Raw genomic sequence first — 144,179 nt, 5'->3', positions numbered from 1 at the left:
ACAAGCGCTGGCTCTTCGGCTTTGAAACGGAGATGAGCACCGGCCCCTAGAATCGGAAACGACTAGCACGCATGTGTGGGGGAACCTTTACCTTTACCTTTTAAGGACGATAGTTTTCTCTTAACAACAACAATTGGATCTGGAATCTCACTCATTGAGCAAAAGTATTATTGAGATGTCACAGGATTGCTCACGTGACTGCTTCACTCAAGAACTTTAATCCTAGCACTCCCAGTTATGGTCATTAAGTAATTATGTGAGTCATTAAGTGGATGAAGTCCCACATAAGGTGCTTTGGGGAGGGAAGCCCTGCGAGGCTCTGCTCAGGACCTGGATATCCTACCAAAGCCCAAGCAGGATTTTATTTTTATTGAAAAGTTTTTTTTTATTAAAAAGTTTTACAATACATTTTATCTTTAGCAAACCAAAAAAGAAAAAAAAACCTCCCAACCCCCTCCCCCCACCCTCTTCCCCCTCCCCCACCCTCCCCAACCCCTCCCTCCCTTTCCCCTCCCCCCCCCCGGCTTCCCAGAGCAAAATACAGGGTATAAAAATACAATCATAATCTAACTTACGCAAACAATCCTAAACTATTTAAACTACCGAGCTTTAACTCATATAAGAAAACTCCAAACATATATATATATATCATATCAATAATTATACAAATACAAAATAATACTTTCCAATCTAATACCAAAACACAGGGTATAAAAATACAAACAAACAATCATGATCTAACTTACGCAAACAATCCTAAGCTATTCAAACTATCAAACTTTAACTCATATAGGTAAATTCCAAACATTCATATATATATCATATCAATGATTATTCAAATACAAAATAATACCTTAAATTCATATTATCCTAATATATTATACAAATTAAAATACCATAGATTACTTCCAAACTTAATTTTTTTTATATAATCACATCATTCTTATATTCTTATATTCTATTACCTACTCCAATATTGCCCATAAAAGTATTACAAATTAATTTCAATCACACATAAAACAATTTATATCAGTTTTATAAAACTATTCTTCTATCCAACTAGACTTTAACATACTAAAACCAAATTAATACAACCTTTCCTTCTCCTAATATATATATATATTTTTTTTTATTGAAAAGTTTTAAAATACAGTTTTCCTTTAAAAATCCCCCCTTCCCCCTCCCTCCTCCCCCCTCCCTACCTCCCCCCCTCCCCCCCTCCCCCCCCCGACTTCCCAGAGCTAAATACAAGGTATATATATAAAAAGCAATCATAAACAATCATATACTAACAATTATAAACTCTAAAATCCATCACTCTCTAGCTTATATAAAACAAATAATAATAATATTGAATATGTATAAAAAGAAACTAAAATAATAAAAAAAAACGAAAGAAGACTTATTCAAATGCTACATAAAACTTCTTAACCCTATACTTGTTCTGGATAAAATCAATCCATTTTCTCCATTCCATAATATAGCGTTCTTGCGAATGATCTTCTCCTAATATATTATACAACTTAAAATACCATACACTACCTTCCAGGCTTAAAACTTTCCATCCAAATAACAAAGCATAACCTACAGAATATCAATAAACACTACTACAAATCTTCCCAGTTAAATTTTCATAATCATCTTCAAACTAATACAACACAAAATATTATATAATTATTTTATAAGGGTGAAAAATGAATCCCCACATACTTAATCCTTCTAGCATCCTTATTACATTATTATCTCTTGCAATTATGCAACTAAATCCTCAGGTTTGCTTCATTCTTCCAGAAACAGCACACCTCTTCCAATTTCTGGCCTTCTCCCGTGGTGATGAAATTTGACCCACTCCTGTAACTTTCACATCTGTCTGTGTTAACCCTTCAACATCTTGTGGATTCTCTCTGGAACGTTGAGGCTCTCTGTCACCTTTTTTCTTTGTAGACTCCAAAGACGATATGGGGACTGCTTTTAAAACATTACTGTAAAAGTCATGTGTCTGAACCACCGTGGTAAGACAATGCCTCGTACCTTCATGAGTCACTACCATACCCTCTGGTATTTGCCATCTAAACTTAATATCACGTCGTCTCAATTCTTGTGTCAAAAAGGCAAATTCCTTCCTTTTTCTTAAAATTCTTGCAGGAATCTCTTTTAAAATCAAAACTTTTTGCTCATCCATTACAAAATCAATATTATAGGAGGCCTGGATAACTTCATTTCTAATCTTTCTCTTTGTGAAATAAACCACCACATCTCTGGGTAATTTCCTTTGTCTTGCAATCCACGAATTAACACAGAAGATTTTATCTATATCTTCCATTATTTCATCTGCTGGTCGCTCCAACACCCCTTCCAAAACCTCAGAAACCATTTTCGTCAAATTTTCCTTAGGATTTTCTTTTAGGCCTCTGATTCTCAAAGCAAGCTCCATCTGAAAATACTGTGTCGAAATCAAATCATAATCCATTTCCGCTATCATATTTTCAGTTTCTGTCATTTTGGCTTCCATTCTAGTATCATTTTGAACAAGATCTTCCACTTTTTCATCCAAAATCTCAATACTTTTAGCCAGATTTAACGTTGCAGATGTGATGTCTGCTCTCATTTCTGCTAATTTCTCTGTAAACTTCTCCTCCAACTTTTTCTCCATTATCTCAACAAATTGTTGCATTTGCTTTTCCATAGTTTCTTGGAGCAAACTCTGCAAATCTTTTACTGTAAAAGCTGATACAGATTCAGATGCAGAGGACAATAAAGTTTTCGCCGAAGACTGCTGCCTCAGGGCAGGAACTTTAGAAGATATAGTTGCCATTTTCACCCTCTATTGTTAACTACTCACTTTCACATGCAGATTCAGCAAAGTCCATTGAGTTAAAGATCAAAACATCATCTTCACCAAAATCTCCTGCATCGCTCTGCCTGTGTCCTCTTTCTCATAAGCTCTTCCTTGCTAGCAGGGATGGTTGCGAACACCCTGTTCTGCTCCAAAAAACCCGGAGCAGAGACGCCTTGCAGTCCGGAGCATGCCCAGGCTTCGGGGGGGCTCAATCCTTCCGCCACCAAAACTCTAAGTTCTGGCGGCCCTGGAGAGCTCTACCCCTACCTGGACGCTCACCCCCTCCTCTTCTCCCGAGGTGGGGGCTTCCAAGCCGCCGAACAGCTGATCGACGCTGTTTTCGGCGGCTCTACGGAGCTGTGAGGCTGACAGCCAAGAAATGGCTGCCTCCGGCGTCGCCTTACCATCCGGAAAGCCTGAAAAGTTTTATTGAAGTTACAATATTATCCCCTCCCCAGCCTAACTCAGAGCCCCCCCTCCCCCACTTCCCAAAGCTGAGTACAGGGTTACAAATACAAAATAATCATAATCTATCTAACATTAACCAACTATGTAAATAACCAAATACATAATGCACTTTAACCCATCTATAACATCATTACAAACAATATACAAGTATCCAACTTATACTAATACAATAACAATACCATATGATATATGCATTAATAATAATAAAAAAGACTTAAGTTATAGCAATCTTACTCATAGGCTAAATGGAACTTTTTGGTCTCATACTTTTTCTGAATATAATCTATCCATCTTCTCCAAACCGAAATGTATCTTTCTTGTGAGTGATCTTTCAGGTAAGCCGAGATTGTTAGAATATGTTGTTGAAAAAATGGTTTGTTTAACAGAGTATTATTAATACACAGTGGAAGTTGTACTGGGACTTTTAGGCAAACAGTAATGCACTAACACGAGTTTTATAACTTATTTTTACTCAGACAACAAAAAGAAACACAGTAAGAAATAGTCCAAGTATCAATCCAGTATCATGCACATAAAAGTCAGTCCATAAAAAACATAGTATCAAAATACAAAAGCTGCTTACCAATATCAAAAACAATATACACTGTAGCAAGCAGTTGATTCTTGAGAGAATAAATATCAAGTTAGCAAACAAGAGAACAAGAGGTATCCAAACACTAACATCAAACACATATACAAGAGCAACTACGTGTAACATCTAACTCTCTTTTATGTGGAATAATTACAGCCACACCCTAAGGCCGTTTAACTCCTTAAAGGTGCTTTTACTCCATTATATAATATTGTCACCCAAATCAAGTTTAATCTCTAACAATCTCCCCTTTTGGGTGGCATATTATACATATATTTTTACAATCTCAAATTACACATATCACAAACAGATTTATGCTTTATAGCACCCTGAGCTTTAGTAAACTGGTCAGCAATATTATCTTCAGTTGCACAATATTCCAGTTTAATCAAATTATCTTTAACACATTGTCTGACATTTAGATACCGTAGATCCGTATGTTTTGATCTAGTTTTCACTGCAGCATTAGTTGCTAATTTTATAGCTGCTTGATTGTCTTCATACACTTTTATTGGTTCATTACAATTTAAACCCATATCAAACAATAATTGTTTCCATACCAATAGCTCAGTACATAATAAAGATAAACAAGAAAATTCGGATTCAGTTGTTGATAAGCTTATATGCTTCTGTCTGTTAGACCTCCATCCTACTAAAGCGTTTCCCAATAATACAACCAATCCTGAAGTGGATTTCCTGGTTACAGTATCAGATGCAAAACTAGCATCTGCAAATGCTTTTAGTTCCAATTCCTTTGTTGGCTCTAGATATAGAGAATAATGTATGGTGTGCTTCAAATATCTTAAAACTCTTTTTGCACCTTGCCAACATCTGGTTGTAGGATTCTCACAATATCTAGCTAAATGATTAACTGTAAATGCTATGTCAGGTCTTGACCAGTTACATAAATACATCAAGCTGCCTATTAATGATTGATATATCTTTTTATCAAAGACATTGCTGTTATCTGCTGAACTCTCAAAACCTTGAACCATAGGTGTTTTTACTGGTTTACAGTTTTCCATATTATAACGTTTCAGCAAACCATTAATTTTCTTAGCTTGAGACAGTTTAAATCCTTTACTAGTCCTGATAATATCCAGCCCTAGATAATGACTAATAGCTCCTAGATCTTTTACTCTAAATTTTCTTTTTAACCCTGAAATTATTCTTTCAGTTTCTGTTTCATCTTTTGCTATAATAGCAATATCATCAGTGAATAATAATAACAATGATAATTCACTATTTTGCTGTTTTATAAATAAACAAGGATCTGCAATACTAGCTTTAAATCCCAAACTATTTAACTCTTTTACTAAACATCTATTCCACTCATAACCTGACTATTTTAAACCATACAAACTCTTATTCAGTTTCCAACAGTACCCTACCTTACTTTCTATTCCTGATGGAACTTTCATATATATATCATGGTTTAATGTTGCATGCAAATAAGCAGTTTCAATATCTACATGTTTTATACTATAATTCTTATTTGCTGCCCAAACTAAAGCAGCCCTAAGAGTGGAAGCTCTTAACGTTGGGGAAAATATTTCATCATAATCACTATTATTCTGTGCAAATCCTTGAGCAACTAATCTTGCTTTATGTATTACCTCTCCTGTAACACTTTCTTTCAGTTTAAAAACCCATTTACATCCAATTAACTTTTCTGTTTTAGGTATTTTAACCTCTTGATAAACATTAAGATCTTGCAAAGACTTTATTTCTTTATCCATAGCTACTTTCCAATTCTTTCTTTCATTCTCAGGATACATTTTTATTTCTTCAACATTAGAAGGTTCAATGTCTATTTGACAAATTAAACCTGCCTCGAAACGATCAGGCTGTCGTCTTTCCCTGTTAGACCTTCTGAGAATTATTGGACTTATAGGTACATTTACATTATTATCTTCTTCCTCTCCTGTCTCCACTATCAGTGGTTCTTGTTTGATCTCTCTAGCAGGTTCCTCCTCTTCTTTATCACTTTCATTTGAGGAGTTAGTTAAATCTTGTTGAGGAATATATACAATATCTTCTACCCTTTCCCAGCCTGACTGTTCTTGAAAAACAGCATAAATGTTTTTAGTACCTTTCTCCCAGAACCGATAAGACTTATGGTTTAACTCATAGCCAACAAAAAATAATTGTTTAGCTCTATGTTCTCCTTTATTTCTTATTGAACTTGGAATATGTACCCAAGCAGGTGTCCCAAATGTGTGAATATAACTAAGATTTGGTTTTCTCTTATACCATAAGGTATAAGGAATTTTACCTGTAGCTGAACTAACCACATTGTTTAAAATATGATTAGCACATTTTGCTGCTTCTCCCCATAAGCTATCAGGTAAACCAGAATCTTCAATCATAGATCTAATCATAGCTTGCAATGTTTGGCCCCTCCGTTCAACAAATGCATTATGCTGAGGTCTATAAGGAGCTGAACGTCTATGCTCTATTCCCTCTGAAACTAACAGCTCATTGAACTGTTTATTAACAAACTCCGTTCCATTGTCTGTTATTATGGTTTTTACATTTAACTGAGTTTTCCTTTGTACAAACTTGAGCCAATTAGATATTGTTTGTATAGTTTCAGTTTTTGACGTAAGGAGATAACAGAACCCATATCTGCTATAATGGTCTAGAATATTTAATATGTAGCAAGCACCCCCTAAACTGGGTTTCATAGGACCTATCAAATCCATAAATACCAGTTCTAATGGAGTTGTAGTTTTAAATCCATCTAACCTATTAGCTGGTGCTGCCCTGCTCTTTTCTCTACCACATACGTTACACTGCAGATATTTCTTACAAGCCTTTAACTTAAACCCATCAGACAAAGCTACAGTTCTTTTTAGTGTATTAAAATTCATATGACCCAATCTTCTATGTAATAAATGAATACATTCATCATGTGGTTTTTGATTTGTACAAGTAGTAGCCATTATAATAGGATCATTGCTAATTACAAACAAACCGTCTTTCATATTAGCTATTAAGTTCACTTCATTCTTTTGAATAAGACATTCCTCCCCTTGGAAAGTAACTTTAAAACCTGCTTCCAATAATGCCTTAACTGATAATAGATTATAATCACATCTGGGAACATATAGCATTTCCAAATTATGTTTTAAAAATGAACAGTAAACCTTACCCTCTCCAGAGACCTTGACTCTCCAGCCATTAGCCATAGAAATATATTTTTTACTAGAACTTATATTCTCAAAATCCCTTTTTATTTTTGAAATACAGTGTGTAGCTCCACTATCTACCACCCACCAATTGTGGTTATTAGTAGTTCTATTAGCTACAGCTACATTAATCAGCTTTTTATTCTTTCTATGGCTTTCCTTTCTCTGACAATTACTATTCTGACAAAACTTAGCAATATGTCCCTTTAACCCACAATTAAAGCATTTCCTTAAAATATAAGCAGATTCAGTCTTCTTTATTTCTTGTTGCAATGGCTCTCTCAACTGTTTTCTCTCCATACGACATCTTGATTCTTCCAACAACCTTCCAGTTATTGAAGAAACAGTTAGGTCTTCTTTGGACAAAACCTCCAAGGACGATACAAAGGCATCGTAGCTCTCATCCAATGATGATAAAATGATGTAAACCTGGTGAAGCTCTGAGAAAATAAGTTCTTTTTCTTGCAGTTCCAACAAAGTTGCTTTTATAAAGTTAAGGTGAGCTAACATATCGCCATTCTTTTCCAGTCTAGCTCTAAATAGCTTTCTGGTAAGATTTATATGAGCACCAACACTGTCCCGAACAAAAATCTTTTTCAACTTAGCCCAACATTTAGCAGCAGATTCTTCTCCATGCACATGGACTAGCTGTTGGTCTCCTAATGTTAGCCCAATGATAGATAAAGCCTTATCATTGTCTTTATTGAAGTCTACAATCTTCTTGTTATCTTCTTCATTAGTTGGATCCCAGGCAGTTACATCAGGAGGATTATGGACTATTTTCCAAAGACCTTGATTTTGTAATAGCAAACTACATTGTGTAGACCAGGATACGTAGTTTGACCCATTAAGCCGGGTAATGCAGAATGGATTGAATAGTCCTTGTGCCATTGTCTGAATTTGAAAACTCAGTTAGGAAATATAAATACAATACTGTGCCTGTCCTCAGCACCACACTGGATCTGGGCCCATAACCATTGTTAGAATATGTTGTTGAAAAAATGGTTTGTTTAACAGAGTATTATTAATACACAGTGGAAGTTGTACTGGGACTTTTAGGCAAACAGTAATGCACTAACACGAGTTTTATAACTTATTTTTACTCAGACAACAAAAAGAAACACAGTAAGAAATAGTCCAAGTATCAATCCAGTATCATGCACATAAAAGTCAGTCCATAAAAAACATAGTATCAAAATACAAAAGCTGCTTACCAATATCAAAAACAATATACACTGTAGCAAGCAGTTGATTCTTGAGAGAATAAATATCAAGTTAGCAAACAAGAGAACAAGAGGTATCCAAACACTAACATCAAACACATATACAAGAGCAACTACGTGTAACATCTAACTCTCTTTTATGTGGAATAATTACAGCCACACCCTAAGGCCGTTTAACTCCTTAAAGGTGCTTTTACTCCATTATATAATATTGTCACCCAAATCAAGTTTAATCTCTAACAGAGATCTTAGCCATTTCTGCTAAGTTTGACACCTTAAGCGTCCATTCTTCTATAGTAGGCAGGCAGTCCTTCTTCCAATATTGCCCTACCAATAACCTCGCTGCTGTTATGAGGTTCAACATCAAGTTAATTTCTTTAGTGTCACCATCTGTAATAACACCCAGTAAAAATAATTGTGGGGTAAACTTTATCTTTCTCTTAAAAATCTTTTGCATGTTCCTCCAAATTTTGATCCAAAAAGCTTTTATATTTCTACAAGTCCACCAAATATGAAAGTAGGTAGCATCCAAACTACCACATCTCCAACATTTGGGCTGTAAATTAGGATACATGCAAGACAGCTTCTTAGGGTCCAAATGCCATCTATAAAACATTTTGTAGAAATTTTCTCTTAAATTTTGGGCTTGAGTAAATTTCACATTTCTAACCCAGATTACTTCCCATACATCCAATGGAATCGGCTCTTGAATACTTTGAGCCCATTTCACCATGCAATCTTTGACCAATTCCGTTTCCGAATCTAATTCTATTAAAGCATTATAAATTCTCTTTATATGCGCTCGAGTTTGATCTTTAATCTGTTTTACCAAATTTTCATCCATCAGCGTCAAACCAACCTTCTGGTCTAACTTCCACCTGGCTTGCAATTGAGTGTACTGAAACCAGGATTGTACAATATTTTCTTGTTTTAGCTCAGCTAGCGACCTTAATTGCCAGTCGCTCCCTTCCAGTCTAAGTAGTTGCTTGTAAGAAATCACATCCAAATTCACACCCATAGATATCCTTTCTATTGCGTGTCCAGGAATCCCCCAAATTGGTATTTTATAATTTAACTTGTAATAATACTTTTTCCAAACACGCAATATAGCACTTCTTAAAATGTGGGATTTAAAAGTCCTATCAACTTTTTTGTCATAAGTCAAATATGCATGCCACCCATATAATAAATCCCATCCCTCAAGATAAAGTATACTTTTATTAGTTAAATTAAGCCAATCACTAACCAATGTTAAGACCACTGCATCATAATATAATTTCAAATTAGGCACCTTAAGTCCTCCTCTTTCCCGAGCGTCTTGCATAATCTTAAGTTTAACTCTCGGTTTTTCCCCCGCCCAAATAAATTTATTAATACCCTTCTGCCACTCATCCAAATTGGCATCTTTTTTCAGAATAGGTATCATTTGAAACAGAAAGAGAAACTTTGGTAAAACATTCATCTTAACAGCTGCAATTTTCCCCAACAAAGATAATTGTAGTTTTTTCCAATTATTTAAATCCTTTTGTACTTTTAACCATAACGTCTCATAATTATTCTTATATAATTTCACATTAGAAGCTGTAATATATACCCCCAAATATTTAACCTTTTTCACAATTTCATAGCCCGTCAGTTTTACTGACATATCCTTCTCCTTCATTGTCATATTTTTAGATAATATTTTAGTCTTATTATTGTTCACTTTAAAGCCCGACACTTTCCCATATTGTTCTATAATTCCTATCAAATCTGTAACCGATTGAGTCGGTTGAGATAATGTAACAACCAAGTCATCTGCAAACGGTCTTAATCTATAATCATTCTGTTTTATTTTTATTCCCTGAATTTTAGTTGATTCCCGAATTTTAATCAATAAAATCTCCAATGTTAAGACAAACAATAATGGTGACAGAGGACACCCTTGTCTTGTACCTTTTTCAATTTTAAAAGCATCTGTTAGTCCCCCATTAATTATAATTTGCGCTGATTGTTGTTGATATATAGCCTTAATAGATTGAAAAAATTCATCCCTAAAATTCATCTTCTCCACAACTTTCAATAAGAATTGCCAATTCAGTTGATCAAAGGCTTTTTCAGCATCCAAAAATATCAATGCCGCGGAGACTTGGTTGTTCTTATCCAAATACTCAATTAGATTAACTAGTTGTCTTACATTGTATTTCATGTATCTTCCAGTTATAAATCCACTGATCTGTATGAACCATCTGTTTCAAGACTGACATTAATCTGTTAGCTAATATTTTGGCAAAAATCTTATAATCTGTATTTAAAAGTGATTTGGGTCTATAGTTCTTAGGCTGAGTAAGATCTTGGTCCTCCTTTGGAATCAATGATATAAAAGCCCTTCTCCAAGATGGAGGCACCTCTCCTCCAGCCTGGATATTATTAAATAGCTCCTTTAAAGCTTCAACCATCTCTATAGATAAAGTTTTATAATAGATTGCTGTTAAGCCATCTGTACCCAGAGCCTTACCCACTTATAGCTGTTTAATTGCTGAAAAAAATTCTTCAGAAGTAATTAAACAACTCATCCCTGCGCTTTGCTCATGTGAGAGCTTAGGAATATTCGCTTCTTGTAAATATTTATCTATGTCTAAGGTTTGTACATTCTCACTAGCATATAACTTTTGATAAAAATCCAAAAAACTCTTTTTGATCAAATTTCGTTGATACATTTCTTTACCCTTATATTCTATTTTCTCTATTGTACATAACCTCTGTTTTTTCCTTAATTGATAGGCTAACCACCTCCCAGGTTTATTTGCATTACAAAAAGTATTTTGCTTCGCATATCTCAAATTAGTTGCAGCCTGATCTGCCATTAACATATTAAATTGTTCTTTCAACAAATTTATTGAGGTCCTTAATCTCTTATCCAATGGGTTCAAAATAAAAGCTTTCTCCTTCAATTTAATCTCTTCTTCCAGTTCTTTACGTTTTTGCATCTGCTTACGCCTATGACCATTATTCATATGAATCATAATCCCCCTCATGTATGCTTTGCTGGCATCCCAAACCATATTAATCGGTGTTCCTTTATGCATATTCAGAACAAAAAACTCTCTCAAATAATCTTTACATTTTTCTGAAAGTACATCATATCTAAATAAATTTTCATTCAGTCTCCAAGATCTTCTTATTCCATCTTCACTAAATAATTCCATCCATACAGGACTATGGTCCGATAACGTTCTTGAAAAAATCTTGACATTCTTAACCCTGGAAATAAGATCACCAGTAACCAAAAAGAAATCAATTCTAGAAAACGACTGATGCCTATCTGAGAAGAAAGTAAAATCTCTATCCTCAGAGTTCCGCTCCCGCCAGATGTCTCTTAGTTCAAAGTCTTCTTTCAAATCAAAGAAACTTTTAGGCAATCTAGAATAGATAGGGGAGTCTTTAGATGACCTCTTCTTATTCTTATTTGAGTCCAGAACACCATTCCAATCACCCATCAAAATAACTGATTTGTAATCCAATTGAGTTAGCCTATCATGTAAAAACCTGTAGAATTTTCCTTGCTGCTGGTTAGGAGCGTATAATCCAATAATGAGAATCTTCTTACCTTGTAATAATAATTCAATAATAACATATCTTCCCTGTGGGTCAGATTCAATTAACATAGCAGATAAGTCTCTTCTCAAATAGATAACCACTCCACTCTTTTTATCCTGAGCAGATGCTATGAAATGAGGTCCCAATTGGGAGTTAATCAAGTATTTTCTTGCAGACAAACAATATCATTTTTATGTTGCTTCAGATAATGGAACACTTTCCTTCTTTTTTGTGGTGAATTCAAGCCATTAACATTCCATGTCAAGAGCTTTATCACCATCCTCAGCAACCTGGAACCTCTGGAACGCCACCTGCAGTTGGTCTCTTCGGTCACGCCCCTCCCACCGGCTCCGTACTAACAGGGCCTTGTATTATAGGCTCAGAATCCATCTTCTGTTTCTGTTGTCCCTTATCTCTCCGCTTGTGTGCCGCACGTGTCATTCTCTGATCTTTTGAATCAGCCTTTAACATCAATCTCTGTTCACTAGATTCAGCCAATTGTGCCTCACTAACAAACTGTGCTGATACACCTTCAGTTTGTTTCTTATCTTCTTCCACTCTCTTAAGCGATGGAGATGGTGGTGAACCTGCTTTCAGGACATACATATAAAATTCCTTAGCCTTGGCAATCGTATTAAGCCTGTATCGTGTCCCTGCATGACTCACCACTATTCCAATAGGGATCTCCCATCCCTTCCTTTTTCTCAGCATCTTAGGAGGTATTTCTTTCAAAATCATAATATCTTGTCCCGCAATTTGAAATTTCTGGTGATAAAAGGCCTGGATGATCTCATTTCGAAGTGACCTCTTAGAAAAATAAATCACCACATCCCTGGGTAAGTTCTTCTGTCTCGCTATCCAGGAGTTAACCCTGAAAATTTTTTCCACCTCTCTTGATAACTCTTTAGGGTCCCATCCCAAGATGGGAGCAGTAACCTTGGTCACTCTTCCAGTAAGTCCTCACGTGGGTTTTCTCTCAACCCCCTTATTCTCAGAGCAAATTCCATCTCTTTAAACTGAGAAACCATCAACTCTTCCTCAGTTTTATCAATTTTATTTTCTACTGTAATAATTCTATTTTCAAGTTTGTCAGTCTTTTCCACAACCTCATCCACGTGATCATCTAGATGTTCAACATGTGCAGCCAGCCCTTGGAATGCAAACAAAATGTCTTCTCTCATCTCTATTTTTAAGTTCAAGAAGATCAGCTACCTCTTCCTTTATTTGTAAAGTCATTTCTTTCAAAGCATCCTGCAGGTCTTTAAGCGTAAGTGCTGGTGGTGGGGGAGAAGGTGGAGGGGATCTGGGTTTTACATTAGACTGAGTGACAGGAGAGGAAATTGAAGTTTTAGAAACAGAAGGAACTGCCTACCTTCTTGAAGCCATTTTCACTTGCTACAAATCACTTTCTCCTGTCACTTTCGCTTTTCCTCTGTACTCCGGAGGGAAAAAAAGGGTAAAAATAGAATCCAAAAAAAGAAAATAATCTTAATACTAAAAAAAGGGAGAAAGAAATTCCAATATATTAGTTGAATTGTAACAAAGTCCTCGTACTTATTCTTTTAGGAAAAAAAACATTTCAGCGCCATTTTCTTTTCCTTCTTCAAAGTCTGATTTATAAATGGAGAAGATTAATGCAGCTCTGGTTAAAGTTCTAAATACTTGCAGCTTAACTCCTCCTGGTCAGCTCTGTCTGCTTTAAAGGTACACGTAAGTCAATATAATCCGCAGATGTGGTTGCCGCGTCTAGCTTCTCTCCTACATGGAGAGAAGGCATCCTGGGCTCGGAGAAGCCTCGGACTCCGTGGGAGCTCTCACCCTCCGATCCCCAGATAATTCTGGGATATTGGGGAGCTCTACAACTATCCGAGGGGACTCACCTCCCCCTCTTCTCCCAAAGAGAAAGTCTACGAGCCGCAGAACAGCTGGTTTTCGCAGTCTCCGCGGCTCCAACGAAGCCTCAGGGCGAGCGGCTAGGAAAAAGCCGCCGTTCGGCGCGGCGAAGTCCCCAAGCAGGATTTTCAGCCCCTGAGAGACAATTCCCAGGTGGCCTGCACCGGGCCTTCTAGAACCTCCCCAGCCCAGAGTGGGACAACTTGCCATGGCAATCTTGCCACAGCCAACACACCAAGGAATACCTCACCATGGCCAATTCACCATGGGGCAACTTGTCACAGGACAATTCAACAACTCAATTCTTCAAAATAATTTCAACATTTTTTTGAATTTTCTTCATTTGTCCCTCCTTTGGTATCCTTTAATGCAGACATGTCAAACACAAGGCCCGGGGCCAGATCCGGCCCGCGAAGTGGTTTCATGCGGCCCGCGAAGCCATCCTGGAAACAGTGAGGGAATGGCCCCCACTGCCTTGGCCCTGGCCCAGAGACCCTCCTTCTGCCAGAGACCCTCAGATCTGTCCCACTCCTGCCCAGGCCCCCATAGGCACCCTTGATGCGAACGATGTAGAGCTGGCCATGCCCACCCAGTAGGTTATATGCACTTTAGCCACGCTCACCCAGTAGGCCACACCCACCCAGGCCACACCCACCCAGCCCCCTGAGGGCAACCGCAATGCTGATGCAGCCCTCAATGAAATTGAGTTTGACACCCTTGCTTTAATGGTTCTATTCCACCATTTCTTCAATGCTAGTGCAACTCTTGTCCTGCAGTGAGTTGTCCCGCAGCAAATTGGTCATGGCGAGTTGGCTGCATGGAGTCATTGCTCTGCTCAGGAGCTGAAAATCCTACTTGGATTTGGGATCTCTCATCGCATGGGCTGGTTGAAAAAGCGGTGTGCTGAAGGGTGTAAGTTCCCCTCCATGTGCGGAAAGGAGCTCCTTGAGTGGGGTGGATAGATTTAAGCTGCATTTCTGCACTTTTCTCAACTTTCCTCCATGCACCAAAGGAAACGCCTTCTGTGGGGTGCAGAGACGAAGCTTAATTCAGTTAATTGAAATTAATAATTGTCTCACAAATATATGTCAGGGTTCTAGCTTGGAATGTTAAACTTCCTAGTGGGTCTCATTTTGTCCCTGTTATTGTCAGCAGAATAATCCAGTATTAAGCTTGTGCAAAGGATTTGGAAGAGGTGCTTTGCAAAGCATACTGGCCTGAGTGAGCAACCCCCTCCTTGAAATCTTAAAAGTAACATTTTTTTTTGGGAAAACCTGTGGAGGTGTTTCACAAACTATCCCAGCTGCTTCTGCAGAAATGCATGCACAGCTGCTTTACTGTGTCCCAGGTGAAATAGTGTCTGTGCACTTATGTACTAACATTTAGGTTTTAAAAAATTATTTTTGCACAAGATGACTTAATTTTATTTTGCACTTAAAATGAAGCTGCCATATTAATTTGTTGATATTTCCTTCCAATGGTATCCAATTACGATCAGCCACTACACATGGATGAATATGTGAGAAATGATAACAGATGATTCCAACAAGATACAAATTGAATACTGTGTATTATTTCAAATATATATCAAGCACAGTCTGGCCTTTCAGCCATGTATAAATCAAAATAAATTAGAGGATAACATTCAAAATCGAAGCCACAAGTCTTTCTTTAAAAAAGAATAATTGTTTATTCAGTGTTATACTCTTGATCCCTTGGCAACAGATAAATATAACATATGTAAAACCCTATTGTTTCCCACCCTGTTTAATCTTAACTGGGGCTATCTCCTTTGATTGCTGGTTAATGATATTTTGGAAGAGCAAGTTATATTCTCAGAAGCTGTTATAAACTTCATTGCTGTCTTATACATTCAAACTGCAGATTCCTCATTACTGTTTTTTATACACTGCAGATTCCTAAGTCTGCACTTTTAACTGTTAACTAAAATCATTGGATTTTTATCCCACTTTCTATATAAAAATGAAAATGATGTATATAATACTCCTCCCTCCTACTTTCCACACAACCACCACCCTGTGAGAGGTAAGTTGACCTGAAAGAGAATGATCAGCCAAAAGCCATCCAATCATTTTCCTATAAGAATTTGTTTTTTTCAGGCTAAAACTGAAATACATTGGAAAATTTGGTGTTCATACAAATAAAAAACAATAAAATACCTTTTGCTGATCAAATACAATTTATAGCAAATAATAATTGAAAGGTTAGCTGTAGTAATCAAGACTGACAAATGTTTTGCTTACATTAACTTTCATTCAAGAGACTTGACCCAGATTAAGAGTGGACAACCTTCATTTTGGGGAACACGCTGAAGACCACAGTGAGTGGTACCACTTCAGACATCTGGGTGAGGCCAAGGTTTACCATTGTTGTTTTTCAGAGTTTGTGGGTGGAATATTTGGTTCTGTTATAAAGCTGTATTAAGCCCATTAACAGGATTACAGTACTGTACAATTTTTGTATGCATTTTCTAGCTCAGAATAGCAGGAAACTCTACTGCTGTTATCTGGCTATCATAGTTGAGAAGTGGTTCCAAGTGCTACAAGAAAAATATTTGACCATGCATGCAACTGGTTTTATATACTGTCCGTAAATTATAATGTTAATCTATTAGCACTTGTTGCAAGTTTACCCTGATGAACTGCTTTGAGTCAGACGTTCTTAAGAGTGGATTAATAATGAATGATGAACAAGGAAAGTATCAGTATTGTGATCATACATCACAAGGAAAGCATAACAACTGCATATATTTAGATACCCTCCCTCCCTTCCTTCTCTTTAAAACTATGAGCAGACCTTTTCTTTAATACTTTTGAAAACTCTATTATAGACTGGCTCAGCCTATTATTAGTCCCTTAGAACAGAGGTCCCCAACCTTTTGAGCACCGGGGACTGGTTCTGTGGAGAGAGGTTTTTCCGCAGACCGGAGGTTGCATAGTTTTGTGCGCTGCCTGCATCCCAAGGAAGGGGCTTTGCTTGTTTGTGCGGACCAGTTGCTGGCATGCCATGGACTGGTACTGGTCCACGGACCGATGGTTGAGGACCCCTGCCTTAGAATCCACTGCAGTTAATACTGTAAGAATGAAATGCCCAGGTGGTGTTTTTTGTATGTATACACAAACAGAGGAATGTGAATTCAGCACCAGTCATACCAGTAATTTTTTTTTCCTATAACATTTTAAGAAGAGAAAGCAAATTTGTTCCTTCACCTGTGGTAAGTAGTTCTTCCAGCAGCAGGCCACAAAGCTCAAATTCAGTGTCAGTGGAGGCAGGTTGTTGGCCACTTTTAGGCACGGATCTTTGTTCTTTGTAGACTAGTGGTGATACAGATGATTTCTACAATAAGCAAGCTTTGCACATTATGGTGCTTTCCTCATCTTGTTTCCTGTTTGCATTATCTTGTTATACTGCTTTTAGTTCTGAGGATTGATGGGATTCGTTATATCCAGACATGATAATGTCATCAATAAAATAGTTTCCTGAGTCGTGACTGCTCTGTTCCAACTCTTGGTCAAATGTGAAGTCATCCAGGTTAACTTTACTTGGAGGAGCAACATTGGAATTTACGACCATACATTTGTCTGTTTGCTCTTCTGCAATTGGCGAATACAATTTGTTCAAATCTCTTTCTCCAATGCTCTGCAGTGGAACAAAATAAAGTGATGAGAAAAATGTAAATGGGTTTTAAAATAATTTAATAAAATTATCATAAAATCATAATAACATTTTGCTGAACCTATTTATTATACAAGTCACTATTAAAGGTTGTATAGAGATAGAATTAAGCTAATTCACTGAAATTGAAAGTACTGCTTAAATTCTGAAATGATTATTAACTCTTGAGCATCAGCCAGACCAGCCTAATTACTAGAATATACTTTAAAATCTAAATAATTGCACCAAAATCAATGGTTGAACATGAGTAGGAAAGAACTCAACAAAGTCTAAAGCTCTGCAATTTCATGGAGCTCTACAGTTTGCTGTCTTCACTTAGTCAGCAGTATAAAATAAACAGCAATGTGAACAATCAATAAAGTGAAGAGAGTGATAAAATACAAACTGCTTTAGTAGCCAGTAGAATAGCTGTATGTCAAAGAGAGAGGGCATCTAGGTTCACAGCTGCAATAGTTAACTTGGCTATTTGGAGCATTTAAGAATGGGGTACTCACGAGTAGCCAATTATAACCTCAAATAAATCGAAGTTCTCTGTCGTTGTGCCTTCCCTCCAGAACAACATCCTCACAGAGATATGCACTGTATGTGCCCACTCCAACAGCATTTAAAAAATTTCCACATGAACATAGGCGATATTTCTAGGCTAAGGTAAAGGTAAAGGTAAAGATTCCCCCGCACATGCGTGCTAGTCATTTCCGACTCTAAGGGCCGGTGCTCATCTCCGTTTCAAAGCCGAAGAGCCAGCGCTTGTCCGAGGACATCTCCGTGGTCATGTGGCCGGCATGACTAGACACCAAAGGCGCACGGAACGCTGTTACCTTCCCACCATAGTGGTCCCTGTTTTTCTACTTGCATTTTTATGTGCTTTCGAACTACTAGGTTGGCAAAAGCTGGGACGAGTAACAGGTGCTCACTCTGTTATGCGGCACTCGGGATTTGACCCACCAAACTGCTGACCTTCTGATCGACAAGCTCAGCGTCCTAACCCACTGAGCCACTGCGTGCGTCCCTGTGTTTCTAGGCTACTTTGCCATAATTATTTTCATTTAATTATTGAATTATTTTAAATAATACATTCAACTGTTGATAATTACCTCTATGAACATTGGAGGTTTACATTTAGGGAAAAATGCATACTTTATTTTTCTCCAAGCACAATACATAGCACCGATGAGACCTATTATAGAAATCGCGACAACAACAAGAATTGGGATGGGATATGAAGAATGTCCTACAAAACAAAAAGAGAATCAAGCTAAAACAAGTGAAATTGGCTTGCACAAGAAAGCAAAGTGAATCTCTTCTCACTTGTAGCCTTGATGGCTTGTATCATGCAGGACAGAATTATATGTTTGCATAAATTATATGTTTGCATAAATTATAAATTATATGTTTACACACTTAAAGGTGTTTTCCCTTCCCATTTTGTTCATTGTAGTTTGGATACAGAGTTCTAAAATCTTCCCCAATATACCTCCATTGTACCTAATTCAAAATTTTAGTCTTCTTACTGTCAGGAGCAACTGATCCAAGAAACTCAATGGAATTACTTCCCCACTGCCAGTAGAGGCCAGCAGTCTCAGCCCCTTGAAAATAACTCATGTAACAAGCAATCATCTCATAGAACAGAGGAAGGGTTTACATCAGAGTTCCCCAACTTTTCTGAGTTAGTGGCCCGGAGGGAAAGAGAGGAGCAGAGAAATGAGTGTGCACACGTTATGTGCATGCGCAAACAGGCATGCGCACGACAGTGATGCCAGCATCTGCATGCATGCGCCAGCGGACCACACACACCCTTGGCGGTGCTGATGGCAGCGCTGTTGCCTGCGTACCTGCAAACAGGCTGCTAGCAACTGTGAGCATGCGCAAACGGGTCGCTAGCGACTGTGTGATGCTGGTGGTGGTGCTAGCACTCATGCGCATATGCAAATGGGGTTGCTAGCGTGAGTGGGGGGGTGCGCATACTCGCCAGCCATTCCTGCGGCCCACTGGCCAACAGGTCATGGCCCGGTATTGGGCTGTGGCCCACAGGTTGGAGACCCCTACTTTACATTATATTTTTATGTAAATGTAATTTTATAATATCAATCCTATCAGCAGCAGTGTTTAGCTACTCACAGATTTTTGTAACACTCAGCCTCACAAAAACAAGTCATGCAATAAAATGTTATCCATCCTCCCAACACAATATAAAATAGCTTGTAAAACATATATAAGAAACAAAGGCAGTTCCAAGTCTGAAAGCCCACCAGAATTAAATTTTCAATTCCTTCTGAAATATCAGTAACGTAGGGGCCAAACACAACTCTAAAAAAGTATGGCAAAATACGGGTAGTGCTCGATTTACAATCAATTTTTAACAACCATTCAAATTCATGACAGACTAAGAAAAATTACCTTTGACCTATCCCAGATTTATGGCTTATTTTTGTGGAGAAATAAAAACATCCAAATATATATAGGCTCCGAGAGTGCAATTTTGTCTTAATAAAAACTGCAAATAAAATGATTTTATGCATTCTAATAAATATGCATTTAATATAAGATTGAAAATAGATTCTTACTGAATCTGCCATATTATGAAATACAATCCTTTTGAATCTTTCGCAAAATCATTCCAAAGAATCACAGTTATATTGTTAAAAATCTGCTTTCACGTCTGTGAATATTTTGAGGTTGCAGTTCTTTTAAAAGTTATGAATGTAATTTTACACTTTGAAACCCTAATATACCTAACAGGCTCAATATAAATGCTAAAAATGCGAGCAGAGATATAAGATATTTCAAATCAAATGTTAACATACCTTTGGCTGTTTTAATGCAAGTTACATTGCTAAAAGCACTAGTTTTCTTATACATTTCAGTATATGCTTGCACTGTTAAGCAATATAATGTTGAGGAGGTCAGATTTGAGATTATAAACTGTGATGGTTTACGTCTGAGTTCTTTCTGCAAAAAAAAAAGAGGGAATACATACATGGATAAACCAGACCAACAAGTGAATCATAATAAATTCTGGGAAATATTTTATCATTGGAAATAATAATAATAATAATAATAATAATAATAATAATAATAATAATAATAATAATAATAATAATAATAATAATAATAATAATAATAATAATAATAATAATAATAATAATAATAATAATAATAATTTAATTTTTATACCGCCCTTCTCCCGAAGGACTCAGGGCGGTGTACAGGGCAAGTAATATTGCAGAAATATGAGTCAGTCATTCTGAAGAACAGGAAAATACCAGTGACAACTGATCAACTATCATTGGACACTATTTCCTAGTTAGCAGTATTTGGAATGACACATTTGTGTGAAGAAAGCACACTTGTGTGACAAACTTATACCTTCCATTTGAAGATACCGAACTGAAAAGATAAATTTTTATGATATGAAGGATTCATGGAGAGCAACTATACTTGCACGTAACTTGAAAATTTGAAAAATATGTGGAGAAAATACAGAAGCAGAAATAGAGCAGCTCGTAAACAGTACTAGAGGGACATGGTGTCTCAGTGGGTTAGGACGCTGAGCTTGTCGATCAGATGGTCGGCAGTTTGGCAGGTCGAATCCCAAGTGCTGCGTAACAGAGAGAGCGCCTGTTACTCGTCCCAGCTTCTGCCAATCTAGCTGTTCGAAAGCACATAAAAATGCAAGTAGAAAAACAGGGACCACTACAGTGGGAAGGTAACAGCGTTCCGTGCGCCTTTGGCATCTAGTCATGCCGGCCACATGACCACGGAGACATCCTCAGACAAGCACTGGCTCTTCGGCTTTGAAATGGAGATGAGCACCGGCCCTTAGAGTTGGAAACGACTAGCACGCATGTGCGGGGGAACCTTTACCTTTACCTTTTAAACAGTACTATTACAAACAGTAGTTTGAAAACTACTGTTGTGTGGGCTATTCAGTTGTCTAGTGGAAATGTTACCCTGGAGAAGGTATGAGGGAATGAACTGCACTGTTGGCATGTCCTTAACAACCTTCAATTTGAATATGTTACCACCTTCCAAAACAAAAGCCATAAATATTTTGAAGGGGATTCCAATGACAGGATGTTCTGCAGAAGTGAACTATAAAATATCAGTGAATGAGTTAGACATATGTACATATACACAACAAACAATTGTTTGCATTGGGCTCAATGTTGAAATAATTCAAGTGGAAGATAAAAGCCGCATTTTGCCAATTCTGTTAGTATGGTACGCCAGTAATTTCTTCGTCATCTTCCAAGTGGCCCAGTTAGACAGCAAAAGCAGCAAAATTATCAAACATTTCATAGGTTTACAAAAGGGTTGAGCTAAAAGGCTTTGATACAAATATGTATTTGCTCTTGAATGATAAAAATGTTACCTTGATAGATGAAGTCCAGTACCAAACGTTGTAAGTCAATTGATACGTTTCACTCATTGGTTTGTTTTCCGACTCTCCAGGAGAAGCGATGAAGACATTTATTGAATCCTCAGTGGCATTGACTGAGACAGTTGGTGGGCCCATTTTAGCTTTAAAATAATTTTATATTTATTAAACACTTAACACGCTTAATATTGGGGACCTAAAACTCTAAAACTAAAGCAAAATTTCTATTTCAAAATAGAAATGGATTTTTTTAAAAATTAACTTTAACAGTCTCTGCCTGTGGGATAGCTGTGTAATTCTAATTACGTTCTTCTGAATATAACAAAATATTTGTGAGCAATCCCCAGGGAAATAGTGCTACCACATTTCCATTCACTTCAGAGGGATTCTGATATTACAACGTAATAGAGAAACCATTTTCAAACTGGGTTGATATTCACTCAGTCTTATTGCCCTGCCTTGTCTTTGTGTCTAATTGAGTTGCTAGGTAGAGTGTAAGGCACAATATGATTTTCCTTTCCAAGTGGAAATTGGGATCCAATCATTTTGTACGAGGATTTTTAAGGGAATGGGCACTTCAGGCTCTGTAAGCTCCCTAACCACGTCCAACCACTTTTTTTTTTAAAGAAATCAGAAAATGTCATCCATACTTATTGTGTTTACTAGGAGGAGCTCAAATAAGTTACTTAAGGCCATAGGCTCCCCATCATGCATACTAGTTAATAAGAGTTTACCCTTGTTTTTTTAAAAAACAGACTCTGCTATGATATAGTGTTTTGTGCTTTACAGTAAGCTTTCAAGACGTGTTTCTATATGCATACATGAACACACACACACACACACACAACTACTTACAAGCTGCACTACAGAAATTTGGATGAACAATACCAAGTATGTAGTTGTCTATTATTCATAAACAACAACAAAATGAATGTATGTAAGTAGGTGAAACTTACTTTGTTCTATAGGTTCAAATTTTAAGGTTTTAGACCAAGGTGACTTGTTATGACTCTGTGCTGCCTGCACACGGAGATAGTAGATTCCATTGGAGCCAATGAAAGATGAAAGATCACAAAATGTTCTTCGGATATTTTCACATTCAGATATGTTTCTCCAGTCGTTTGAAATATCAAGAGAATGACGGGCTATGTATCCACTATAGGAATAGAAAATTAATTGAATGCAATATACTTAACAGCACATTATATTCCAATTTTTCTCAATTTGTCTGCCTTTGGCAGGAAAATAAGCGGTGAAATATGTTAAACTGTCACATATGTAGACAATCTCTGTTATCAATTAAAGATCCCTCTACCCATCAATGATGTCATTTTATTGTCATTACTCTTATAGCCCTCAGCGGCACATGTACATATACACACCCCAACAAATCTTCAAACATTTCAGCACACACATATATGCGAAACTACAAAAGAAAACAATAGAAATGAGATGCGATATGAAAATAAGAAATACATAAGGATTCTTACGGAAGCAGCTGTACTATGAAGCTCACATTTCCATCATACAGATTATCCCAAGATAAGGAATGGTTCATATTCAAGCTATGAATTTGAAAATTTTCAGGACGAGGTAGACCAATCCAAACTAAAAGGAGGAAAAAAATAATTTCAAATAGTTATAGAAAAAATAGCAAGAATGCAGGGCTAAATAGAAGTCTTTAATCCAATTAAACAGGGACGCGGTGGCTCAATGGGTTAGGACGCTGAGCTTGTCGATCAGATGGTCGGCAGTTTGGCAGGTCGAATCCCGAGTGCCGCGTAACAGAGTGAGTGCCTGTTACTCGTCCCAGCTTCTGCCAACCTAGCAGTTCGAAAGCACGTAAAAATGCAAGTAGAAAAATAGGGACCACTACAGTGGGAAGGTAACAGCGTTCCGTGCGCCTTTGGCATCTAGTCATGCCGGCCACATGACCACGGAGACGTCCTCAGACAAGCACTGGCTCTTCGGCTTTGAAACGGAGATGAGCACCAGCCCCTAGAGTCGGAAACTACTAGCATGCATGTGCGGGGGAACCTTTACCTTTACCTTTAATGCAATTAAACAGGAAGTGAGAGTTGTGATGGCCTCTTACATTATAGTAAACCATATTAAATGCAGGTTCTCCAATACCAACAAATTCCTCTTTCCATCAGATTTCTACAATCTTGCAGCAAACTAAGAGAGCTTCTCCCCTTTTCAGAATCTGTCATTTTTGCTAGATTTAGGCTTCACTAAACCTCTTCATTAGTTTTTGAGAAGAGAATAGATAAATAGTACACACTCTTCAATGGCTAACCTAGCTCCTATTAAGAAATACATTACTAGAGAATTGCTGACTTTCTACTTTCTTGGCTTAATAAAACATACCACAGTTACTAACTGTCCCTTTGTCAGGCCTAAAGGAACACTGCCTTAAGGTATCCACCTTGACAGTTTTAATTAAAGAAATCTCCAAGAAAAATTGGTAGAAAGCAATATAGATAAGATAGTCCGACTAGCTCTTTTCCCATGTCTTGATTACAGTAGAATAGAGGGAAGACAATATGATTCTAAATGCCATATTATTGTAAATAAAATTCCATGGTTTCTTTTTTTTTTAAAAAAGGTTTCAAGGGATTTCCATGTTTAAAATAAATGCATAGAAATATACCTACCTTCAGAAGTCTGTATACAGTGCGTGGGACTGTAAATAGAAGTGTGATCTTCCACAAGAGCTTTAACTTTCAGACAATAAGTAGTTTCCGGTTCCAGATCATCTAGGATTTCACCTGGAAGAATATATTGTGTTTTTTCCTAAAGAGAGACAATTGAATGTATTGTTAAGAGTTATTATTTGTTGTAGTAATTATATTACTATATTGTAATACTACAACAATGCTGACAGTTCTTGTTGCAAAAAATTAAAATAAGATATGTTATTGGCTTAACAGAGGTAAGCTGATCTCTTAAAAGCTGCCAGGTTTGAAAAACACTGTGTAGAAAAACGAGATTCAAAAAATAGTTTCACCCATCCCCATTGTATAGAATAACAATACTGTTCTGTTTGTTGTTCTCCCCTTCTCTGTCTGTAGTGAAGATGTTCTTATTGGATCTTTTTGTGGCTTTGACAAAGACACAGTTGGGATAGCTTCAAGTTTTGAGTGCTTCCTTGATATGTTTTTCTTCTGTTTTCTCTCTTTGCTTGTGGGCAAACTTTCAGCCAAATGATGTAAGGTTCTGATTACTCCCAGTATGTGCTCCAGTAGGTGGTGGGAGTCAAAAGGTAAATATTGGTCTCTGTGTGGGGGTTTCTTAAATGCACCGTGCAGCCAGGGAGGCTAGGCTATGTCCCTTAAAATCCTCCTGTGTGAATTCAATGTTGCCGTCCACATATTGATGTGTTTAGTGATGGCTTCCATTTCCCATGTTTTAATTTTGACCCAAATATCCTCCATGGATCTATACCAGTGGATGGGTGGAGTTCCTGTGAAGGAGTTTATCCTTTGATTCTACTTCTTCCATGTAGAGATTGGCCACAATGGGAGACACAGGTGAGCTCATAACACAGCAGTGCTTTTGTCTGTAAAAAAATCTTTGTTGTATTTGAAATAGAATGGTGGTCAGGCAGAGGTCTAGCATATTACATATGCAGTCTGGGCTAAAGTTGGTTCTGTCACCTTATATGTTGTCTTGTAATAGTTGTTTCCTCACCACTGTGGCTATTTCAGCTGTTAGAATGCAGGTGAAAAGTGATGTCATATAAAAACCATTGTTTCATCAGGATTCAGTTTTAGTTTCTGAACCTTGCTAACAATGTCCAGAGTTATTGATGTGATGGATGATGTTGCCAAACAGAGGAGCTAATAAGGTGGATAGATGTCTTGCAATGTCATAACTGACTGAGTTGATGCCGCTGACAATTGGCCTGAATGAAGCTCCTTCTTTGTATGTATATATATATATATATATATGTATGGAGTGGCTTCCCCAGGGTAAAGGTAAGAGTATGATGGCTGGTCGATGGCACTGTTCTTCAGTAGCTGCAGGCAATTCATAAACTTCTTGTAACTGTTGGCAGGATCTCTCTTCAAAGCCTCATACATAGCAGTATCCTTCAGTAAACCGTTCACCTTGGCTTTGTAGTCATTTGTGTTCAGGACTACTATGCATCGTCCTTTATCAGCTGGCAAGATGATGACAGTCAGGTCTCTTCCTAGGGATGTGACTGCTTGCCTATCTTGAATTGTGAGGTTGAAAGAGAGTGTTTTGGCACTGGTGAGAGCAGTTAATATCTAATCTAGGGGTAGGCAACCTTGGCTCTTTTATGACTCATGGACTTCTACTCCCAGAATTCCTGAGCCAGCATAGCTGGCTCCATGAGTCATAAAAGAACCGAGGTTGCCTACCCCTGATCTAATCTTTCTCCCAAGCAGAAGTCCCATATTATTCATAACAGAGCAGCTACCCCAATGAGGGAGTGTTTACTGTTTCTCACATCAAAATGCCCTCTGCCACTGCAGGGCAAAAGACATGAACATATTTTGTACTTTTGCCTTGGGGAAAAATCAACAGTATGAGAGGAGAGGAGACTGGGCAACTCTGAACAGAAACACAGCATAGAATTAATTATCACCCTTCCATCATCCTTCTGCCTTTATATAAAAATAGGAATCGGGGAGGAACTTTGACTACAGGTAAAACACAGCCAATCATTTTCCTTTATGTAGCAAGAACGATATAAATGTGAGTGTATAAAAATAATGAACGATCAAATATTTATGAAGTTATGCAGGACTTCAGTTATAAGCAGTATTCAGGGTTAAAAGCTATCCCAGATCATCCCACAAGATTGAGTCCCAGGCATCTTGGCTGGACTTGCCCAGCTGGAGTCCAAGGCATAGTGGATCTGAGAGACTTTAATCTGGCAGACAGCCAAAACATTCCTTCCAGCAACCCTGCAGATATCCTGTAGTCTGTCCCTGTCCAGTAGGCCATGGGTCACCCTAAACAGGGACACTGGACAGCTGTCTACAGATCAAATAAGAATGAAGAAACATTGATGTTCTGCCACCCTTATTGCACAATGCAATCCCTAATATGAAGTTTTATCCATATTTGATCAGACCCACTCCACGTCCTCCTCCAATATCAGCCCTGGAGTTTCTTCTGCCATGTCATCTCCCAAAGCACGTCAGTAAACCAAGGTGTGCCCCAGGATTGGGACACAGATTGAGATCACATTAGGGTGATGCCACCTACCCATTCTAGTTGGCAATTAGGGTTTTGGTTGAACAGTCCACTAGATACCCACAATCTCTCTGGAATCCTGTTCGATCTAGCAGTTGTCTGGGTGAAGCCTTTTTCCCTAAAGGGGAAGACGCACCAACATATCTAGAAGACTGTAGAGTGATCTGTCCATGGTAAAAGACCGATGCTAATGTCCTCCTCTATCTGATCAACTGGCCCTGAGGAGGGAAAAACTGATCTAATGTTCAACTTTTATTTGTATTACGCCAGCAATGACTTAGGACAGATTCATGCTAACCATGGAGGCCATGAACTCCTGCCTTCTTGCAAACTCTATGCCACCCGCTGGCAGATTTTGCTAGGAAAGAATTAAGGAGGGAATACACATGCTTGACTATTTAAGTTATTTCAGACCTAATTGTCAGAGGTAACAAGAAATTTGTCAAGCACAATGTAGCTCTATCGAAACTCCACATTTGTATACTAAAAGAAAATGCTATTGGTGCTCATTGACCTTGATAGTTTTCTTGCGGACATTTCATTAACAAACTAGGTAACATCATCAATCCTAGAAGGGAGTAAGGTTTGCTCTTATTTTTATATACTAAAAAAATGCCCCAGAATTCAAGACAATTTTTGAGCAAATAGTTAAGAAGTACACTTTAGAAAAAATTGTATTTCTGAGAGAAACGTAGAAACCCATTTCATGTATACTTCAATCATAATGGTTTACACAGACACACAGACACACACACCCCTCAGCAAATATTAGTCATATAAAAAACAAACATGTTACCTTAGAATTGGTCGCATTTTTCCAGATAGTTAGCTGGTATTTTAACGTGTCTTGTTGCCACATTTTTTCTTTATCTGCCTCAGGATGTAAAATATTGATTTTTACATCTCCATATATAAATTCAAACCAAACTCCTGGAGGACCCACTTGAGCTATAGATGAAAATATCAGCAGAAAAGATTAATAGTACTCACTCTGGAGTATTTACACATTGTACTAAATCAGGATAAAAGAGGATGGGATAGCTATTGTCATTCATACTGGCATCATGATGTATTATTTCCTAAATTGGATGTATGAATTTGTTTGTGTGATTAGACCCAAAAGGTCATTCGATTTGCTACTGTGTCCCATACTCCCCCATCCCTGTCAGTATTCTTGCCAGGGCTGCTCAGCCCAACTGCTAAGGTGGTAATAGAATTCCCCAAAGTGGTGTTCAGTGTCTACAACTTTCATTCCCTAGAACAACCCAGGAATTAATGATCACCAGGACCACCATAGACCTGCCTTTTAAATAACCAGACCCTTGGCTGTATCTCTTTGCACTGTCTCCCAAGGTCATTCGTACAGTACAATTTCAATAACCTTTGGTGACCATTTAAGTTCAGCAGCTGCATTGGTTTCTGGTTGGTTTGCAAGTGGTGCCAATTATCTTTAAGGCCCTATGTGGCTCTGGACTAGATTATGTGTGGAATTGCTTTCTCCCATATTAATCTGCTTATCTGATCAGGTTGAATACGGTCCAGATCCTGACTATACAAGAAATCAACTGACATGTTGATTATTGCTCTCATACCGCAATTGCCTCCCCACGGAGATCCTGTTTATTCTTTCCCATCCTGATTTCAAGAGTACAATCAAGACCACTTTATGCTAATGAGCACAGGAAGAGAGCACATTGCAACTGAAGATTTTAATTTGGTAGACATGTTTGTACATATTTTTTTGCATAATTCTGAATCTGTATCTGGGTTATTTTAGAGGTAGGGTTCTTTTTTTTAAGAGTTTTCTTGCTCTGTGAAGTTTTTCATGAGAAGCTTTAAATCAAAAATAAAGTAAGATGAAACAGTTTGTTTTCAGCATAGTGGAATGCCAAAGTGATTATGAATTAGTCCACAAATCATGGTTTAAAAAAAGGCATGATGTAATGTGTGAATCTAACCATAGGTACTGTTTCCAGTTCAGCAGACTGAAACATATCATTAAAAACAAATAAATAAATATTTATTGAAGCTTTTTTAATCAAAAATTTGCAACACCTTTGCTTAGAAACAGTACCAATATCTTGGTCCAAGATGAGAACAGATACAATCGGCATGCCTTATTCCCTGTCCTTGCATCGTTCCTCTTGCTCACCTGCTCCTCCACTTTTCAACAAATAGAACGATTCATTGTGTTTAATAGTAGCTAAAGAAAGTAGGATGGGATTAAAGTCAGTGACAGTACCAAGCATCCTTGGCAAAAGCCAAGAATTATCACTGAATCTCCACTGATTTCATTTCTACCCCAGCATATTAGTTAGCTTCATCTGGTTCTCCATAAATTTCCTCTTTATGCCATGGAACAATTAAGAAATTAAAAAGCAGGTTGATTACTTAGAAGGTAGCAATAAAGACTTTAGAACCCAATGACCAAGTAGGGTCTAGGAAAAAAAAAGGTGAAAATAGCAATTTCCTCATGGCTGAATAGATAATGGCAGGCATGTAGTTTCACTTTCAGCATAACATACAAAAGGGAAGCCAAATTCATTGTGAAATTCAGAGAGCTAAGGCAGGTTTGTCAGCCATTTTAAAAGTCAGCGTTCCAGAGACACTACAGCAAGAGATATCTGACAGTTGTTTCCAGGAGAAAAACTTGTGTCAGGGCTGCCTCTTCAATCAAGCTGCAGCCAGCTGCCTTTAATCAAGGGATTTACTCCCTTGCTTGGCAAGGAACCTCACTGAGTGTCTTTGCTCTATTCTTTGTTCTACTCACCAAGTCCAAAGGCTTGGGAGGTTGTCCAGCATTATCTGACTGCTCTAGCTGGTCCAATGGTGCCTGAATTTGATCAGCCTTGGGTGATGCCTGGTTTGAGGGCCCCGAGGCTGTCATTTTACTGGTTCAGCTGGAGCAGCTTCTTCAGAGTCTGAGTCCTGGGCCACGACAAATGTAAGATGGGAGAAGGACTAGTTTGAACCACTATAAAAATAGGACGCTTGTTAGTTGTTAAAAAAAGGGCTAATTAAATGCGCTGACAACTAATATGGTGTATCAAAGAATCAAAGACTAAAAAAAATGCAGGTTCAAATTCTATTCAGCTATTAAGGGCTGAGATATTTTGGGATCAGCCACGTCTGATTGGGCAAGAGTTCCGTTTCCTATTGATAAAAGAGACGACTTTTATCATTACATCACAGGAGATTTCAATGGAAGATTCTCACTGGAAACAGTATGCAGAACTACTCTTTCTGATCATAATACCATGTTCACGCACCATGCTAAGTCACAGATTATTTTAACCATGTTTTCCTGAACAATATTCATAATTAATGATGGTCTCCTTCACCAAGGATGTTAAAACAAATGTAATCCATAATGGTTCTGGAAATCCCTCTACAGTAATTGTTCTATAGGCTTCTGATACAAAAGTCCAAAATTTGCAGTGTAATTTCTTATTGTGAGGCAGTAAATATATACAAATGGCAGAAGATCCCCTAACACTGTATTTTTAATAAAGCCAAAGCATACAGCATAACCCTGCCCCCAACGGTCTTTCAGAATGGAGAATGTAGATACATTGCATGCACAACAGAGTCCACCCCTTCATAATCTTATTATATGTATTCCCCATGAAAAGTTAAATGTGATCCCAAGAGCCTGACAGGCTTCTTACTTCTGTTCTATATATTACTTATTTTTATATTTAAAATATAACTGCAAACTTTAATTGGAGAGCATGAAGTACTGCAGGATTCATTCTGTAAATTCTCTAGAATTGAAGTTATTATATTATAAATAACAAGGGCCAAAACATACATTAGGAGGGTTCACCGTGATTGTACAATGGGAGATGTTCCTTCTGCCTCACTCTTCCTCTGATGTTGGCCCAAGAAGGAACAAATATGGATATTTCTAGCTATACTTTTAAGAAATTAAGAAAACAGCAATAACACATTTCTTGAAGAAAGAGGAACTGTGATTTAGAATGCAGAGTAGACAGAGAGCCCGCTTCTTTTCGACATGTATTATTTTGTAAACGAAAGATTGCGATATAATCACAGAGCTCTTGGGAAATGTCTGTATATTAAAGAGACAGTCTGGCATGCAAGGAAGTTGACTAACGTAAAATTGCAAAACGATCTGTTGGAAAAAAAGTGTGTGTTTTCTAGTCTTAAAGAGATAGCGAGTGAGTAAAAAGGAAAGGGTTACCACCAGAAGTAAAAAGATAAGAAATGGGTATGAGAAAGCACTTGATACTTAATCTGTCCAAATGAAATCTGTCTGATAAACAGATGAATGGGGTTTTCTAAGAAAAAAGTATAATCTCCTATATTCCATTCTCTGTCCTCCTAAGAAAGATAAACCATTTTGACCCTCAAAGCATCTCTTAAAAATTCAAAAGTTCCACTGTTATGGTAGAACAGGAAGAAAGGCATTTCTAATAGTCCTTTGGTAACTCCAATAGAAACCAAAGTTATGGCAACTTAAAGCCTGGCCATTGTGAAGCAATAGAAAGGCAGTGGTACAGAGGCTTTCAACTCAATTCAACTCCTAGTAACCCCATGGGAAACCATTTGGTGCCTCTGACAACAGTGCAAGAGAACTGCTATTGCCATAATTTTTTAAAAGATTTCTCTGGGTTTTAATCAGAAACAAAAGGAAAAAGGAATGCTTCAAATGCTTGTCAGAAAATACGTTTTATTATGTGAAGGCCCAACTTGTATTAGAAAATTCTTTCACCAGGAACATTACAAAACAAAGCTGCAGGAGTTTTCTAGAATGCTTTGAAGTTTCACATAATAAAATCTATTTTCTTACTGGCATTCTCCCATGGGAAGGGAAGTCATGTCTGGCCTCTTCTCCAACTGTGGAAAATAACTGGAAGTAGTGAGGAAGTTTAAAAATAAAAATATGTATGCTTTTAGTATTATCATGTAATCATATTTTATATTTTATAATAATCATTTTATAATCAATTGCTTGAGTAGATGCTTTGAGAATATGGGGAAAAATACAGGCCTCAAATGGAGGGAGGGGGAGAACAGGCGTTACCATGGGGCCCAAATGTGAGTCACTATCTAGGAATTGTTTTTAAGTACCTTCTGGTGCCTGGTATCCCTGGCAGGTATAGAAGATGGGAGACATCTCTCGAAACAGGATAGTAGGGGAGGTATCTTATTAGTATAATGTAAGCAAACAGGGCAGAGATATGTATTCTGTTTAGGCGATTCTGATAGATTGTAACCTCCAAAGCCTAAGCCAATGGGGCCACGGGGGAGGGAATGGGGCGTCGCGATAGGATGTATAATAATATGTGATTTTGGAATTTGGCGTGTGGTTCAGTGTTTGGCTACATTGTTTGCCTTCCTGAATCCACCACCTTTGCAAACCGTTACTTTTTAGACTTTGTTGTGAAGTCTAATAAACTTCTTTTCTATTTGTAACACAAACAGAGTGAATTTCAATTTGTGACTATTTTTGTGTCTAACACCAACTACTAGTGAAGTCTGACACTGCTTAGCTTCTAAATCACGAAGATACTGCTCTGGCCTGTTGGGACAAGTAAAGTAAAAATGTACATTTAATTACCAACATTGTTTTCTAATGTGAGTAAACAAGGCAAAGATTCATACCTTCTGCATAAGGAATAAATTCTAAAAAGGCATTGGGAGAGTGATTTTTCAGAGTGTTCACTCTTACGGTCACATTATATAGTTCCAAATATCCTTGAATTGTTGACGAGAGATCACATTCTTTGACGATTATATTCTGACACTGAGGAATAGCTGCCCAGATTTCAGACTCTCTGAAATAATTAAGAGGGGGAAAGCAAAAAGTCTTGGACACATTTTCAAATAAAATGCTGGGACTAGTCATTCATGAAAAAAAGAAAAGAAAAAATGTTATCACACCAACATTGCTCCTGGAAGCTAGCTTGCTTGCTTGCCTTATTTATTAAATGTATATGCTGCCCATATCATCAACAGAGATTCTAGGCAGCTTACAATCATTTAATGAAATGCCAGTATAAAACATTAAAACAATAAATAGTAACATTAAGTTTGAATATAGAGAGGAAGGAACAAGATGCACATGGGAAGGAGGTGGTGATGGGCTGGTTGCCAAAACAAAACAATACGGTGGAGTACACTTGAAAGGAGACCAGGAAGTCTGTATTTGGGGAGTTTTCTGGCAAAGAATGCTTTTTCCGAGGGAATATGCTTGTGTAAAGCTTGTAACAATTCTGGGTGATTAGAAAGCTGATAAAATTATTTATTTATTTATTTATTTATTTATTTATTTATTTATTTATTTGGATTTGTATACCGCCCTTTCCCGAAGGACTCAGGGCGGTTTACAGGGAATTAAAACAAGAAATACAAAAATTAAAAACAATTAAAAAGATTATAATAGTCCTTGAGAGAATAAAAACCCCAATTAATTAAAATTAAAATTAAAATTAATTAATTAAAATTAAAATTAAAATTAAAATTAAAATTAAAATTAAAATTAAAATTAAAATTAAAATTAAAATTAAAATTAAAATTAAAATTAAAATTAAAATTAAAATTAAAATTAAAATTAAAATTAAAATTCTCAGCCTGGGCCAGAGAGCTCGAAGAGCCAGGTCTTCAGGTCCTGGCGGAATGAACGGAGGTCGGGGGCAGTCCTCAATTCCACAGGCAGCTGGTTCCAGAGGGCAGGCGCACCCACTGAGAAGGCCCTCGCCCTGGGCGTTACCCGCCGGTAATCTTTTACCGGCGGCACCCTGAGAAGACCCTCCCTGTGGGAGCGCACTGGACGAAGGGAACTTGATGCTAACAAAGAGTTAGGCATTTTGTAGACTTAACTAAAAGTTAGGAATAGAGATGGCCTGGAGCAAATACAATGTGTATTAAATAATTACTGAAGCATTCATTAGCCAAGGCTTAGGAATAGGGATGGCTAGATACCAATAGAATAATTGTTAAAGGTAAAGGTAAAGGTTCCCCCGCACATGTGTGCTAGTCGTTTCCGACTCTAGGGGCCGGTGCTCATCTCTGTTTCAAAGCTGAAGAGCCAGCACTTGTCCGAGGACGTCTCTGTGGTCATGTGGCTGGCATGACTAGATGCCAAAGGTGCACGGAACGCTGTTACCTTCCCACCGTAGTGGTCCCTATTTTTCTACTTGCATTTTTACGTGCTTTCGAACTGCTAGGTTAGCAGAAGCTGGGACGAGTAACAGGCACTCACTCTGTTACACGGCACTCAGGATTCAACTTGCCAAACTGCCAACCTTCTGATCGACAAGCTCAGCATCCTAACCCACTGAGCCACCGCGTCCCTTTCAGAATAATTGTTAGGCATTATTAAAATGTTTATTAGACGATATTATTTATATATCCCGCTTTATCCCGCCTTTTGCTCTAGTGAAAATGTATAAAACTTTACTTAATTCTGTGGTTTGAGGTTCCTCGGCATTTTGGCTATGATCCCTTTTCTTGGAGCGCTTCAATAAAAGAAAAGAAAACCTGCATCTTGTGTCTGGTGATCTTCATCAGCCTCAGCACCAGGCTGAGACCCCACTTGGGGACAACAATGGGGTCCTATCTTAATCCATTAAATACTTCCAGAATGTCATATCGCTATTGGGGACCCAGGGCATTGGCAGAGCCAGGTTTTTAGGCCCTTTCAGAAGGCCAAAATGGTGGGTGTACATCTCACCACGGGTGGTGGCGGCGGAGGCACTGTATTCTGGCAGGCAGGAGCCACAGCAGACAAGGCTCTTCTCCTTGGCTCTGCCAGCCAGAATTCCTTGATCAATGGAAAATTATGGAAATAACGCCTATCTTTGCAATCCTCTAGCTTGCCCCACACATAAAAAATATACTTTATTTTTAAAAACCTGATAAGCCTGCCTTGAAAGCATCAAGAACACTTCTACACATGTACGTGTTATTCATTACTAGTCCTGCTTTAAAGGAACAGAAAATTTATATGCTGCATGTTCCATGCATCTGCCTAATTTTAACCAAAATGGAATTCCATTCAAAAGTGTTGCAAAACAGGATAAAATGTATCCTTACCTGTGGTATTGTACTGAAAATGTTACGTTGAGACCACATGGATTATCCCAATCCCATTTCAGTGTAATATTTGCATTAATAACACTGATGGAAACATTTGGTGGGTGTTCCAGACATGTTAAACCTGTGAATATTTTAGAAAAGAACATAATAAAAGTAAAAAAAAGAGCAGGTTAAAATATTATGGGATTTCTCGATCTAGACCGATAAAAGTCTTTGCTCCTAACACACCAGGTATAACTGGTTGAAAAGAAGAAAGTGCGGATAAATATTAGGGAACAGTAGAATACAAGACAAAGAATTGGAGTTCATGAAGTACCAAGATCTGAAAAATGAAACTGGAAGATTATGGCATAAACCAGCAATGGTGGTCCCAACAGTTACTGGCAGCAATGGGTTCATACCAAAAAGCCTTGGAGCAAAAAAGCAAAATTGCCAGCTGTCAATTACAAAAAGCCAGGCTGCTTGAATCTACATCTATATTTGAGAGGAGATCACTGTCAACTATTGCTATCTTCCCCACCTCAGATTCACCAACAGTAGACCAATCTCCTACACCTACCTTCAACTCTCTGGGCTCCCACCTCTAGTGATCTTAGAAAAAAGATGTGTGAGGCCTATTTCATAGACAAAAGGTTGGAAAAGCAGCAGACCCAGATGGAGTAGCTCCTTCTTGCTAGAAAAGCTGTGCTGAACAACTGGCCCCTGTCTTCACCCGCATCTTTAATGAACCACTAGGGATGTGCTATGTCCCTTCTTGCTTCCAATGCTCATCTTGGTTCCCAAAAAATCCTCCATCAAGGAGCTGAATGACTACAGACCGAATGCTCTGACATCTGTAGGTTATGAAGACCTTTGAAAGGTTAGTGCTGGCCCACCTGAAAATCATCATGGAACTGCTGTTAGATCTCTTGCAGCTTGCCTACTGAACAAACAGATCAGCAGACGATGCTGTCGATATGGCACTGCACTACATCTTGCAACATCTGAAACCCCCAAGGACCTATGCACGGGTCCTTTTCGTAGTCTTCAGCTTGGCATTCAATTCCATCATTCCAGAAATTCTTCACTCCAAACTGATTCAGCTAACTGTACCTGTCCATACTTGTAGATGGATTGTTAGCTTTTTAACAGATAGGAAGCAATAGGTGAAACTGTGGAAAATCACATGGAGTACTCCCTAGATCAGACATGTCAAACACAAGGCCTGGGGGCCAGATCCGGCCCGTGAAGTGGTTTCATGCAGCCCACGAAGCCATCCTGGAAACAGTGAGGGAACGGCCCCCACTGCCTTGGCCCTGGCCCGGAGACCCTCCTTCTGCCAGAGACCCTCAGATCTGTCCCACTCCTGCCCAGGCCCCCATAGGCACCCTTGATGCGAATGATGTAGAGCTGGCCATGCCCATCCAGTAGGCCATATGCACTTTAGCCATGCCCACCCAGTAGGCCACGCCCACCCAGGCCACACCCACCCGGCCCCCTGAGGGCAACCACAATGCTGATGTGGCCCTCAATAAAATTGAGTTTGACACCCCTGCCCTAGATTAACACAAGTGTCCCGCAGGCTGTGTGCTCTCTCCACTGCTCTTCTCTCCCTACACCAATGACTCCATCTCAAAGGACCCCTCTGTTAAAGTACTGACTTTAATTTAACTATTATGCAACTCCAATCCAAGGGACTATGAGGAACCTATGCAATCAGCACACAGGGTTACAAACAATAGAAGAAAGTCATAGAAACAAAACCTCAATATCCACCTCAGTGCATTTATTCTCTGAAAATAGCATGGTCCTCTGAATGTCATCCAGGATATATACACATTTGTATTACGTTCTTTACTTAGTTTTTCTCATTAATACTAATTCATTACTAACACAGAAAGCATGAAATGTAGCAATAGCAAGATAGCAAGATTATTGTTTGTAGAAAAAGAAATTACATACGCAGATTCCTGAAGCATCTTTTAGACTGAATCATAGCCAAATGTGCTACAGCAGGGGTATCAAACTCTCAACGTCACGTGACATGTCATGACATATTGCGACTTTTTTTTGCCATTGCTGGCATTGGGGTGTGCAAGGTTTCACTATGATGCATCCAGCCCATGGGCCAGAAGTTTGACATCCCTGTGCTACAGGAAAACTATGCAACAGAGTTTGTGCTAAATCATAGAATTCTATTTTTGATGTGCGACAGTAAAAGATGGACAGAAATTGTCTTTGCAATGGGCTGGAAACAGAGGAACATGTGATGTGTTGCCACCCTCAAGAAATTGTCTAGTTTTGCCTAGGGATTAAGGCATCAGGCTAGAAACCCAATTGCTTGTCAGGTCGCAAAATGTGATCACATGACCCCAACAGACCGGGACACTGCAACCATCATAAATATACTGTAGACCGGTTTGCAAGCATCTGAATTTTGATCATGTGACCATGGGGATGCAGCAATGGTCACAAATGTGAAAAACAGTCCTAAATCAGTTTTTCACTGCTGCTGTAATCTTGAAACTGCCATTAAATAAATGGTTGTAAGTGGAGGATTACTTGTAAGGAGGTGGGGAGCGAGTAAAAGAGAGTAAACACTGGAGTTTCCAGAGATGTCAAGAAATCATTGACATCTATTCCTCTTGGTCTCTTAAACTTTTAAGGATAGGGGTCGACAACACAAACAGACTTGGAGCCTCAGCAGTCCACACTAAAATTTAAAATACTGTTCAAGATGAGATGTCTAACCAAGGAGCTAAACTGATCTGGCTGCAGCACTTTTGAGCATGGCTGGCTGGGGGATTCTGGGAGCTGAAATCCACAACTCTCAAAGTTGTCAAAAGTTTGACAACCCTTCCCTTTGAGTAAGGCTTTCCAATATGAAGGACCAGCCCTTTTCTCCACCTGGGCAAGGAACTGAGTCCCAGCCAGGTAGCACAAAGGATCGGGGAGTTTGTTTATAGTGGCCTGATAAGGGTAATCTGCTTTCTATGAAGCCTTCTCTTCATCCTTCTCTGGGATCTGCGGTCTCCCTCAACTTTCTGCTCCAACCCTGCCCCCTTGCACTTGCTCCTTCTTCAGATCAGCTATTTATGCTGATACTCTGATGCTGTGGATGACTTGTGGGGAGGCGGGTATTTTCTCTTCACCACAATGAGATAGGGGCAAAGGGGCCACAGTTGAAAAGGCCGCTATTTCTTTGTGGCCTTCAGCCTTTTTTTCAAAAGACAATCTCGGTTCCGTTGAGCCCAGTTCTTTGACACTGTGGCTGTCAACAGGCTGTTTCTCAAAGGCTGAGCAAGGAAATGATCTCTCTCGTTCCAGGATAGCCCTCCTCTTGTCCCAAGAGATGAGACTGTTATTTCCGACAAAGCGGAAGCGATACCAACTTTTTGTCCCAATAGCTTTCTGTCCCCATGGCTCACGTGTGAGCCCAGAATATGATACACACACTCATCCCTGCTGCTGTGACTTTTGATTCTGAACAAAAAAAATTTTTTTAATGATCTAATTATCTAATTATTAGCAACAAAGATGATTAGAGGTCTGGAGGCTAAAACATATAGGGAACGGTTGCTGGAATTGGGTATGTCTAGTTTAATGAAGAGAAGGAGGAGGGGAGACATGATAGCAGTCTTCCAATATCTCAGGGGCTGCCCCAAAGAAGAGGGAGTCAAGCTATTCTCCAAAGCACCCGAAGGCAGGACAAGAAGCAATGGATGGAAACTAATCAAGGAGAGAAGCAACCTAGAACTAAGGAAAAACTTCCTGACAGTTAGAACAATTAGCCAGTGGAACAACCTGCCTCCATACGCTGTGAATGCTCCAACACTGGTATTTTAAAGAAGAGATCGGACAGCCATGTGTCTGAAATGGTATAGCGTTTTCTGCCTGAGAAAGGGGTTGGACTAGATGACCTCCAGGGTCCCTTCCAAGTCGGTTACTCTGTTATCCATTACATCCAAAGGGGCACCAATTCCATCTCTTTACGAGACGGCATTAAAAGCAGACCAGAAAGGAAAAAAAGATGAAGGAACTTACCCGTAGTCCTCGACCCCATTCCCAGCACGACTGTCACCACAAGCCAGAGGCTCGCCTCTTCCATGCCTCGCCCCAGCTAAGCGCCGTTCCGAAGCGATGCGTGTAGCCATGGACTAACGCCGATAATCTCGGGCTGATATTATGGCCATGCCCAAAACAGTCACGTCACATGACCGGACGGGCTGCAACCGCTAGCTAGGCTGCTAAGGATGTGGGCAGCACCCTGGCAAGGAACTCTTGATTCACATAGAATATAGAAAGTGCAGAGGAGCGCGCTCTTCTTACTGTTTTTCACTTACTTTTTTCCCCTTTTCTGTTGCGCGAGATTACATAAAAAGCATTGCGCATTCGCACGAACGTAAAAGAACATTCAGCTGAATTTTAGGTTGTGCCTTGACAGCCCAATAATCGAGCTAAAATTCTTTGGCTGCTTCGGAAATCCGAAAGAGCTACTCATCTGAGCAGATGCAAATGACGGAAACACGGTTTCTTAGACAACACAATGTATAAATAATACAGGACTCATCGTCGGGTATCTATCTTTCTTAGGATCACTGTTGCTCTCAACAATATATAAATCAGAAATGGATTGCGCCGAACTGGAGGACTGCACTATTTCTGTACTATTTTTCAGCCTCATTCTGAATAAAGGGGGAGGAGTTAAAGGTTGCTCTTAAAAACAACAATTATGGAAAGTCGAGCATAAATCTTCCTCTTTCTGAGATGGGAAAAGCTGGAAATACACTTAGACCCTCTTTTATTAGAGAAGGGGTCAAAATAGAATGGGTCCGATGGAGTAAAAACACATGTTTCAAACAAATATATTACATGTTTTAATAGTTAAAAATCCAGACACTGTGGGGTCTTTGGTGCTCTCTAGCACTGATGATGCTAGCATTGATTGTTACCTAGTTTGGTAATGGAACGTCTACAAGAAAACCCGCAAGCTGAGACAGCACCAAGGACCCCAGAGTTCAATTCTGAACCTCAAATATTCTCTTCTATCAATTTGGACGCTTTCAGTATTATGCTTATATCAATTCCCGACAACCAACCCTCCAGCTCGGAGGAGGAAGCTTCATCCTCATCCTACACCCGAGCTACAGATATTCACCACTATTGCAAGCTTTTTCACCTGTTACTGCAGATGGATTGATTTAATACTTTGTAACATTCCTGAACTGAAAGATAAAAGTATCTTTGCTCTCCAGGGGAGAATTGGGTCCCGGTGTGTTCTCTTAAAAGGATGCTGTAGATGTCTTCTGATAAGATAGAGAACTCTTTAGTGTATATTGACATCTGGTTTGTCTCTCTGTGGACTCTAAGTAACCTTGTCATATTTTTTCCTCATTAACGTCTTAAATTCTACACCCACAGGTTCCTTGAAGCTTATTTGAATGAACATGCTTAGTATTATGGGGTTTAAACAGGAAACATGTTTGACTTCATGTAATTGATTTCCTGTGCAAAGGTTGGGGGGGGAGATGTGTTTGTCCTATCAACTTTCCTTTTGTGTTTTCCTTTGATGTTGTAGTGTATGCAGGTTTTGCATACATGTGTGGGTCAGTGAATTAAGGAGGTGTGGAGCTGGACAGCTCCGCGCAGGAACAGCAAGCAGGATCAGCGTTTGGCGGGAGAGCAGGATTTAAAGGGATTGGCTGACCAGCCGGCAGGATGCTTGGATTTTAACCCATTGGCCAGGCAGTTACCTGACCAGGTATAAGTGAGGGCTGAAATCTTTTGTTCCCCAGTTCGGCCATGTTCCTCAATAAAACAACTTAGCTCCTGAACTTGTGTCGCCTCTGATTCTGGAACCCAACTCAACAGATGTGTTAACTCTAAAAGAGAATGCAAGTTGATACCTTGGTTCTCTCTTTGCATGAGAGGATTTGCTTTTATCAGAATTAATTAAATGATGTAATTAAATGATTTTCCTGTCCCAGCTTGCATAATTGGGGGTCTGGCATTCTGGTGCATGAATCTATGGTCAGATTTGGCCATCAGTTCTTACTAAGCAAACATAGCTGATGCTTAAAACTTTGTCAGGCCTCTCTGAGAATTTTTCCTGAGTCAAAACACTGAGGACCTGACAATATGTTTCTCAAAGACAGTGCACTATTTTGGGGAGAAACTGAAGGGTGGGCTGTTAGAAACTGATGGGGCAAATAGAACTCAAATAAACGCAGAGTTGATTATACAGCAACCAACTCCTTAGTAATAAAATCACTTCATTGAAGAGGGCTTCTCCCCCCTCCAAAGAAAGATGCAAACTAATCAAATTGCCCTTGTTATAAGCAGCCTCCACTATACCTGGATTAATTGGATTAACTCACCTAAGGTATTACATTGTAAAAGGAATTCTTAGATATTCATATTATCATTTGGCTCCTAAATGCTAATTTTTATGAGATTAGTAGTTACTTTTTATCAGTTTCATATGCCAAGAAAATGCCTCCAGATACGAGATAGGTTGGGTAGGTATCAGATATAGTTCCCCAGCCTCAGTTTTTAACTTGGGGGCATTTATAAATATGGATCATTTATTACTGAATTCACAACAGTAAATGCCAATACTGCTCCTTCAGATAACAATTTATTGTGCATACCAGTTAGAAGGGAAGAGGCCTCCTTGCCTCCCCATATTCAGCAGAATCTTCCAGCGAGTAATGGCAGACGAAGATGGCTTTGTGTCTTTGAAGCCGACAAGTGCAATGGAAAGTGCAGTGGTAAAGGAATCAGCCTTCTGAATTCCCCTCCAGAAAAGAATTTCATATTGCCCAGGGCTCTTTATAGATGTTCTCTGGAACAGGGTGTTATATATTCAGTTTGTTAGGCATTGAATGAGGTACAAGTGTTGAAACAGCAAACAAGTTTATTAACTCAGAACAGAAGCAGCTCTAATAGCTGCTGCACAGCTATTTATACAGTTAGCCTCTAGGCGGCAACCAATAGGTTTAAAGTAACAGTTTCCCACCCCAAACCTAATTATCAGCTTGGAGACAGCCAGTCTGGCTTGCAGTAACAGAAACCATTAAGCAATACATCAATTAGGGTCAGACATTAAGCAAGTGATTTAAACAGTTGTGGCCAATACATTACACCCCTTCCCCCTAGATAGCTCAAACTCTCAAACGCTCAACATAGTCTTGCAGTTACTTAGGCAGCCTTCTTGATCGTTCTGAATGTCTAGGGGTTGCAGGGATCTCCCGGTTTACCCGCTCGCCTGCCAGGCTGGGTAGACCTGGACTCTTGTGGCCCAGTGGAGCCGGGTTGACTCAAGTCCCTTTGGCTGGCCTGTCCCAAACCAAAGTCCAATCATGCAGCAAAGTCTGCAGGGCTGGCACTCAGCGCGGTTTGCTGGTTCTGTTCAGTGGATACAGTCTGTGTGTCTGGGAGGAACTCTCCTACGGCCATTCCCCTGTCTCCTTAAGTAAGAGTTCTGTCGGAGTGTGCAAGCTCCTTTGTTGGGCTGCTATTGCACGGCCCATGCATGCGGCCCGCTTGAGAGTTCTGAGCCAGTGCCTGGTTTGCTAGCCTCCAATGCAGCTGGTCAATGTGCCGGCGAATGACTCTCCCATCTTCCAGGACCACCTCGTAAGAGAGTGGTCCTGATACTTTAACAACCATGGTTGCCACCCACAAAGCCCCTTGCCCGTAATTCCAGGTCCAAACCCGGTCACCAACTTGCAAACTTCTTCTTGGTGCCTTTGGCTGTGCAGTGTCCGAGGCAACTCGGTCGGGGTGTAGCCTGTCCACCTTGGTGATCAAGCGTCGGCCCCATCGGAGTTCGGCTGGGCCATGGTGGTGTAGGGAGCTGTGCATTGGCAGAGTAGGAAATCTGCCAGTCTGTGGTGCCAATCTCTTGTGATGATCCGTTTCAGTGATTCCTTGGCTGTGTGGACCATGCGTTCTTCTTGGTCGTTCAAGGTCAGGTGAAAAGGAGCCAAAATTGCGTGCCTTATTAGATTAGCCCTGAGGAAGGACTGAAATTCTGCAGAGGTAAACTGAACCCCATTGTCTGAGACTAATACATCTGGTAGCCCATGTGTTGCAAAGTTCTGCGCAGTTCCTGGATGGTCCTGGCAGTAGTCATAGTGGGAACTGGTGTGACCTCTAACTATTTGGAGTGGCTATCCACCGCTATTAAAAACAGCTGTCCCTGAAAGGGACTGGCAAAATCAATGTGGATTCTTGACCACGGTGTGTGTGTGTCCTCCCATCGGTGGACAGGGGCTTGCGGCATCTCTGGTCTGGATTGCTGGCACATGTAGCAACCATGTACTTGGGCCTCAATAGCTTTATCTAGCCCTGGCCACCAAAGGGCTAGTTAAGTGCCTTCATCCAGACTATTCCCGGATGGCCTTTGTGCAGAGACTCTATAACTCTGGGCCTTAAAGAGCTCAGGATTATGACCCTACTTCCCCAAAGGATGCACCCTTTATGAGCTGAAAGCTCATCTTTTTTCATGAAGAAACTCTGAAATTCTGACCCTGGACATTTGTCCAGCCATCCTGTGTGTACGCAGTTTAGTACATGGCTAAGTGTTTTGTCAGCGGCTGTCTCTGCAGCCACGTCCCCGGTATGAAGGGGAGACTCCGGCAAATCCTGGATAGCCAGGATGTGTGCAGCCGGAGCTGGATCCGGCTCTATGTGTGGCAGGGGCAATCTGCTAAGGCCATCTGCTTGGCCCATTTCTTTCCCAATTTGTGAATCAGCCTGTAGCTGTAGGCTGAAAGGAAGATAGACCACCTCAGCATTTGAGGGGACAGAATCTGAGGTGTCTGCTTGTTTGTGGTGAACAACTCTAGTGGCTTGTGGTCCGTAAAGACTGTGAACTGGTGGCCATACAAGTAGTTATGGAACTTTTTAACTCCAGCCACAATGGCCAAGGCCTCCTTGTCAATTTGTGCATAATTGCGCTCTGTGGACAACAGGTTCCTGTATTAGTACACGATGGGAGTCTGCCTCCCATCAGCCATTAAGTGGCTTAACACAGCACCAACCCCATACGGGGATGCATCACATGCGATGCAGACAGGTAGCTTCTCATTGAAATGAGTGAGGACGGAGTTTGATGACAGCAGTGACTTGATTGCCTTGAAACCTCTTTCGTGGACGCTGGTCCACTGCCACTGAGCTTTTTTATCCAAGAGCTGGTGTAATGGCTCCGCCACTGTGGCCTTGTGAGGGAGGAATGCATAGTAAAAATTCAAAAGGCTGAGGAAGGCCTGAAGCTCTCCCTTGGATTTCGGACCTGGGGCCTGCTGGTTTGCTTTTAGCTTGGAATCTGCAAGGTGAATGCCTTCAGCATCGATGCAGAAACCAAGGAACTTGGTTGACTCAACCCCAATCTTACACTTTTCCTTTTTTAATTTAAGTCCTGTGTCACAGAACCGCTGAAGGATGGCTTTATGCCGTTCAGCCAGAATCTCTACTGATTCCCCGGCAATGAGCACATCATCGAAGTAGGGGCAGATCCCTGGAATGCCCTTGAGCGTGTACTCCATCACTCCCTGGAAAAGCCCTAGGGCTACACTCACCCCAAACTGTAGGCACTTAACCTTGAAGGCCCCCCTATGGGTGACAATGGTCTGGGCTACTGCCGTGGCCTCGTCCACAGGCAGTTGTCAGTAGGCCTGCGCCAAATCTAATTTGGCGAACATGCAGCCTTCTTACAATGACGCCAAAATATGGCTGACAACTGGCACCGGGTACGCATGCTGTTGAAGTACCCTGTTGATAGTGCACTTATAATCAGCGCATATGTGCACTTCTCTGTTGGCCTTAAGTGGGGTTACTATGGGGGTCTCCCACACCCCACTGTCTACGGGCTGAAATACCCCTTGTCTCACCAGCTTGTCCAGCTTTGCATCAAATTTTGGGTTTTAAGGCGAAAGGCACTCTACGAGGCTTGATCCGTATTGGAGTTACCATAGGATGAAGCTTGAGGGCAATCGGACGACCCTTGTACTCCCCTAGGCTAGAACTGAAAACATCCATGAACTCTTGGCAGACTGAAGACAGGTCTGACCCTTGTGTCTGGTGAATGCCGGTTACTTGAATGCCCAATGCATCAAACCAATCGAGGCCTATGAGTCTTGTACGTTGGCCTTCCACCACTACATCTAGTGGAACTTCAAAACCCTTGAATTGCACCAGAAGTGTGGCTTCGCCTTTGACCACCACTCGGGAGTTTTGGAAGTCTGTGAGCAGTAGATTAGATGGCCGGAGTTTGGCCCATCTGTTGCTGCGATTGCATATGTGCCTGAATGTTCCTTGGGAGATGATGGACATGGCTGAGCCTGTGTCCAGTTCCATTTTGCATGGGACTCCCTGAAGCTTGACCTGGAGTCGAAGCTTCTGCTTAAGGGGGTGATGGGCACCAGCGCAGAACACACTCCTCCGGCTGGAGCAGAACCCAACTCGTTGTTGACCCGGAACCCCGGTACCTCTCCTGAATGAGTCTTCTTATGGACAGTCCCTCTGGCGACCTCAGCAGACGGCAGCAATGTGGCTTGGTTTGCCACATGCCCGGAACGTTGCTGCTCAGAATTGGCATTCCGCACATTGATGGCGGCCTCCGCAGCCCATGCATCTAAGGAATGGAACTGCCTTCTCAGCTGGCCACGGTCCCTTCTCCAGTTGCTTCTGCAGCTGGTTGACTTCGTAATCCGAATTGGTTATTTATTGTTATTTAATTAAAAATGAAAGCATGGGAGTTTGTAAATAGATCAATAGATCTATTTTGTAAATAGATTGCGATATTAAAAACTGTGATCCTAATTCAACTGTTTTAGAATGGATTTAGATGTAACAAACTGTGCATATACTATACATCTCCAGTAGCTGTATATCTCATTAACCCTGATTGTTTCTAATTCAGTAAACAATACACACACACAAATTTTTGCTCGACATGGACAAATACTTTAGCTACTGTACATAATATGTGAGCCGCAAAGTCATATAATCTTGAATATATGTTTTATTGAAATAAAACCAGATCCAAAGATTCCTGAGGCTTCCAGCTTATGACTTTCAAGAAACCTCATTTTTCGCGGTCTAAGGTAGTTATGCAGGTCCTTTCATTATGCTTGGTTTAGAGTGCTTATTTTCCTGATTCATCAAGATCTCTCTCTCTCTTTCTTCCTGTAAGTTGAAAATGAGTTATGTAGCCTTCAAGTTATATATTGAATTAAATAAAAAAAATAAAAAAAATAAAACACAAACGAAAGTCTAGAAGAATACTTTTAATTTTGTCAAATGCTCTTCAAAATAATAAGAGCAAACTCTACTGAATAAAGTATATTCAGAATATTTTAAATGTTATACAATTTGGAGCTGAGGACTGCCCTCAGCCCGTGGAGCTGAGGACTGCCCCTGACCTTCGTTCATTCCGCCGGGACCTGAAGACCTGGCTCTTTGAGCTTTCCGGCCCAGGCTGAGAATTTTTTAACCAGGGTTTTTAGTTTAAGGGATGATTTAATCTTTTAAAATTGTTTTTTAACTTTTGTATTTGTATTGCTGATTTTAAATACCCTGTAAACCGCCCTGAGTCCTTCGGGAAAGGGCGGTATATAAATCTAATTAAATTAAAATTAAATTAAATTAAATTTCAATAACTCGAACTTGCTTATTACATTTTAGTCTAAAATTAAGGCTTTAGTATAAATACATTTCTAAAATAGAAAATCATATAAAATTTTTATCAAGTAAAAAAACTCTACCATTAATGACTTGATAATGTGCAAAGTGTTCCTTTTGTAAATGCCAATAAGTTCCTTAAAGTACAGTATATTATTCCCAAGTTTCAAACATGAAACAAAGTTGTACAGTTTGAAATTTCTTTAGGTTTAAAGGTGTCTTCTTGAGATCCTTGCAGCTCCGGTTTGATGTTGCTAGTTTTATTTTCCAATTCACTATTGCACTGTTTGGACATCTCCGAAAGAACAATAAGTGTGTCATAGTTATGATCCTCTCCCTGTGGCTGGGATTCAAGAAATAGTGAACTACGAGAAGGATGGCTTAAAAACTGTGGATGAAGACAAAGAAATAGATTAGAAATAGCCATCTTCTTTTGAGAAATATTTTAAGTCAGAATACCCCCTGAAGTCTCATCCCACAGGATTCAGCCAGTTAGATTTTAATAATTTCATTTTTTTTTAAAAAAACCTACTTATAATTAAAAATTATGTATCAGACATTCATTGCCCAACCATCCTCTTTTGCACTCTTGCAAAAAAATCTTAAATTACACTATCATGAATCTTGGCAAACAAGGCAAACGAATGATAGTTGCTCATCCACAGAAAAAGGGCTCAGCGCAATCCTTTTAAGTTCTACTCTCTCACTGAGCCTCTGATGCACCTTTTCCCAGTCTTTTTACCCCGGAGAAACCCTTGGGATAATTTTGAGATCACAAAGAGCCCCTGCATAAAAATTGAAAAACATATGAAGATTTTGCAACACAATTCACTTCTAACCTATATAATCCACATTTTACATTTACAATGACAGCGAAGTGATAGGTCTGAAGCTGAGACGTGATACATAAAACCTCCCATTTTTGAAACTGCTAACATTGGCAATTCGTGAAGTTAAAAAACAACATTCATTTTTTTCCCCCCAACACTATTTCTCAAGGAACCTCCAGGGACCACTCCCAGTCCAGGCTGAGAAAGACTGCACTAATGGATACTATTATGCAGGCAGTTACCAACTGAAATCAGGAAGTCCATTTGTGCTTCTCTGTTTTGAGCTGTACTTCTCAGTGGAAAGAAAAGCAAGCACGCTCTTCGCCGACTAGAGCAAGAGTTAGCAATCTTTTCAGGTTGCAAAAATTCCTGCAGAATCTTACATGGTAGAACCCTCCCCACATCTTCTGAGCCATGGGTTCCCAACCAGGGGAGCTCCCGCCCCCTAGGGGTGCGAGACGATATTCCAAGGGGTGCGAAAACTTGGGTTTTCAAAATTATAGTGTATATGCATAATTTATTGCCGTTATTTCGAACTTTTGTAAGGGGTGTGAGAATACACCAGAAGTGTTCTAGGGGCACGGGGTATAGAAAAGGTTGGGGACCAACTGTTCTGAGCAATCTCAAATGAAGATTTGTGAGACTTGAGCTGAGGACACAAAAATAGTGCAGGATTTTCTTTTTTTTTTTTAAAAAAAAGAAGAATTACTGCACACCATTTTAGCTGCTCTTTAGCTGTTTCCCTCTAACCAGAAAGATTCAGCTATACTGTATCTCTTCCAGTGATATTACAGTGTTCCGGGGTGCATTCTGTAGCTCTCTAAGAGCAATGTTTCTCAAACTTGACAATTTTTAAGATGTGTGATTTCAGCTCCCAGAAATCCTGAGCCAACATAGCTAAATTCTTTAAAAACATGTCTGGCTGGGGATTCTGGAAACTGAAGCCCACGCAAGTTGAAGTTGCCAAGTTTGTGAAACAGTGCTCTAGAAGACTGGGCAGCTAAAGTACAACTCAGGAATTCAAACACTACTCACTCTCAGCTTAATATGCAAATGCCACTGTGTAATACAGGTAGTCCTTGACTTACAACAATTCATTTAATGACCGTTAAAGTTACAACGGCACTGGAAAAAGTGACTGATGACCATTTTTCACACTTACGACCATTGCAGCAGCCCCAGGCTCATGTGATCAAAATTCAGCTGCTTGGCAACTGACACACATGTGTGACAGTTGCAGTGTCCCAGGGTCATATGATCACTTTTTGCAACCTTCTGACAAGCAAAGTCAATGGGGAAGCGAAATTCACTTAATAACCATGTCACTAACTTAATACCTGCAGTGATTCAGTTAACAACTGGGGCAAGAAAGGTCATACAATGGGGCAAAGTTCATTTAACAAATGTCTCGCTTAACAACAGAAATATTGGGCTCAATTTTGGTCATGAGTCAAGGACTCCCTGTATATCAATGAAATATGGTTATACCTTATCGCCTGAAGACTGTTATGCTAAACCTTGACCAAAATTATCAGCACTACAGTTTAAGTGGATTTAAATTAAGCAAAATGACAGCGAGGTTTATGTCTACATCTTTGACCATGAAAGCAGTATGCATCACATTCTGTTTGGTAAATTATACCAATTATTTTTACACACACACACGGACATGGACACACACACACGCACAGAGTGCGCAATATGCAAACCTGAATGAAATGTTGTGGCAAAGAATATGAAGGGCAAAAGGAACGTTTGATCTGGTGATAAATATAAGCTATCATACAAGAGGAGAAGATGATGGATGCCAATACTGTTAGTAAGATAACCGTCACAGTTACTGGATCTGTCCCTGCAGGGAAGAAGAAAAAAAGAAGGAAAACCTGCTCCATTTATTTATTGTGGACCATATGATGCATATATCTTTTAATCTACTAATATTTTTCATGTCATAATTATAACTGTGACGGCATTATATCTAATGTTAGCTGCAGAGAAGAAGCAATGGCAGTTTGTATGCTTGCCTTGCCCTAATATGCAAAACCCAAGATTTAAATAGTTATTGTTACAATTTATAATTATATCCACAGAACCCATTGAAGAAAGCTAAAAGGTTTCAAAAGGATACTTGCAATGAGGTACATCTTATTTACTGGTTCAGTTTATAGTGCCTACTTGTCAGATTCAGAGACCAGTCATCACAGGGTGTCCAAAATGTCTGCCTGCCTACTCAGAGTTTATTGTCTTTTATACAGTTTTAACAAGCAGGAAATAACACACAGCAAAAGCATTGTTTATTGGTGTACTCCCTAGTCCAGGGGTGTCAAACTCAATTTCATTGAGGGCCGCATCAGCATTGTGGTTGCCCTCAGGGGGCCGGGTGGGTATGGCCGGGATGGGCGTGGCCTACTGGGTGGGCGTGGCTAGAGTGCATATGGCCTACTGGGTGGGCGTGGCCAGCTCTACATCGTTCGCCTCAAGGGTGCCTATGGGGGCCTGGGCAGGAGTGGGACAGATCTGAGGGTCTCTGGCAGAAGGAGATGGGACCAGGGCAAGTGCCAAGGCAGTGGGGGCCGTTCCCTCACTGTTTCCAGGATGGCTTCGCGGGCCACATGAAACCACTTCACGGGCCGCATCCGGCCCCCGGGCCTTGTGTTTGACATGTCTGCCCTAGTCAATCTTAGAGAACATCCGAACATCCCAGCCAGGGCAGAGTCTCTCATATCTAGCTGGTTCCTGGCAGTACTTGGCAGTGCTAATTGGAATGAGCTCATAGACATGCAGATAACAGGATACTAAGGCAGGCAGTTTTGTGCGCATGGTCCCTTCATATCCTTGACCTCCATCTCTACACCCACTCAACTCTGGGCACTAATGAGGGTTAAAGAAAATAACTGAAAAAGACAATAAAAGAATAAAATGTACAGTACTGCATCCGGGACAAAATGCAAAGCTCATATTACAATAAGCTTACATATCATTCTGGTCCAGTGTCAACTGGAAGAATCAAATCTTCAGAGCCTTCTTAAAGGCTGGCCAGACTCTTACCTACTACACTATTAGTTGTTTGGGTACAACTGGTTTGACTCCACTCTCCAGGTTTATTCAGTTCTTCAATAAATGCTTGAGCCTTAAGACAATATGTTATTCCAGGATGTAGGCCAGATATCACATGGAAAGAGTGTGGTGCAGTCACGTTATCGATAACCTAATTGGAAGGGAACAGAAAAATCACAATATAATCAAGTCATAGTTTTATTTTCAATTGATAATCTACATATATTTCTATTGCTAGAAATGTAGCCTTTCCCAACCCAGATACATGTCTAGATCAATTTCTACTTTCTCAACAATGGCCATGTTAGTTAGGAATTCTGCATCTTGGACTCCAAACATTTCAAAACCTATTCCAAAAATACGTCAAATCAGGTTAATATAGTAGCACTGCAATCACAACGATGAAACATTAAACAAAACATGCTACAACACTACCATGTTATTCTTGTAGCCTGTCAGTTTTAATCCACTTTCAAGTCAATCTCGTCAGGTAGAGCTTGTTCTTTTAACCACATTGTATAGAGTCAGACACTATTAAAATTAATGTCTAAGTCCATAGTTCAAAAATATCATTCAATATGTCCAATGTTTTGCCCAATATTTTGTTCAAATCTATAAGCTGAGTCTGAATGTGTCTTTAGTTCATTCTAGTTCCCTTTAATATCCAATTTTCCAAGTCTTACCTTATTTAAAAGAAAAGCATTTTCCCATAGGAAGGATTCTTTATAATTAATTCCAAATTTTTATTTCAAATTTATTTGGACCTTTTGTCTATTTGCAACTGTCTAAAATCAAAGTTTTAATTATCTTTTTGCTGTTTTATTAAAAAAAAGAGTTTTTCTCTATTTAATGTATGTAGAAAAGTATATTTAAGCATCAAAGAAGCCCACTTTCACACATCATCAAATATTACCTGTTCACTAGCATTCATCCAAATTTTTATCTTGTAAACTACGGAACCATAAAAATCCTTCAAGGAATAACTGATGCCATTAAGTACAACAGGAAGGCTTTGGAGATGAACATCCAAGACTCCAGGTTTTGTGGGTATAATTTGTACAACAGGAGGTATAATGATTGCTAAACGAGTTGAAGTAAAGAAAAGAAGATAATTATTTTTACTTTTTCTATAATCCATAAAGAATCCAATATGCAGCATGGCATATCGTCATCTTCTTTCTTATTTACTTATTTAAAAATTTAAAATGTGCTTGTATATTTTCATACCTACCCAGCAACAATGGCTCAACATATTAATATTCTTGTGCTTTTCTTTCCATTTTACTCCCTATGCCTATCTGCCATATTTCATCTGTTTCATTTTCCTAAAGATGCTAAGCAACAGCCCAGAATCTTGAGGTTTATTAGTTTGTACCTTTATTAAACAGAAGGTTTTGGGGCTCCCCTGTCAGTGACTGGATTCTGCTGTGTATGTGAAGGAAAGTACATTAAAAAAGTGAACACAAGATTAGAAGACTTAGCTCCCTCCAATCATAGCATTTCTCAAATGCAATTATTAATACTAGCTTTAGAAGAATAGTCAGCAAATGGCTATCAAACCAAAGCCACCATCTCTCATAGCTTCTCAAAACATGCTAAGTATGTATGCCTATTACTTCAAAACAATAAGGTAAAGGTAAAGGTAAAGGTTCCCCCGCACATGCTTGCTAGTCGTTTCCGACTCTAGGGGCCGGTGCTCATCTCCGTTTCAACGCCGAAGAGCCAGCGCTTGTCCAAGGACATCTCTGTGGTCATGTGGCCGGCATGACTAGATGCCAAAGGCGCACAGAACGCTGTTACCTTCCCACCGTAGTGGTCCCTATTTTTCTACTTGCATCTACTTGCATAATACATGACCACAAAATATTGTCAAGAAATGGAACAAAATAAGAAATCTCCTTTGCATGAATGTTTATGTTTAGCAAGTTGCTACAGTAGGATTTCCTAAGAAAATGGGCTTCTACAGAGATTTCTATTTTTAAAATCATGTGACCACTTTGTCTCATTCACTAAGGCTATGGAGATCTGGATAATCTTATTTTCCACTGTTTCTTGCATTTTATTATTATTAAAAAAATAAAAAAGGATAAAACCTGCATAGTGTATTTGATCCCAGTTCAAGTCAGTTAAGTGGAAAGAGGGGCACATAACTAAGACAGAATATCAGCAAACAGCCCGTGCCTGCAAAGATGAAGTGAGAGAAGCTAAGGCTCAAAATGAACTAAGGCTTGCAACCAAAGTCAAAAATAACAAAAAAAGCTTCTTTCAACATATAAGAAACAAGAAAAAAGTGAAGGAAATGATTGGTCCATTAGTGGGGGAAAGTGGCAAGAAGGTGACAAGCAATAGGGAGAAAGCAGAACTATTTAACTCGTTTTTTGCATCTGTGTTTACACAAAGGGAAAAAACAGTCCAACCTACCAAAACCAGTGCCATAAAAAACAGAATAGAAACACAAGTTAAGATAGGCAAGAAAATGGTAAGTGAGCACCTGTCCAGCCTAGACGAGTTCAAATCACCAGGCCCAGACGGATTACACCCCAAGGTTCTCAAGGAACTGGCAGACGTGATCTCAGAACCACTGAACTATATTTTTCAAAGATCCTGGAGCACTGGGGAACTACCAGAGGACTGGAAGAGAGCTGATGTAGTTCCCATCTTCAAAAAAGGGAAAAAAATAGATCCAGGAAACTACAGACCTATCAGCCTGACCTCAATACCTGGGAAGATTCTGGAAAAGATAATCAAACAACAAATCAGCGAACACCTTGATGCAAACAAAGTCATCACTAAAATCCAACATGGGTTTGTCAAAAACAGATCATGCCAGACACATCTTATTGCATTCTTTGACCAAGTGACAAAATTAGTGGCCCAGAGGAATGCTGTAGATATAATTTACTTGGACTTCAGTAAGGCATTTGATAAAGTAGATCACAACCTACTACTTGATAAGATAGAAAAATGTGGGTTAGATAGCATCACCACCAGATGGATTCGTAGCTGGCTGACAGGCCGTACTCAGCGTGTGGTCCTCAATGGAACTGCATCTACATGGAAGGAAGTGTGTAGTGCGGTGCCCCAGGGCTCTGTTCTGGGCCCAGTGCTCTTCAACATCTTCATCAACGATTTGGATGAGGGGATAGATGGGGAACTCATCAAATTTGCAGACGACACCAAGCTGGCAGGAATAGCCAATACTCCAGAAGATAGGCTTAAGATACAGGAGGATCTGGACAGACTCGAACACTGGGCACTATCTAACAAAATGAAATTCAATTTTGAAAAAAGTAAGGTTCTACATTTAGGCAGGAAAAATCAAATGCACAGGTATAGCATAGGCGGTACCGTGCTCAATAGTAGCAACTGTGAGAGAGATCTCGGAGTCCTAGTGGACAATCACTTAAATATGAGCCAGCAGTGTGCTGCAGCTGCCAAAAAAGCCAACACAGTGCTAAGCTGCATTAACAGAGGGATAGAATCAAAATCCCGTGAAGTACTAATACCACTTTACAATGCCTTGGTAAGGCCACACCTGGAATACTGCATCCAGTTTTGGTCACCACAACGTAAAAAAGATGTCGAAACTCTAGAAAGAGTACAAAGAAGAGCAACAAAGATGATTGGGGGACTGGAGGCTAAAACATATAGGGAACGGTTGCTGGAATTGGGTATGTGTAGAATGTAGATTAATGAAGAGAAGGGTGAGGGGTGACATGATAGCAGTGTTCCAATATCTCAGGGGCTGCCACAAAGAAGAGGGAGTCAAGCTATTCTCCAAAGCACCTGAAAGCAGGACAAGAAGCAATGGATGGAAACTAGTCAAGGAGAGAAGCAACCTAGAACTAAGGAGAAACTTCCTGACAGTTAGAACAATTAACCAGTGGAACAACCTGCCTCCAGATGTGGTGAATGCTCCAACACTGGAAGTTTTTAAGAAGAGACTGGCCAGCCACTTGTCTGAAATTGTATAAGGTTTCCTGCCTGAGCAGGGGGTTGGACTAGATGACCTCCAAGGTCCCTTCCAACTTATTATTATTAATTTTTTTAAAAAATCCATTAGGTTGGTTTTCTCAGGTTTAATATCTGCCAGCACTAAGACGAGCTTTGAAATCCTGCCATTGAACTTTTAAATAGCTGAACTCCAGAGAAGAGACACTTAGTATAAGAATTAGGTAAACAGAAACAGAGCAGTATCAGAACTATAGAATTCAATCTAAAACTATCAAGTTGTTTACACAGGCCATATTGCTGCCAAAATCCATACTGCATGCTCCGTTTCCACTGGCAGAGTGAGCTGACATATTCGAGAACATGATTCCTGTAGCATTGTATATGTAATTCCTCTCCATCCCGAAGAGGCCCGGGGCACATGGGGAAATGGAGAAAAAACCCCACCCTAAACTTGGGAGCATATTAACAAGCTGGCCTATACGTTTTGGGAGATAAAATATCTGAGAACATGAATTGGAAGCTAGGGAAAAAGTGGGTTTCTTTTAGGTTCTGCAGAAAACACTCTTAGTGATAGAGGTGACCTAACAGAAGCGGACTGAGAAGGAGCAGAAATTGACATGTGGGAAGAAGCTCAGCTGATCCATGGTTGTGGAACAATCAAGGGATGCCTGCAGCAAACCTGCCTGAAGCATCTGAGAAGCAGCAACAAAAAAGGGACCTCAAGCAATACTTGAAAAGTCAGTCTTGGTAGTTCAAGTTGGTGCCCAGGTTCCTCATGAGCAAACGTTTGGATTAAACAACAAAAAAAATATTGTCTCTTCCCCCCCCCCCTTAGTTAGGCCTTTTCCATTTCCAGAAGTGAAGAAAGGAGATTAGCATTCCAAAGCCAGCAATTAAGATAAGTGATTGTGAGAAAAGGCAAAAGCTATGCACGACCAAAGCAACATTAAGAAAATGATTAAGATGTGTAAAATAAGTATGTTAGATAAGTATGCAGAAATCATTATTATTCAGATTTTCTTTAGGTATTCACTTATGCACCATAGTTCACTTAGATACACAATAGCAATAGCACTTAGATTTATATAGCCATCCATAGTGCTTTAGCACCTGGCAGGTGGTACGCGACCTCTAACCAAGTGTAGCAAGCTAAAGCGGCGCTGCGCAGGACTGGAGGAGATCAGCTGGAGCTGCAGGGCTCAGCAGAAGTCCCAGGATCTGCATGCACAGCTGCATGCTGGTTGGAGCTTCTCATGCACCCGGAAGAGAAAAGGAGGAGGAGGGCGGACAGAGGAGGAGGTATAAAAGAAGCAGGTTTTGGCGGGAGCGGGAGGAAAAAAAAACATACGGAAAAAGAGAAGAGGCTTTTGTGAGTGAAGAGTGAAGAGGAGAGAGCAAGCAGGCTTCCTTTGCGAGCGAAGGGTGAGTGAAAGAGCAAGAGAGAAGCTTGTGCAAGCAACGTGTGAGTGAATGAGCGAGAGAGAAGCTTTTGCAAGCAACATGTGAGTGAATGAGAGAACGAGAAACTTTTGTGAGCAACATGTGAGTGAATGAGAGCGAGAAACCTTTGCGAGCAACGTGTGAGAGGAAAGCTTTTGAGAGCAACATGTGAGTGAATGAGAGCAAGCGAAAGGCTTTGCTAGCAAAGGGTGAGGGGGGGGTTGCGAGCCAAGGGTGTGAGAAAAAGGGAAAAGTGAGGGGGAGAAGGGAAAAAGCAAAAGCATTGACTTCTGAATTCCACTGTTGCAGTACGAAAGAAGCATTAACATTGAACCTTAACTTTTTACTTTTCCATAATATTATAAACTAGCCATTTCTATAACAACAAATGAATCTAACCAGTAAAACCCAAAATCCCCCCCGCTTTTTTTAGTCATCAAGTTTTGGACACCTTGCTAAGCACTGGTAATACTCAAATATTATCATGTCCTAAAAGTGGTACAATCTGTGAAAAGGTTGAAAAGCCTTACTTTACAGCACTCTCTGAGTGGTTTACCACATCAGCATATTGCCCCCCAACAATCTGGGTCCTCATTTTACTGACCTCAGAAGGGTGGAAAGCTGAATCTACCTTGAGCCAATCAGGATTGAACACCTGGCTGTTGGCAGACTTAGCCTGCAATATTGCATTCTAACCATCACAGCTCACAAAACTGAACCACAGTTGTAATCTGTTGTAAACAGAATAAATGAAATTTATTGTGCTCTCAGCTCCACGTATGTCTAAATCAGTTCCTACACAGTGAGGGAAAAAATTATTTGATCCCTTGCTGATTTTGTATGTTTGCCCACTGACAAACGATCAGTCTATAATTTTAATGGAAGGTTTATTTTAACAGTGAGACACAGAATAAGAACAAAAAAATCCAGAAAAATGCTGTACTTGGTGGCAAAACCCTTGTTGGCAATCACAGAGGTCAGACATTTCTTTTTTTTTATTGAAAAGTTTTAACATACATTTTATCTTTAACAGTCCCCCCTCCCCTCCCCCCTCCCTCCCTCCCTACCCCTCTCCCCCTCCCCCCCCCGACTTCCCAGAGCTAAGTACAAGGTATAGAAAAAAAAACAATCATAAACAACCATATACTAACAACCATAAACTCTAAAATCTATCACTCTCTGGCTTATATAGGATAATACAAACACTAATAATATTAAGTATATATAGAGAAAAAAAAAGGAAAAAAGAAAAAGAAAAAGAAAAGGAAGACTTATTCAAATGCTACATGAAACTTTTTAGTCCTATATTTGTTCTGGATATACTCAATCCATTTTCTCCATTCCATGATATAACGTTCTTGCGAGTGATCTTTCAAATAAGCCGAAATCTTTGCCATCTCTGCCAGGTCAGAAACCTTTAAAGTCCATTCTTCTATAGTCGGCAGTTCCTCTTTTTTCCAATACTGACCTATTAAGAGTCTTGCTGCCGTAATTAAATTCAACATCAACTTAGTGTCCACAACCGTCAGACATTTCTTGTAGTTGGCCACCAGGTTTGCACACATCTCAGGAGGGATTTTGTCCCACTCCTCTTTGCAGATCCTCTTTGCAAGTCATTAAGGTTTCGAGTTTGACATTTGGCAGCTCGAACCTTCAGCTCCCTCCACAGATTTTCTATGGGATTAAGGTCTGGAGACTAGCTAGACCACTCCAGGTCCTTAATATGCTTCTTCTTCAGCCACTCCTTTGTTGCCTTGGCCATGTGTTTTGAGTCATTGCCATGTTGGAATACCCATCCACGACCTATTTTAAATGCCCTGGCTGAGGGAAGGAAGTTCTCATCCAAGATTTGATGGTACATGGCCCCGTCCATCGTCTCTTTGATGCAGTGAAGTTGTCCTGTCCCCTTAGCAGAAAAAACACTCCCAAAGCATGTTTTCACCTCCATGTTTGACAGTGGGGATGGTGTTCTTGGGGTCATAGGCAGCATTTCTCCTCCTCCAAACACGGTGAGCTGAGTTGATGCCAAAGAGCTCAACTTTGGTCTCACCTGACCACACGCTTTCACCCAGTTCTCCTCTGAATCATTCAGATGTTCATTGGCAAACTTTAGATGGGCCTGTACATGTGATTTCTTGACCTTGCGAGCACTGCAGGATTTCAGTCCTTCACGGCATAGTGTGTTACCAATTGTTTTCTTGGTGAGTATGGTCCCAACTGCCTTGAGATCATTGACAAGATCCTCCCGTGTAGTTCTGGGCTGATTCCTCACTGTTCTCATGATCACTGAAACTCCACAAGGTGAGATCTTGTATGGAGCCCCAGAGCAAGGGAGATTGACAGCTATTTTGTGTTTCTTCCATTTGCGAATAATTGCACCAACTATTGTCAGTTTCTCACCAAGCTGCTTGGCGATAGTCTTGTAGCCCAGTCTTGTGTAGGTCTACAGTCCTGTCCTTGACATCCTTGGACAGCTCTTTGGACTTGGCCATGGTGGAGAATTTGGAATTTGATTGATTGATTGCTTCTGTGGAACAGGTGTCTTTTATACAGGTAACAAGCTTAGATTAGGAGCACTCCCTTTAAGAGAATGCTCCTAATTTCAGCTCATTACCTGTATAAAAGACATCTGGCAGCCAGAAATCTTGTTGATTGATAGGGGATCAAATATTTATTTCACTCATTAAAATGCAAATCAATTTATAACTTTTTTGAAATGCATTTATATGGATTTTGTTGTTGTTCTTCTGTCTCTTACTGTTAAAATAAACCTACCATTAAAATTATAGACTGATCATTTCTTTGTCAGTGGGCAAAAATATAAAATCAGCAGAGGATCAAATAATTTTTCCCCTCACTGTGTTTTTAATGAAGTCTTTCTATTACTACCGTAATTTCATTCCTAATACTCAAGGTTGATAATCAATTCTCTAGAGCCATGGTGGCAAACCTATGGCACAGGTGCCACAGGTGGCATGCCAAGCCCTCTCTGTGGACATGTGCGCTGTTGCCCCAGTCCTAGGCCTTCATCTGGGCTTTATAAAACCTGTTTGCTTTAGGCCTCCGCCATGTGCAAAAAAAAAAAGGTTCAATCAATCAATTTCAACTTCTTGCGGGGGAAAAAAAGTTCTCACAAAGTTGGAATTGATTGATTGAACTTTTTAGTCCCATCCAGTCTGCCATTACCACTGCAGCCACACCCACCCAAAGGGCCATGCCCACCTGGCACCCGATGATACATAAGTGGGTTTTGGGTTGCAGTTTCAGTACTCGGTCTCTAAAAGTTTCGCCATCATTGCTCTAGAGCTTGTAAAGAGTGTACTTGAAACCAAGTTTATTTACTTTTAGTCTAGTTACTTTTTTTATTGAAAAGTTTTAAAATACATTTTGAATACAAAGAATACAAAGAACAATGATTCCCAGGATTACAGTTAACATTGTGATGGTTCCCACAATTTGATAAAAGCCTTTAAATTTCCCGAGTAGGATACTTGGAAGGGGCAGTGATGTAAGAGCTGGATATCTGCAATAATTCAGCAAACCCATTACAAGGGGTGTTTGCAGGGTGTGATTTTAAAAACTTAGCATTACAACATAAAGATTGCAACGTTGAACAAATTCCAAGACACCATCTTTAGTTTTTTTCAAGACTGCCCTACAGATACCCGTCATTACTCAACTCCTTCCTCTTAATTCTGGGCTCTGTTGAAAACTGAGGTTGCTACTGTAGATAGAAAGGGTAAGAACAGTTGGCTTTTAAAGCATTTTTGCAGCTGACCTGATATTCTGGTAGGTTACAATATGAAAGAACTCCTTTTTTTTAAAAAAAAAATGATAGTCTTGCTAATTCTCTCCCAAAACAGGTAACTTGATCTGACTGTCCCCGAAAGAAGCTGTGAAGTCATTTTTATACAGCTTTATTTCTGTAGGAAGTTCTGACACTTGAAGCAAGAAAAGCGATTTTAATCTAGAACATAAAGTGATTTGGAGATTAGTTGCATTTTGGATTAAGAATTAAGACCAATGTTCTATTACTAAAGACAATATTCAAATTCCTCAGGAGAAATATGCATAGGTAAATTGCAAGAAAGGAAACAACTTCTGTGAAATATTATTATTTCCTAATTTTAACTTTTTCTGGGGAGGATGGATGTAGGGCTTTTAAGCCTTTCATTCTGGAACTTTGTTAATGCTGGTCCCAATATTAAGAGGGTGGGTGAACTTTATTAACACTGATAATTTTCTATTAAAAATATCAGTGGCAAGTTTATCAAAATTTATCTTTATACCTTACTAGAATAGTAAAGTTTGACAAGAGTCAGACCTGACATTTTTTTTAAAAAAAGTATCCCCTCATCATGACAGTTGTACAAAAACTAGTTCTGTGTTATAATGCTTCAAAGCCTTATACATTATAATAGGGAATTAGAAGAATAACTTACTATCCTTGAATGGTGTGAAGTTAAGATATATCCAGTGCGAATGTTTATGCTCAAATTCAGCTCTAATTCTCAAATGAGAAAGACTGTATTTAGGTATATTTGAAATGTTGCACTCTGTGAAGTATGTTCTTCGGCACAAGTCAGTGAATCCTGACTTCAAACTATTTTTAAAAAAGGAAAGAAAATTATTTATGAGAATAAACAGCTTTCTTTCATATGCTGAACAATTATATTCATTTTCAGGTTTATCTTATATCAACAGAAACACCTCATACTGATTAGAATAAATAAGAAGTCCGGTTCTCTTTCATCAGGATGAATTTTAGATAAAAATTAGGGCTGAACTTTAGCCATTTAATTTGACAGTTCATTTGTGATGTAAAATATTACATAGAAAAGTATTTCCTTATTTATATTCTTTTTAATTGAAGCAAACAATATTATCAAATAAAGATGGAAACGAATAAAAACGGACAAAGCTAAATGTGAACCACACACATCCCAATAAAAAGCATGTTTAAAAATTAAAAAGCAATTTACAGAAGCAACACCAATATTAAAGATTTCCACCTTCAGATAAATTTGCACAATGAAGATAATATTCTAGAAATAGGTTATTAATATCCATAAATGATGAACAGATTTCAATGAAGTTATTATTAACTGTAAAGTTCCTCCAAAATCTTTGCATTATGAATGTTCTTCTTTCTTGATGGGATGTATGTTGCATTGCACAGTAGTCTCTGTATTTAGAGATCCTAGCTGGCATAGAATATTATGAACATGCTTTGAATAAAGCAAAGCTTTGTGGCATATTGGTCAAATCTGCAAACCTGATTATTTTCTCTTTATCATTAGCCTAACCTACACTTTTTAAAAAAATGTTACTAAAAATATGTGTTTGTGAAACTAAGAATAAGGGAAATGCAACAATATATCTAAATGAAGGTAACTTGGTATTGTGAAATACAGCTGAGAAATAATTGTGTGATAAGTTTTGAATATGGGACAAGCTATTTTTGATAATATCAGAAGTGGATGGGGGGGGGAAAATGGACTTGAAAAAAAAGGAAAGAAGTGGAAGAGTGAAACTTGAGTAATTGCAAGAGTTGTGACTAGAAATTATATGCAAACTAGTGTTAGAAATTGGTTAATCTCCTACTGGTAACAGAATTAATGCAGAACATAAAGACAGTTAACGAGGAAGCTCTTACAAAGTGCCCTAAGAGTGTTTGGAGTTACACTAATGGAAAAGTATGAAAAAGGATGCTTTATAGGATAATGAAATGAAAGAGACTTATGTAAGAGGAAAAATGGATAAAAGCGAATGATGGCTAAAATGGGAATGAAAGTGAAGTTTTGCAATCAGCCTCCAGCAGAATGAATAGAGTTAAAAATAAAAGTAAAATTGTTTGGATGAAATCAAAGTGAAACAAAGGTAGAAACATGTGTTACAGATTTGTATGAGTTTAATAGTATTGTATTGAAGAGTGGAAGGAAAATGAAAAATGAATAGAAATCATTTGCTATAAGAATGTTTAAAAAATGATAAAGCTTCATGTGCAGATAGTGTAACTGGCTGTTTGAGCGGCTAAAGCTGCTTAAGTTTGAGCTGAGTCTGAAGATTGCACTTCTGCCTGACAATTGGGAGTACGCTGTGTCAGTGTAAAAACTGAAGAGGAATTAGTCGGTTAAGAATTCCTGGAAGTTTGAGAAAATTCTTAAACAGGTTCAATTTTTATTGAATGGATATAACAGGGAATCCAAATTTGGGAAGCACAGCCTGGCTTTACAGGGAGTGCAGAATTATTAGGCAAGTTGTATTTGTGAGGATTAATTTTATTATTGAACAACAACCATGTTCTCAATGAACCCAAAAAACTCATTAATATCAAAGCTGAATATTTTTGGAAGTAGTTTTTAGTTTGTTTTTAGTTATAGCTATTTTAGGGGGATATCTGTGTGTGCAGGTGACTATTACTGTGCATAATTATTAGGCAACTTAACAAAAAACAAATATATACCCATTTCAATTATTTATTTTTACCAGTGAAACCAATATAACATCTCAACATTCACAAATATACATTTCTGACATTCAAAAACATAACAAAAACAAATCAGTGACCAATATAGCCACCTTTCTTTGCAAGGACACTCAAAAGCCTGCCATCCATGGATTCTGTCAGTGTTTTGATCTGTTCACCATCAACATTGCGTGCAGCAGCAACCACAGCCTCCCAGACACTGTTCAGAGAGGTGTACTGTTTTCCCTCCTTGTAAATCTCACATTTGATGATGGACCACAGGTTCTCAATGGGGTTCAGATCAGGTGAACAAGGAGGCCATGTCATTAGATTTCCTTCTTTTATACCCTTTCTTGCCAGCCACGCTGTGGAGTACTTGGACGCGTGTGATGGAGCATTGTCCTGCATGAAAATCATGTTTTTCTTGAAGGATGCAGACTTCTTCCTGTACCACTGCTTGAAGAAGGTGTCTTCCAGAAACTGGCAGTAGGACTGGGAGTTGAGCTTGACTCCATCCTCAACCCGAAAAGGCCCCACAAGCTCATCTTTGATGATACCAGCCCAAACCAGTACTCCACCTCCACCTTGCTGGCGTCTGAGTCGGACTGGAGCTCTCTGCCCTTTACCAATCCAGCCACGGGCCCATCCATCTGGCCCATCAAGACTCACTCTCATTTCATCAGTCCATAAAACCTTAGAAAAATCAGTCTTGAGATATTTCTTGGCCCAGTCTTGACGTTTCAGCTTGTGTGTCTTGTTCAGTGGTGGTCGTCTTTCAGCCTTTCTTACCTTGGCCATGTCTCTGAGTATTGCACACCTTGTGCTTTTGGGCACTCCAGTGATGTTGCAGCTCTGAAATATGGCCAAACTGGTGGCAAGTGGCATCTTGGCAGCTGCACGCTTGACTTTTCTCAGTTCATGGGCAGTTATTTTGCGCCTTGGTTTCTCCACACGCTTCTTGCGACCCTGTTGACTATTTTGAATGAAACGCTTGATTGTTCGATGATCACGCTTCAGAAGCTTTGCAATTTTAAGAGTGCTGCATCCCTCTGCAAGATATCTCACTATTTTTGACTTTTCTGAGCCTGTCAAGTCCTTCTTTTGACCCATTTTGCCAAAGGAAAGGAAGTTGCCTAATAATTATGCACACCTGATACAGGGTGTTGATGTCATTAGACCACACCCCTTCTCATTACAGAGATGCACATCACCTAATATGCTTAATTGGTAGTAGGCTTTCGAGCCTATACAGCTTGGAGTAAGACAACATGCATAAAGAGGATGATGTGGTCAAAATACTCATTTGCCTAATAATTCTGCACTCCCTGTATGTCAGACAACAGGTATGCAGACCATATATTTTTAAAAACTATAAAGTATTGAGGAAAGTTAACAAGAAAATGTGTGTTGATTTAGAGAAAGTATGTGATAAAAGCAATAAGTTTCAATTATGGAACCTTTTGTATAAATGTAGTGATAAGAGCAGCATATGATGGGAGATCTTGACGCGGTGGCTCAGTGGGTTAGGACGCTGAGCTTGTCGATCAGAAGGTCGGCAGTCTGGCGGGTCGAATCCCCAGTGCCGCGTAGCAGAGTGAGCGCCTGTTACTCGTCCCAGCTTCTGCCAACCTAGCAGTTCGAAAGCACGTAAAAATGCAAGTAGAAAAATAGGGACCACTACGGTGGGAAGGTAACGGCGTTCCGTGCGCCTTTGGCGTCTAGTCATGCCGGCCACATGACCATGGAGACGCCCTCGGACAAGCGCTGGCTCTTCGGCTTTGAAACGGAGATGAGCACCGGCCCCTAGAGTTGGAAACGACTAGCACGCATGTGCGGGGGAACCTTTACCTTTACCTTTTTATGGTGAATGGTGAGCAGGAATTAAAGCAAGAATGTGTAATTTGCTCTAGGCTGTTTAATGCATGCATTAACAAATATGCAAAAAGTGCATAGTGGTGTTAGGGATGTGCTTATTAGGGATACAAATGCATGAACTTCTGTATCCATACAACAGGTGGCTGAGAAGTCAAATGATTTACACTCAGCATACAGTATAAAAATCAGCCAATCCTACAGGAAATCAACTCTGTTCTTTGGAGGGACAGATACTGAAGCTGAAATACTTTGGCCACCAAAGGAGAAGAAAGGATTTATTGGAAAAGATTCTGATGTTGGGAAAGATGGGAGGTAAAAGGAGAAGGGAAAGGCAGAGAAGGAGATGGTTAGATAGTATCATCAACGCAAGGGACATGAATTTGGGCAAACTCTGGGAGGACAGCCCCCCCCTTGCAGTACTATAGTCCATAGGGTTGTGAAGATTTAGCAACTAAACAATACAATACAGTATAATGCAACATGGATCATGGATCTGTAAAAGAATCTATCAAAGATAGGTATGTTGGCAAAAAAAATGACACGAACAAATGCATGTGACAGCAAGTCGATTAATCTACTGCAGCAAGTCGATTAATTTTTATGCCTTGGCAAAATGCTTATTAAGAAAAAGAAATGGGTAAAAACATTTTAAGATTTACATGACAATGTGAGATGCAAAGAACAGATATTTGTAAAAATAAATAAAATGTCTGTAAATAATAATGTATTTTTCCTGTACTTTGCTGCATGCGGATGGGAATTAGCTTGCTAGGAGGAACATAAAAATAATGTGAATGCAATGTGTAATGATACAATAAGATGACATAGAGCTCAAGCATAAATTTAAATTTCAAAAGTGGTTTGCCATTGCTTGCTTCCTAGGGCTCAACCACCCAGTTGGCTCTGTGTCTAAGGCAGGACTACAATTCACAATCTTTTGGTTTCTAGCCTGGTGTGTTAACCACTACACCAGACTGACTCTTACTCCACACTTTACATGATACTTTACCATTACCAGCTCCTTATATTAAGATAAATTGGGTAGAAATATTAAAATTAATTTTTAATGTCAAAAAGTTGAGGCAATAGGGATAGTTCTTTACACAGTTCCTATCATTTTCAGTTATAAGGTATTTTATACTTGCTTTGTTTTCTCTGTTAAAAAAAGATGTAAAAGAAGCAATCGGAAGAGATTGCATATGGAGACATTATAATTATATCTCCATAAAAAAACTGATATATTTGATAATATACCTGATATTTTGCTTTTAAAAGTTGCATGTATATGTAAACTTCATCCAATTCTGGAATATAGATTATCCTAAAATTAATGTTTGTAGTAAACCATCATTGGATACTTTTTAAAAGTTTAAAGAACTTTTGGAATATATGCACAATATAATTCAAATTTCATATTATAAGTTGTTATCCAAAGAAATTTTCCTCCCATATAAATGGATGGGAAAATAAATTGAGAGAATAAACTATAATATACATACATATATAACATGTGACTAGCATAAAAGAAGCAAATTATATTTTGGTATGTATTGTGAAAATTATCCATTCTTACGTTTTACCTTTTACGTTGAACTGTATAGGTTACATTTCCTTCAGAAAAATTTGATGGATCCCACAGGAGAACACTATCAAGCATAACTGAATTAAATCGTATATTTTCAGGCTCTTGTATAATTGCATGTACTGTAATATGCAAAGAAGAGATACTGTTCAATGTATAATCTTGACATTCTTTCACTGACAGAATAAACAATTCACACACATATGTTTCAACATATATAGTTAATTATTTATATTCATATAATTTCAAAAAAATGTCAATGCAAATCTCAGCTGTTAATGAAGAATCAATGTGGTGTCCAAACTCTGAATCTTATTGCCATTTTGAAAATTCTTGAAAACAGGGTTCCTGAAGTCCTACAATTCAGAGGCTCAGCGCAACAAAATTCTCCCCATCAGAAAGAGGCTTCCAAGTTTAGCAACCTCCTGAATGACGTGACTGGAAACTGGTTTTGCCTTTACCCAAATGCTACCAAATAAACACGGAAATAGAAACTGTTATATGCTCCTGGCTACTTTCCTTTGTGACCAGACAGAGCCAATCTCGCCTGACCAATAACCAGCCAAGACACAGTGAAGGCCTTTTGTTTCGTTTATTGCAATAAGCGGGGAGAGAAGCTATCAAAGCTTGGTTCTCTCCAAAGTTCCAACCCAAAATATTCCCTTCTTTATACAGCCCTGTCCCAACCGCACATCCCTCCTCTTTCCCCATTGGCTGAGGTACTATGAAGTTACCGTATATACTTGAGTATAAGCCGACTCGAGTATAAGCCGAGACCCCCAATTTCACCCCCCAAAACTGGGAAAAGTTGTTGACTCGAGTATAAGCCGATCCGCCGTTCTGCAAGCCTCCGCCACCGGCGGAGGCTGGATCCGCGCTCTGCAAGCCTCCGCCGGTGGCGGAGGCTGGATCCGCGCTCTGCAAGCCTCTGCCGCCAGCAGAGGCTCGATCCGCCATTTTGCAAGCCTGAATACACAGGAATACCCTGTGTGGCCGCGGCTCTCGGGGAAGCCCTGGCTGTCCGCTTCCTCGCTCCACGCTGCCATTCGGGGCCCGCGCGTTCCCCGGGCAAATCGCGGCGCCCAGCAGGCGAGGAAACACGCCCGCTCCAGTCACCCCCCCTTCCCTCAGGAGACGCGAAGCAAGTGACCGCCCGGAGCTTACCGAGGACTTGCGCGCGGCCGAGGCTTCGGTGCTTCCAGGATCGCGCGCACCTCTCCCAAGCCGCCGCCGTCCGGAGACCTGCCGAAGTTTGGGGAGGTTTGGGGAGGTGCGCGCGCACCTCCCCAAACCTCCCCAAACGTCGGCAGGTCTCCGTTCCTCCGCGCAGACCTGCCGACGTTTGGGGAGGTTTGGGCGCCTCCCCAAACCTCCCCAAACGTCGGCAGGTCTCCGTTCCTCCTGCCGACGTTTGGGGAGGTTTGGGCGCCTCCCCAAACCTCCCCAAACGTCGGCAGGTCTCCGTTCCTCCGCGCAGACCTGCCGACGTTTGGGGAGGTTTGGGCGCCTCCCCAAACCTCCCCAAACGTCGGCAGGTCTCCGTTCCTCCTGCCGACGTTTGGGGAGGTTTGGGCGCCTCCCCAAACCTCCCCAGGTCTCCGTTCCTCCGCACAGACCTGCCGACGTTTGGGGAGGTTTGGGCGCCTCCCCAAACCTCCCCAGGTCTCCGTTCCTCCGCGCAGACCTGCCGATGTTTGGGGAGGTTTGGGCGCCTCCCCAAACCTCCCCAAACATCGGCAGGTCTCCGTTCCACCTACCGACGTTTGGGGAGGTTTGGGCGCCTCCCCAAACCTCCCCAGGTCTCCGTTCCTCCGCGCAGACCTGCCGACGTTTGGGGAGGTTTGGGCGCCTCCCCAAACCTCCCCAAACGTCGGCAGGTCTCCGTTCCTCCTGCCGACGTTTGGGGAGGTTTGGGCGCCTCCCCAAACCTCCCCAGGTCTCCGTTCCTCCGTGCAGACCTGCCAACGTTTGGGGAGGTTTGGGCGCCTCCCCAAACCTCCCCAAACGTCGGCAGGTCTCCGTTCCTCCTGCCGACGTTTGGGGAGGTTTGGGCACCTCCCCAAACCTCCCCAGGTCTCCGTTCCTCCGCGCAGACCTGCCGACGTTTGGGGAGGTTTGGGCGCCTCCCCAAACCTCCCCAGGTCTCCGTTCCTCCTGCCGACGTTTGGGGAGGTTTGGGCGCCTCCCCAAACCTCCCCAGGTCTCTGTTCCTCCTGCCGACATTTGGGGAGGTTTGGGCACCTCCCCAAACCTCCCCAGGTCTCCGTTCCTCCGCACAGGCCTGCCGACGTTTGGGGAGGTTTGGGCGCCTCCCCAAACCTCCCCAGGTCTCCGTTCCTCCGCGCAGACCTGCCGATGTTTGGGGAGGTTTGGGCGCCTCCCCAAACCTCCCCAAACATCGGCAGGTCTCCGTTCCTCCTGCCGACGTTTGGGGAGGTTTGGGCGCCTCCCCAAACCTCCCCAGGTCTCCGTTCCTCCGCGCAGACCTGCCGACGTTTGGGGAGGTTTGGGCGCCTCCCCAAACGTCGGCAGGTCTGCGCGACGTTTGGGGAGGTTTGGGGAGGCGCCCAAACCTCCCCAAACGTCGGCAGGAGGAACGGAGACCTGCCGACGTTTGGGGAGGTTTGGTGAGGCGCCCAAACCTCCCCAAACGTCGGCAGGTCTGCGCGGAGGAACGGAGACCTGGGGAGGTTTGGGGAGGCGCCCAAACCTCCCCAAACGTCGGCAGGAGGAACGGAGACCTGCCGACGTTTGGGGAGGTTTGGGGAGGCACCCAAACCTCCCCAAACGTCGGCAGGTCTGCGCGGAGGAACGGAGACCTGGGGAGGTTTGGGGAGGCGCCCAAACCTCCCCAAACGTCGGCAGGAGGAACGGAGACCTGCCGACGTTTGGGGAGGTTTGGGGAGGCGCCCAAACCTCCCCAAACGTCGGCAGGTCTGCGCGGAGGAACGGAGACCTGGGGAGGTTTGGGGAGGCGCCCAAACCTCCCCAAACGTCGGCAGGAGGAACGGAGACCTGCCGACGTTTGGGGAGGTTTGGGGAGGCGCCCAAACCTCCCCAAACGTCGGCAGGTCTGCGCGGAGGAACGGAGACCTGCCGACGTTTGGGGAGGTTTGGGGAGGCGCCCAAACCTCCCCAAACGTCGGCAGCTCTGCGCGGAGGAACGGAGACCTGGGGAGGTTTGGGGAGGCGCCCAAACCTCCCCAAACGTCGGCAGGAGGAACGGAGACCTGCCGACGTTTGGGGAGGTTTGGGGAGGCGCCCAAACCTCCCCAAACGTCGGCAGGAGGAACGGAGACCTGCCGACGTTTGGGGAGGTTTGGGGAGGCGCCCAAACCTCCCCAAACGTCGGCAGGTCTGCGCGGAGGAACGGAGACCTGGGGAGGTTTGGGGAGGCGCCCAAACCTCCCCAAACGTCGGCAGGAGGAACGGAGACCTGCCGACGTTTGGGGAGGTTTGGGGAGGCGCCCAAACCTCCCCAAACGTCGGCAGGTCTGCGCAGAGGAACGGAGACCTGGGGAGGTTTGGGGAGGTGCCCAAACCTCCCCAAACGTCGGCAGGAGGAACGGAGACCTGCCGACGTTTGGGGAGGTTTGGGGAGGCACCCAAACCTCCCCAAACGTCGGCAGGTCTGCGCGGAGGAACGGAGACCTGGGGAGGTTTGGGGAGGCGCCCAAACCTCCCCAAACGTCGGCAGGTCTCCGTTCCTCCGCGCCCTGCCTGCCTGCTTCTTTCCGCTGCGGAAAGAAGCAGGCAGGCAGGGCGCGGAGGAACGGAGACCTGCCGACGTTTGGGGAGGTTTGGGGAGGTGCGCGCGCACCTCCCCAAACCTCCCCAAACTTCGGCAGGTCTCGGACGGCGGTGGCTTGGGAGAGGTGCGCGCGATCCCGGAAGCACCAAAGCCTCGGCCGCGCACAAGTCCTCGGTAAGTTTTTTTGTTGACTGGAGTATAAGCCGAAGTGGAATTTTTCAGCCCAAAAAGTGGGCTGAAAAATTCGGCTTATACTCAAGTATATACGGTATACTCTTTCCGACCGCCTCCTACCTATTTCCTGCTACATACTAAATCATACATCACATGTACATTAAAAATATAAAATATTAGACATATTCAATTGTTGGTTTTGAGTTCTGGGCCTCTTAGAACAATAGGTTCTTCCTGTTTTTCAGTTTAGTTAAGTTTTTCCTGGTTAGCCATTTTCTCTTACAGATGTTTTTATAGCTTGTCTTCTTCCTTTCTCACTCTAAGGACCAGCTAAATTTTTGCCTATGTATTTATCTTAGATCCTGCCTTTATGCTATCCTTTCCGGTTGCCCATCCATTATAGTTTTTGGTAAGCTTGTTTGTTTCCACTACAGCAAATTCAATTTTAAAATTTTCTTTCAATTATTGAATTTTGAAGACCATTCACTTATTCCGCTCAAAACCCAGACAGATTACATCAAAGAGCCACTGGCAAAAAGGATTTCTAAAAATCGTTTATCTTTGCTGCTGCTGTAGATAGGAATGAACTTCTCTTGGGAAAGAAATAAATATATTGTGCCCAAGAGAAACCAGGAGAGTCCCTGCTAGAAGCATTACATAAATGCTTCTAAATGTTCCTATCCTACTGTCCGGAATTTATTCTGTTGTTTGATATATATCCCAACTGAAAGTAAAGAAGCAAATTGGGAAAGATGGAGATTTTGTGTTTTTTTTAAAAAAAAATCTGATCAAACACTGTTAAGATCTCATTATTAGTTCTACTCAGTGCTTTTTTTGTAAAAGAAAAAGGTGCCGGAACTCACACATGTCATACAACCCGCCTTGCCTACCCTACAAGGTTCCATCCAAAAAAGGTGCCGGAACTCCGTTCTGAGCGTTCTATGAGAAAAAAAAGCCCTGGTTCTACTACCCTACTTTTTTTTTTTAGGATGATTCCACTGTTACGTAGCAAAGCTTTTCTACACAATTCCAAGCATTTTGAGATCTGACCAAGATCAATCACAGGGAAGCTTCGATAGCTTGCTATGTTGGCTAGATATTTTGATGATGAAATCAATCATGTTGCCATGCCGGTTTCTGCAGTTCACTTGGCAAAGATACTGTACAAAACACATTCTGGGCCAATATGTTTGGCTGACTTCCAGTCCTTAAAGCTCGACAATCAGGATAAAGTAGGTAGTAAAGTTTGGCCAACGCCTGTTATTTTGCCCTTTTCACCTCATGGCTTTTTACATTTAATGGAACGAGTTATAAATCCCTCTTCTTATGAAAGAGGAGCTCTACGCAGTAGATGTGGCCATAGAGGAGAACAATCCCCCTCCTCTAATTTCCAATCACTGGATCAGAAGATTTGAGCTGCAAGGGTGAGGCCAATACCCCTTCTCTAGGCAACAGGCTTGAATTCATGGTGATTAAATTCAGAAACTGTTCGAACAAATGCTCTAAATTCATATTAGTTGAGATTTAGCCCATTTTTGATGGTGAAACTGCCTTGACCACATTGTGGGAAGAGACACAAGGGATTTCCCCCACCCCCTCTTTCGTAGATAAGGCTGCCTGTTGTCATTCTAATGGGTGAAACATCAATTGGAGCCATGGAGAAAAGTCTCCTGGGAAGGGCATGTAAAATGTTAAAGGGATATTTAAGGACCGGAGAGTCAGGGTAGCACAATGGTTAGAATGCAGTACTGCAGGCTAAATCTGCCGACTGCCAGCAGTTCGATTCTCACTGGCTCAAGGTTGACTCGCTTCACTCTGGCCAAGTTACAAAGATAAAAACCTAATATAAAACAATAAAAAGCAATAATCCCCAAACCTCTGGTGACAACAGTTAATCAAAATATGCACCATCCCACTCGGGGTTCTCCAGGCTCATTGCCAAAACCAGATACATCTAATTCAAAGTGCCAGATGTCATCTTTAAAGCCCTTCTTGGGTGAGAAGTGAAACATCTTCAAGGAAAAACAAAGACCATTTGCCTCTTGAAAAAGCACCTTGGGACTACGTGACCTGGACAACTGAGAATCTCCATAGAGACTCCTATCAATACCAACTGAGAAAAAACTTAGAGGAAGGAAGTGAACCAGGACAACATAGAGCCTCCCACTCCCAATCCCCAAAGCCATTCCAGAAGGATACCGTGGTCAATGGTATTGAGGGCTGATGGTAAAATGAAGGTAAAGCATTCAAGAAAGTGTCTTAAGTCACCAATTCGATCTAAGTTCCAAGGGTAGACTTACTGAGCCAGTCAGAACCCTTACTTATCTAGGTGTTCGTTTTCAATTTTCCACCTGCTGGACTAACCGACTGATTGAGCTTAATTTAAGAGCCCAAAGAGCATTCTTTGTGATTAATAAATATGCCAATATAGTACTGTAATACCTATGTTCCCGAAGCCATTAAAGTATTTAAAGTTGTAAATTTTATTTATTTGATGCTCACTTGCGCACCTATGTAAGAATATCTGCAGTCAGAAGCCATGAAATACAATTTCCTAAGAGCTGTATCACACACCCTTTATTCAGCTTTCAACACTATTCGATGACTAGAACTGTCCTCTGAGCTTGCCAAAGACTTTGTTCCCTTAGGCCAGGGGTAGGCAACCTTGGCTCTTTTATGACTCGTGGACTTCAACTCCCAGAATTCCTGAGCCAGCTGGTCAAAGCAAATACTTTGGGGAAATTCCTTGGTTCACTCGGAGAGATAAGTTTGTTTCTTCTCTAAGGTGAGAAATCCATCGTGAACTGGAATACTGTGGCTCTTCTATTCTGGCAACATCCACCACTGCCTTGATAAAACCTCAACTAAAATTGAAAGAAGATTTGGAACCAAGACCCAAGGGTACTTTTTCAAAAGGCAGCTGGACTTCGTTTTTCCTTAAGGATGTTTACCTTCTCATCCAAGAAGCCTCTTCAGTTCTGACTGAATGGTGGAGAATGGAAAGATTTATATTCCTCGCAGTCGTCTGGTTGTTAGCACTCATTCTGAGAGTCACTGAGGCCACTTGGAGGCTTAGCTGTGTCCTCAGATAAACCTCCAAGCGGCATCAGAAAATCCTGACAGTCAGAGGAATATAAATCCTTCGGTTCTTCACCCTTCCGTCAGAACCGAAGAAGCTTCTTGGATAAGGAGGGAAACGTCTTCGAGGAAAAATAAAAGTCCAGTTGCCTTTTTTAAAAAAGCACATTTGGGACAACCATGGCCTGGATGACCGTGAATCTCCATAGACATTTGGAAAAAACCCAAAGGCAGTTTCCCACCTCCACTGATGATCAGCATCTTACACGCCCCACGCAGGAGACTTTTCTCCCTTGTCTGAATCGCCGCGCCAACCATCTAAATGAGAGCGACAACGGTATGTTTAGTTAACCAGCAGCACCTACAACTAGCAAGGCACCTCAAGCCACCTGAGGACTTATCCCCTCCCCCTCCATTTGCGATCAAGCGTGTCAATCGAGTGCACCGTTAACACGCGAGGAGGGGCAAACGCTGCCGCCACTGTCGGCCAGAGAAAGGTGGCCGAGCTTTCCCAGAATCCCCCTGCCCACTTCCTAACCGGCTGCGGAAAACGGCGCCTTTTCCAATCTAGCTTCTTGCTCCTCCCCTTTACCCAACTTAACTTACTCGACCAGAAGACGCAGCCGCAAATGAGACACCACCAGCTTCTCGGGACCATTCTCGGCTACCATCGCCAAGCGCCGTCCCGGCTTCGCCTCGGCCCTGTCGGCATCGGGAGTCTTCCTACGACGCAGCGCGGACGGAGCCTCGCGGTGAATTGCTGGGGAATAGGCTGGGGGCGCCCGCTTCTCGGCAGCAGGCTGGTCAGGCTGGGACGCCTTTGCTGAGCCTACCCGGAACCCACCGCGCTCTTTCTAGCCCGCTGCCTCGCGGTTGCTTTTGCTCGAGCTCCGGGCGACCTTCGGGCCCTGAACAAGCGGTGCCAAACCAGAGCAAGCCCTCTTTTCGGGTAGTCCCAGGAGGAGAAAAGCGAATGCGCCTCCGCCCCCAGCGCGCTCTTTCCCTCGGCCGAGCCAGCACCCCGCACCGAAGCTCCACCTTCGTCACGGGAGCAGCGGCTTCTGTGGGCGATCCCTTTTCGGTTTCTTTCCAAAGCGAGGGCGAAGGAGCGCCTCGGTAGTAGCCGCTGCCGCAAAGCCTGGGGGATCGCCGACTCCGTCATTCCGGGGGTTTAACGCAGGGGTCTTCAAACTTGGCCCTTTTACGACTTGTGGACTTCAACTCCCAGAATTCCTCAGCCAGCTACGCTGGCTGAGGAATTCTGGGAGGTGAAGTCCACAAGTCGTAAAAGGGCCAAGTTTGAAGACCTCTGGTTTAATGCAAATAGAGCGATGTGTAAATTACGGGCGGGGGTGGGGTGGATAAGAACGGAGGTGGAGAGGCGAGAGTCTTGTGTGCCCCGCAAATTGTGTAGAAAGATTTGTCGTTTCGCGACCGTTGATTGCTAACCTGGTCGAAACCAAATACGCATCGCTTGAGGAAAGTGTAGGTAGGTGCCAAAAAAGAGTTGTAATGCTGGCAAACCTGGAGGGAGCTTTTCTCTTTCTCGCTGTTAAATGATTCGTTTCCGTTGTTTTTTTTTATTCCACTAGGCCAGGGGTGTCAAACTCAATTTCATTGAGGGGCACATCAGCATTGCAGTTGCCTTGGGGGGGGGCTGTGTGTGGCCAGGGTGGGCGTGGCCTACTGGGTGGGTGTGGCTGGAGTGCGTATGGCCTACTGGGTGGGCATGGCCAGCTCTACATCATTTGTGTCAAGGGTGCCAATGGGGGCCTGGGCAGGAGTGGGACAGATCTGAGGGTCTCTGGCAGAAGGAGATGGACCAAGGCATGGTCCACTGGAGGAGCCTCACTGTTCCTCTCAGGCCATGGGGGGGGACTGGATGGTGGCGCAGATGTCAAATGCCTAGCCCAGCCCTCAAGTACCCACGGCACCAAGCCCAGCCCCACTTCCCCAAGGGGGTGCCCAGCTGCATTTACCTCCTCCTCCTCAAGGCTGCTGCTGCTGTGCTTGCTTTCCTTAGCCAGGTTGCTCATGATGGGTACCAGGGTGTAGTGTATGCTGATAAGCATACACAGGAAATACCAGCACAGCAGGGGGCTGGACAGCTCCAGGCGATAACTGCTTAGGTGGGAAAGCCTGAACAGAGTGAGTCATTGACAGCCCAGGCATGGTCAGCTCTGGCGGGAAGCCAGGGTTTAAACCTATTGGTCACCTGCACTGGCGGGAAGCCCAGGTTCAAATCTATTGGTCACCATTCACCTGGGCAGGTATAAGAAACGCCATGTAAACCCCTTTGTCCCCAGCTTCATTTCCGAACCAAAATAAAGAAGTACTACTCCATCTTTTTTTATGGGGGGTGAGTCTTTACCCCCCCGTGGATAGGGCACGCAACTTGGGAGTCCTCCTAGATTCGCGGCTTACCTTAGAAGATTATATAGTAGCCGTGACTAGGGGGGCTTTCGCTCAGGTTCGCCTGGTGCGTCAGTTGCGGCCCTATCTAGACCGGGAGGCCTTGTGTACGGTCACTCATGCGCTCGTGACCTCTCGTCTTGACTACTGCAATGCTCTCTACATGGGGCTTCCCTTGAAGACCACTCGGAGGCTCCAACTGGTACAGAATGCGGCCGCGAGAGTTGTCTTGGGAGTTTCCCGGTACTCCCATGTTACACCTTTGCTCCGCGAGCTGCATTGGTTACCAGTTGTCTTCCGGGTGAGGTTCAAGGTCTTAGTGATGGTTTTTAAGTCCTTACATGGCATGGGTCCGGAATACCTCGGGGACCACCTGCTGCCGGCGTCAACTCCCCTCCGCCCTGTGCGTTCCCACAGAGAGGGCCTCCTCAGGGTGCCTCCGGTCAGAGAATGCCGGCTGGTGGCCCCCAGGGGGAGGGCCTTCTCTGTGGGCGCCCCGGCTCTGTGGAATCAACTGCCGGTTGAGCTCCGGATGGCACCGGATCTCCGCTCCTTCCGGCGCGGGTTAAAGACCCACCTATTTGAACAAGCTGGCCTGGCCTGATGGGGAGTTAATTTAGGGTTTTAAATATTTGTATATTTTATTGTTTTATTTCGGGCATTAATTTAATTCTACTTTAACTTTTGTATTTTTGTATTTTTATTATATGCCCTGTTCACCGCCCTGAGTCCTTCGGGAGAAGGGCGGTATAAAAATTTAATAAAACTAAACTAAAAACTAAACTCTCTCTGTGTGACCACGCGACTTTGCACTGGCGACGAGGGTGGGATCCTGCACCGGACAACGTTAGCCGCGGAAGGAATCCAATCGGCAGCCCCGGATCCAGACGCAGGACGACCAAGACGGCAGAATGACACAACTGGGTCAGTATCCCCTTTTCAATAGCGGCTGCCCCGAGGAGTGGGAAGCGTTCGTGGGGTAGCTCGAATGCTACCTATGAGCGAACGGGGTGAAGGAAGACCGGCAGAGAGCGGCGGTGCTACTCTGCAGTTGCGGCACAGAAACGTACCAGCTGGCAGTCGGTCTCTGCGCTCCCGATGACATCCACTCCGTCGGGTACAACGAGTTGCTGGCGAAGCTGACCGAACATTTCAAGCCTGAGATGTCCGAGATCGCCTGGCGGTATTGGTTCAAGAAGCGGGACCAGCGGCCAGGTGAGTCTGCCAAACAATACATGGGCAGCCCTGAGGCAGGCAGCTCGCCTCTGCAACTTTGAAAACTTAGAAATCCGACTGCGGGATCGGATTGTCTGTGGGTTGAGGGACAGGAAGCTGCGCCAGAAAATTTTTGCCAAACAGAAACTGACCCTGAGGGATGTCCAAGAAGAATTCCTAGCCTGGGACGCGGCTGAGGAGTCCGATGCAAGGGAAGGTGGATCCATCCACCAGCTGAGAGGGTACAGTGACGCAGACGAGGCAGAGCTGGAAGTGGACGCCATCAACCGGCCACAGTGACCTTTCAACCCCAACCGAGACAACGTGAGGGAACCGAGACCAGCCACGGCGGACGAGAGAGCCCAGGAGTACAGATGCAGAGCGAACGGGAAAATATTTGAGATGAGGGAGGGAGAAAAACAGGCAAGAAACACAGCTGGGGAAGTGTCATCCTTCATGAGGAATGAAGAAATGCACCATTGCCTGGAAATGGCCAGCACATGGCCCTCGCCTACTTCACATATATGGCTTGGTGGGCTTTATGGGAGGTGATGCCATGAGCAGCGTGAGAGTCGATGTTACCTGCGCAATGCTGCCCAGCCCCTAGCCTGCCCGGTTTTGGCAGGTAGCAGGGTGCTCTACTCACAGTGCCGAGAGGCTGAGCCGGGTGGCATGAATCTGAAGAGAAGCACAATGCTGCCCAACCCCTAGCCTACCCGAAGTAGGCAGGGCCATGTGCTGGCCACTTCCAGGCAATGGTGCATTTCTTATATTCCTCACAAAGAGTGATACCTCCCCAGCATGTGCCGAGGGAGCAGTGCCGACACGGCACGGGCCGGTCCCTCGCTGTTTTCAGATGGCCTTTTGGAGCTAAGACTGAATGTATTTCAGCATAGATGACCACCATGAAATTGTACATTGGCTCCTGGCCAGCCAGGGCCGGGGCCAAGACAGCGGGGGCCGTTCCCTTACTGTTTTCAGGATGGCTTCGAGGGCCACATGAAACCCACTTTGCGGGCCGCATCTGGCTCCCGGGCCTTGTGTTTGACATGTCTGCACTAGGCCAAGGGTAGGCAACCCTGGCTCTTTTATGACTGGTGGACTTCAACTCCTGGAATTCCTGAGCCAGCATAGCTGGGAATTGAAATCCACCAGTCATAAAAGAGCCAAGGTTGCCTACCCCTGCTAACGCTAACTGATCAGTGTCCCTCCTTGAGATTGCTGTCTTTCCTTTCAAGTCAGGAAGGCCCTTGCTTTAAAAAATAAAACATGAAGAGGAAGGTTATTAATTTACCTCATTCCATAAAGAGGAAGTATATTAACTTAAGTTTTCTCTCCTGTTTTCAATATCATGCAAGATAGTGCAAGCACCTGCATATTTATTATTTTGGTGTTTTTTTTAAAAAAAAACATTGGATGTTCTTGCTTTGATAACAAATGGAAATGTAGCCATCTTTTCTCTTTTGCTTTTAGAGTTAGTTGGTGCTGTGGACGAGAGTCCAGTTAGTCATAACAATAATAACTCAGCCATGGGAATCCAAGGTTATTGCACCCAGAATTGATAAAGATTTGGCCAGAGCTGGGGAGAAAGCCCACACTTCAAGCTAATTGGGGGATGTGATTTATGACTGTTAATTGAAGGGAATTGTGTTTTACTATTTGTGCCTAGGGGAGGGGAATTCAGTTTTTGACTTTAACTATGTAGTGCCAAGATATTTTGTTTCTCGAATAAAAGATACTTTAAGGTAAACAATGCCTCAAAGTTCTTTTGAAGTTTCATCTGTCGGAATCATGATATATAGTCCTTTAAAGTCTTTTCGCCTTTTCATCTAGCCACAGCACAAACCTGCTTTGGAAATATATCTTTTTGGCCACACCCCAGGACAGTATCTTCATCTCATCCCCAGCTCATGAGAAAAGTTTAACTCCTCTTTAAATGCATCAATATCGCAATATCATTTTAACACGGGCCAGTTGCATGATGCGAATGCTACGCCCACCCCAGCTCCGGCAATGGAAAAAAAAAGTCTTCTCTTACAGAGAAGAGATAGATGAAACCTGAACACTTTTTCCTCACTTGAAATAGTTCAAAAATAGAAATAGGAACTAATATTGCAACAGAAAGTCAGAAATGCAAGACATTCACAGCTGATGCATGTGGTTGGAAATCCCCTCGTGAAATGCAAACATCTGTAGGATCATGTTGGAACATTAAAGATGAAAAATTCCCCTCTGGAAAATCCAAGATTACCACTGATTTGTCATTTCAACGCACTTTAGTGCTTAATTTTGCATAACACCATTGCAAGGCTCAAACATTTTACTGCTTGAAACAAAAGTCATAATTTTATAGTGGGGTGAAATATGATTTGCCATCTGATATGATTTTAATAAGGTAAGTTAGGAAGTACAAATACCATAAAGGCCTCAGGAGGGGCAGCTGTGGCATTTCTGTTCTTCACAAACAGCATAAATGGGGAGTTCAGGAACTTTCACTGTTTTAGATTAATTAGCTTGATTTTTATCCTGCTTTATCATTTTTATAAATAACTATGGGAACATACATAATACTCTTTCCTCCTTCCATTTTCCCCCATGGGAAAGTGAGTTGGGCTGAGAGAGCATCACTGGCCCAAAGTCACCCAGCCGACTTTCATGCCTAAAGTGGGACTACAATTCACAGTCTCCTGGTTTTCTAGCCCAGCACCTTAACTACTGTACCAAACTGGCTTTGAAGTAATCATAGCTTTATGACACCCAAACCCAAACAATCTGCAATTTGGTTAATTGAGGTTGGTGATAATCAAATTTTAAGCCATGGTATATAAAGGCAGTTTATTTTTAATAACTCTGTTATTAAACTGATTGACTCAACTATCCTTTTTCCTGGTCTCAAATAATGTTATTATCACTAATAAGGAAAACCAGACTCTTGTATCACAGAAGTGTCTCAGCTGTGGCAATTTCAAACTGAATCTTTGACTCACAAACAAGCAATTATAAATTGTTCCACTAACCCCAGAATATGCCCAAATTACCTTCAGTTGAAGAACCATGATGATAACGACTCTTAAGAGTAATGGTGTATACATGCCTCTGTCACCTATAAGGTATCTCTGGGTGGCTGTATAAAATGGAGATGGATTGACTTCAAAAAGCTCTTTGAATCAAATTTGACTCTTGGTTAACCACCAGTACAGATTTCTTGGCAACTGTATAAGGTGGCTTACCATTGCTTTTTTTCAGAATGTTTTTATCCCAAATTTCTCAACCAGCCTATATAACTCTAGTAATTTAATTTAATTTAATTTAATAATATTTGTATACCGCCCTTCTCCCTGAGGACTCAGGGCGGTTCACAGGGCAGAATAAAATACTAAATACAAACGTTAAAAAGAGATTAAATAGTTGCCCATATTAAAACAGTTAAAATAGAATTCTAAAACACCAAGTTAAAAACTAAACCACCAAAAATAAAAAAAACCCACCAATCCCCATCAGGCTAGGCTGGCTTGTACAAACAGAAAGGTCTTGAGATCGCGACGAAAGGAGCGAAGATCGGGCGCCATCCGGAGCTCTACCGGTAGCTGGTTCCACAGCTCCGGAGCGCCCACAGAGAAGGATCTCCCCCTGGGGGCCACCAATCGACATTCTCTGATCGGTGGCACCCTGAGGAGGCCCTCTCTGTGGGAACGCACAGGGCGCAGGGAGCTTGATGCCGGCAGCAGATGTTCCCTAAGGTACTCCGGCCCCATGCCATGGAGTGCTTTGAACACCGTTACCAGTACCTTGAATCTCACCCGGAAGACAACTGGCAACCAATGCAGCTCACGGAGCAGCGGTGTAACGTGGGAGTATCGGGAGACTCCCAACACAACTCTCGCGGCTGCATTCTGTACCAGTTGGAGCTTCCGGGTGGTCCTCAAGGGCAGCCCCATGTAGAGAGCGTTGCAGTAGTCCAGACGAGAGGACACGAGCGCATGAGTGACCGTGCACAAATCATCCCGGCTAAGATAGGGCCGCAACTGGCGCACCAGGCGAACCTGGGCGAAGGCCCCCCTAGTCACAGCTCCTACATGGTCTTCCAAGGTGAGCCGTGAATCTAGGAGGACTCCCAAGTTGCGAGCACTATCTACGGGGGGTAATAATTCACCCCCCATAGCCAGAGATGGAATATCCGAATAAACCCGGGATGAAGGTATGCAAAGCCACTCAGTCTTGTCGGGGTTGAGTTGAAGTCTGTTCCTCCCCATCCAGACCCGAACCGCCTCCAGGCACCGGGACATCACGTTGAGGGCATCACTGGGGTGGTTTGGGGTCGAAAGGAAAAGTTGGGTATCATCAGCGTACTGATGATACCCAACTCCAAAGCCACGAATGATCTCACCCAGCGGTTTCATGTAGATGTTGAACAGGAGAGGCGAGAGGACCGACCCCTGAGGAACTCCACAAATGAGAGACCTCGCGGTCGACCTCTGCCCTCCTGCCAACACCGACTGCGAACGTCCCTGGAGATAGGAGGAGAACCACTGTAAAACTGTGCCTCCCACTCCCAGTCCCCTGAGACGCCGCAGCAAGATACCATGGTCGATGGTATCGAAAGCCGCCGAGAGGTCTAATAGGACTAGAACAGAGGAATATCCCCTGTCCCGAGCCCTCCAGAGATCATTCACCAGCGCGACCAATGCCGTCTCCGTGCTGTGCCCGGGCCTGAAACCCGATTGGTATGGGTCTAGATAATCCGCTTCATCCAGGACCAGAGGGAGCTGATGCGCCACCACACTCTCAACAACCTTCGCAAGAAAGCGAAGGTTGGAGACAGGACGAAAGTTGTTTAATACAGCTGGGTCCAAGGCAGGCTTCTTGAGGAGAGGCCTCACCACCGCCTCTTTCAAGACGGCGGGGAAGCTACCCTCACTCAGAGAAGCCGATATAACTGCCTGGAACCAGCTGCGTGTCCTCTCCCGGGCTGCATAGACCAGCCAGGAAGGGCACGGGTCCAATAAACATGTGGTGGTGCTCAGCCTCCCCATGATCCTGTCCACTTCCTCCGGAGTCACAGAATCAAACTCCTCCCAGGTGATATCGACAAGACCGCCCGTGTCCTGATCGTCAGACTCTGCCCAGTCAGAGTCCAGACCGGTCCGAATCCGAGCGATTTTGTCCGACAGATGTTGGTTAAACTCCTCGGCACGACCCTGCAAGGGATCCTCCCTCACCTCCTGATTTAGGAGGGAGCGAGTCACCCTAAACAGGGCGGCCGGGCGATTATCTGCGGACGCGATAAGGGTGGCGAAGTGGTTAGACCTCGCCTCCCTTATCGCAGCGAGATAAGACCTAATGTGGGCTCTTAGTCGCAATCGGTCGGATTCGGATCGGCTGGACCTCCAACCGCTCTCTAGGCCCCGTCTCCGACGCTTCATCTCCCGGAGCTCCGCAGAGAACCATGGAGCTCGACGAGATCTGCACCGGGTCAGGGGCCGCAGGGGTACAACTCGGTCAAGAGCCTCAGTGGCCGTCCTTTCCCAGGCTTCCACTAAGGCGTCTGCCGAGCTGTGAGCAAGGGAGGCAGGTGGGGACCCCAGCGCTGCCTGGAACCTCTGGGGATCCATTAAGCGTCTGGGGCGGTACCATTTAATTGGTTCCACACACCCACGGCGGGGGGTGGCAAAACGGAAGACCAGCCGCAGGAGATGATGATCGGTCCATGACAGGGGCATAATAATTGGAGAGCCCCCACCAAGATCATCTAACCACCGTCCAGATAAGAAAACTAGGTCAAGGGTGTGGCCTCCCTCATGAGTACTCTCTAGTAGTCTGCCTTCCAAATACTAACCAGGTCCAAATTATCTTAATTCTGGAACCCAAACTGAGTCAGGTGCTGCTATTGCTAAGATGTAGAGTGTCTTAAAAACATAATTTGGAATTTAAAGATAGAGGTCTTATTTAAAATATAGTATGTGAACATTAAAAACCCTAGCCTTGGTGGAGCAGTGGGCTAATGCCTCCTTAAGTAACACCAGCTGCCTGCAATTAGTGCAGGTTCGCATCCCACCAGGCTCAAGGTTGACTCAGCCTTCCATCCTTCCGAGGTAGGTAAAATGAGGACCCAGATTGTTGGGGGCAATTAAGCTGACTTTGTAATAATGCCACTTGGGGTGTGTGTGAAAGCCCTAATAAGCAGGCATATACATAGAATGAAGGCTACTGCTAAGCTTGTAAGCCGCCCTGAGTCTTCGGAGAAGGGCGGGATATAAATGGAATTAAAAAAAAATAAAAAAATTAAAAAAAGTAAACAGAACAACTACAGATTGATTTGAAAACTATGTTACAATGCATTCATTCAAAATATTAATATATTTGAAGGTCTGGGGAACAAAAATAGCTTTGGTACACTGTGGTGGGTATTCACAAACTGAGGGGCTACCCTAAAAATGTCTGCTCCTACACAATTTGTCATTTCCTCTCAGCACGAGGAGGCCCAGAATAGGGCTTTTGTTCTAGGCCAGACATGTCAAACACAAGGCCCGGGGGCCGGATACGGCCCGCGAAGTGGTTTCATGTGGCCCGCGAAGCCATCCTGGAAACAGTGAGGGAACGGTCCTCACTGCCTTGGCCCTGGCCCAGAGACCCTCCTTCTGCCAGAGACCCTCAGATCTGTCCCACTCCTGCCCAGGCCCCCCATAGGCACCCTTGATACAAACGATGTAGAGCTGGCCATGCCCACCCAGTAGGCCATATGCACTTTAGCCACACCCACCCAGTAGGCCACGTCCACCTTGGCCATACCCACCCGGCCCCCTGAGGGCAACCGCAATGCTGATGTGGCCCTCAATGAAATTGAGTTTGACACCCCTGTTCTAGGCTATAAGAAGGCACATAGAGGAAGAGTATTCTTTTGGATAGTATAATTGCAGGCCATGAAGAACTTCCTGTTAAAAGCTGCACTTTGAAGTTGACAAAATATAATACTAATCCTTGAGAACCCTTTGAGTATAAAACAAATTGATCGTGTTTCAGTGAACTTCAGTCTTCAGCATTCGTCCCTGCTACTGTTGATATAATCATGAATTGTATAGAATTTTTCTCCATTTCATGAAAGATCAATGGATGTATGGTGTCATTAGACATATCTGCATCTTTTGCTTGCCATTGCACAAAGAAATCCCATCAACTATTTGTAGAGGACATGTCCTCACTATATTTCCTCCATCTCACTGCCATCCTGAATTTGAACTTAGGTATTCAGGCATAAAAGTAGTATTTTCACTTGTATTTTAATAGAATACTACCTATATAGACATTCTAAAGCACCCTGAAAAGGAGCACTTGGAATTTGCCAATATGCTGAAGTCTTATTAGCCTGGTAGGTCTCCAATGGGACTATCCCCTTCTGATTGGTCACCAGGTCCTCTACTTCTATGATTATTTTAGTTGCGGATATAAGGTCAGATTTATTGATTGTGCAGGCTATTTATTTTTCCTAGCATGGGAATAACAACCTAGTTAAGAAATGAAACTGCTATGCCCCATTTCTAAGCAAAAATAAACTAGTCTCATTATGTGATCCTTGGCATTCATTAAGCTCATGAATTAACAATACATTTGTCGCTTTTGGTAAAAAGATCAAGTTTCTGTGGTTCCTCCTTAGTGAGCAGCAAGCTGCAAGTCTCTGCATACTGCCCACGCTACATTACCAAGACAGGTATGGATTTCTTGCCAGCTAATGCTACTAGCTCATTGTTTTATATTACTTTCATTCTCCACTCTTTTGCTGTTATAGGTGGGATAAGCATTAATCTTGGGGGCTTTCTCCCCAATTGCTCTTGCATGTTAGAATGCTCCCCTCTCTCTTTGAGCATTGTGTTGCTTGGTGTATTTGCTTGAATTATGTGATCACTTGGAGGATATGTAGAACTGGGGAAGCAGTGCTTTTATACTGAACTTTTAATAGAATGTTGAATTCTTTCAGGAGATCAAAAGGTTATTATGGACCTTTTAGAAATCATTGTGATTTCTGAGACTTCTGGTCTTGCGTCATAGCGATGTGGCTGATGGGGTTGCAGGGCTCTGCACCCCATGGCTGGTTTCGCCCTGCCAGGGGACCCTAATTGGGTTGAAAGTCACCCCGGAGAGGCGACAAAGAAAGAGCCCCCCCCCCGCTGATCACAAAATGATGGTGGTCGATCCATTTGATCCAAGGGGGAAGCCCTCTAACCCGACAGGAGAAAGGCTAGCCACACCTCACTGACTAGCCCAAGCTACTGGCAGCTGAAGTTCAAAAGCACTAACCAGAACAACTGTGAACAGCGTGCATGGAACTGCATGAGAATATCGATCTTCTCTCTCCTATTTTGTAACTGATTTCCTGGAAAAAATCCTCCAAAAGTGAGAAGGAAGGGGACTACATCCCCACCCTTCCATAGTTGTAAGTGGTGAATTAATGTTTATGGGAGACAAAAATATATTGAAATGAAGTTAATACTACAGTCTGGATAAACCTGAAAATTATGAAAACTGTTAAGATTCCACATCTGAAAGAGTATTGATGAAATTATAAGGAAATAATTCTTTGTCTTAAAAGTTGGAAAATGAATAGCTACTGACATCTAGTGGAGGATTAGAGCATAAAACTACAGCTTCATTGACTCAGAAATTGGCAAGATGCCCAGAAATAGAGAAAAACTTGTTCCTTTGAACCTCAGAGACTTTTAGCCAAATAAAGAACAGCTGGGAACAGAGGAAAGAAAATACTGGGCCATCTATTACAGAGTGAGAATCACATTTGTTTAAAAAAAAAACTGCTGACCTCCTGGGATTATAAATACTTACTGATCTGTGATTTATATGTTCAAGAATTGTTTGCAGAGAAAGAAAAACCTTGACTTTTGGCTAATCTTCTAGGGGGGAATTTACTGAAAAGCTCTTAGGTGGCAAAACATTCTGGACTGCAATTTTGGCTGGTTGATAATTGTAAGATTCCTTGAACGGAAGAACTGTTATAAAACACTCCTCTTAATGATGTTGCTTTCACAATTAGAAATGCATTGGATTACAAAAACCATATATAAAGATAAGAACTATATAAGATTTGGTTGCTTAGATTTTAAGATTGGCTGGTTTGACAAGGCTAATCATAGAGACTATGGTACCAGTGAAAGACTATCTGGAGGGGAGAGACAGGAAGTGTCTCTAATATTCTCTTCTGAAGGCCCCAGCCTGAAACTTCAGAGATCTGCAGGAACAACACTCCCAAAAATGGAAATACTTTCCAGGAGGAAATGTATGCAGTTCTGCAACAGATTCAAATGACAATTGTTTCAAATCATGATGATATTAAAACAACTTTGATAACATAAATGAGCACATCTTCAACCTAAACTTAAACTCTCAGAAAATGAAGATAAAGAATGAACAAACAAATCAGATAACAGAACATAATCCAAAGGAAAGTGACCCAAATAGGGAAGCTACAAATGAAGAGAACTACAGCTTAAAATAAATGAAAGAAAAATCTGCAAGATTTTGCCACAACAATCAAAATGGAAAAGATATTTTATCTTTCAGGACTTCAAAATAAACTTGAGGGTAAGAAAGAAGATTTAACAAAATGGATTACAGAGCTGACAGGAGAATCATTAGAGTTTGGGAGACAAAAAATATACATCCTACTTAACTTGTCTTTCCCATTCCCAACAACATTCATAAAAATACATGAAGAATCCCCTTGCAAGCAGAACATACTGACTCGGAAAGTTACCTGGCAAAAGAAGAAGGCTTGAGCTAGATTTAAGAGATTTGATTCAATTTACCAGATGGAGTACTATATGATTAAACACTTGTTTGAATATGGTTAAAAGACTAGATAAATTTTGGATATAAAGGTGCCCTACAATAAGAGGGATGAGATATATAAGTAGTATAGTACTTTTTATAATATATGAAATGTACAAATATTGGGATGGTATATGTGAATGAAAAGTTTGGATATTTAAAGGTAACTAATTTTGAGAAAATTATGACTGATAAGAATGGTTTGAATATTGAGGAGAAAACAAGCTTAAATAAGAATCTTGAAATCAGGACACAGTGACTTAGTAAGATGACTTTTACAAATACAATTGAAACATAAGCCAATCAGAAAATATGTGATATGTTGATGTTATTATTTGTACAAACACAAGAAAAATGTTTATATCCAACCTTGTATGTATTGAAAGTATTAAGAATTATATTTGTTTAATGTTGACAAAGGAGAATACTACTGGAAGAAGAGAAGATCAAGGAAATATATCATTAATATATTGATTATGGAATTATAGAAATTGTTTTTAAATGTATGAACCCAGACAACACGCTGCTTACTAAGACAGTGAGGACAATTAACCAGTGGAATAGCTTGCCCCCAGAAATCATGGGCACTCCATCACTGGAGATTTTTAAAAAGAGGCTAAACAGTCACTTGTCTGAGATGGTATAGGTTCTCCTGCTTGAGCAGGGGGCTGGACTAGAAGACCTCCAAGGTCCCTTCCAGCTCTATTCTATTCACTAAAGATTGCTATTGTAAAAAAAAATCACTAAAATATATTTTTTTAAAAAAGAAATCATTGTGATTTCCAACCCTGTAATAGAAATTGTGTACTTCTTGGATGGTCCACTTTCTTGCTACTGGTATGATAACCATGTAATGCATTCTATAAGGTAGGCAGAATACAGAAAAAAATTCCCTGGCACTCACAACACTCAGCCCATTTTGTCATATGTTCAGGGGAGCAATTGAAATATGGTCTTCTGCAGGTATGTGATTCTGGGCAAGTGAAAGGAACTTATGAGTAGACCTGCCTTGAAACTACCTAACATTCAAATATGGCAGCAAAGTAACTATATGGCCTCATTACCTGGGTGCTATAAAGGTAGGATATACAGGCAGGGCAATTTGTATTGACATGTTTTCTTTCTGACTCAAGAGATGGAAGCAAAACAAATTAACACAGGCACGAGGAAGAACCCATTATTAGGTCCTATAGTCATACTTTCAAAGGAGATGTAGGATCAGAGAAGGCACATAGGTCTACCATAGGACATAGCTTTGGGGCTTTGTCTATGATTTGGCAAAAATACAAAACAGGTTGTTGCTGCAAGAGGTTTGTTTAAATTGAATGCTTGTCTGAGAAAAAGATGCATTCACCAACGATCTATTAGAGGCTGTAGATTTTCACTAATTTGACTATTTTAACAGGATTTTCTTCCAATATGACTTGCTGAGAAAATGTACTTTTGGGTTGGTGGTGATTAAGAAAATACATGAGCTTGGTCCTTTAAGAAATACTTTGAATCATTTTTTAAAAAACATTCCAAACATCCTAATACATTCTAAGACACTAATGCCACTTTAATAAATTGTTTTTTGTTTTATTGTTTTACTAACCTTCTATTTTGTGATTTTCAGAGGACTTTATTAAAAATATACTGTATATATAGAGAGAGATTTGAAACTATAAATATGTAAAAATATTTCACAATTTTAATTATAAATTTCTTATTGTAACAGAAGGTTGGGTTATGCAATACATATATAGGACTTTCTTGAATAATATAGATACTAGCATTGATTAACACATAACTGCTTTTACTTCAAATTTCATTTGGTCTTTAAAGAACAGCCTTGGACAATGCCCTTGAAATCCTGGAAGGAATTTATGGAAGGATCCTTCAGATAGTCTATTGTCAAGCTAATGTTTAAAAACTTAAACGTCGCCATTAATGCTTTCATCCAAACCTAGAAAGCCTAGAAGCAAACACATCTTACAAAGACCCAGCATAGAACATTGAAACAATTTAGTCCATTTAACAATATTGCAATCCTCTTGTGCATTCCTTCCTCCTTCCTTCCTTCCTTCCTTCCTTCCTTCCTTCCTTCCTTCCTTCCTTCCTTCCTTCCTTATCTCATGTCTTCCTGACAGGAATAGAGCAATATTTAAAAAGTGACAAAATATTTTCTAAAAGAGCCAAGATGCCTTAATATTTGGTTCCAGATCAGGATGGATAAGAGAAAAAGCTCTAGACTCTGACACTTCTTTCCTGGAGGACCTGAAATTGTGTTTTACATGATTTATTTATCAAATTTATATTTTCCCATCTCATGAGAAATGATTCTGTGTGGCACAGAATCAAATAAAGCAATATAAAAGTTATTATAAAAACAATCATAAATATGATTATTTAATCATTTTAATTATTAAAAATAGTTTCTATTAAAAAGTAAAGTATACAAACTACAAATGGAGAAAGAAATTAATTGCACTGTTAAAAAAAAGTGCAAAAAAGTGTAAAAACGTGGCGTGGGGATGAACTGAACTGGTGACAACGCAGGCCTGTGGGAGAGTCAACTGGAGCTGTGGTGTTGCCGGTGCTCTACTGAACACCCAGGATCCGTGCCGAGCTCCAGCTGACTGGTGCTCCTGGAAGCTGCACACACCCTGGGGAAAGGAGTCAGTTGCAGCTACACCAAAGACAAAAGGAGATAGATATGCCCCTGGGGTGTTTATATTTGGTCCGGGGCCACCCTGGAGACAGCGAGGGGCTGGACCAACCCAGCTCGCAATCAAAGGAAAACTCCGAATTCAGAGGGCCAGAAGGCAGCCCAGCCACCGTGCCCCTCCACTTCCTTCTCACTCCCTGGGCACAGACACAGTTGCTGCTCTTCGCCATAGCTGTGGCGGGACTTGCAAGTACTTCCATCCTGCAAAGCAGCACTGCCCTGGCACTCCTGCCCACCACCATGCTGGCAACCCCAACTAAAGGCCGCACACTCTAGCCTCGCCCCGTTAAGCAAGGGGGCAGCAGCCAAGGCTACATCAGATCTGCAGCTTGTCAGCAGCGCTCAAAGGCTGCCCAACTTTACTCTGGGATTTTGGAGGGGCAGCGCCATGTTTGCAGGCATGGTGGCACCTGCTGGAAAGCCTCCTGCTCCCCCCCCCCGGCAGCTTCCTCCTTCGTAGCCTGATTCCGACAGGCTTGCCTGCAGGGCGGCAGGCAAGAGTGCCAAGTGAGCCACACTTTACATTGTTTGATGACTGCTAGCAACCTGCAGGCTGTGAACTTTCCTTTCCCCCTTGGGGAAAGAATTCAGGACTGCTAGATTTATTTTTCCTGCTAATTACAGTATACTTTGTGGGTTTTTAAAGGAGTTTATGAGAAAAAGATGTGTCTGAAAATTAAAGGATGTATGGATTGTGAGACAGGGAAGGCAAGTACATGGACTTATGCACTTCCAGTTGCCGACAGGTGTGTGTTCTGTACCAGCCTGCTACCGGCCTTGCAGAAAAGGCAACCCCTTTATAAACGGCAAGAGGCTGGAATACGTCTGCCAAATTTATTACAAAAACAAACAAAACACATACCAAGATACAGGAGCTTTGAAACACTATCGGAGCGGTTGCTTTCAGCAAACCAGCCCTCCCCAAACATTCCCTTTATAAAGAGTTCAGGGCGTGGCCTCTCTTTGCCTCCTTCCGAGAAGTCCCACAGCCTTCCTCTGCTTGCTCCTACTTGACTGCCTCCTGCGTCGGGCGTCCTTGAACAGGGCCAGCTGTGGGTCATCTTCATCCACACTGTCAGGCTCACACAGCTGGGTCTCCATGGTGACCAAGTGGGAGGGGCCTGCCTGAGGGCTATCATCAGCAAGATCTTCAACACCCCCTTCCTCCTCTGATTCGTCGTCCAACCCAACTGCCGAACCCACAGGCTGACCCTGAATCACAACAGTGTGCCACTAATATTCTGACTGGACACCTGCACAAGGGCCCAAAGATTATCTTCATTCTTCATAGGGCGGTATTGTGGATTAATAAAATAATGAGAACTAAAGGCTCAAAGGGAAGGTAGATTATAAAGAACGAGACCTTTTCGGGTCTTCAATTCCCTTCCTGTTAAGAGTTCCTTAATAAGGTTTGCTCTTCCTTCCTAACATCAATAAAGGTGGCTTTTCCAGAAAATATGTGACGAGCTGTACTTAGTGATTTAACTATGTTTTCTTTTTGGCTGTGTTTTAATTTATATATTTATTTTATTTTTTTTATTTTATTACATTTCTATACCGCCCTTTCCCGGAGGACTCAGGGCGGTTTACAGGGTAATTAAAAACCAAAAATACAAAAGTTAAAAACCAAGTTTAAAAAAGATTAAATTTATAATATATATAATATATAATGTATGTTTAATCAAGGAGGGCTTGGAGAGGTAGAAGTGGCCAATATGGAGGCTGCACCTTGCCCTCACAATCTCTGTCTCCCCTGCAGATCTCTGGAGAGGAGGAGGTGGCAGGGGAGCTGTGTGAGGGAGGCCGCCCCAACAAGCCAGCATCCTTACCACGCACAATTGGAAATGAGAATTCCCTTTTAAGAAGGGCTAACCTCTCTTGTGCAGGACCCAGGAGCGCTGCTCCCCTGCCGCCTCCTCTTGCTGTCCAGAGGTCTGTCAAGACAGAAGTTGGACTTGGAGGAAACTGCTTCCTACAAACGTCCTCCACCCTCTGCTTTGCCAGGAGAGGGCACTGGACAGGGAAACATAAACGATGTCTGAAATTGGGAAAGGAACATCTCTTTAGCAACACACACACACACACACACACAACCAAGCTTGGAGACTTGTAGCCAGATCTGAGCTAGCAAGTTGCCAATCATGCCTGGGCTTAGGGAGAAGGCCCTCTCCTTCCTCTGTGGATAAGTCCCCAAACCTGGAATGTAGTGTGCATGCATGCGCACGGGCTTGGCTGCTAGCAGTTTAGGGAGGCAAGGAGTTTGTGGGGCCCTGAGTTGTCCCCACATCGAGTTAGCCAGTGCAACTTGTTCCATTCCGACCCAGCTGTCTTGAGTCAGCTGTGTCCAGTGAATGGCGTCAAGCGGGCCACGCCCACCTACTAGGCAATATTGTCCTATCCTAAAAGTGGTACAATCTCTGAAAAAGGTTGAAAAGCCCTGTTCTAGAGCAGGGCTTTCACCCATTTTACCACTTTTAGGATATGGCAACATCCGAGTACCACCAGTCGCCTAGCAAGGTGTCAAAAACTTGATGACCAAAAAAAAAAAAAGGAAAAAAGTGATGAACTACAGGTAGTCCTAGACTTACAACAGTTCGCTTAGTGGCTGTTAGAATTTACAATGGCACTGAAAAAAGTGCCCCCCAAACCACAGCCGAGCAAGACACCTGCCTGCCCACCCGGCGGTGCTCTTCCTCCTGTCCGAAGTTTTCATTGTTGTGAGCATTTCTGTTGAGGATTGGCAGCGGGGGTGGGGTGGGGGTGTTTGGTTTTTATTCTCCCCGTGTGCTGGGTGTTTGCAGCAGGTTTTGGTCACTTCACACGACCCTGGGACGCTGTGACCGTCATAATCAGTTGCCAAGCATCTGAATGTAAATCACAAGACCCTGGAGATGCTGCAACATTCCAGCTGATCGGCGCTTCTTCTGGGCTCAGAAGCACCAGGATCAGCACCGAGCTCCAGCTGGAGCCTGGTGCTGATCCTGGTGCTTCCACTGAGTCCTGACAGCCCTGCAACTCCAGCCATCTCTCGCTCAGGCTTGTGTGGTGCTGCCACCGGTTCAGCTGATTCCCCTCCTCTGCTACCATTTTTCTAGGATGGTCACGTACCACCTGCCAGGTGCCAATGTACCACAGGTGGTACCCATACCACTGGTTGAAAAGCCCTGTTCTAGAGAATCCCATGGAAATTAGGCCACGCTCTGACCATGACAAAGGAGACATCAAAAACATCCCCAATGATAGGCTGGTGGTAAATCAGCGCTCCTGTTGGCTGACGAGGGGCCTGTTTCCCAGGCTTCAATTCCCAGGAGTGCTGATTTACTGCCAGCCTATCAAGTACTTAGAAGGTGAGGGCTGTGCAGCACAAGGAAACTACAGCTAACTGCTTAAAAGCCAGCCATCAACAGAGCCCAATCAACACCTAAAAAACAACACAGATAGAACAGGCACTATAAACGCCACATACAGAATGTCTCACACTCTGCTAGAGAGAGGTTCCCTGAGGATGGGCTCCAGAATGAGTCCAAAAGCTCGGAATACAAAGCCTCTGGTCCTGGTGACCGACCCAGATTGGATTCTGCAACATTATCCTGGGACACATATATTCACATTCATACATAGGCATTGCTCTGAGAGGAACACCAGATCCAGTGTGTGCCCATTGTCCTGTGCTGTGTTCTGGGCAAACTGTGACCTGCCTCGTCTCCTCCCAGCTTTCCTCCTTCAAACATGCTGGAAGAAATGCATGAAAAAACTACTCTTGAGAAATTCACTTCCCTTATTTGAAAACAACAACAACCGTGTCTCCCATAGTCCAGGTAGTCCTTGATGTAGGACCTCAATTGAATCCAAAATTTCTGTTGTTGAGCAAGATAGTCGTTAAGTAGGTTTTGCTCCATTTGGTGACCTTTCTAGCCACAGTTGTTAAGTGAATCACAGGGAAGTAATTTAACCTATAACAATGTACTATGAAGTTGAAGGTTGTTAAAAACAGAAGAATGAATACAACTCAAGAAAAAGCAACTGATTTTTTGCATTTCTAAAACAGCAGGAAAAGTATCTGCGCTGGCTGCATGACGGCGAAGTCAAGTCCAGATCTGATGATTTCCTCTCGATACGCTGGAGGCGCAGATTCTAGAATTCCCAGCTAGAGCACATCACGAAGGCATTAATTTGGAAGGGGTGGGACACGCAACCATAGGAAAAAAAATCATCTTTGCCAATCACAATATTGGTGTAAACTGTAGCTCCAGTTCTGTGCAACAAATTATGTAATCACATTATATTTTGATATCCATAGGAACCAAGGTCCATAGGCAATATAAATGCAGACAGGGTGCCGACACTGTTTCTTGTTCAAGTGAATCTCAAGATCATTTTAGGGTTAATTTGGAATGAAGAAATAGTTAAATATTTATCAATTCTAAATTACTGCCCCCGCCCCAAAGGTGCCTTTCAAAGAGGGGGGAAGAGGAAGCTGTATCACTTTCTGTGGATTCATCTTCTCATATATCCACTGGTGCATTCTGTTTCTGAATAAGATGATTCACTTTCTCCAGAGGCACTAAGATTTTCCCATGAATACAGAGCACTTTGAACATCAAAGTTCTGACTATCTGACATGCCAGTGGAATGGTTTGGTTCAAATGCATCAGAAATGCAAGACTCATTCAACTGTAATACATCTTTATGGTCAAATGTAGAAAAATCCAGTTTTTTATTTGCTATTCCTAGCTTCACGGTATTTAAATCTACGTTTAAGCAGTCTGTACATTCTGATTCTGCTGCATGGGCAGAATTCACTTCCGAAGGATATAATTGGGGAATTGGGCTGCCTTTGTCAATATCATTCTGATTTTCTTCTGCTAAAGTTCTGGTTATTTTATTTGTAGGAGCTAAGCAACCTGTGAACAGCTTCTGAGTGATGGCCACATCAGAGAGTGGTGTAATCTTGTTAAAGGTGCCACATTTGGTATCAAAGTTACTCTCATCATCGCTTTCACTGTTCTCATCCTCACTGTGTTGTTGCACTATGTTACTTTCCTGGACTTGGAGACTACAAACTTCATCACGATCCAATTCAAAGACTGAATAAGCCATGTTAGGTTTGATGTTCTGGGAAAAAAACAAAACAAATGTTGGTACGCACAAACATTCAGAGATGCCCTCAAAAGAGTAATATACTCTATTCCTTTCACTAGTGATACAGTATTTCTTTGCTTCTTTGTATCTTTAATGGTGGGTCTTTATTAAACTTCCTTTCGGCTTTGGAAGACTCCTGCGAGTCCCTTGGACTGCAAGGCGATCAAACCGGTCAGTCCTAGAGGAGATCAACCCTGACTGCTCTTTAGAAGGCCAGATCCTGAAGCTAAAACTCAAATAGTTTGGCCACCTAATGAGAAGGAAGGACTCACTGGAGAAGAGCCTAATGTGGGGAGAGATTGAGGGCAAGAGAAGAAGGGGACGACAGAGAATGAGGTGGCTGGATGGAGTCACTGAAGCAGGAGGCGTGAGCTAAAATGGACTCCAGAAGATGGTAGAGGACAGGAAGGCCTGGCGGAACGTTGTCCATAGGGTCGCAATGGGTCGGACACGACTTCGCAGCTAACAACAACATTAAACTTCCCTTCCCGAGGATGTCAAATTCTTTCTTCTTCTTTAATTCTGCCCTGAATTCCCTTGTGGGTAACTAGGTACAGGTTCCTATTTCCCTCTTTCCTGGTGAGGAAAAATATGCTAAACAAATGGACATAAAAGCTCTCAGCAAACCTCTTGGCAACCAGGGCCCCAATTCCTCACTTCTCTTCAGAAAGCTATGAGATGGCACATGCTAGAGAGTTCAATGAGGCTTTATATTCCCAGTAGGAAGGCAGAGATGGCTTTTGTAATCTTGTTTGATATATTGTTCATAAATGAAAGAAAGCACGTGACATATACAATTTTTCACTCAGACGCACCTTGTGCCCTCTGGCACAGAGATGGATGATATCAGAGGGTAGGACTTTCCATTCAGCTTCACTGCTAATGTTACTGTCAAACCCCACCCTGGTGTAATCCGCTTCAATTAAAAGGAGAGCTGGATTTCTCTTGGACAGAAAACATTTCCTCATGTCTGATGTAGATGTTTAACCACATCTATTACCAGAGGCAGCACAGAATAATTAGTGGGAATTTCATTTAGCCTCAGCCAGTGGTGGGATTCAAATATGTGAACCACTGGTTCTCTGTGTGGATGCCGCTTCTGGAAGTCCATTCTGGGCCTGGGCAACAAAAAAGTAGCCGCCAGTTCTGCCAAAGTGGTGCAAACTGGCTGAATCCCACCACTGGCCTCAGCAACACAATCTGTCTATTTTAAAAGAAGATTCCCTTGGATTACCAGAGGGCTGTTTACAGCAAATTAATCTTGCTTCCAAAATCAACTCTAAAGTTACATACTGTAAAGAACCCTTCTTAAATCTTGTGCAGGTTCTTGACTTGTATATCAGGTCCTGAAGCAATACAGCCAAACTAAAAAGTGCTGCTTTTTTGGCACATTAACTGAATATGTAAACATATAAGACTAAAATGAAGAGGAGTCTTACAGCCATTAGGATAGAAATAGTCTTTAAAGTAATGAAGAAGCTACATCACCACAAGTCTACGAAGAACAAGGAATATAGGGAATGTTTAGTGGAGTGTAAGGGTCATTTAGCCTCTTCTGGGAACCCCTTTTACCATCTTTGGTTGAGCTGCCCGAACACATACCGATCTTAAATTGAAAGTATTTTGCCACACTACTTACCAAGGCATTTGGTGATATTTTCCTTTTAACGAAAATACGACCAGTCTTATGTAGGTAAGCCACAATGACTAACCCTACGAATAGCATTAATGGAGCCAAGACTGAAAGTATAATATAATCTGCAGATTAAAAATATATTTCATTAAGCCACAATGCATTTACAGATTATTAGAAAATTACCTGGTTTTGTTAGGAAAATGAAGAACTGTAATTTAATCACGTAATAGATACTGAAATGCTAAATGAATTCTATGTTTAGTCTTTTAGTGACAAAATAAAACAAGTTCTGACTCATTCCTTTTCCTTGTTTCATAATTCATTGTACCTTGTCTGTTTTCGGAGTCAAGCATAATACATTTTGGAATGGTGGAAGTGCACTGGGGCTTAAAATTGTTAGACACCTCAACGGCAATGCAATAATTTTTATTTGGATGCAAATCTTCAAGAATAGTGAAGAAACTATCCTGTTCGGTTGTATTATCAATACGCTGTAAAAGACAAAAAAAAGTGAATTGTTTTTAAAAGCACTGAAACGATAAAGCTAAATGATGTGAATTGATGAAACTCCACTTTAACCTGGAATCAAGGTATGGCTTTGCACTTACAGTGGTAGCTCGGTACGCAATGGCTTTGAAACTCATCAAGTTTGGTACTCAATGCACTTTGATACAAAAACTTTTGTCCCGGTACTCATTGTTTGTTTAGTACTCAATGCACAAGCTAGAACTTGTTGGTTCTGGCTGCCTTGTGAGTCACTACATTATTCCTTACAGGAAAAATTTGTCTGATACTCCTTGTTTTTGGTACTCACTGTGCCCCTGGAACCAATTAACTATGAGTACCAAAGTACCATTGTGTTTTTTTATTTAAGAATGTCATTTTCTATATGAGGGTTAGACAAATACTGAGATATTTTGTGAAGTGCTCTAAATACCAGTACTATTACTATACCATTATTTATAACTAGAACAATCATAATAGCAATGGCAACAATAGTTTTTTTGTAATTCGTGTTTCTGAATTGTATGACATTGCAATGTCAATATGCTATCTTGCTTTTTTATATTCTGTTAATTTAACTCAATTATGTGGGTTTATATGCTAGTATGGCAATAGATTTTCTATATTAGTCTTAACAACTCAATCCATCAAGTTCATTTGGCACTCTGAACCCATACAAAGGAAACTTGTCCATCTGGATTCCATCATTCCATTTAGAATACAAACACTGAAGTATAATTTTTGGAATTGTGGAAGAAACCAAGGTCACAATGGCTGAAAATGATGTGAGCTCAACACAGTTGAAGCTGAGATAGATAATACTATAAAAGCAAAAAAAACTTAGCACATTTCTTAATTATAAAGTGAATTCTGTTTGATATTTTTAAGACCTTACTTAATAATCACTTACATTTTCCTTGACATCAGATGTTTTCACTGTGATTCTATAGTTAAGTTTGTGATAAATTTTAAGCAATAGGGGTGGAAGTTTCACTGTGATATTTACACAGTTTTGACAAACAGAAATATTAAACTGAGGTGGCTTGAGGCATCCTGGTTAAAACATAAATAAAAGAAATTATCAATACTATTTGCTGGCAATCCAGATTTTTTTTATCTTAGCAAAAATAACATTCTAAAGTATAAGTATCTTGGAAGTCCTACAGGGTTTCTAATCAAACCTAATGAATTATTATAAATAATATTTTCAATAGAAAGACACATACACAGTACAATACTTTTATTTTTTAATGTTTTATTATTGGTTTGCTTTAATCATCAATGTCAACTTTGATTCTGAAACTCAGCCCTGAATATAGAACCTGATCCTTTTTGTTACTCTTAACTTCTAGCCTAGCTTTTTAAAAATCTCCTTAAATGTATAGTATAACTGGATATAAAGGTCTTTAAGGCCAACTTGCTTGACAAATGAACAAAAAAGTATTATTTTCCCAAAGGAAAATAATTTTGAGATTTCAGTGAAAATACATGATTCAAACGAAAGGAAGAAAGAAATTACTTACGTTCACCATATGGACTGAATGATAGAATATCTGAATAATTTACTCCATTCCTGGTTTCTTGCTGTACTAAAATAAATGCATTTCCTTGGCAAAAATCTGCAAATTCATTTGTTAGATTACAGAACGGTCTTGTAATATTAGTACATTCCTGGACTGTCTTGAAGTCTGATTTTCTATTAATATATAAAAACAAGAAAGAATACATTTTTTCCAGTAAGAAAACAGTGATTCTAAAGAAATATATAATTGGCCAAACTGTTGGGCCCAAATTAGATGTATATGAAGTTGTCTATGCAAGATTAGGCACCCTGGTAAAATTCTATGTTTCAATTAATTCATAGTTGATGGAATCTCTACATGGTGCATAGTTAAATACGGCTTTTTTCTGCAAATTTCAATGTACTCTTACTAGTTGTGTGCATAGATTCAAAATGATAAAGCAGTAAATATGGCAGCTACAAAAGTCTGTAGTAGACCCTTCCAATTTTCTAACACTTCCTTTGGCAGAAATAACAGCTTTGTTGTTTCTTATAATTGAGAATGTTTCTGTTCTCACTTTTAGATTCTTTTCCCATTCTCCTTGCTCAGAAATATTCCTGATCTCCTTGTAAGTACTGTATCTTTGAGAAGATCCTCTTAACATTCATTGTTAAGAACAACAGATGCTATTAAAAACAAAGCAATGTGCAAGAGGTGCAAATACTCTGCACTGCTCCTGGAAAGCACGGTTGCTTTTGAAAATTAGCTTGAAGTTTAAGTGCTATTTGGGAGGGCTGCTTGATGAATTTAACACTTTTTGCAATGCCTAATTAGGTCATCTCTTTTCCTTCTTCCAGAGCTAGTGATCTGTTCCTTTCAGCTCAAAGGGCACCCATTTTTATCCCTCCCCTTTTCTTAATTTTCCTTCTAACTATTCTTTTTCCTTAACCCAGCTGTTGCCAAAGTATGAGTCATGACCTCTGGAAGATTGGCATCAATTTAGAGAGCAATTGACTTTTTTAAGCTGGTGAGGCATAATGGGTGTTCAAACCTATGTATTTTTGTCTGGACGAGCCTGCAGCAGGTTTGTGCAGAGAAAATGGGGAGCAAAACCCAGAGAAAATTTCAAGAGATGATTCAAGCCCTGTGCCTAACTATTTATCAAAATATTAATGAATCACAACAGTTTCATTTGTTTCTTTGGCATTACATGTTGTTTAGTTTTATTTGGGGAGTATCACACACATTCATTTATTATTTATTTATTTATTATTTAAATTTATATACCGCCCTATTCCCGTAGGACTCAGGGCGGTTTACAGGGAAAATTAAAAGTTAAAATACATCACATAAAATTAAAATCGATTAAAACTAAGATTAAATTAATCCCTGAACTTAACTAAAACCCCATTAATTAAATAATTAAAACCCCTCAGTCTGGGCCAGACAGCTCAAAAAACCAAGTTTTCAAGTCCCTACGAAATGAGCGAAGGTCGGGGGCGGTCCTAAGCTCCGTGGGAAGCTGGCTCCAAAGGGCCGGCGCGCCCACAGAGAACGCCCTTCCCCTGGGAATAACTCTCCGGCATTCCTTAACTGGCGGTACCCTAAGAAGGCCCTCCCTGTGGGAGCGCACAGGATGATGGGAAGTTGATGCCGGCAGCAGGTGTTCCCTTAGATAATCCGGACCCAAGCCATTTAGAGCTTTATAGGTCATTACCAGCACCTTGAATCTCACCCGGAGGGCAACCGGAAGCCAATGCAGTTCACGGAGAAGAGGTGTTACACGGGAGTATCGGGAAACTCCCATAACAACTCGCGCAGCTGCATTCTGCACCAGCTGAAGCCTCCAAGTGGTCCTCAAGGGCAGCCCCATGTAGAGAGCGTTGCAGTAATCTAGCCGGGAGGTCACAAGCGCATGGGTGACTGTGCGTAGGGCATCTTGGTCCAGATAGGGCCGCAACTGGTGCACCAGACGAAGCTGGGCAAAAGCCCCCCTGGTCACGGCTCCTATATGATCTTCAAAATTGAGCCGTGAATCCAAGAGGACACCCAAGTTGCGAGCCCTATTGACGGGGGGTAACACCTCACCCCCCATCATTAGTGGTGGAACAACCTGGTTTATCCGAGATGCCGATATGCACAGCCACTCAGTCTTGGCAGGATTGAGTCGAAGCCTGTTTCTCGCCATCCAAACCCGGACCGCTTCCAGGCAACGGGACATCACGTCGAGTGCATCACTGGGTTGGTTCGGGGTGGAAAGAAAAAGTTGGGTATCATCAGCGTACTGATGATACCCCACCCCGAAACCATGAATGAGCTCGCCCAGCAGTTTCATGTAGATGTTGAACAGGAGGGGAGAGAGGACCGACCCCTGAGGGACTCCACAAACGAGAGACCTCGGGGCGGACCTCTGCCCTCCCGTCAACACCGACTGCGAGCGGCCCAGGAGGTAGGAGGAGAACCACCGTAAAATGGTGCCTCCCACTCCCAACCCACTGAGACGCCGCAGTAGGATACCATGGTCGATGGTATCGAAAGCCGCTGAGAGATCTAAAAGGACTAGGACAGAGGAACATCCCCTGTCCCAAGCCCGCCAGAGATCATTCACCAGTGCGACCAATGCCGTCTCCGTGCTGTACCCGGGCCTGAAACCCGATTGGTATGGGTCCAGATAATCAGTTTCCTCCAGGAACAGAGGAAGCTGATGCGCCACCACACTCTCAACAACCTTCGCCAAAAAGCGAAGGTTGGAGACCGGACGATAGTTATTTAAAACAGCCGGGTCCAGGGCAGGCTTCTTGAGGAGGGGCCTCACCACCGCCTCCTTCAAGGCAGCGGGGAAGATACCCTCCTTCAAGGAAGCAGTTATTACTGCCTGGAACCAGCCTCGTGTCTCCTCCCGAGCCGCATAGACCAGCCAGGAGGGGCACGGGTCCAGTAAACAAGTGGTGGAGCTCAGTCTCCTCATAATCCTGTCCACGTCATCGGGAGAAACAGGGTCGAACTCAGTCCAGATAACATGCTCAAGACCGCTTGATTCCTCCATGCCAGACTCTGCCCAGTCAGAGTCCAAACCGGTCCGGATCTGAGCGATTTTGTCCACCAGATGATGACTAAACTCCTCAGCCCGACCCTGTAAGGGTTCCTCCCTCACCTCCCGATTAAGGAGAGAGCGAGTCACCCTAAACAGGGCGGCTGGGCGATTATCTGCGGACGTGATGAGGGCAGCGAAGTAATTAGACTTCGCCGTCCTCATCGCAGCGAGGTAAGACCTTGTAAAGGCTCTTAGTCGCAATCGGTCAGGTTCAGACCGGGTGGACCTCCAACCACTCTCTAGACCCCGTCTCCGACGCTTCATCTCCCGGAGCTCCACAGTAAACCATGGAGCCCAACGGGATCTGTGCCGAGTCTGGGGTCGCAAGGGTACAACACGGTCAAGTGCCTCGGTAGCCGCCCTTTCCCAGGCATCAACCAAGGCATCGACCGGGCTGTGAGTGAGGGAGATAGGTAAGGACCCAAGCACCATCTGGAACCGTTCTGGGTCCATTAGGCGCCTGGGACGGAACCATCTGGTCGGTTCCACAGCCCGGCAGCGGGGGGTGGCACAATGGAAGACCAGCCGCAGGAGATAATGATCGAACCATGACAGGGGGACAACAGATGGCGAGCCCCCTCCCAAATCATCCAACCATTGTCCAGACAGAAAAATCAGGTCAAGGGTGTGACCCGCCCCATGAGTCGGGCCCTGAATTACTTGGGTCAGGTCCATGGCCGTCATGGAAGCCATGAACTCCTGAGCTAACTCTGACGACTCTCCCAGGAAGGCAGGTTGAAGTCGCCCAGAACTATAAGTCTGGGAAACTCCACCGTCAACCCTGAGAGGGTGTCAAGCAGCTCAGGCAGGGCTGTTGCCACACAGCTGGGTGCCAGGTATTTTAGCAACAGACCCAACTGAGCCCGAGGGCCACATCTCATGAGAAGGGACTCACTCCCGCCTATCTGGACAACGGTGGTCTCCCGCGGACATAAGGTCTCCCGTATAACCACCGCCACCCCACCGCCCCTGCCCTGAGCCCGAGACTGGTGTAGCACACAGAAACCCTGAGGGCAAAGTTCAACCAGAGGGACACCGCCCTCTGGGCCCAACCAGGTCTCCGTAATGCATGCCAGATCCGCGTGTTCCTCCTCGATCAATTCCCAGACGAGGGGAGCCTTGTTCACCATGGATCTGGCATTGAAATACACCAGTCTGAGCTCAGGGTCCTGATCCCCCTCGCCCCCGGATACAAGGGTACTAACCGGAGGGTCGGAACACGCCACCGCTCGAAGATAGCGGGGGCGCGGTCCCAGATATTGATACGGCCCTCCGTGTAACCGCCTGCTGCCATTCCCAATCGTCGTGGGGATTTTCAACCCCACCCCCATACCAATGGAACCAAAAGCCCACACCCCCAACCCCATCTCACCGGGAACTATTGGAGGCCCAGACTGACAGCCGGTTGATAAAACCCTCCCCGATTCCCTCCCCTCCCTCCCATTCCCACCCCTCCCTAACCCTTTAAAACAACCGGCTAAAAACATACAAGGGGCCTCTTAATGCATTTCCACCAGAGGCCCCTATTTAAGCCCAGACACCTCTCAGGGTCCCAACAATTGGGCCCGTCCTTAAGGGAAGTAAGGGACATGGCGACCGGTCGTATCCAGGTCGTATCACTTAAGACAGTCACAGTATTGTAGAGTTTGGTAACATTTCTATCCTTCCCTGATATTTTTATAAATGTGACATCTGGCAAGTACGGTATGTACACCTACACACGTAAAAGCAAGAAAACAGTCTGAAATACACTTCCAAATCAATCATGCAAGAATATTTCTGAGCTAGAAAAATTCTGAAAGGAAGAATGGGAGAGGATTTCAAAAGTTTTTCTTAATTACAGGAAACATTTGAAAGGAGGTTTTACAAAATATTGAGTGGAAAGGTTCTAAACTTCTGAACCTGCTATATTCTTATTTTGAAATTTTAAACATGTGCACATAAATAATAAATATGCACTGAAAAAGACGCCAGGTTTAACTATGTACCATACAGGAGGTATATCAACCGTTGTTCACTTGAGGTTCATTGGAACTTATAATGGGGAAAGCACTTGGGTGGTTAGGGCTAGTGAGTCAGTATTTTTTCCCAACTCTTTGATTCTCTCAGAATTTTTCTGGGTTTCGGTGGAAATGTTTAAGGTCCTTTAGAACCTCAGATGCCTTTACTGGGCATCTGCTGCTGAGAATTTCTTTCTATCTTCCACCTTAGATTTTGGTTCATCACTGTTGTCTGTGCATCTGTTTTTGAGAAAGCTGGGCAAGTAGCCAGCTTTCCTGGTCCCATAACATGACGCTCTGAATCCTGGCTTTCTTGAGACCTGGTAGGGGAAAAAGAGAGAGAAGGTCTGTGATAGAAATGCAAGCATCGAAAAGAAAGAACCATAAATCATCCCATTTTCTAGTGTCCATAAAGACATCAGAGTCCTCTGAGAATCTTCCTTATTGTTCTACAACAGACATGTCAAACACAAGGCCCGGGGGCCGAATCCGGCCCGCGAAGTGGTTTCATGCGGCCCGTGAAGCCATCCTGGAAACAGTGAGGGAATGGCGCCCACTGCCTTGGCCCCGGCCCAGAGACCGTCCTTCTGCCAGAGACCCTCAGATCTGTCCCACTCCTGCCCAGGCCCCCATAGGCACCCTTGATGCCAACGATGTAGAGCTGGCCACGCCCACCCAGTAGGCCATACACACTCTAGCCATGCCCACCCAGTAGGCCACGCCCACCCAGGCCACACCCACCCGGCCCCTTGAGGGCAACCGCAATGCTGATGCGGCCCTCAATGAAATTGAGTTTGACACCCCTGTTCTACAACCTAAGACAGTTTTCCCCCTCAAACTGGTACACTCCTTCTGGTTGCTGTACATGTGCAAGGGGCATCACACATCTAAGCAAGGCAAGGCAAGAAGATATTCTAGGTAGAGACAGATCCATTCCTGGAGGTTTCGTCCTCTGGAGACACCAAGTAGAGCACAACAATGTTTAAATGAATTTACTGACTAAGACATTTTGAACTGGTTTTATTTGGGGGATAACTTGACACAGGCTATGGTTTAAAATTAAGGATCAGTGCACTATGTGAACCCAGTTTAAATTCAGGAACAGGTTACGTGTACTCCACTACCTGTCTAAAACCCCAAGCACTAAATGTAACAGAAGCAGAAAAATGGGGAAGATTGAGTAAAAAAGCATTAAATCTGATCTTCCCAAGTAGAACAGAACAATATATAATGAAATTTATGGCTGATATTTTCACACCTACCACCTTTGATTTTATTTTTAATTCTATTGTTGTTATTACATTTATATCCTGCCTTATCTTTGGTAGCTCAGAATGATGCACATGGGAGTCTCCTATTACTTTGTTCTTATACTACAACCTCTCAGGAAGTGTGTTAAAAGAGAGGGGAGCTGGCTCTAAACCTTCATGGTCATGTGAGAACACAAACCTGGCTTTCCCTGCTTCGTTTAACACAGGGGTCTTCAAACTTGGCCCTTTTGTGATTTGGAGACTTCAACTCCCAGAATTCCTCAGCCAGCGTGCCTGGGTGAGGAATTCTGGGAGTTGAAGTCCACAAGTCATAAAAGGGCCAAGTTTGAAGACCCCTGGTTTAACACCTATACTACAATGCTCCTGATTTAATTCTAAGCCTCAAATTCACCTCACTCCAAAGCAAACATTGTAGAAATGTTAAGACACATTACAATCTTTAAACTGGCATTCATTGGCCTATTGTGTTTTCCTATAAAAGATTGTGTTTCACAACATAGAAAGCAGGAAGACAAAAATTATACAGTGGAGTATAATGAAGTAAAACAAAAGAGGACAAATATAGATAGGAGCATCAACTCAGTTGGGCTGTTGGTTTGATCTCTGAGCTTGGCAATTTGGTTGCAAATGTTTTGTCTCCATTCGGGGGGACATCTTCAGTACACTTTTGAACTGTGCTAATCTGTGAAAGCACTGGTCTTTAAATACTTTTTGGTGTGATGTAAATTGGTGTGGATGTTGGTTTCGGGCTGTTTGGCTGGTTGTTGTTGCTGGGCCATAGTCTTGGTATTTAAGTACCATCTATGTGATGCAGATGCTGTTGTTTGTTCAGTTGCCTCTGAGTCATGATCTGGTTTCGGGTTGTTTGTTTGGCTGGCTGTCGTGGTCGTGACGTGGTCCAATTTCTTGTGGAGGGTTGTGATTTTTGTTGCTGTGTGGTGGGGTGCCTGTTTGTTTGTTTTTAAATGCTGCCTTTGGGATTGCGGTTGAAGTAGTTCTTTCATTCTCAGCGGTTGGTAGATTGGGTTGATGTCTGTTTATTAATTTGTTGGTGGAGAACCAGGCTTCAAGGAATTCTCTTTCTCTCAATTTCGGTTGGGTTACAACTATGGTCCTGTTTAGATGAAACTTGTGTCCTTCTGAGTCTTCGTGGACGGACATAACACAAAATGGTATTTACATCATACAAAAAGGTATTTAAAGGCCAGTGCTCTCACAGACAAGCACAATTGAAAACGCACTGAAGATGTCCCCCCCACCCTGAATGGAGATGAAATGTTTGCAACCAAATTGCCAAGCTCGGAGGTCAAACCAACAACCCAACTACCAACCCGAGGTACTAATATTCAAACACATTTCAACTTGCCTGGAGTTATAAGAATTAACTTGTTCCTGGCCTTTTGCTTCTGATTTCAACTCTGTTCCCATGGTAAGTAAATTACAGCCAAAATTGCTAAAGAAAATAAAACAAGACATTTTTCCCTTCCATTTTATCGAATTTCCCAGCCATTCAACAAATATACCCATTTGGTCTAGGTTTATCTCCATCAACTAGGAAAAAGTGCTGATTACTGCCATTAACAGTAATGACTGACTGGTTTATTTTATTTATATAAAATGAGAACATATTGCCAATTGAGTGATAACTAGATTTTTGCAAACATACTTTAACTGAATATAACAGACTGATGTTCTTTAATTTATAGGCACTTAGTAAAAACTGTGATGATGAAAATATTCACAATACAGGAATATTGCATTCAGTGTTGGATGCAAGCATATACTGTAGGTCACAGGTTTGCATCAATCATCTCATAATGCAATTTTTGTCACTTATTTTCATTTGACCTCTTGAATACACCAAGGATTCCATTGCTATATTGCCTCAATATTTTCATTTGGTTTTAGGTCCATACAGGATAGCATTATTACTCCAAGTACATGCAGCACTCAGAATCCTTTCTGACTCCATTTGCTGAAAATTGTTTTCACAGTTTTCTATCTTTTTCAGTCTGGAAACTAATAATATTGAATTGTATTCCCAATCAGTGGCGTAGCGTGGGGGGTGCAGGGGGGGCGGGCCGCACCGGGCGCAACATCTGGGGGGCGCGCTCGCACTCGCAGCTCTCTGCCCCTGCCTGGCTCACTCACTCTCTCTCACTGCAGTGCTGGCTGTGCGAATCCGATCCGAGCCGCTGGGTCGCCGCCCACTGTGGAGGGGGGGTGCCAGGCGTGCGGTGCGGTGCGGAGAGAGAGCGAGGGACTATCTGGGGGAGGGACAGTGCAGCGGCCGCCCAGCGCAGCGCTGAGCGCGGGTTAGGGGGCGCAAATTACTTGCCTTGACCCGGGTGCTGACAACCCACGCTACGCCACTGTTCCCAATAATAGGCTTTATAGAATTAAGAAAGAACCCTCTTTAAACTCTATCTTACATTCAGGAAAATACAGAAAAGTATGGCACCATTCAAATGTGTCATAGCCTGGTTACTTTGCATTACCATCCCATGCTCTTTGGCCATTGCCAAATATTAAGTGTGGCCTCTGTCCACAAAATGATAACCACTCCCCAACTTTACTCTGTATCTATAAAAAATAATATCCCATCTGATCAAATTGCCTCTACGAAAGATGTGCCAAATAAATGTATTGACTTTTAAACATTTGTATTATTTTTATTTTTATTGAAGCAGTATCTAAGCACCTGTGTTAAAATAATGCTTTGTCCACCGTGATTACTTATAAACACTCACAAATTGTAAGTATACATATGTATAAAGAAAACAGATAAGAACCTTTTCATCGTATACATCACTGTGTAGCATGCTGATGTCCTTGAACTATTTCCAGCTTCCCATGATAAAATGTACTCAAATTCCTCTGCTTTCATTTTCAGAACGAATGGTGATTCAGATGTTTCTTGTGCAAAAAACAAAAAACAAAACTCTCACTGTATATTTATATTCATGAAGGAAGAAAATACAAACAGAATGTACAAATGTATTAGGACATGCCATGTCTATTTCTCTCCTAGCTTAAGCCTAGATTTTTCTTCCTGCTGCCCTTCTTTACAATTTGATGGTTCTACTAGGTAAAGGTAAAGGTTCCCCTGCACATGCGTGCTAGTCATTTCCGACTCTAGGGGTTAGTGCTCATCTCCGTTTCAAAGCCGAAGAGCCAGCGCTTGTCCGAGGACGTTTCCGTGGTCATGTGGCCAGCATGACTAGACGCCAAAGGTGCACGGAACGCTGTTACCTTCCCACCGTAGTGGTCCCTATTTTTCTACTTGCATTTTTACGTGCTTTTAAACTGCTAGGTTGGCAGAAGCTGGGACGAGTAACAGGCGCTCACTCTGTTACGCAGCACTCGGGATTCAACCCGCCAAACTGCCGACCTTCTGATCGACAAGCTCAGCGTCCTAACCCACTGAGCTACCGCATCCCTGATGGTTCTACTAGCAGATCCAAAACTGGTCATCTATCTTGCCCCTTACCTCATGCTTCAAGCAGACTGTTTGTCACTGTTATATATTTGTAAAGTAAGAAGCATGCAAAAGCCTGCAAAAAGGAAAGGGGGAAGAGGAGGCCATAAGAGCTATCTTTGAAATAGTAAAAAAAAATGTTTTGGAAAATAGGAGAAATTAGCACAGTGCAGCACAGGTTTCAAGCAGAATGAAATTTCCCTGGGTTTCTGTGACGAACAACTCAGACTGAGTCAATGATGGATATAAACAGTTGCAAAACATCCCATTGGCCATAATGCAAATTGGTGCTTTCTCCCACCCCATTAAGCACCCAGGGTGCTCCTGGTGTGTTTAATGTACTTTTATCCCCCCCATTTTTTTGTTGGATATAATTTAAATCAAGCATTAGATTGCAATCAATCAGCATGTTTATTTTCTGAGAATACCTAGGGCCTGATATGGAGACCAAGGAATTCTTGGAGGCAAGGATGATGCTGGAGGGTGGTGATTTACTTTGCAGCCTCCCAGCATCATACTGTTGTTGCTGATGATGAAGTTGATGTAGTTTTAATGAATGGAACAGAAAGCCCTGATAGGCCTCTTAATTGAAGGGTTCAATTAAGCATCAGCTTTGTGGGTTCCCTCATTTCCATCAGCATTTTTCTTTAACACTGGATTGTTACCTGTAATCATGAGATTACGGTTATATTAAATTTGGTTAATTTAAGTAATGCTGCTTTAAAATCTATTGTTTAAAGTGGGCTCATTTTAACATCAGCAGTCTTAAAAAAAAATCTAAAAATAAACACTTCCAAAAATTTTCTCTCAGCTATGCAAGAAAATGTTAAAACAGAGTAGGGGATATGTGTGTGAAGCAGAGGCTTGCTTGATCTTTAGATATGTCACACTAAATTATGCTTTGGCATAACTTTACATAGATCGATGGACAGAATTTATATCACTTTTCAGGGATGTTGCTATCAATAAGAGTTCATCTCTAGCACGTTCTCTATAGGACATGAAAAATACTTACCAAGTACGTTGCTAAAAGTCAAAGTTATTGCACTGATGTATACTGTAAATTAAACAAAACAAATATTAGGAAAAACACTACAATAATTTGATCGTATATAAATAGATGGTTGGAAAAATTAATATAAAATAGATTTTAGCATCAGAGATTCATACCCGGGGGTGGGTGGGTCTTTTGCTACTGAGTAGTTTCATGACAGAAAACAATTCATAAGCAGCTCTGAGATCCAATCATCTTCAAGGAGGATGATTACAGGTGTATTATCCCTACAGGTGAAACTCGAAAAATTAGAATATCGTGCAAAAGTTCATTTATTTCAGTAATGCAACTTAAAAGGGGAAACTAATATATGAGATAGACTCATTACATGCAAAGCAAGATAGTTCAAGCTGTGATTTGCCATAATTGTGATGATTATGGCTTAGAGCTCATGAAAACCCCAAATTCACAATCTCAGAAAATTAGAATATTGTGAAAAGGTGCAATATTCTAGGCTCAAAGTGTCCCACTCTAATCGGCTAATTAAGCCATAACACCTGCAAAGGGTTCCTGAGCCTTTAAATGGTCTCTCAGTCTGGTTCAGTAGGAATCACAATCATGGGGAAGACTGCTGACCTGACAGTTGTGCAGAAAACCATCATTGACACCCTCCATAAGGAGGGAAAGCCTCAAAAGGTAATTGGAAAAGAAGTTGGATGTTCCCAAAGTGCTGCATCAAAGCACATTAATAGAAAGTTATGTGGAAGGGAAAAGTGTGGAAGAAAAAGGTGCACAAGCAGCAGGGATGACTGCAGCTTGGAGAGGATGGTCAGGAAAAGACCATTCAAAAGTGTTGGGGACTTTCACAAGGAGTGGACTGAGGCTGGAGTCAGTGCATCAAGAGCCACCACACACAGACGGATCCTGGACATGGGCTTCAAATGTCGTATTCCTCTTGTCAAGCCGCTCCTGAACAACAAACAACATCAGAAGCGTCTTACGTGGGCTAAAGAAAAACAGACCTGGTCTGTTGCTCAGTGGTCCAAAGTCCTCTTTTCTGATGAGAGCAACTTTTGCATCTCATTTGGAAACCAAGGACCCAGAGTCTGGAGGAAGAATGGAGAGGCACACACTGCAAGATGCTTGAAGTCCAGTGTGAAGTTTCCACAGTCTGTGTTGATTTGGGGAGCCATGTCATCTGCTGGTGTTGGTCCACTGTGCTTCATTAAGTCCAGGGTCAACGCAGCCATCTACTAGGAGATTTTGGAGCACTTCATGCTTCCTTCCGCAGACGAGCTTTATGGGGATGCTGACTTCATTTTCCAGCAGGACTTGGTACCTGCCCACACTGCCAAAAGCACCAAAACCTGGTTCAATGACTGTGGGATTACTGTGCTTGATTGGCCAGCAAACTCACCTGACCTGAACCCCAAAGAGAATCTATGGGGCATTGCCAAGAGAAAGATGAGAGACATGAGACTGAACAATGCAGAAGAGCTGAAAGCCGCTATTGAAGCATCCTGGTCTTCCATAACACCTCAGCAGTGCCACAGGCTAATAGCTTCCATGCCACACCGCATTGAGGCAGTAATTGCTGCAAAAGGGGCCCAAACCAAGTACTGAGTACATATGCATGCTTATACTTTTCAGAGGTCCGATATTGTTCTATGTACACTCCTTGTTTTATTGATTGCATGTAATATTCTAATTTTCTGAGATTGTGGATTTGGGGTTTTCATGAGATGTACACCCTAATCATCACAATTATGACAAATCACGGCTTGAACTATCTTGCTTTGCATGTAATGAGTCTATCTCATATATTAGTTTCCCCTTTTAAGTTGCATTAGTGAAATAAATGAACTTTTGCACGATATTCTAATTTTTCGAGTTTCACCTGTATTTCTTTCCATAGTTTTCCATGATAAAATGTACTCAAAATCCTCTGGTTTCATTTGTGGTTTGCCCTCTCAACCCAAAATGACGCTGCTTTTGTCTCCTCCATGACTTGTTATCTCTAAATCTTTCCAAAATATTTAGGTTTATTTAGAAGTCGCTATTTGTAAGAAGTGTAAATTAACCATGATATACTTTTTTTAAGTAGTAAAGATAGTATTTAGATTTATTTGGATATTGGATTTTTGCTTCTCTGCTATTATCTTTTTCTTCTGGACAAATAATGATACCCAACTTATCTATTATTACAAAAATTCTACTAAAATAAATTGGGAGTGGTTAGATATTTTTGTATACAAAAACCAGTTTCTATGCAGTATTAAATTCCTATAGTAAAAAGTTTCTTATCTATTCTCTGTACAATGGCATAAACAATAGAGAATTTATAGCACTCTTTGCATTCTTTTAGAGCGTTGGAATAGCTGTGGACTTTAGTTCTGCACCATCACTAGATATAAGGACTATCAATTTACAGAAGTGTGCTATTTGGGAGTCCTCAGCAACTGCTTGAAGAGCAGGTACCTGCAGTGGCCAGGAGGACCAAATCCATCTTATGTGCCAAATGTTCCCATTCCTGAACTGGAAGGCCCTGTTTGTAGTCACCTCTTGTTTGTCCTATTGCAAGGTGTTGTACATAGGGCTCCCCTTGAAGACCATTAGGAAACTACAAGTGGTCCACAGTGCAGTGACCATGAATAATTATATAGCTGAACTATAGTGCGCCATAGAACATCACTACTTTATGAACTTCGATGGCTACATTAGCCTTCTGGATGTAATTCAAGGTGATAGTTATCATCTATAAAGCCTTTCACGGAAAAGATTGTTTGTTGAACCATCTGGCTTTGATTATTTTAGCCTATCTCACAAGGTCCAACAGAGTGGGCATGTTCATCCTGTCCCTTCTATGAAACAGTGTCATTTCATAGGATTCGGGCAGCTTGCCTTCCGTTATGGTGCCCGTCTTATGGAACAACACATCCCCTGAGATTCAGACAGCCCTGAGCCAAATGGCCTTCTGCAAAGCCTGGCTCTTCCCCCAGATATTGCATCAGGGGAATGAGAGGAGACCATTTTGTAATGATTGGTGTGATGACTGGGGTTGGCTTCACATGTGCTATCTTTTTATTGCTATTTTTGTTTTGTGTTTGTCTGTTTAGTTAGTTAGTTATTTTTTTAATCTGAAGCTAGCCACATAGTATCATAATTTGTGTGTTAGGCACTGTATAAATTGATTAATTGAACAAACAAACAAGCAAACAATCAATCTTCAAGTACTTCAGCCAACATAAATACCAGTTTGGAGAAGGCTGCTGTAGTCCATCTGACAGCAACCACCTTCCTCTAACTTAATAGTGCGATTTATTACTTTCTTTAAAAATGATCTTAAAATGTTTTCAAATATTAAAATTTAGTAATATACTAAGGTTAATAGATAATATAATAAATTACAATGTAAATATTATATATTCAAATAGATCCCAACTTTGCTCATACTCTGCTGGAATCAATAGGATTGTTAATTAAAGTTTGCTGTTGGGCCAAATTTGATGTAACCAGATGATTGAAACGAGTCCAAAAACAGATGTAAAGTAAAGTTGTTTTTTTAAAAAAAATAGTGAAATTTTACTGAACTTTTAAAACACATTTACTCTACAAAAATCCATGTTCAGAGTAAAATTTAAGAACCTCTGTTTTGAGAAGATTTATGATCTGACAGAAGCCATGCAGCTCTCGCATGTCAGTTACATTGAATGGATGGCAGGATTGCCCAGCTACAGGTCTTATTAGTAAAGTCAGATAGAAGAAGAATAGGTATAGGATAGGTATACTTGTAAATGGTATTTTTAGGGCAATGACAAATGTATTGTGGTGTATTTAGATTTTATAGTATTTGTGTAATTTTCAACTTTTCTCTAATTTTTAACTGTAATTGGATCACACCCTACTGGAGTACATCTTTTGTTTTAGCTTGACAGTTAGTCCTTGACTTACAGCTGGTACAATGGACCTACCTAGGTCAGAACCTACAGAACCTACCTACTCAGAACCAGGGTTTGAAATTCTGATAGTCACACTGAATTTTGGGCACTCAGCAACTGGGCTACATTTATGGCCATTTGCAGCATCCTGCAGCCAGGTGGCTGCGTTTTATGATGGTTTTGCCAAAACCCAGTGTTTCTTTTGCAAAATAGCCATATTTGATTTGCTGAAAGACCTCCATAAAAAATATCTCAAAACTGGGTCGGACACATGTCCGACATGTTTTATGACCATCAGGACTTATGACCATGATGAGTAGGCTCCATTATGGTTGTAAGTTGATGAGTAGTCATATAACATTCAGCCATTTGGCTTTCTCTCACCACAATAAAAAAACCTGAAATTTGCTTTTCCTTTTTTATTATTTACTATAGACCATTTTTTTATGTTGGGAGACTTATGGAACTACAAAGTAATATTTTTTTTTGTGTAAAATCTATCTGTTGAACAAATATCCACATACAAGAAAACATTAAAGAATAGGATGACATTAAGGTCAAAGAGAGACAGATGCAAATGCTATCGGATAGAAAGTCACATATTATAAGATACCATAAGTGGGTATCTGTGAATCTAACCACTGTGGTTTATGGGCAATGAATTTTGGGGCTTTGACATTAGATCCTAGCTAGATAACTAGATCCTAGCTAGATAACCATAGCTTTTTCAATACATCAGATAAACACAAACTCTGACTTAGTACAATGTGTTAGTTCAACTACAAAGTTCTGCAAATTAAAGATAAACCCTCATAGAATAATTAAAAATTATCAGTTATACTTTGCACAACCACTACATATTTAATATACAGAACAGAGTCTATCCTAAGGGTATGTATTCCTGGCTTCAGAACTGCCCAGCTAAAGAAAACATGCATCTGTAACAGGCAGCAACAATGAAGGAATATGCTGGAGTTGGATTATCACTTTAATGACAATGGCAAATACATCATTTCATTTTGTGCAACAGAAGTATTTTACCAAGGAATCCAGCTGCATAGATAATATAAAGTGGTTGATGATATGGATGATGGGCCCTCCAGGTTGAATGACATTCAACATGTTACTGAGAAATAGCTGGGGCTATTTTGGAATATTAATAGTGTTTATGACATTGCTAGATTAAAATCCACAGGACATCTAATTGTTGATGTTGCCATGTAAGAAAAGAAAACATGAAGCTGAAAACAAAGAATCACAATGAGAAAAGGAAATATAAGAGGTTTGACCATGGGAAAGTTCAACAAAGTGAGAAATGACATGAATCTAATACACACTGACAGCAAATTGAAATGGACTGAAATTGGATAATTTTAGTCAGAATATCATATTTTTACTACTCAGAATGTGGAAGGAATGGTACTGCTTTCATGGTTAGGAAGGATATAGCAAAGAGACTGCTTGGATTCAGTATAATCCATGACTGAATAATATCAATTAGATTTCACAGACAATCCTTTAATATCCATGTCTGTGTTCCAATTACTGATGCAGAAGATAAGGAGATAGAGGAGTCTTATGGTCACGTTCAGTCTACAATTGACAGAACCCGCAAGGAACATGTGCTTCTTAGGATTGGAAATAGAGATTCTAAAGCTAGAAATAGTAGGAGGAAAACACAGCTGGATTGTATGCCCAAGGACAGGGGTCCTCAACCTTGGCAACTTTAAGACTTGTGGACTTTAACTTTCAGCAAAGCTGGCTGAGGAGTTCTGGGAGTTGAAGTCCACAAGTCTTAAAGTTGCCAAGGTTGAGGACCCCAGTCCTAGGAAACAGAAATGAAAGGGGAGAATGACTTCTGAGTTTCTTCCAATGCAAGATTTCTTCATTGTTAACATGTTCACTAAACAAGGATGTTGTTGTTGTTAGTTGCGAAGTCGTGTCTGACCCATCGTGACCCTATGGACAATGTTCCTCCAGGCCTTCCTGTCCTCTACCATCTTCTGGAGTCCATTTAAGCTCACACCTACTGCTTCAGTGACTCCATCCAGCCACCTCATTCTCTGTCGTCCCCTTCTTCTATTGCCCTCAATCTTTCCCAGCATTAGGCTCTTCTCCAGTGAGTCCTTCCTTCTCATTAGGTGGCCAAAGTATTTGAGTTTTAGCTTCAGGATCTGGCCTTCTAAAGAGCAGTCAGGGTTGATCTCCTCTAGGACTGACCGGTTTGATCGCCTTGCAGTCCAAGGGACTCGCAGGAGTCTTCTCCAGCACCATAGTTCAAAGGCTTCAATTCTTTGGCGCTCAGCCTTTCTTATGGTCCAGCTTTCACTGCCATACGCTGCAACTGGGAAGACCATAGCCTTGACTATACGAACTTTTGTTGACAGGGTGATGTCTCTGCTTTTTAGTGTGCTGTCTAGATTCCACAAGGATGTGGAAGAACTCAATTGTAAGAGTAAAGACATGGCCAACGTGCATAAACAGCTCGTGTACAGATTCCAAATCAGAATATGCAACAACCTGGAGAACAACCTTAACTTCTCACTCTAGCAAAATAATGCTTAGTGTCATTCAAAACAAATTACTGTTATACATGTAACGTCAGATGTGTGTGTGTGTGTGTGTGTGTGTGTGTTTGTGTGTATGGAAGGCATCAAGATCTGCATTTTACACAGGCACTGGGGTAAACTGAGAATGTTTTGAGTTGGTTGTTGGAGCAAACAAAGGGAATGACCGAAGCCCTGGTTTTTGGTTATGTTTTATGACTCTTAGATTTGGGGTTTTACTGTTGCCGTTCATTGCCCAGAGTTGTATTTTAAGATAGGTGAACATACAAATCTTTAAAATAAATAAATAAATGAGCAAACCATAAGAGTTCTTTGAAAGCAAATGCAAAAGCCCTCTTCAAATATTAAACACTGAAAGCATGGAGACAAATATTTGATGTTGCCAGTTTACCTGCTCCTATCTGTCCTGCACTGAAAAGGAAGGCTGACTAGAGGTTATGACCACATACTCTATTATAGAAAATGGCTGCGGATCATGGTTGTACTTCTCTGCAATCAGGAACCCAACATGTTCTATAACTGTTACAGCCTATTTGATTAGGAAATTAGGAAATTAGGAAAGCTCAGTGGGTTAGGACGCTGAGCTTGTCGATCAGAAGGTCAGCAGTTTGGCGGGTCGAATCCCGAGTGCCGCGTAGCAGAGTGAGCGCCTGTTACTCGTCCCAGCTTCTGCCAACCTAGCAGTTCGAAAGCACGTAAAAATGCAAGTAGAAAAATAGGGAACACTACGGTGGGAAGGTAACAGCGTTCCGTGCGCCTTTGGCGTCTAGTCATGCCGGCCACATCACCACACAGACATCCTCAGACAAGCGCTGGCTCTTCGGCTTTGAAACGGAGATGAGCACCGGCCCCTAGAGTCGGAAAGGACTAGCATGCATGTGCAGGGGAACCTTTACCTTTAGGTTTAAATTGAGGCTAGAGAATATTTCTATCTCCTTTATACACAATTAAAATCCCCCAGTGCCTGATAAAAAGCTTATAAAGATTCCTTACAGTCATAGGTACAACTGTAGAAAAAGGTGTTGCATTTATGAACTTTCCTTCACTTAGGATTGTCAGCAAGGTCTGCATGGTGTTGCTGACTATTTTTTATCAGATTACTCAGCCCATGAATTCACAGAGTCAAAGCAGTCTTATCTAAATGGTCTTGTTCCAGTGTGTGATATAAAGAACGGCATCTAAACTTTTTTTTCTTATGATGTATGATCCTGTGATATGGAAAATTCACTACATTCCCTCATTTGCATTCTGGAGATGTGCTTTTGTGACCCGGGCAGCCTTAAGTGTTGTAGATAAAATCTGCTGCCCGGGTGATTTTATCTTTGGGGAGCAGTCTATATATTAGGAGAGAAGGTAGAAAAATATTTCCCTTTGGCTATTAGCCAGCCAATCAATGCTTTCAAAATAGTGACCCATTGTACTAATGCATTTGGTTAGTCTAATACAAATGTGAGTTCCAGGTGAACACTGAGAAAAAAATAAGTGTCAGATGTTATTGAGAAAAGATTGTACATAACAGGAAATTATCTTAAAAGATATATAAATAAAACATGGCAACCATTCAAGCATGAAAAGGGACAACTGTTTTCATCATAATTATGATTAACTGGCAACAGATAATTATATGCGGCCGCGTGAGTTGTGATGGGGGTCTCCCGATACTCCCATGTAACACCTCTACTCCGCGAGCTGCATTGGCTTCCAGTTGCCCTCCGGGTGAGATTCAAGGTGCTGGTGATTACCTATAAAGCCCTAAATGGCTTGGGTCCGGGATATCTGAGGGAACACCTGCTGCCGGCGTCATCTTCCCTTCGTCCTGTGCACTCCCACAGAGAGGGCCTCCTCAGGGTGCCGTCGGTCAGAGAGTGTCGGCTGGCGGCCCCCAGGGGGAGAGCATTCTCTGTGGGCGCGCCAGCCCTTTGGAATCAATTACCGGTTGAGCTCCGGATGGCTCCCGACCTTCGCTCTTTCCGCCGTGATCTGAAAACTTGCTTATTTGAACATGCCGGCCTGGTCTAATGGGTTTGGGGTATTTTTAATTTGTTATTTTTAATTATTTATTGTTAGGGCTAGATTAATTTAATTTAATTTTTAATTTTTTATGTTGTATTTTTATTGCCCTGTATACTGCCCTGAGTCCTTCAGGAGAAGGGCGGTATAGAAATTAAATAAATAAATAAATAAATAAATAAATAAATAAATAAATAAATAAACAAACAAACAAACAAACAAACAAACAAACAAACAAACAAACATTTGCTGTGGTGTAAGAGAATAACGGAATAATACAGCTGGAAGTTTTCTAGTCTTTCTGTTCAGACAGGAAACCCTGTACCATTTCACACAAATGGTTGTCCAAGGTCTTCTTTAAAACTTCCTGTGTTGTAAGGTTGTAAGGTTCATGAGTTCTTGAGGCAAGACATGTATTATGCATAGCATAAATGTCAGGAAAAGTTGGGAGTGGGTATTGCAAAGGTACAATATTTTATGTGAAGAAAGTTCCCACCGAGGTGAATATTTATTAGCAAAATATTTTTTTCTTGCTGCACTAATTCTGCTTTCATGCAGATGCCTTTTATAAAGCTATTTTAAGATCACAGCTTAGAATTATAAGTAGTAATAACACATTTTTCTATTATGAATGCAAAATGTGTTTCTTTCTTTCTTTCTTTTTAAAAACACCCTAACATTATATGTGTTTTAGGAAAGAGGTTGAAATCAGACAAATGATAAATGAAAGAACAATGAAATATTATTTTTCAAAATTAATTAAAAACCTTAAAAACAGCCTTCCATCCTTCCGAGATCTGTAGAATGAGGACCCAGATTGTTGTGAGCAATATGCCGACTCCGTAAACCGCTTAGAGAAGGCTGTAAAGCACTGTGAAGCGGTATATAAGTCTAAGTGCTATTGCTATTGCTACTGCTTCAAATTAATGTATCACCTTGAAGACTGTTTATCAATATTCTATTTCAAATAAACAATTTATTTTAGGCACATGGAAGGAGGTGATCATAACATTTCCTAGCAAATCTCCTCCCACAATGATAACACACGAGAAAGAAGACAAAGGAGAAACTGGCAACCAAAAAACACCCCCTAAATCCCTACATTTTCTCTAATTAAATTTAACTTACCAAGTTTGCAGAAATTCAGTGGTTTCATGGAAAACGCCATTGTAGTCTAAAAGCACATCCTAGCAATTAAGTGTTGATGTTAGTTCTGCATCTGCAATGGACCAAGTGAAACAGTGTTCAAAAAAATAACAAACCTGGCTGTTTAAAACAATGTACTGTAATGTTAAAGCTTAGCTATGTCCTTTGCTATTCAAGTAAGGCTTTTTGATGTGAGAGGTTTTTTTAAAGGGGAGAGGAAAATGATTTTCTGTTATCTCTCTTCCCTCTGCAGGCCTCTGCTATTCAAGTCTGCTCCAAAAATCTGGAGGACCTCCAAAACAGTAGGAGATTTCATACTACTGGTAGTAGAAAAACAATGTATGTCCATGTGTGCATGTGCACACACAAACAAAAGCACAGAGCTTCTGTTCACTAAAGCTTTGCCAAAGGATACAATGCAACTCAATGTAACAGTGCAAGTTTGAAGTCTGATTATATTTAATAGCTCCTTGTTAAAATTGTGAAATCAACATTTTTTCCAACTAAGTCTTTAGTTTATTCCTCCCCTAAAGTGCAACTTATAGCACAACAGTCCCTAAAAGAAGGAATTGAAACTTGAAATACTCCAGCTAAAACAATTATGTTTCTAAGTACTCTTAAAGCTCAACACACAGTGTTACTTAATATTCAAGCAGAGGTACAGCAATTCAAAACTGCAACCCATTTGTCCAACCTCAGCTTCCAAAATACACCAATTAAAAGTCAGAGGAAGCCAAATGAACTAATCCTTTTTCCCCCCTGGAACCGTTAAATCAGTCTCTAATGGCTGTACACATTTTATGTACAAAAATACAGATATAGATTTCTCTCATTTAGAATACTTTCTATGCACAATTGCATGGGAGGAAGCTAAAATAGCCAAGCTTGGCTTTGACTGAATTAAATAGTAGTCACAATAAAATGAGTTACTCTGATTTCACCAATGTGGCAAAAGTCTATAATATATTTTTTTCATTTATTTATTTATCACATTTCTGAACTGCCCATCTCCCTCAAAGAAGGACTTTTAAAATCAGGAATCCACTCTAATAAGCCTTGAAAGCAAAACATTAGCTGATAAAGCTATTCTGTAAGTAAAGGTCTAGTTCAGACATGTCAAACACAAGGCCCGGGGGCCAGATCCGGCCCGCGAAGTGGTTTCATGTGGCCCGCGAAGCGGTTCCTGGAAGCAGTGAGGGAACGGCCCCCACTGCCTTGGCCCTGGCCCAGAGACCCTCCTTCTGCCAGAGACCCTCAGATCTGTCCCACTCCTGCCCAGGCCCCCATAGGCACCCTTGATGCGAACGATGTAGAGCTGGCCACGCCCACCCAGTAGGCCATACGCACTCTAGCCATGCCCACCCAGTAGGCCACGCCCACCCGGCCCCCTGAGGGCAACCGCAATGCTGATGCGGCCCTCAATGAAATTGAGTTTGACACCCCTGGTCTAGTTTATCAAACTGTAGAAGCAGTTACAAACCTGTGTTGTTAATATTGGTTTGTTTGTCAGTTTATTTTACAGTTCTTATAAGACATTCTGATTGGGGCTCACTCTGACTGATACACAATTCCTGTCTTCATAGCTCAGATGAAGACAAACAAATGACAGAAGCAACATGAATAACAGTAGTTTAAAAATGTGCAAAGATGTGTAAAAACCGGGAATGCAACAGTGAGCAGCTACGACCAAGGACTTTCAATAGTAGTGAAGTATAGACTTTCATGCCCAACCACCTGCTGAAATGTTTACTAGAAGTGTACAAAATGTTTAGAGATAAGATAACTTCTGGTAAGGTCAGAATGGTCTATCCCAGTGATGGCGAACCTTTTAGAGACCGAGTGCCCAAACCGCAACCCAAAACCCACTTATTTATCGCAAAGTACCAGGGGTGCATCAGCATTATGGTGCCCGTGGGCGGGGGAAGGGCATGGTTCACTGGGTGGGTGTGGCTGCGGTGGGCATGGCTGCGGTGGTCACAGCAGGCTGGGCATGGCTGGGGTGGGCATGGCCACCTCTGGGAAGCGACAGCCTAATGGACCTGCGCGAGCTGCTGGTGGCGATGTGTGTGCCCCCAGAGAGGGCTCTGAGTGTCGCCTCTGGCACGTATGCCATAGGTTTGCCACCACTGGTCTATTCTCATGTTAGAATATTTTGGTGATATTGGAACAGCTCTGCTGAGTCTAGAATGGGATATTTCGGGATCAGTTTCAGCCCTGAAATAGCTATTTTTTCTTTGGCTGCTAGTTAGAAGACAGTCACAAATGTTGACAATGACAGCAGATAGACATAACATTAATTCCAAAAACTATGACAACAGAACACACGATACACATGCTATATTCCCTACATATGTAAAGACACGTAAACTTTACCTTTAAATAGATCTCCAAGAGGCTTGGCCTAAGAAAGCTGCCTTAGAAAGCTTTTTAAGTGAAGTTTCTGACTTAGGCACCCGAGCTTTTAAAAACAACTATTTGATTCCCACCAGAGGAAATGGGAAGTGACGGGCACTGAAACCAGATCACAAAACCACAATTCAGTGTAAGCAGTCTTAAATCTGCACTGCCCTCTTTTTTTTTTTTTGAAAGGCCATGGCACCTGTGCTGAATTTCTAAATAATGTGCCTTGTGTTAATCTGGATGGAAGGAAGTAGTACTTTTTTGAACGAACAAGGAAGTATTTATTATTCCTGTCCTCACATTTATTTTAAAAAGATAGTTGATAGTTAGCCATACATTGAGAACCTCCATTAACAGGAATCTGGGCTCTAATAAATTAAATTATTAGTGTCCCGCCTTAAGATCATTTGCTACAGAATTAGCTGTCTCAGAATCTGAATTCCTCTCACAAATAAACAATGTTCTTTTTTCCCCCCAATTCCGGAAACAAAATCTGCCTTCTTCTGCCCCGCAGATGCTCAGGACCTTGCACTTGTGAATGGTAACTATCCAGGGCATCAATGGAGCTTTCTGGGGCAAAAGGGAAACAACCTCTTAGCAACCTCTCTCCCCTGTCCCTGCGAGCTTACCGATACTCCCGTGTAACACCTCTTCTCCGTGAGCTACATTGGCTTCCGGTTGCCCTCCAGGTGAGATTCAAGGTGCTGGTAATGACCTATAAAGCCCTAAATGGCTTGGGTCCGGACTAAGGGAACACCTGCTGCCGGCATCATCTTCCCATCGTCCTGTGTGCCCCCACAGGGAGGGCCTTCTCAGGGTACCGCCGGTTAATGAATGCTGGTGGGTTATTCCCAGGGGAAGGGCGTTCTCTGTGGGTGCGCCTGCCCTACGGAACCAACTACCCATGGAACTTAGGACTGCCCCCGACCTTCGCTCATTTTCGCCGGCACCTGAAAACTTGGCTCTTTGATCTGTTTGGTCCAGACTGTGGGGTTGTTAATCTAACTGGGTTTTAGATTTACTCTTGGGGCTTGAATTTAATTTAATTTGTTTTAATTGATTTTAATTTTTTGTATTTCATGGTTTTAACTGCCCTGTAAAACCGCCCTGAGTCCTACGGGAATACAGCGGTATACAAATTCAATAAAATAAATAAATAAATAAATAAATAAATAAAGACCCATATTAGTTACCATAAAGCAGCTCCGTCTGAGGGCGCAGACCTATTCGGGTGTGTCCCTACACAAGTTTTTCGGGGAGGGGGAGAGCAAAGGGGGTTGTAGTTTTTTTTAGGGAGGGGGGGGACAAATTTGATCAGGGTGTCAAACTCGCAACATTACGTGGCGTGTCGCGACCTTTTTTTTTGCCATCGCCGGCAATGTGGTGGGCGCGGTTGCGCTCTGCTGCATCCGGCCAGGACACCGACTCGTGTGTGTGTTTTCTTTCCTGTATCTTGTCGTCTTGCGGCCGACCGCAGCAAGGCAGACGCAGAGGCTGGCGGAAACCTTCCGCTCCCCCTCTCCTTCCTCCCCCCCCCCCGCTCCACTTCAACCGGAGGCTCGGGGCGATCTTTCGGTCGCTGCGGCCCTGCTGAAGACGCGCGCGGGGCCCTTCCGCACCCCTCGCCCCGGGGCGGCCTCCCCTCTTCCTCGGGCTGCCCCCTTTGCGCCGTAGGAGAAGGAGCCGGGCAACGACGCGGCGGCTCGCTTTGGCCTGTCTCTTCCCGCTTCAGCACGAAGCCCAGCCCCGTTTTTTTCTCTCTCTGCCAAGTCTTGCAAAACGGCAGGGAAGAAACGCCCGGCTCCGGCTCTACCAGGGGCGGGACGCAACCTGCTTTGTGCCAGGCCCGGTTCTCGCCCGAGCCCCTGAGCATCGCCCCCGGGTGCGCCGGGCGTTCACCCGGTTAGCGCTTTGCGGGCGAGGCTCCTTCGCTCCTCCCTCCCTCCCTCCAGGGATTGGCCCTCTGCCCGGCGTACCTGCCAAAGGAGCGGACCCCTGCCTCCGGGTCAGACTCGGTCGGAGCAAAGTCAACCAGCGCCCCCCCCCCTTATTCATTGCCGCTCGGTAAAGACCACTCGGTGCTGGGGCCGCTATTCCGAAAATGAAAGCAAAATCGAGTGGGAAGGGCGGGGATGCCACAGGCTGCCGCGCCTCGGCTGCGAGGGCCTGGCTTGGGGGGGGAGGCGGAAAAGCGCTGCTTGGGCCTAGGAAAGAAAGGGTTGTGTGAGTTAATCGCACTCCCCACACACACACACACACCCCAGTGTTAAGCTACTTTCCTCCATCTTGTGTTCACAAATGGAGTGAGTGTTTTAATTATAATTTTTTACTTCCTTCTGGTTCCCTCTAGTGTCCAACTTTCAAAAATTTTCCAGAAGTCAAAAAACACCAGCCATTTCCTACAGGGGAGATGATTTCCAATTAATAATCAAAATCCTCTTTCAAATCCATCTAGATCCCTAATCTCTTTATAGCTTTCCAGAAACAACACTCGAATCACCCTTTTGCCGTTTCTTCCCCAAATTTAGTAAATCTTTAAACTTATAGCTAAAAACTTTAATGAAGGATTGAAGGAAACGCCCCCAGTGAATGCCATCAAAATTGCCAATCAAAATTACCATCAAAATTGCCATTCTGTAGTAAATTAGGAAATGAGACTCAGCCAAGTTTTATATCCATGTAGGCTACATTGTGACTATGGGTGTAATTGTAATCTCTGGACTCCTAGCCATTTCATCAGCTGACCACAAAAATCTCAGTTGCTGTGATATGCTTTTGAGTAGCAGCTGTTTGGCATAGGAGTGACTTCACAATCTCTCTGTTATCCAGATTTTGCCGGGCAAGATCTGTCCTCTGGCCACCACTTTCAGCCCTAATGTCATCCCTACTCCTTCATGGATGTCTAACTTACATTTCCTCCCTGGAAGTGTTGGAAAATAATAATTTTTCACTTAGAAGATTATCTTCCTCAACAACAGTTGATGTAGGAGTGTTATTCTTGTATATGATTAATGTACAACAACTATAGTAATATGTATAACTTAATGTACAGCTATAGTTCCGTAACTGTGTCTATGATTCAAATACGTTTTCTAATATTTATTACCCCTTCATGGATTACTGCCTTGTCGTGGTGAAGGGGCTTGCGTAATTCAATGAAGCTATGAGCTATGCCGTGCAGGGCCACCCAAGACGGAAAGGTCATAGCAGAGAGTTCTGACAAAACGTGATCCACTGGAGAAGGAAATGGCAAACCACTCCAGTATCTTTGCCATGAAAACCCTATGGACAGTACTAAAAGGCAAAACGATATGACGCTGGAAGATGAGCCCCTCAGGTCGGAAGGCGTCCAATATGCTGCTGGGGAAGAGCAGAGGACTAATACTAGTAGCGGCAGAAAGAATGAAGCGACTGGGCCAAAGCCGAAAGGACGCTCAGCTGTGGATATGTCTGGTGGTGAAAGGAAAGTCCGGTGCTGTAAAGATTTTTTCTCCATAGGAACCTGGAATGTAAGATCCATGAATCAAGGAAAGCTGGACGTGGTCAAACAAGAGATGACAAGACTAAACATTGACATCTTAGGTATCAGCGAACTAAAATGGACAGGAATGGGTGAATTTAATTCAGATGACCATCAGGTATACTACTGCGGGCAAGAATCCCTCAGAAGAAATGGAGTAGCCTTCATAGTCAATAAAAAAATAGGAAAAGCAATACTGGGACAGAATGATCTCAGTTCGAATCCAAGGCAAACCATTCAATATCACAGTAGTCCAAGTCTATGCCCCAACCACCAGTGCTGAAGAGGATGAAATTGACCGGTTCTATGAAGCCCTACAGCACCTTATAGAACTAACACCCAAAAATGATGTCCTTATCATCATGGGGGATTGGAATGCTAAAGTAGGAAGCCAAAAGATAATGGGAATAACAGGCAAGTTTGGCCTTGGAGTACAAAATGAAGCAGGGCACAGGCTGATAGAATTTTGTCAAGAGAATACGATGGTCATAGCAAACACTCTTTTCCAACAACCCAAGAGACGGCTTTACACATGGACATCACCAGACGGTCAACACAGAAATCAGATTGACTATATGCTCTGCAGCCAAAGATGGAGAAGCTCTATACAGTCAGTAAAAACAAGACCAGGAGCTGACTGTGGCTCAGACCATGAGCTTCTTGTTGCAAAGTTTAGGCTTAAATTAAAGAAAGTAGGGAAAAGTGTTAGGCCAGTCAGGTATGAATTAAATCATATCCCTGTTGAATATACAGTAGAGGTGACAAATAGATTTAAGGAATTAGATCTGATAGACAGAGTGCCTGAAGAACTATGGACAGAGGTTCGCAACATTGTACAAGAGGTAGCAACCAAAACCATCCCAAAGAAAAAGAAATGCAAGAAAGCAAAATGGCTGTCTGAGGAAGCTTTGCAAATAGCTGAGGAAAGGAGGGAAGCGAAAGGCAAGGGAGAAAAAGAAAGATACGCCCAATTAAATGCAGAATTCCAAAGAATAGCTAGAAGAGATAAGAATGCCTTCTTAAATGAACAATGCAAAGAAATAGAAGAAAACAATAGAATAGGGAGGACCAGAGATCTTTTCAAGAAAATTGGAGAGATGAAAGGAACGTTTCATGCAAAAATGGGCATGATAAAGGACCAAAATGGCAGGGACCTAACAGAGGCAGAAGAGATTAAGAAGAGCTGGCAAAATTACACAGAAGAACTATACAAGAATGAGCTTAACGTCCCTGATAATCACAATGAGGTAGTCACTGACCTCGAGCCAGACATTCTAGAATGTGAAGTGAAGTGGGCCTTAGAAAAGCTGAGCAACAACAAAGCTAGTGGAGGTGACAGTATTCCAGCTGAGCTATTCAAAATCTTAAAAGACGATGCAGTAAAAGTGCTACACTCAATTTGCCAGCAAATTTGGAAAACTCAACAGTGGCCACAGGATTGGAAAAGATCAGTTTACATTCCAATTCCAAAGAAAGGCAGTGCCAAAGAATGTTCAAACTATCGCACCATTGCACTCATTTCTCATGCTAGTAAAGTTATGCTTAAAATTCTACAAGCTAGACTCCAGCAGTATGTGGATCGAGAACTACCAGAGGTACAGGCAGGATTTCGAAGAAGCAGAGGAACTAGAGATCAAATTGCTAACATACGCTGGATCATGGAGAAAGCTAGAGAGTTCCAGAAAAACATCTACTTCTGCTTCATTGACTATGCTAAAGCCTTTGATTGTGTGGATCATAACAAACTGTGGCAAGTCCTTAAAGAGATGGGCATACCAGACCATCTTATTTGTCTCTTGAGAAATCTATATGCGGGCCAAGAAGCAACAGTGAGAACTGGACACGGAACCACTGATTGGTTCAAAATTGGGAAAGGAGTCCGGCAAGGCTGTATACTGTCGCCTTGCCTATTTAACTTATATGCAGAGCACATCATGAGAAAGGCAGGGCTAGATGAATCAAAAGTTGGAATTAAGATTGCCGGAAGAAACATCAACAACCTAAGATATGCAGATGATACCACTCTAATGGCAGAAAGTGAAGAAGAACTAAAGAGCCTCTTGTTGCAGGTGAAGAAGGAGAGTGCAAAACTTGGGTTGAAACTAAACATTAAGAAAACCAAGATCATGGCATCCGGCCCTCTCAATTCCTGGCAAATAGATGGGGAAGAAATGGAGGTAGTGACAGATTTTATTTTCCTGGGCTCCAAGATCACTGCAGATGGGGTCTGTAGCCAAGAAATTAAAAGACGCTTGCTCCTTGGGAGGAAAGCCATGGCAAATCTAGACAGCACACTAAAAAGCAGAGACATCACCCTGTCAACAAAAGTGCGTATAGTCAAGGCTATGGTCTTCCCAGTTGCAATGTATGGCAGTGAAAGCTGGACCATAAGAAAGGCTGAGCGCCAAAGAATTGAAGCCTTTGAACTCTGGTGCTGGAGAAGACTCCTGCGAGTCGCTTGGACTGCAAGGCGATCAAACCGGTCAGTCCTAGAGGAGATCAACCCTGACTGCTCTTTAGAAGGCCAGATCCTGAAGCTAAAACTCAAATACTTTGGCCACCTAATGAGAAGGAAGGACTCACTGGAGAAGAGCCTAATGCTCGGAAAGATTGAGGGCAATAGAAGAAGGGGACGACAGAGAATGAGGTGGCTGGATGGAGTCACTGAAGTAGTAGGTGTGAGCCTAGATGGACGCCAGAAGATGGTAGAGGACAGGAAGGCCTGGAGGAACATTGTCCATAGGGTCGCGATGGGTCGGACACGACTTCGCAACTAACAACAACAACAATATTTATTAAAATTATTGGAGTCAGTTTAACTAGTAGACAGACTTTGAAAGCAGTCTTGCTTATTTCTTTATTTGTACATTTTATATGCTGTCCATCTCACTATCCAAAGTGACTCTGGAAAGCTAGCTGGATGAATTTGTTGATCCCCAACTGTCATCATTCCCATAGTGCAGGGGTGTCAAACTGCCAGCCTATGGGCCTGATGCATCATAGCAAACCCGCACCCACCCCATTGCCGACAATGGCAAAAAAGTCACGATACGTCGCGACACGTCACGTGATGTTGCGAGTTTGACATCCTGCCATAGTGTATGACCATGCTAATGCAAGTTTAATTTTTCTTTGCTTGCATAGCAAATTTACATGGCTGCCCAACTAAGTCACATCACTTTGGATGACTAATAAAACTTTGGATGACTAATAAAACCATCTAGTGGGCAGAAAGTACTTAAGACATCATAGCTAAATGTCTATGGAGATTCTCAGTCATCCATGCCATGGTTGTCCCAAAGATGCTTTTCAAAGGCAACTGGACTTCCTTTGTTTTGCTTCTCATCCAAAAAACTTCTTCCTTCAGAACTAAAGAAGCTTCTTGGGTGAGAAGTGAAATGTAGTCAAGAAAAAAATGAAGTCCAGTTGCCTTTTGAAAAGCACCTTTAGCTATGGTATCTACTTTCTGCCCACTAGATGGTGCTATAATTTTATTAGAGAACACTGACTGAAAAGCTCTATGTATTTAGCGATTATATTAACTTTTGTGTGTAATATGCAGCAACATTCAATATTTTTTTTAATTCCCCGGGCTAAGCTGTGTACATTTTGCTTATGTGAATTATGATCAATAGAGAAATATTTCACATACTGCCATCATCATCCTTTAGAAACTGGGCTTTTTTTGTCTCTTGTAGAATCGGGCTTCAAGTACACCTGATCCAAACAACTGCATGTTAAGAAACAAATTCTGAGAACTATTTTTTTAGAGTTTATTTTTTGGTAAGGACTGTAACTCTTATATACAGTATATTACACTGGAATTTTTTAATATACAAATCACTTCCAATGGCTTATCCCTCTTGGCCCCATAATGTGTTTTTTTATTCCGACTGTAATAACTTTAGCTCTGATTTTATCTCTCAGAGAATAATATTTGGAAAACCACCAATATATTGCTCAGGTACCTCATCAGAGTTGAATAATGACAGGAAGTTCGCATTTTGATTTCTTTATACAGGTCTGGAGAATAATGATGCTGTTTCTGAACTTCAGTAAGTACAGTAGAAGGCATGGGAAACGACTCGGCCTTAGACCACTAGTAAAAATAATAATAAAAGAGCTGCCAAAAAAATCACTTTAGCCTTGTATTATTTTCAGTCTTCTAATTTTCTAGGTTCATTTCTAAATCTCAGGTTTAGAGGACTAAATAATGGGAACAACAGACCCCCCTGAAGCCACAGTGGGAAGGGAAGCCTACTTGCCTCCCCCCCCTTGTTCTTTTTTGGTAGTTTAAAATTCCAACTATATTATCTTTTTAAAAATGATTATATCAATCCATAGGAGGCGTCATCTGGCTGCTTTGGATGAAAATTCTTATCATCATCTGCATCACCGTCATCATCCTTTCACTGCACTTTTTTGTCCTCTTATTATTTTTTTTATAATATTTTATTTCCATCTCTTTTCTTTTATAATATTAAAATCTATCAGATTTTACTATTGTAATTAAAATTCATTAAAAAAAATCTCTTTTCACCCTTATGGATGGTATGTGTTTTCCTCAAACTTGGGTCCTTTACCAAAGCCTGAGAGTTGTGCTAGGATTTTAGCTGTCCCCAGCGCTGCAGTCTTTTGGATAAAGAACACTGATGCTGTCCCAGGGATCCACATTCTCACAGTTTAGGAGTCATAGCCCCAAGTGCTGTTAACCACCACTGGTACCACTTTGGCCTTTACTTTCCACATCCTCTCCAATTCCTCCTTCAGGCCCTGCTACTTCTCCAGCTTCTCATACTCCTTCCTGATGTTGCTGACACTTGGTACCAATACATCTATTACCACTGTTGTCTTTTGGTCCGTATCTACTGCCGCAATGGTTGATTGACTACTACCTTGCTCTATGTTTGGACCTGGAATTCCCATAGGATCCTAGCTTTCCTATTCCCCACAAATGTCTGTGTGATCTCTCATCTGGAATTAGGAAGGTCTAGCCCAGGGGTAGGCAACCTCGGCTCTTTTATGACTCATGGACTTCAACTCCCAGAATTCCTGAGTCAGCTATGCTATGCTGACTGGGAGTTGAAGTCCATGAGTCATAAAAGAGCCGAGGTTGCCTACCCCTGGTCTAGCCCATACGCTGTGATATGTTCCTGTACTTCAGATGAAGTCAGGCCCTTATATTTTTTTCAGCAGTTGAATCTTTTCCCTAATCTTCACACCTTTCTGTAATTCCACCTTGGCTAACCTCTCTCTGAGTTGCCTTGATCTTAGCCTCTACACTCATTTTCTGGAGGGTGGATGGCTGGGTATGTATTGTTGTTTTTCTTGATTGTGTAGCCAAGCATATCTAAGCTTATAGCTGCTGTAGTGTATACCAGTTCATTGGTTTGAGTTATTGTGGTAATAGGGATTGTTGGGAAGGCTCTGTTGGCCTCTTCAAGTATTCTATCTGATAGTACTTCTCTATTGAGTCTTGATAATCAGTCTCTAGGGTTGATTGTAGCTAGTTTATCCGTGATCTTATGTCTCAGATCAGCTGTTGTGCTCTGTAATAAAGAGAGTGGTAGTGAGGTTCCAGCTTCAGAGGTTGACTGCACCCTGAATTGTTCTTCTAGGTCTTCTTGAGATGTAACGTAATTGTTTATTTCAAGTTGTTAGAGCAGCTTCCTCTTCACTATGTTGATGTTTTGGGTAACAAACTGTTTCTCAGTTAGTGTGTATGCAGGTCTTCTGTCCATCCATAGTTACCTAATACATTTCACATCGCCTCTCATTAGGTCTACTGTTGTAGTAGCATTCCATCAATTCCAGTTCTCTTGTAACATCCATGTATGGTTTGTTTCACTATCTCACTTATCATCAGATTGTCCTGGTCCCTCAACATGTGACGTGGACCTTGTTAATCTGGGCAACGTCCAAGCAGGGATGACTCTACTAGTTCATGTCACTCTCATATTTTGAGGTAGGCAGGTAAAGCATTAGGGGGTCTTTGCCCAAGGATCCCTACAAGTAAGATAAACACCAGCCAGCATTTGAACCCTGGTGTCCTGCATCAAAAGTGGTGTTCTAACAACCATGCTATCTAGCCGCTACTGTACTGTTCTACATTATATTGTTATTCTTCATTATAGATATATTGTTGTTATAATATCTACATTATATTGTTGTTCTATATTATATCTAAGTGGATATCTGTGTATGTGTATGGAAAGATGTGTAACCAGTATTTACCTTTTTTCAGTATGTATATGGAAATCTAGGTACTACTCACCAGTCACCTTCTGTGATGCATACATAAGATGTAGTTTCAGAAGGCTATCATTAAATAATACCCAGGATGGCATTTGGGCATCTGTAGCAAGAGTTCTTCCATGCACATAGTGTTTGAACAGATCTATTAAATGTGCAGTTCAATTCAGGTTAAGTTGTTTCAGTTCCTTGAAGAAAATAACTTTTCAGATCTCAGGTAAAAATGTTCTGGGTAAGGATGCTCTGGTTGAAATAATCTTCTAGTTTCTTCTGGTTCCCCCCAGTTACACTACCCTGTTATAATGAGTAATCACTTAATAGCATCCTGAAAATCATTGTTAATATTATAAGAATGTAATTTACAGCTCAAGTGGCAAAAGCTGATCACAGTTGTTCCACATGAGAATATAATTTTCAGCCCCCTGGAAAATTGTTTTTCTTTGCTTTTGTGATACAAAGCTGAAAGAGAAGAGCCTTGAAGAATTCAAATATGAATACAGAAAAAAAATGTATGTTAAACTAATTGTTAAACTAACCAGAGATGGAAAATATAACTAATAGCACAATATACAATACAATATAACCAGCATTAGAATATAGTTAATAGAAACATTGGACCCTGATAAAATTCTGAAGAAATATTTGTCAGCCTGGAATTGAAGTTGAAATAGTTGGTTGCTTTTCAGCTGTACTGATTTCTGTATGAAGGATCTAGGTATAGGCAGAATTTTTCATCTGAAAATAATCAGATTGAAATGTATTTAACTTTGATTAAATTAGATACCTAGTCCAGCAGTTCTCCCAAGGTCCTTTGAGGGGGTCTGTGAAGTCATGTAAGTAAATATTTTAAAATCTCAGTTTAAATTTCTAATATTGCAGGAATCGATAGATATAAACTCACACAAACCATAACACTTTGAGGTCCTTAATGACGTTTAGGAATGTAGAGACCAAAATGTTTGAGAACCTCTGATATAAGTTATGTTTGTTGTGTTTCAGGTGAGAAAGGGGAACGAGTTACATTCCTGTTCTGGAAGATGTATTTTACAATACAAGTGAATTCTACATCTTTTGTAATCACTAACCTTTGAATGACATATTGTTACATTACATGGGATATTTGATACTATCAATTTTCATGTACTTTACAAGCTAATTTGTAATTTTGCCTGGAAATAATAATTAACAAGAGTTATTGTGATACTTTATGTAATTTATGAATCTCACATAATAAAGGGAATGGTAATTATGGTAATGATACATGGTTAATTATTGCTAGATTTCCACTTTTGACTAATACTGCTCCAATTAAGGCATTGCTGTCTTAGTGCTAAACACCTGGCAGATTGCCTAATTATTTTAGAAAAAAACATGTACAGTGTTTTAAGGTAATTACTTTAATTTTTAACAGTTGTTTATATCAAACCTGGATACTTGCTTCTACCACTTGAAATGCCTCAGCAGCCATGTTGGGGTTTGACTGGGGCACAAGACTTTCCCATTGAATTGCTGAATGCTAAATATGGACCTGGAACAGACAATATTTGTAACCCTGTTTCATGGAACATTACCTGGGAAATAAAATAAAAACAAGGATATTTGGGAAAAATATTTTTTCTCAAAATATATTACCAACTTTCTCAGCTTTGTAGGGTTTTTTCTGCATCATTTTTTTTCAGCTGAAACAAATCTAACAAATTGATCGATTCATATGATCCACTGAATATATGCAAAATACTCAAAATAGTGGACCAATCAATTTGCTAGGCAGTAGAATATATAGACAATTTCTTTCCGTTCATTACTTTTACAATGTAGCCAATGTTTCATTTAAATCAAGGAACTGTTTAGTTACTTGAATTTAATTGGTAACATAATGGCAGGTCTGTACAGCAAAGATGTTGCATTTTTGCTATCAGCAGGAGACTGAGATTTTTTTCAGGGTAGTATTTCTCAAAGACTTCCCCTAGATCAGGGGTAAGTAACCTTGGCTCTTTTATGACTTGTGGACTTCAACTCCCAGAATTCCTGAGCCAGCCATGAGTAATAAAAGAGCCAAGTTTGCCTACCCCTGCCCTAGACCTTTTCAGGGGATTTGTTTTGTCAAATATTTTTTTTAATTCTCAGCTTTAATGTCTAATAATGTAAATATTAGTAGATCTATCCAATAAAAAACAAAGCTCTTTGGGGTCCCCAGTCATTTTTGAAAATGTAAAGGGGTCACGAGGCCAAAATGTTTGAAACCAGTGTTTCAGGGCAGCCTAAGCCATTGTCTCCCTTGTTCCCGACCAACAAAAATTGATTGGTGAATCTTCTGCTTCTTGCCCTTCCTACCCATGCAGGGAAGACCAGCCTCATTAGATGGCTTCTGCCATTTAATGTCTGCCTTTTCTCTTTAGGGGTTGTTTCCTTCAAATACATAAAGACCCTTCACACTTTGCACTAGAGCAGGGATAGGCAACCTTGGCTCTTTTATGACTCATGGACTTCAACTCCCAGAATTCCTGAGTCAGCATAGCTGACTCAGGAATTCTGGGAGTTGAAGTCCATGAGTCATAAAAGAGCCGAGGCTGCCTACCCCTGCACTAGAGTGAGAAGTCAGTGCACAGCTAAAATCTTGTCTACAATAAAGCTCTAGCTGAGCTGTGTCTATGAGCTCTTTTTCCCAAGTCAGGCTAAAAAGCTGAACTAAACCATCTGGATATCTGCCATTTATGGCTGAATCCTGATCTGGTCTGGGAAGTTTGACATCAGAAAATGGACTCTGAAGCTCTCTGGGGAGGAGGGGGAGAGAGCATGAGTAATAGTTGTTGTGAGTCCACGAGGCACAGTCAATTCGATGGGAAAAGAGCCCGCCTGCAAGTTCCGAGACCTGCAAAAGGAAAAAAAACAAAACAAAACAACCTTCCTTAGCTTTTAAATAAGTTGGCACAGAATCAGAAATAGGTAACTGCAAGGCTGAACAGATTTGGAGCAGCTTCTGAACTGCTGCAAAGCCCTGTCATGCAGTTCCCATGAGGCATGTCTGGAGCAAGTTGCAGTTCCACACGGAATAAAGGAGATATTCCACATTGCTTCTTATTAACTACGAAAGTTATTCTGGATCGAAGCTGTTGTGCTTTAATTAATCTCTTGTAAGGCTTCTATGGTCTATGTAAGCAGATATAATTAACCTTAACAGATCTTTCCAGATAGTTTTGAACTCGTAGAAAACACCTTTATCATATAGAAATACACGTAATTACACGTAAATACACCTTTATCATATAGAAATACACGTAAAGTCGAATATAGCAGGTGGATGCATTCAGATGACATTTGTACAGCATTTCCAAGATATTTCCAAGGTGTCCCCAAGGTTAGAAGATGATAATGCTCCCACGGTCTGCATATTGGGACCCCATGTTTTCTGCTAATGAAGCATGGCTCTCTAGGGAAAAAGGAGGAGGAAGTCCATCCCAGAAAGGGGAGGGGAAAGGAAATATGTCATAGGGTAGGAGGGTCTGACCGCCCACACCTTGATCTCTCCACACAGCCACGTGGTGGCAGCACAAAAGTCGTAGGTTGCACAAGAGACTTTCCCCCCCCCCCCGGTTTTCTGAGAAGGAAAAAAAAATGTAAATGATAGTTTGGTCCAATTTTTAGAAACAAAAACAAACTGTTAGTAAAATATATGAATACTGAAGTATTCGTAATATACATTCGTATTTGCCTACTTTAATAGTAGTGTGGAAATTACTCTGCCTGAAATTCATCATTATTTTTATATTACAAAGGAAATTATTTCCAATATTTCTAGTCTTTCGTGATGCCACATTCAATTTTCTAATACCAGAGTGGCCAGGAAAAAGAATGTGTTTGCTGCATTTCTTTAGGGCACTGGGAATAATACGCATATTTAAGAAACGTGCCGCCCTAAGAAGAGCGAGACGAGAGCAAGAGCAAGACCAGCAGATAGTTATGGAATCTCCAAAGTGTATTTACAGTGAAGATGTGGGAGGGGCGCGGTCCAAAGAAGTTTTGGGGGTCATGACAGACGTGCTCCAAAAGTTTTGGGGCGTTAAGATTGCTGATTAAATTTTTAAATTAGTATCTTAATGGATTAAATTTATCATAGAGGAGAAAGAAAGTTTTTTTTTAACATTTAACACAATTTAAGATGGATGTTATTTGCTTGTTAGAAAAGTATATTAGGGTTATGGACTAAAAGTATGTGTTGAACTAAGAATGGGTATGCAAGCTCCTAATTAACAACAAGTTGTCTTACAGACTGCTTAAACCTTTTTTTTTTTACTCTTTTTATTTGAACTCAAGGATGACTTGGAACTGCGAGACATTTGGTGCAATACATGCAAGAATTATTTTTGATTATGGTTTAGTGTGGTTGGAGATTATTAAGGCTAATAGATAGGCGCTTTTGGCGCGTAACTGAGAATTTGTTTATTTTTTTTTCTTTGAAATTAATATGAATAAGGACTGGGATTAAGAAAATCTATTCTGAGTAAAGCTCCTTTCTGTTTTTCTCTTTTTCTTTTTTACTTTATTTGTAATATTAATATTGTTTGTATTCATTTTACATGAGCTAGAGGGAGATAGAACTAATAGTTTATTGCTGATAACATAGGGGTGCTTATGTTTGTTTTTTGATTTTATACCCTGTATTTAGCTCTGGGAAGTCGGGGGGGGGAGGAGGGAATGGGGGGAAGGGATAGGGAGGGTTGGGTGGGGGTGGGGGAGGGGGGGATTAAAGTCAAAATGTATTGTAAAACTTTTTAAATAAAAAAAAAGAAACATATATTTATGGAATAAGAAAAATGCCCAAATTAAAAACTGCACGATGTCACAGCAAACAAAATATCAATGAAAACACTGTATTGCTGACACAGATAACATTTCCATATTACTCAGGAGAATAGTATAAGAGCTGCTGTAAGCATCGCTTCCTTCCTGCCCACAGATAAATAGAAGCTGGCAAGTTGTTCAATAAAGCTACAGAATTTTGAAAATTCCAGAGTCCATGGGTCTTGTTGTGACTGTATTATTTTAGCTGGTTGTGCAAAGGGTTTCATGTCTGTGTCCCATAGCAAATAGGAAGGTAACATAAAGTAAAATCTTCTAAACAACAAGACACAGAAGAAATGCATGTGTGTGAGGAGAAGAATATTTCAGTGGCAGAAGTGTTGTACGTTTTATTCAGCAACGTCATCCTAGTGTTCACACCACTTTCTCGACTGCAAGTTTCTTGCTCACTGAAGAATTAGACACATTTCCAGACAACAATTTGTTTTGGCTTGAGAAGTGTGAAAACATCTGCGTATATATTTGGAACCTGGAACCCTTCAGTTGTGTTGGACTTTAACTCTCATTAGCCACAGGAAAATTATAAGAAGAAATTAGAACGGGAAGTCAGATCTAGCCAGTTATCTTATACTTTGAATGGCCTTGATGTTGTGCAGGATAAAAAAAAAGTAAAAATAGATTTCTTCTTTTTTTTGCTTTCACTTTGCTAATATTGTCATAAAATTTAATATATTTTTATTAAATTTATATGCCATCCATCTCATTGTCAAGTGACTCTGGGTGGCTTACAATCCCATAAATGCATAATATAAAGCAATGACAACATTAAAAAGATAAAAAAATGTTCAGCATTAAGAATTCAAATATTAAAATTAACCATAAAAATAAACAATAAAAAGAGACCAAGACAAATGGGGTGGAGGTGGGATCTCCTAATCTATTAGTCACATCTAGAGCAGAACACCCTTTTTGGGGCCCCAAGCCAGTTGGGAGAACCAGATTTTCCAGAAGGCCGAGAGAGTGTGGGCAGATCTCACTTCAAGGGGCACAATGTTCCAAAAGGGGAGGAACCATGGCAGAAAAGGCTGTTTTCATGGACCCTGCCAGCCGAAATTCCTTGGCTGAAAGGATCTGGAGCACACTCCTTTGTTGGAGCAGGTGGTATGGGCCAATCCCATTGGGGTGACACAGTTCCTCAGATAGCCAGGACCCATGCCATAAAGTGCTTTAAAGGTGATAACCAACACTTTGAATTGGACCCGAAATCCAATTTATGATTATATCAATATAGCTATCTAATATAGCTATATGTAATAAACCCAAGTTTTTCTCAATTTTAGCATTCACTTTTATTCTTTGTTATCCACCAAAGTGGGTATCAAGAGAAAGACAGAATTTGTTGTTATCGTCTGTAAAATGGAATAAACCTTGTATTAATCTCAGGTACTAAATGAATGTACTGATTATCTTAGTGAAAGGACTTTGTAGTTAGAACTGAAGTTGTCCAGATCACATCATTCATGCCCTATGCAAGTATTATGTTCATTCATTGTAGAGTAATGGACATGTCCTGGCCTGCCCATCTTCTCAGGCAATACATGCCCATCATGGCTGCAAAGAAATGGCAGTGCTAACTACCAGCTCTCCAACTATGAAGTTATTGTTTGGTCAACAAAAGAAACAAGTGTTTCTTAATTCTGCAAAGAAATAGCAAACAAGAATCCTGTTGTTTCTCTTCGAAGGATGGTGCTAAAGAATCTGATGTATATAAAATCTCTGCTTGACTGAAGGCAATAAACTGGCAAGGACTAATTGTTCATGTGGACCCTAAACAAGACGATTCTTAATTATTGTCTTTTCTTTATATAATCCATGAAGCAATTTGGGAACATCTGTAAAGTTACAGCAAGCAGAGAACCACAGGGGAGTACTACACAATTAGATGCTGATTTGCATACAACTTAGCATTTGTTACAAAGCACATATCTCTTGCTTTTTCTTCATAACTTAAATTACAAAGTGTTGACATTAGATTTACATTGGTAAAATAAAGTATTTAACTAGAAGCAGCTGAGGTAATTGTGGAAGTGAATTGCCCTAACTGATCTACCACGTAATCTTAAAAAGTAGAGACAGTCATTATTTAAAAGTATTTAATAGCCTTCCTCAGAAAGAATATAGCAGGCAGAGTCATCAAGCATTATCATATTAATTGTACCTTTCTCAGCTCTGTACCTGCTAGCTATATCAGACTTCGGATTCCATCAAGTCTTCCCAGCGCCCTGGCCATGGGGTGATCAAGAAAGTAGTGCCCTCCCAAAATTAGAAGTAACTATAAGTCTGTTGCAGTGGAAGGATTCTGCATATAAAATCACACAGCCGCTTACAACATTACAACATCTGTAATGTTTTGGTCCTTTGTAGACTTGAGGAATAAATATGGAGTTTATGGTGACTCTTAGACTGTATGTTATAGGGTAAAAAAGCTGTGTAGGTGAGTAAAGCATCAGTGATACAGAGCTGCCTTGTAGAACGTGCCCCACTTTAAAAAAAAAGGCATTTCATGTCTGCCATATTACCACTGTATCCTAAAATGCTGTTCTGCAAAATTGTTGCTGTTTCTGTGGGGAAGTGCCTTGATAATTTCAACTGTCTGACATGGAGCTACAAAATTACTGGCCTGCTCTGCTGAGTTTTCTACGTTCACTCCAGACATAAATCCTGCAAAATGAATTCAGTTTGTTTTGTCCAACCTTTTTGGAAAATCTATTTCAGGCAGTATCCTCCCTGGGTGCAAACAAGAGTTCTTCAGTGGCCTGCAGACTCTCTCTTCTTCACTGAATCTTCTGCAGACTTTTCCTATTGAAGAGTGAGAGAAAAAAAGAAAAGAGGTAGGGTGATGAGCAAGCCACCCAAGGGATTGGTATGCCCAACCATGATACTTGGGCTACATTTATCCTTGCAGAAGCAAGAGCTAATCAGCTGAAACTAAAGGGCTTGGAAGGAAAATAGGAGTGCCTGAACTGGGGAGTCTTTTCCTAGAATGTTAATGCAGACTCTGAATCTGGGAACACTTCTGCCTTGCTTTCGCTCTGTAGAATGTAGTAGATGAAAAGGAAGCCTTGAGTTGCTCCACCTTCAGACAGTACATCCACTGCTGCTTTGGTTCCTGAGCAGGAATTTATGGGGGAATAAGGGTCATAGAACTACATCTCTGAGCTCTGGTAGTAATCCCTTTACCAATGCCTTCTTTAGCCTGTAGTCCTACAATTGGGTTGGGTTTCATGGCCATAGGTGGTAGAATAGATAAATGGGAGCTGATATTCAATTCACCCAGACAGCATCATATTGGTATAGTCTATCTTAGAAATCCAGGATAGTTTTCACTATATATTACTATCCCAAAGTCACCTCACTGCAGAATATCCTGATACATCTGAGGAATTCCATTCACCTGAAATTCCACGAGGTGAAAATTTCTGGAAGATTCTCAGTTTTGGAGAATTCCTGGAGTATTAATTGAAACTGGCTATTCAATATAAAACCAGTCCAAAGAATTTTATGAGAGACTCCACTATGAGAAGCTCGTTAGTTGCGAAGTCATGTCCGACCCATCACAACCCCATGGACAACGTTCCACCAGGCCTTCCTGTCCTCTACCATCTTCTGGAGTCCATTTAGGTGTGAGCCTTCAGTGATTCCATCCAGCCACCTCATCCTCTGTCGTCCCCTTCTTCTATTGCCCTCAACCTTTCCCAGCATTAGGCTCTTCTACAGTGAGTCCTTCCTTCTCATTAGGTGGCCAAAGTATTTGAGTTTCAACTTCAGGATCTGGCCTTCTAAAGAGCAGTCAGGGTTGATCTCCTCTAGGACTGACCGGTTTGATTGCCTTGCAGTCCAAGGGACTCACAGGAGTCTTCTCCAGCACCATAGTTCAAAGGCCTCAATTCTTTGGTGCTCAGCCTTTCTTATGGTCCAACTTTCATAGCCGTGAGAAGCTCCTAATTTTAAATCATATAAATTTGAATTTATCAGGTGTGCTGGCAGTGATGCTGAGTATAGACTAAAGCTACATGTGAAAATATTGAATTAAGCATGACTATCCTGCTACTGAACCTGTTGGATGGGGAAGGGGGGTTGTTTGAACTCTAAACTGGAAATTTGGGAGTCTAACTGAATCTGTTCCTTCTGAAGAATTTCAACTCTCCCTGAAGGTATGGATTTCCATGTTAGCTCAACACACGGAAGGGATTACATGAGAAGAGGAGGGGCACCTGGTTAAAATTAAAGTTCCATTAATTCAAAGTTTTATGTTGCTAAGGAAAGATGTGGAGGCAGGAAGTGGAATCCTGAATGTAGTTCTGTATTAGAATATATTGCTTATTTGGAACTCTCCATGGTGCTGCAATGATTGACTTCCTGCTCCCATCATAATCTGTAGGCATCTTATCTGAGTTTTCCCATAGGATTTCAAGGCTTTGGTGCTTTTAGCTTTAGAAATCAACAGTATAGACCAGGGGTAGGCAACTTTGGCTCTTTTATGACTCATGGACTTCAACTTCCAGAATTCCTAAGTCAGCCAAGCTTGAAGTCCACAAGTCATAAAAGAGCCAAGGTTGCCTACCCCTGGTATAGATTAAATTCAGTTCTTAAAGCATATGATTTTTTTTGGAAAAACATGAATTGGAACTATTTTTCAAAAGATAAAGATGAGAAAGAAAAAGATAAAAAGAGGTTTAACGCTTATCAAGGAGATGGGGTCTATACCGCTATTGATTAGAGATTCCACTTTCAAACAGTGCCAGTAAGATATATCTAAATTTATTTGGCAAAATAAAAAAACAAGAATTAAATATAAGCTGCTACAAGATTCTAAATACAGAGGAGGTCTGGATTTGCCGGATCTTAGATTATATTACAATGTTCTGTTTGTTGTCTAGTATGGTTAACAAATTAGATAACTTTAAACAATTCGAGGATATTAGACCACAGAGGTTTTGATTTGAGATTTGGGTGGCATGTGTATGGTGGAAATATAAAAGAAGATTAGCTGATAAAGTGCCACTTTGGCTATCAACTCATGAAGCACTACATAGAACAGAGATGATTTCAGAATGTAAATGAATCACATTTACAGGCTTATTAATATTTCAAAAAGAGGGATTTAAGATAACAAGAAAACAACTAGTAAATGAAGGATTTGCTTGTGATTGTTTTAATTAATGGATGTTAATTTATGTTCTGGAGATGACCACTTGATTTCTAAAGTATATAAAATGTTACTTAAGGTGAACCTATAAGATAAGTACATTAAAGAGTGTATGGTAAAATGAACAAAAGTTTTTGGGTATAATATAATGTTAGATAAATGGGAGAATGTATTTTTTTATTTTTTTTAATCCCATTTATATCCCGCCCTTCTCTGAAGACTCAGGGTGGCTTACAATTTAAGCACAAACCAATGTGCTTAGCAATAGCCTTCATTCTATGTATATGCCTGCTTATTAGGGCTTTCGCCCCCCTCCCCAAGCCACATTATTACAAAGTCAGCTTATTGCCCCCAACAATCTGGGTCCTGGATGAATGGACTAAAATTCACATTCATAATCATAATCATAATAGTAAAGTTGGAAGGGACCTTGGAGGTCATCTAGTCCAACCCCCTGCTCAGGCAGGAAACCCTATATCAGTTCAGACAAATGGCTGTCCAGTTTCTTCTTTAAAACTTACAGTGTTGGGGCATTCACAGCTTCTGGAGGCAGATTGTTCCACTAGTTAATTGTTTTAACTGTCAGGAAGTTTCTCCTTAGCTGTAGGTTGCTTCTCTCCTTGATTAGTTTCCAAAATTAAATTATACATTAAATTATAGTTTGAAAGAAAACTTTTACAAAATGATGTATCATTGGTACATGACCCCTAGCAAAAATACATAAAGGGATTTCTAATAAGTGCTGGAAATGTAGTCAAACTCCAGGTTCATTTTATCATATGTAGTGGTCTTGCAAACATGTGAAAACATACTGGATAAACATAACAATGACAATGCAAAAATATTTAAGATACAAATATTAATGAAACCTGAAGCTTTTCTTTTAGGTATGATGGACAAGTCAATTGAAAAACAATCTGAGGTGCTATTCCTGCCCATGGTGACGGCTGTGAGAATTGTACTTGCCAAACACAGGAAAGAAAGAGATGCCGATTGTTAAAGAATGGATTCTGAAATTGACTGAATTAGCAGAGATGACAAAATTCACTGCTTTTATTAGAGATAATGAACTAGAGATAATGCACTAGACAGCTTTATAAGAGACTGGAAACTGTGAACTTTTTACGTGCTAAATATAATAAGACAGTCAACAGAGGGATTTGAAGATTAATGTCTAGCTCAACCTGTTCACTGCTGTTTCTTCTTTTTATATAGATGTGTGTGTGTGTGTGTATACACACACACATGCATACATATATATACACACACACACACACACACACACACAAACTGCTTTGATCACAGATAATACATATATGAAAGAAGAAATATATATTTGTAAAAGGGGAGGAGAATTTACTGCTTTTTCTTTTCTTTCAGCACCCAGTCAGGATGGGTCCTACATGTTCAATGTTAAATTTAATTGACCCCTTTTTCATTTTTTTTTTTATTGAAAAGTTTTAAAATACAATTTTCCTTTAAAAAACCCCCCTTCCCCCTCCCTCCTCCCCCCCTACCTCCCCCCCTCCCTCCCTCCCTCCTCCCCCCCCTGCCTCCCCCCCTCCCCCCCTCCCCCCCCCCGACTTCCCAGAGCTGAATACAAGGTATATATATAAAAAGAGAAAGAAAAAAAGAAAAGAAAGGCAAACATAAGCAACCATGTACTAACAACTATAAATTCTAAAATCCATCACTCTCTAGCTTATATAGGATAAACCAAACCTTGGCAATATTAAATATATATAAAAAACTAAAATAAAAAAAAAAAACACTTTCTAGCTTATATAGAATAAGACAAACCTTAATAATATTAAATATACATTAAAAACAGGAAAAAGAACCCCAAAATAGAAAGAGAAAAAAAAAAGCAGAAAAAAAAGGAAAAAAGAGTTATTCAAATACTATATAATACTTCTCAACCTATACTTGTCCTAAATAGACTCCATCCCTTTTTGTCCATTACATGATATAACGTTCTTACAAATAATCTTTCAAATTAACCAAGATCTTCGCCACCTCAACCAAATCAGAAAACTTTAAAGTCCAGTCTTCTGTAATCAGCCGTTCCTCTTCCAGCACATCTATAATTATTCCAAACAATAAAAAAATTGCGAACAAAACTTTAACCTCCATTTGGAAATCTTCTATATATTCCACCAAACTTTAATCCAAAAAAACCTCACCCTTTCCACAAAACCACCACATGTAAAAACTATATTGCGTCTACACCCAAATCTTTTCCCACCTCCCATACTTGACTATGAATACGTCGTAGAAATTCCATAGACTTCTGCAAATCCTGCTATTTTCTCTTCTTAGCTCGTTTTGCAGCAGCACGCGTCACCCTCTGTTCTATTGAATCATCCGACGAAGTTGTATCTTGATCTCTTCCAACACCGTTGTCTTCTATCTGACCACCTTCGACCTCTTGATGCACTCCTTCTCCAGATCCCTTTTCAGCTTCCAGAGATGTTAATGGCGTTGCATTTAAAACATTATTATAGAAATCACGCGCTTGCATCACAGTAACCAGACGGTACCTTTTACCTTCGTGCGTCACCATCAACCCAGCTGGGATCTCCCATCTAAACCTTATATCTCGTTGCTTGAGCTCTTGCACAAGGAATGTAAAATCCTTCCTTCTCCTTAAAATCTTTGGAGGAATTTCTTTTAAGACCAAAACTTCTTGATTAGCAATCACAACTTTAGTATCATAAGCAGCTCGTATAACTTCATCTCTAGTTTCCCTTTTTGCAAAATATACCACCACATCTCTAGGCAACTTTCTCTGTCTAGCAATCCATGAATTCACACGAAACACTTTATCCATGCCTCCTTTTATTTCAGATGCTGGCTGTTTCAACACTTCTTCAAAAGCCTCAGAAACCAGCTGCTTTAGATCTTCCTTAGTATTCTCCTTTAAGCCTCTAACTCTAATGGCAAACTGCATCTGGTAATATTGAGCAAGACTCAGTTCTTTTTCCACTTTATCTTCATTCTCCAATACTTTTGCTTCTAATATAGCATTCTTTTGAGTCAGATCTTCTAGCTTTTCCTCCAATTCTTCCACACAGCGAGCCACTTTACACACTGAAGACAAGATGTCTGCCTTCATCACTCTGAACTTCTGTTCCATCCTCTCCTCCATTCTCTCCTCCAATTTCTCCAATTTCTCCTCCATCTGTACAAATCTAGCATTAATTGATTCCAAAATTACCTGGGCGTGTTTTTCAAGAGCATCTTGTAAGTCCTTTGATGTCAATACATCAGGAGGATGCAGCGCCTGCAGTAATGATTGTTGCACAGGAGAAGTTCCAGCACTCCGAAGAGTTTTAGGGGGTGGTTTAGCCGCCATCTTTTACCAAATGCGACGCACTTTCACTTCAGATTTATAATCCAAAAAAGGCCATCAAGCTGGAGAGTAAAATATCACCTTTTCCTCTTGTATCGCTCTGCCTGCTCCTTTAATCCATAGTCATTCCTTCAGGCAGGGGTGGTCGCAGACGCCTGGCTCTGCTC

General features: G+C 41.4%; 3 protein-coding genes and 1 long non-coding RNA gene across 7 annotated transcripts; 1 reads left to right on the top strand and 3 right to left on the bottom strand.

Annotated features, from left to right (window-relative positions):
* Window positions 1-14,737: 14,737 nt before the first annotated feature.
* On the bottom strand, window positions 14,738-39,325 carry IFNAR1 (interferon alpha and beta receptor subunit 1). Of its 2 annotated transcripts, XR_014026373.1 has the most exons (12): window positions 39,176-39,325; window positions 35,150-35,273; window positions 32,717-32,889; window positions 27,885-28,036; window positions 24,517-24,655; window positions 23,350-23,467; window positions 22,816-23,015; window positions 21,854-22,002; window positions 20,286-20,430; window positions 18,576-18,712; window positions 17,016-17,445; window positions 14,738-14,807 (listed from the first exon to the last, which is right to left on the bottom strand). XR_014026373.1 is itself a non-coding variant. In XM_081327227.1 (11 exons), exons 1-11 carry the CDS (start codon window positions 39,237-39,239, stop codon window positions 17,209-17,211), a joined length of 1,638 nt encoding a protein of 545 aa, XP_081183353.1. In that variant the 5' UTR covers window positions 39,240-39,325; the 3' UTR covers window positions 15,339-17,208. The 2 variants fall into 2 exon arrangements, 1 of the variants encoding a protein (XP_081183353.1); XM_081327227.1 differs by lacking the exon at window positions 14,738-14,807 and having other exon boundaries at window positions 15,339-17,445.
* Window positions 39,326-46,410: 7,085 nt separating this feature from the next.
* Window positions 46,411-78,525, bottom strand: IL10RB (interleukin 10 receptor subunit beta). Its single transcript, XM_081327003.1, has 7 exons — window positions 73,636-78,525; window positions 66,025-66,148; window positions 60,543-60,703; window positions 51,620-51,786; window positions 50,698-50,857; window positions 49,359-49,501; window positions 46,411-47,207 (listed from the first exon to the last, which is right to left on the bottom strand). Exons 1-7 carry the CDS (start codon window positions 73,685-73,687, stop codon window positions 46,986-46,988), a joined length of 1,029 nt encoding a protein of 342 aa, XP_081183129.1. The 5' UTR covers window positions 73,688-78,525; the 3' UTR covers window positions 46,411-46,985.
* A 14,686-nt stretch (window positions 78,526-93,211) lies between these two features.
* On the bottom strand, window positions 93,212-123,153 carry IFNAR2 (interferon alpha and beta receptor subunit 2). Of its 3 annotated transcripts, none has more exons than XM_081326446.1 (11): window positions 122,856-123,153; window positions 118,462-118,552; window positions 108,840-108,881; window positions 107,139-107,262; window positions 105,713-105,799; window positions 103,282-103,395; window positions 98,003-98,175; window positions 97,390-97,532; window positions 96,304-96,466; window positions 95,979-96,097; window positions 93,212-94,312 (listed from the first exon to the last, which is right to left on the bottom strand). In XM_081326446.1, exons 2-11 carry the CDS (start codon window positions 118,499-118,501, stop codon window positions 93,695-93,697), a joined length of 1,623 nt encoding a protein of 540 aa, XP_081182572.1. In that variant the 5' UTR covers window positions 118,502-118,552; window positions 122,856-123,153; the 3' UTR covers window positions 93,212-93,694. The 3 variants fall into 3 exon arrangements, with proteins under 3 accessions (XP_081182572.1, XP_081182574.1, XP_081182573.1); XM_081326448.1 differs by lacking the exon at window positions 122,856-123,153 and adding an exon at window positions 122,073-122,149; XM_081326447.1 differs by lacking the exon at window positions 122,856-123,153 and adding an exon at window positions 121,509-121,545.
* Window positions 123,154-128,427: 5,274 nt separating this feature from the next.
* Window positions 128,428-131,832, top strand: LOC308667289. Its single transcript, XR_014026253.1, has 3 exons — window positions 128,428-128,454; window positions 131,432-131,484; window positions 131,651-131,832. It is a non-coding gene; the product is annotated as an uncharacterized lncRNA (long non-coding RNA).
* Window positions 131,833-144,179: the final 12,347 nt, after the last annotated feature.

The sequence above is a fragment of the Vipera berus genome, assembly GCF_964194415.1.
Source record: "Vipera berus genome assembly, chromosome: 4".
NCBI lineage: Eukaryota > Metazoa > Chordata > Lepidosauria > Squamata > Viperidae > Vipera > Vipera berus.
The sequence above is the reverse complement of the archived record's forward strand: the minus strand, read 5'-3'. Positions and strand labels throughout refer to the sequence as shown.

Bases quoted from the DNA above. Each gene is read 5' to 3' on its own strand.
- IFNAR2 (XM_081326446.1), bottom strand. From the start codon at position 118,501: ATGGCGTTTTCCATGAAACCACTGAATTTCTGCAAACTTG. The intron at 108,882-118,461 runs GTAAGTTAAATT...TTTAATTTACAG, and splicing joins ACTGAATTTCTGCAAACTTG to TATACATCAGTGCAATAACT. The intron at 96,467-97,389 runs GTAAGTGATTAT...TGTCTTTTACAG, and splicing joins CATCTGATGTCAAGGAAAAT to CGTATTGATAATACAACCGA.
- IFNAR1 (XM_081327227.1), bottom strand. From the start codon at position 39,239: ATGGAAGAGGCGAGCCTCTGGCTTGTGGTGACAGTCGTGCTGGGAATG. The intron at 23,468-24,516 runs GTAGGTATATTT...TCCTCCTTTTAG, and splicing joins CTGTATACAGACTTCTGAAG to TTTGGATTGGTCTACCTCGT. The intron at 23,016-23,349 runs GTAAGAATCCTT...CTATTCCTATAG, and splicing joins TTCATAGTACAGCTGCTTCC to TGGATACATAGCCCGTCATT.
- IL10RB (XM_081327003.1), bottom strand. From the start codon at position 73,687: ATGGTCCCGAGAAGCTGGTGGTGTCTCATTTGCGGCTGCGTCTTCTGG. The intron at 50,858-51,619 runs GTAATATTTGAT...CCTTCCAATTAG, and splicing joins GGATGAATGCTAGTGAACAG to GTTATCGATAACGTGACTGC. The intron at 49,502-50,697 runs GTAAGAGTCTGG...TCTTCCCTGCAG, and splicing joins AACAACTAATAGTGTAGTAG to GGACAGATCCAGTAACTGTG.